The following is a 144,179-nucleotide window of genomic DNA, read 5'->3' as shown; positions in this document are numbered from 1 at the left end:
GGAGGCGCAGAGTCCTAACTTCTGGACTGCCAGGGAATTCCCCTTTCATGCCCTCTATAAGAAAAATTTACTTTCCCTGAAGTATAAAGAAATTTGCCTATTTTATCTTGTAAAATATTTTTTGTTTGTCTTTCGCATTTAGATCTCAAATCCCCTTGGAATTAATTTTTGCATATGTTGTAAAGTAGGGGTCAAGCTAGCACCATTTACTAAAAAGACTGTCTTTCTCTACTGCTCTGCATTGTCACCTATATCACATATCAGACATCCATATATACTGGAGTCTGCTCTCTATTCTAGTCCCTTGGTTTATATTCCTGTGCTAAGGTTACACTGTTTTAATAACTGTAACCTCATAATAAGGCTTCGTATTTTTACAGCATGTCTTCCTACCTTGGTTCCTTTTTCAAGAGTATCTTGGCTATGCTTGACTCTTCATATTTCACATACATTTTATAATCAGCTTATCAAGATAAGCTTTAAGATTATCATAATCATAAACGTGATCATAATGCTTTAAGATTTTGATTGGGATTGTATTGCATATTTAGATCAATTTGGAAGAAAGGTCATATTTACAATAGGTCTTCAGTCCATGAGTATACTGTATCTCTCCATTTAGTTTGGTCTTCCTTAACGTCTCAACAATTTTATGCTTACCTGCAGAGAGGTTTCGAGCATCTTTTATTAGATTTTATCCTAGATATTTCATATTGTTATGCCCTTATAAATGACATACTTTTAGAATTCTATGTTTTAACTGCTTGCCGCAGGTATGTATGAATACATTTGACTTTTGTACATTGTATATGCTTATAGTCCCTCAAGAAGAGACTCTTAGAATGCTTTCCCTCACTCTATCCTCTTCCTGCCTGTTAAGATGATTGGAAGTTTTACTTTGAGTTGTTAAAACATTTATTTCAGTATTCTATTCTAAGAAACCTGATTTATACTTAAAAATGAGATTTATTGAATTCATTGAAAATCAGTATTTTTCTTACATATTTTATCTTCCCCAATCTGATATTTTTTTTTCTAATTACATTATAATGAAGAAGGCATATTTCTTCAAGTCCTTTGTAAGAAGTCCATGGCTGCATGCTTTTTGAGTCCTTGCAGTTCTTGGTTGGAAACCAAAGAATCACAGTCCTTTCCCAGTGATATTCTTTAAATATTTCTCAACGTCTTCTAGCTTCCAGTGTTGTGATAAGAACTCTAGTGTCAAAATGATTATCTTGCCCTTGTAAATAAGCTGTTCTGTCTTTCTAAAAGCTTGTAATATATGCTTTCTATTCCTGGAAATTAACATTTTCCCAAGAAAATGTTTGTTTATATTATTTTTATTAATCTTGTGTATAACTCTGTGACTTTTAATACAAAATGGTCTTTTTTTAGCTCCAGAAAATTTTCTTATTTTTTAGTATTGTTTCCCCATTTTTTCCTTTGTCTCTTCCCGAGCTGCTTGTCTTTGTCAGTTATGTATCCTGAGTCTCTCCTCCATTTCTCTCTTATTTTTACTAATAATTTTCATTCATTTGTTCTTTTTGCTCTATATTCTGGAATATATATATATATATATATATATATATATATATATATATATATAAATTTTTTTTTTTTTTTTTTGTGGTACGCAGGCCTCTCACTGTTGTGGCCTCTCCCGTTGCGGAGCACAGCCTCCGGACGCGCAGGCTCAGCGGCCATGGCTCACGGGCCCAGCTGCTCCGCGGCATGTGGGATCTTCCCAGACCGGGGCACGAACCCGTGTCCCCTGCATCGGCAGGTGGACTCTCAACCACTGCGCCACCAGGGAAGCCCTGGAGTATATTTTTAAGTCTATTTTTGAGATCAGTAATTCAGTTTTCTGTCCCTCCATATATTTTCACTCCTTCTAGATTGTTTTAATTTCAGCAATTGTTTTTTAAATTATTTCTCCTAATTTTTGAGAGTTTTCTTATTATCAGCTTTCTCTTTGGTAATATCTTCTTGAATCTCATTGAAAATTTGTATCAGAGAATTCTCTTTCTTGCTCTCTTGCCTCTATTCTACTTAAACAGCCTCCACTTTATTTTGATTTCTCAATGTTTTAGCTCTCCTTTTAGGCTTTTCATTCTTCCAAATTTCCAGTCTTTCTTTTTTTTTTTTTGCGGTACGCGGGCCTCTCACTGTTGTGGCCTCTCCCGTTGCGGAGCACAGGCTCCGGACGCGCAGGCTCAGCGGCCATGGCTCACGGGCCCAGCCGCTCCGCAGCATGTGGGATCTTCTGGACCGGGGCACGAACCTGTGTCCCCCACATCGGCAGGTGGACTCTCAACCATTGCGCCACCAGGGAAGCCCTCCAGTCTTTCTTTCTCTTCTTCTTCCCCTTCCTCTTCTTCTTATCATTCTTTCTCCTTCTTCTTTCTCCTCTTCCTCCTTCTCTTTTTCTCCTTAGCCTTCTCCTTCCCATCCTCCTCCTCCTCTTCTTCCTCTTCTCCTTCTTCTTCTGTATGTGTGTATTTTTATTTCTTATGAAGACAGGCCTAGACGTACCAGCACCATCAGCCAGTGTAGGTTCATTCAGCACTATTGAGGTCAGGCTGTTGGTGACTTGAAGGTGTTGGACCCTTTCCAGGTAGATCAACAGCAAAGGGTAGACAGGCTAGGATTCCTGAATTTAGGAAAAGGAAAGGCAACTGGGTCCATGAAGTTGTCCAGGTTCATGAGAAGAAAAAGGGGGCACTGAAAAAGATCGATGCCCCTCAGCAGGACTGGCCCACCTAGGACAGCTGGTGCCAGGATGGTCAGCTCCTCCTGGCACTGTCAACAGCACACTAACTGGAAGGCTGGCTTTCCCTGGGCTTTACCCCTTTCCCTCTGAGATGCAAGCCATTACCCACTGCAAGCGAATTCCAGGTGGTTGCCTGAATCATCTCCATGGAAACTGATACCCTACTCAGGCCAGTGGGACCTCTTCCAGGCTTCCTTGCTTCCCTGGACTTTGGTCATAGGGGTTAAGCCATCTCAAAAGAGTACTGAGCTGGGAGTGAGTTCAAAACATGCAGTTAGAGTATTTTATTTTCCCTCTACATCTGCAGAAAATATATTTCATTATTTTAAAATTGAAGGTAAAAATAACTTCTATTTGTTAAAAAGGGAACTCATGGCATAGGGGAATCACCTCATGTGTTGACTCCAATACCCTGCACAAGATCCATGGCTTAGAGCCATCCAGCCCTAGTTTCCTCCTCAGTGAAGTAGGGGTGATGGAACCAATGGGTCCAGGCCTCTTCCAAACAACCTTGTGAAGATACTTTCTTCGAAGTAAATCACCATGAAAATGCAAGCTGATGTTACATCAATAAGAATTCAAGTTATAATAAAAAAAGAAATGGGCTGTCTCGTGTAGCAGTAAAACTCCCTATCACTGGAAGCATGCATGAGAAAGTTGGAGAGATGGATGCATCAGACATTAGAATCATTAATCTCTGTGACCCTTTTCAATTTTCTAAAAGTCTATGATTCATCCAGCACTTGGAAGTATCATAGGCCTGGGAACTGAAATTTCTCTGAAGTTAAACTCAACTCCATAAATGTGAAATCAAGTAGCACCAAATATATATTCCAATTTGGGGTAAAGTATGGCCTCAATATGTGGCTAATGCACACAGACTTCTCTCTCACTAATAACAGAAAAAAATTACAGTGGGAATTCTTTAGCAAAATGACTAGCTGCGGTCCATTGTCATCATCCTGGCAGGCTGAGGGAGAGATGGATCCCAGGCTTAATTAGCAAAACTTGACAAATTCTCTCTCGAGCCCTAGGCTCCAAGCCCACCTGCTCCTGCTGCCTCATAGGCATGGAATTCCAGTCTCCAGTCTGTGCCTAGATGTGGTATAAATGGATGAGTTCATAGGATACAAGTTATCAAGAAAAAACATCCACCCACACTCAAATGAAACCTGAGTGAGAATCACATGTCTGTCAGTTATCATATCCAGTATATTCCGAAAACTAATGAGCCTGTTGTTAAACTTCTACTGGAAACTGACAGTAGAGTCGCATCCTCATGAAACCAAGTATCACAATGCAAAATGAAAGGGAAGATAAAATCTGGCTGTTGAGACTTTTCTTGATTTACTTGATTCATTAATTCAACCAACACTTACCAAGAATCCTTTATGTGCTGAGGTACTTTGCTCAGCATCATGGAGGGAATCCAGAAAAGAACTGGTGACAGTTCTGTCCCCAAGATATTTATAGCGATAGGTGCCAACAAACTATGACAAAGTAGAAAATTACTGTGAGAAGTAGAGAGAGATCAAAGGTATGAGAAGGTTATTTGTCCCATCAAGGACATGGGAAGGTTATTTCTTACCAAGGGGTTCAGGGAACTCTTCCTGGCCAATCAGTATTTGAGCTCAATCCTGAGCAATGGGAAGAATACAGATGTGCCAGGATGAAGGTGAGCCAAGGCCCAGAGGCATGTAAATATGAGGGATGTTCATGGACAAGGAGATAATAATGGCACATATCAAGTGCTTACTGTATGCCAGGTGCTATGCAAACTCTTTAAAACTAATTATTTCATTAGACTGAGAAAACTGAGGCATAGAGGGGTTGAATAGCTTCTTTGAAGTTGCAGAGCTTAGAAGTGTTGGAATTGATACAACATCTGGTGGTGGTTACAGGAGGGTACGTAAAAGCCACTGATGACAAATCAAGAGGATATTGGATGCCAAACTTAGGAGACCAGTGTGTCCAGCTCTTGATATATTCTTCCCAGATGTTGTTATTGAAAAGATTCAATACATCTGTTACTAACTAAATTTTCCACTCATCATACTGGTTTGGGAAATCTTGAAAACCTAGACTTCTTTGACAGAGTGAAAATGGTCAACTGTTATTACCTGCTTCACCACAAGGTTCTTAGCTCTGAATTCAGCAGAACTCTGAGATGATCTAAGGAAAGGCTTCCTGTAAGTTGGAACCACTTTACTGTGGCAGAGGAGGAGTAAGGAGCTTTGGTGAGAGTCTCTTCATGAGATAGGCAACTGAGTGGTATAGTTTAGACAGAAAAAGAAAGTCCTACTATGTGGAGAATAGATAGACTAGACTAGAACAATAGTCCACAAACCTGGGGTCGGCAAACCAGATTCAGCTTGCCACCTGTTTTTGTAAATGATGTCTTATTGAGACAAAGCTGCTCATTCATTCATGTATTGCTACTTTCATGCAATAATAGCAGCGTCGAATAGCTGCTACAGAGACTGTGTGGTGTGCGGACACTAAAATATTTGGCCCTTTACAGGAGAAGTTTGCCAACCTCTAAAACAGAAAAATCGGAATCCTAGCACATTCACATTGGAAGGAAGAATGGAGGTCGTTTAATCCATACTCTTCTCCCCTCCCCACACCCCAGCCCCTGCAACATACTCCACACACACAGATAAAGAGGCTGAGCCCCACAGAGATTTACCTAAAATCACCGAACTGGAAGGGGCCATGACTGGGTCACTAACCATTAGACTCGTGTTTCTTCTACCACACCAGTTCTGAAAGACTAAAGTAACTTCTAAACAATTACTCAATAACTAGGTGCCCAGCACCATGCTCTCTCAGGGTTCTAAGATGAGACTAGTAGAAGATCTGGGGCCTCCCCATCCTGTGGTCCACACCAGACATGGTGCTAGACCTTGCACAGTGGAGTTGGACCTCAGTACCCTCTGAAGTCGGCATATGAGGGAAAAATCAAACAGTACCTAAATTCCGTTTAAACTCCCGCTGGAGGACCTCACAACAGAAGCAGACTTCACGTCTCTCATAGGGTTCAGCACCGCCAGTCGGTCCTTTGAGGCTGGAACTGATTTCTGCTTTTCGGTGATGCCTCAGCTGCAGTAGCTGGCCTGTGTTCAGCAGCCCTATCTTCAAGATGCCTCCCAGCTCTGAGCGGCCCACAGGGAATGAGACACAGTGAGGATACGGTGGCAGGCGCTCACCTCCCATCGCACCTCCGCTTGGCCTGGGGCCTCTGCTTATTGAGCGGAAGACCAGGAGTCACCCCCATGTTATTCAAATTATGTTCCTGCTCTTCTTCTCCCTCTAGCTTTTATAGATGAATGAGTGTAAGATGTGTCTCCACCGTATATTTGAAGCATTTGACGCAGTGTGTGGAGTGTGTGTGTGTGTGCATGGATGGGATTCAGACACAAATGTGCAGAGAGGTGAGATTTTCCCAAACAGGAAAGTCTCTGTGGAAGCAGCAAAACTTGATGTGGCTTTTGTATCAGAGATGTACAGAATCTTGGAATTAGAATGTTATTTGAGGGCCAAAGACTCCCAGACCATGCACAGTGCAGGAATTGCACCTGTGGCATCTTGACAGACAGCCTCTGCCCGAATCCTCCAGGTGATACACTCACTATTTCCTGGGGGAGCCCACTTTGTGCTCAGATACACTCACTATTTCCTGGGGGAGCCCACTTTGTGCTCAAATAACTTCAGTGGTTATGACACCGCAGAATGCATTTTGGGACTCAGTAGAGCATAGGTCTGTCTCGCTGTAGAAAGAAAGCAGCAAGAGGCAGAGTGACAGGTAAGGAAAGAATTTATTAGTATAGGACACTTGTGAGAAATACAAGCGGTAGGCAAGGGAGTGTCACCCCGAGAGCTTACTGGGCTACAGTTTTTTGTTTTTTTCTGTCTATACATATTATACTTTATTTAGAAGATACCACAAAGAAGCTAATAACAACCTGTTTCTTTCCAGAAAAGCTAACTGGACTAAATGGGCCAACAAAATCTATCATCACTGACTAAATTCATTCTGATGGGAGTCACAAGGCATCCTGAGCTGCAGGCCCCACTTTTCGGGGTCTTCCTCATTACTACACAATCACAGTGGTGGGAAGTCTGGGAATGATCATCTTGATCCAAGTGGATTCCCACCTACACACACCTATGTACTTTTTTATCAAACACCTGGCTTTCATTGATCTTGGTAATTCTACTGTCATTTGTCCTGAGATGCTGGTAAATTTTGTTGTGGATCAAAATACCATTTCCTATTATGCATGCACCACACAGCTGGCTTTCTTCCTTATGTTCATTGTCTTGTCAGCCATGGCCTATGACTGCTATTTGGCCATCTGTAACCCTCTGCTCTACAATGTTATCATGTCCCAGAGACTTTGTCATGTGCTGGTAGGCATTCCATACCTCTGCAGTACCTTTCAAGCACTAATGTTCACTATCAAGATTTTTCCATTGACTTTTTACAGCTCTAATGTCATCAGTCATTTCTACTGTGATGATGTTCCCTTGTTACTTATGCTGTGCTCAAATGCACAAGAAATAGAATTGTTGGTCATAGTATACAGTTTTATAATCAAAGGAAAAGTGAGGAGGGGGAAAAGGCCACCTTCCTCATTTTTGAATAGACATCAAACTTCCATCATCAGCTCCTCCTCCACGTTGGATGGGGGGAGTTTTCTTGTTCCTACTTGGTCATACTGGGACTGACTGTCATGGCACTATGGAAATGGGCCAAAAGGTGGTAACATACTAAAATATGGTAAATCATCTCAGGTTTCAGTATAATGTCACCTTTTCCCTATATTTTTGTTTTTAGTACGTGCAGAGAAGCATGTCCTAGGAATCGATAACTTACGGACCTCACTGGGCAGGATGTGGACCTCATTCCACCATTGTTTTATTGTTTGAGGAGCATGTCTCATGCTTTTGTTGCATGGTTTTCTTGCTACAAAAGCGTACTTTCTTGAGTGATGATTAACTTACAGGGGTCTCCCATACTTATTTTCTCTATTTACAGTCCCCTAGTGAGATTAACTATTTAATCACATATTTTGTCCCTTTACTCTGTCCCTATCAGTTAAATATCTATTCTGAGTATTAAAATGAACTTAATAGTTTCTAGTCCCATCTTCCAAAGTCACAGAGAATGAGTCCCTTCTCACTTTCCTAATGATTGTTCTTAGGGTGCTTGCCCAACTCAGTCAGATCCCTTTCCTGCCCTGTCTTCTGTCCTCCTGCTCATGGAGCAGCATGGATGGATGGAGTGCGTGTGTGTGCATGTGTGTGTGCGTGCACACACACATGTACATACGTATTGGGACGTGTAAGGGAGGGAGGAGAGGAGAAAATTACAGCAGTTCTGAATTTAAAACCATGTAAAAACCATGTGAAAGAGGGAGTTGAAAATTAGGCAGACCACACTGCCCAGGACATTATGTGCCAAACTAAAAAGGTTGGGCTTTTAGGTAGGAGAGTCATACAGCCTGATTGGCAATTTAGAAAGATTATTCTTCCTATATTGCAGAGGAGACATTTGCAGGACCAGGACAGGAAAGGCCCATTAAGAAAATACTGTAGGAGTCCAAATGAAGGATGATGAGGTCTGATCAAATCAGAGCCACAAAGATGGAAAAGCAACGACACGTTCAAGAAGTGTTCAGGAGAGAACTAAAGACTTGGTGGTGGATGTAGACTTTGAGGTGGGAGGGAGCAGAGATGATGCCAAGGGGTGGTGGGACAGGCAGCAGATGGAACATCTCCAAAATCCTGCCACTACCAGAAATGTTCATTCCAGGGCCTCAGAACCCTCCCAAAGGAGTCTCTGCAGAGAGAGAAACGATACATTAACTGCAGGAGTTGGCAAGGAGTGAGGAATAGGAAACACTAATTACAGGCCAAGATAATTAGCCAGCAGGTCTGGGATCAGCTGCATGTAACCTCAACTCATCTGCTCCTGCAAATGGCCAAGGGAGGATGCGAGGGGAAGAGTGTGGGCAGGACATTTTGCAAATGCTAAGGGAGCAGCTGAGCGCAGACCTTGGTGACATGAGTTTGATATGCTTGGCACTTTGGCTCTGGTTTCTGGGACCCTTGGGGTGCCAAATGCACTGTAGCCAGCTGGCCAGTTGTCCAAATGTCACTTATGCCTCTAGGCCTCTAACTACCAGGCTCCCCTTTAGCCTTATAGCTACACTCCATTAGGGGCTTGCTGGCCACACGCACAGGAAATGGATTAGAGGCCATTAGACCATCCAGGTTGAAAAAGGTCAGGTCTTGCCTCCTGGGAGCAAAGCCTAAACTCCAGCTTTGTAATGTGGTGCTTGAAGCCAGAGAAAGATCTCAGGACTAGGAAAGAGTCCCAGCCCAGCTATATGGGCTTGAGCAAGCAAATGGTTTCACTTCGCAGTCTTGGTTTGCTTATGGGGCATAAATAAGCAATGTTCCCTAACTGAGAACATCGGATGATATCAGAGGCAGGGGCGTATGCATCTCCAGAGCTGTTGCTACTGTTGCTGATGTTAACTGCTAACTTGAATGTATAGGCGGTGGACTGGGAGTGAAGAAACCAAGGTTTTAGTCCTATTTCTGCTAGTGTGCTGTAGGACATTGGGCAAGTCACTTCTCTCTAGGGCTCAGGTTCTTCATCTGAAAACTGAAGGGATTGGTCTAGCTCAGTGATTTTTAACCAGAAATGTACACTAGAATTGCCTGTAGAGCTTCTTAAAAGTTCAGGTACCCACATCCCACCCTGTTATGTTGAAGCAGATTCTCAGTGGACATTAGATGCTCACCGAGAACCACTGGAATGGATGGTCAGGTGCCACCTGCCTCCCACCTCTGCCTACCTGCTCCCCCCACACCTGGAACGACTTGATCCTTGCCCTTGGGATAAGCCTCCCCACAGCCTCCAGCACTGATCCTGTCCTCAAGCTCTGGATCTCGGCATCAAGCCCCTGGTGCTGAACTGTCTCTGACCTCCTGATTTAGTCTCAACCCTGAGCCCAAGCCAGCTGCCGAGATGTGGTCTCACCTCGTTCCCTGAGGGAGCTGCACTGCTGGGCTTGTCCAGCAATGACTGGCAGAGCATTGTTTTGCTTTTCTCAGCATCTGGGGTCCCATCCCCCAACTCCAGACTAACGGGAAGAGGCCTGCTATTGGCTGAAAGATTGCCTTGCTCTGGACCACCTTCTAGGAGCATCAGAATATCCCCTGCTGTTGGACCCCTCCTGTGGTCATGCCACACCAGTCTCCATCTGCCTCACAGAGAAGCCCACTGCCATCCAAGATCCGTGTTGGACCCTGTGATGTGGCCTCCTTCCCAGGACTGCGTGCGTGTGGCCTGTTGCCTGACCAGGCAGGTGGCACTTTCTGCCTTTAGTGTGCCTTAGGCCTATGGCTTCATTCCTTTCCTATTTCAACCTGATTTCTGCTCTGTCCAGCTGCAGCTGTGGTCATTTTAATGAGCTCTGTCCCACCATGTGATTTCAGTGATTTCTGATATCCCTCCCAGCTGAAAAGTCAGAACCAGGGAGGTTGCGTTGGACCTGGTCTCTCTGGGACTGGGTTTCTCATCTGTACAAGAGGAGTGTCAGCATCTGCCTTGTAGAAGCACTATCTCTTACTCAGATGCTGCTCGCCATCTATGAACTGAACTAAGTCCTACTATCCTCAGGCCTCAGACCTTAGACGTTGCTTCATAACGCAGGTCTCTCTTAACAACACTGCCCCACCACTGTTACGTGCTCTGATGCAACCTGTACTTTTCCTTTCAACTCCTTAAACTCATGTAATTGTTAATTACACACGTTGAAGTCTTTCTCCCCTACTAGGTCATAAGGTCTGTGAGGGCAGAAACTGCCTTACTCACCAACATTAAACCCCCAGTGCCTGGCACAGAGAAGACAGGGGACGTGTCTCATGACTGACAGATGAGACATTGGATGTGCCTTGTCACAGAGCAGGTGCTCAGTGAACATTATCCCTCCTCCCTGCTCCTAGAGAATACCACTGAGCCAATCCCAGGATGTGAGCACCCACCCAGCACAGGGGAGCACCAGGGCATGGCTGACCTGGTTCTTGGGGTCCGTGCTGGCCTGCCTTCTGGGCCCTGTGCAACCTGCCACCCTGGCAGGAGCCACAAACACCTAGAAGTATGGTGAGAATGATACCCATAATTCCCAACATCAAAAGAATCCCACCTGAGGATCTTTATAAAAATACCTGCACCTACACCCAACCCATAGATACTTTGTTTTAATTCATCTGGAATGCAGCCTGGGCTTTGGTATTGTTGAGTAATCCCCCAGGTTTTCCCTGTATGCAGCCATGGATGAGAATGATTGGTTGGGTTCCATCACCATTTTCCAGATACGAAGGTGAAGCACAGGAGGGCAAGGAATTGGCCCAAGAACACACAGTAGCTATGGCATAGCTGGATGGAGCTAGAACTCCGAAGACCTAACTTTCCACCACGGCTCCTCCCACTGTACCAAGTAACAAACTGAAATTCCCTTTATCAATTGCAGAGGGAGCTTTCCTGGCATCAAACAAGGCTGCGGGCAGAGAGCTTGTTTTTCTCTACCCTGGAAAATCTGTTATTAAAAGCTTGTTTATGCAAGAGGGGTATAATTAAAAGTGAATGAGTGTAATTCCTTTATCGCAATGAATATTAATTAAAGGTAAACACAGCATCAATATTCATTTAGAGGAAGACAGAGGCTGAAAAGAAGACTGCTTGTACTAGGGTTGTCCATCACATCAGAAAGTAACAGATGACAGGACCCCAATAGCAGAATGTTGCTCTATTTTTCTCACATCCTCTCAGATTTAGAAGTTAGCCAAAATACAAATCTTCTGTCAGGTTGGGCTCCATGACCAGGCACAGTTGCATGGGCACAGCCCTGTCTTATTCAGGACACAGCTCTCAGAAAGTTGTGGGGATTTTTTTGTTTGTTTGTTTTTTTCTGCGGTACGCAGGCCTCTCACTGTTGTGGCCTCTCCTGTTGCGGAGTACAGGCTCCGGCGCGCAGGCTCAGCGGCCATGGCTCACGGGCCCAGCCGCTCTGCTGCATGTGGGATCCTCCCGGACTGGGGCACGAACCCGTGTCCTCTGCATCGGTAGGTGGACGCTCAACCACCGCGCCACCAGGGAAGCCCGTGTGTGTTTTTTTTTTAATACATCTTTATTGGAGTATAATTGCTTTACAATGTTGTGTTAGTTTCTGCTGTATAACAAAATGAATCAGCTATATGTATACATATATCCCCATATCTCCTCCCTCTTGAGCCTCTCTCCCACCCTCCCTATCCCACCCCTCTAGGTGGTCACAAAGTACCGAGCTGATCTCCCTGTGCTATGCAACTGCTTCCCACTTGCTATCTGTTTTACATTTGGTAGTGTATATATGTCAATTCTACTGTCTCACTTCGTCCCAGATTACCGTTCCCCCTCCCCATGTCCTCAAGTCTATTCTCTACATCTGAGTCTTTATTCCTGTCCTGCCCCTAGGTTCATCAGAACCACTTTTGTTAGATTCCATATATATGTGTTAGTGCAAGGTATTTGTTTTTCTCTTTCTGACTTACTTCACTCTGTATGACAGACTCTAGGTCCATCCACCTCACTACAAAGAACTTGTTTATTTTTATGACTGAGTAATCTTCCATTGTATATATGTGCCACATCTTCTTTATCCATTCATCTGTCGATGGACACTTAGGTTGCTTCCGTGTCCTGGCTATTGTAAATAGAGCTGCAATGAACATTGTGGTACATGTCTCTTTTTTTTTTTTTTTCATGTCTCTTTTTGAATTATGGTTTTCTCTGGGTATATGCCCAGTAGTGGGATTGCTGGGTCATATGATAGTTCTATTTTTAGTTTTTTAAGGAGCCTCCATACTGTTCTCCATAGCGGCTGTATCAATTTACATTCCCACCAACAGTGCAAGAGTGTTCCCTTTTCTCCACACCCTCTCCAACATTTATTGTTTGTAGATTTCTTGATGATGGCCATTCTGACTGGTGTGAGGTGATACCTCATTGTGGTTTTGATTTGCATTTCTCTAATAATTAGTGATGTTGAGCATTCTTTCATGTGTTTGTTGGCAATCTGTGTATCTTCTTTGGAGGAATGTCTATTTAGGTCTTCTGCCCATTTTTGGATTGGGTTTTTTTTTTTTTTCTTTGCGGTATGCGGGCCTCTCACTGTTGTGGCCTCTCCCGTTGTGGAGCACAGGCTCCAGACACGCAGGCTCAGCGGCCATGGCTCACGGGTCCAGCCGCTCCACGACGTGTGGGATCTTCCCGGACTGGGGCACGAACCCGTGTCCCCTGCACCGGCAGGCAGACTCTCAACCACTGCGCCACCAGGGAAGCCCCGGGTTGTTTGTTTTTAAGCTGTAAAGACTCTTCGTTATGTGGGGTCAGCATACTGGAGGGGCAACTGGCCTCATCGGCCCTCTTGGAAAGAGAAGAGCCAGACTGATAACCAGCTGTGTTGTTCTGGCCCCTGAGCACTGGGACAGTGGCAAAAGTACATCATTTCCCAAGGAAGAATTCCCAAAGCCATGGCAAGTCCCCAGATCTTACAAATCAGACTCAGTGCTGGGTGGGGGAGGACAGGCCTTTTGACAATACAGATTGCCAGGTCTCACCCTAGTCCTACTAAATCAAAATCATTTTGGACTGAAGCTTAGGAATTAGCATTTTTAACAAATTTTCATGTTAATTCTGATTTCTAGAATTTCTAGCCAAGCTGAAGAGCTTTTTTTTTTTTTTTTTTTTCTTTTTGGCCAGGTCAGTTAGGGTCTTAAATCATTTCATTTATTGATTCATTCATCTGATAAATATTTATTAATCATAAGGTACTGTGCTAGCCATGGGTGAAGACAGAGACCAGTACGCTGTTTTCTAGTTCCTTCTGGTCTATCAAGAAAAACTACACATTAGAATTGTAATTATAATACACAGTGATGACTGCTGTCACAGAGGGAGAAATACAATGGCATAAGAGCACAGAGACAGTTGAACTCAGCTCTGAATGGGGAGTCCAGGAACACTTCACAGAGAACATTAATGGAGCACTCATGTGAGTAGCATGTTCTCACAGCAGGGATGGTGTGGAACCTTGGTGAGACTGCTGGAGAATGGACTTAACTGGAAGGCAGAGAAAATGATGTTCCGTGAGGTTGATGAGTACTAGGTTGTGAAGAGTGTGAATGCCACGCAAAGACATTTGGATTTCATCATGTCAAAGGGGGAAAGAGATTCAGGAGACTGACCTACACATTGGTGGGTTATGGTGAGAATTCATTGAGGCACTGCAGGCTTAAATGCCTCTTCATTGCATCAGACTTAGGCTCAAACAAGCATTTGGAGGATTTTAAAAAGAAATACCAAATAGGAGGTTGACATCTACTTAGGAGCCAAGATAGTGTTTACCAGGAGTTGAGAGAAGGAAGTCATGTCTTCCTAGAGAAACCGGGTGTGTCCTGAACAGGCAGGGAGGAGAGAGAAGGTATTTCAGGCTGGGCAAGGCTTGGCACTGGGTCCAGCAGCACTTCTCAGCAAGGGCACTAACCGTTATCATAGTCCGAGAAGGCCTTGATAGGTTTTTTTGCCTATAGCTGTGTGCAAGCTCCTAATGAGAAGGGGTCATGTTTGGCCACAGCAGTGCAAATGGAGCAACAATGTGGTGCCAGCTCTGAGGACCAGGTGGGGGTGAGCCCTGTACTCATACTGGTCCCATGTGGTACATTTTAAAAGGGAGGAAACACATTCTCTTCTTTCTGAGACTGGTCTTATAGAATCAAGAGTTCCTCAGCTCTGGAGGGCCCATAGAGCTCCTGCATACCAACTCTTACAGCTCAGAGAATGTCTGAGGGTGCAAGGACCCGCCCAGAGTCACTCTGCCATCTAATCCCACCTGAAGTGTGACCTTTTCCCTAACAGTACCCTCTTCTATTCCCTGGTTAGCCCACTCAGCAGCACATTGGAATAACCTGGAAAGTTTTAAAAATATTTATGCCTGGGTCCCACGCCCAGCAATACTGACTTAATTAATGTGGAATGGGGCCTGGGTGTTGAGAGTTATCAACCCTACCCAGGTAATTCTAATGTGCAGCAAAGCGTGAGACTCACAGCTCCATTCTTACCTTTAAACAGTCAACCAATAAGTATTAGAAGGAAATGAGTGATTCAGTAATTGAGGTGTTAGCTAAGAATGCTATTCTCATTTTGATGAAGGATTCTTATTTTTCTTTTATACATATCTTGCTGATTTTCCTTTCAAACTCTGAAAGCAATCCACTTATTGCTGCAGTCCAAACAACACAATACATATATTTTTCTATGATCTAAAACTAAACCATGTCTATATTTTCCCCTATTTATAATGATAAAAATGGTAACCTCCTCTTCGCCACATCATACGTAGGAATCATTTTGCATTTGGGATCTAGCATAATATTGATTTATTTTTTATAGTCAACAATTATTAAGATTTAATTAAAAATTGTCTCTCTGAAATAATTTTGTCTTGTATTCATTTTTCATTTTGCTGGACTATAGCTTTCAGAAATTCTTACAATAAGAGTTGTTGTACAGACTTTGTATTCTAAAATCCTTTTATTTTGACCTTACATTTTAATGTTTATTTGGGTTGTTAAAGAATTCTAGGCTCAAAATTATTTCCTCTCCTAATATTGAAGATATTATTCCATTATCTCTTGTAGCCACTATTGGTCATCAGAAACTTGTTGTTTATCTGATTCTTCCTTCTTTGTAGGTAATTTTTTCCTGAAACTTTTAGATTGTTTTCCTGTTCATTGCCCAAAATTTCACTAGGATGTGCCTAAGTTTGAATTTTTGTTTTGTTTCGTTTACTCAGAAGCAAGATATCCTTTTTTGAATCTAAAAACATCTTTCTCCAGGACTGGGGTATTTTTTTCAAATATATATATATATATATATATATATATATATATATATTTTTTTTTTTTTTTTTTGCGGTATGTGGGCCTCTCACTGTTGTGACCTCTCCCGTTGAGGAGCACAGGCTCCGGACGCGCAGGCTCAATGGCCATGGCTCACGGGCCCAGCTGCTCCACGGCATGTGGGGTCTTCCCGGACTGGGGCACGAACCTGTGTCGCCTGCATCGGCAGGCGGACTCTCAACCACTGCGCCACCAGGGAAGCCCTCTACTATATTTTTGATTTTCTCTCTTTGTTTTGTCTGTTCTCTCCATCTTCAACTCATATTCAATAAATAGACATTGGACTTTTAACTCTGTCTTCCACATGTCTTAACTTTCTCTGAATGTTTTGGCTCTGGGTCCTTCTGTTCTAAAAACTGGTGGAATTGCTCAGCTCCAGCTTACAACACACTCATTTTCTCTTCAGCTATGTCCAATGTGCTCTGCACTCATTGATTTACTTTTTCTTTCCAACAAGCATATTTTATCATTTCTGAAATCTCGAATTGGTACTTTTTCATAACATCTTGTTCTTGTTTCATAAATGTAAATATTAATTACATTTTTCCCCATTTTTATCTATTCCACTTTCTGTTTCCCAGGGAGCTAATTTTTCTGTTTGTTGAGTTTTATTCCCTTCTTATATGATGTTTGTTATCCTTAAATCTTCAGCAGTTCTTAGTAATGTGCTCAACTTTTATTAGAGGTTGCCTTTAATGCCACCTGAGGATGCATTTTCTTTACCAAAATCTGACTCTAGCCCTGTGGTGGAGGGGTGGGATGTGCTGTAGGCAATGAGTTGTGCCTGTGGCCAGACTTCTGGATGTGGGAGCTCCCAATTGCTTCTGGTTGTCGCAGGTACTGCCCTTCTTTGCAGCCCCAGCACTCAGAGGCTCCATCCTGATCTAAGGGCACTCACCCATGCAGCTTGCTGTTGGCTCACTGAAGGGAGGAAGTGGGGATGGATAGCACTAGCAGTGGGTCTTGAGACCATCAGGACCTGGGGAAGTATACAGCTGATGCTCATATAAAGAGGAAGTGTGTCTCCCTTTTAATTTTATTAGAACTGGGCTCAGAGACAGATGAGGAATATATAGACCCAGCCAGAACTTAACTCCAAGTCAAAAGGACCCCAAACACTTCACTGTATTTCTTCTCCTTATTCTAGGAATATATCTATATCTCTATATAGATATCTATCTAGGTATATAGATAGATAGATACAGATATCTATCTGAATATCTATATAAGGTATGTGCTATGTCTATATAGATAGTTAGACATATGTACTAAATATTTCTACATATATATTTAAATATGTACATAAAGTGTTTTACATAAGACTTGGCACTCAATAAATGAGAGCTACTATAAAGAAGCCTCATCAACATAATGTATTACTGCCACCAAAAGTCAATACTATTTGCTTATTTTCTCTATCTCTACTCTTCCTTTAAAATCCGATTTTGAGTTGGAATTGGTCTCAGAAGCCATTTACTTCAATCTCCTCATTTTTAAAGGTTAATTAAAACATTCTCATTGCAGAAAATATAGAAAATACAGAAAAAGTAAAATAATTTAAAGAAAAAACTTTTATCCATAAGCCCATCACAGTTAGCACTATCAGCTCCATAATTTATGAACTGTGGCCCACAGAGGAGAAGTGGTCAGCCAACAATCTGACCTGTCAACAGGTCATTGACCAAGTGTCCTCCATACCATCCTCTGTCCTTCTCTCTGAGACAGGAAGACTGTGCTTTGTTCTACTGGTTAGAGGAACACACGACTGACTACAAGCCTGGGTAGAGTTACTGTCCCATACAAGAACCCTCAGTTCTGCCTGCCCATGCCCTCTTTCCTGCCCATAATCTCGTTGGTCACAGCAATGTCTTCCTCTTGAATTCCATGACCTCGAGGAGCTGAAGAAATCATTTGGCTCTTCACTTGTCTTAAACTATTAGTGTGGCATGTGTTTTGTTAGTACAGGTGTAGAGGTCATGCTAAAACCAGTCTGGGGGAGAGGAATGGAGAGAGCTGCGGGACTGTGCAGTTTTTTCCCTGCACCGCCTGGAAAACTCCTCTAAGAAGCTTCAATATCACCTCCAACTTGAAGTCCTCCTTCCTCTGCCCAGGCAATTGGTCGGTCTCAGCTCTGTGCTCCTTAGCAGTTAGTTCATTTCTCCCTACAGCATTTATAGGGTATGTGTCTATAGGTCTGTATCACCTGATGGATTATGAATTTCCTAAAGACAAGGATCCAACACCTAGCACAATTCCAGGTTCATAGCAAGGGCTTAATAAAAGTCTGATGAATGAATGATTGAATGTTTGAGTGAATAAACTTCACTGAGGAGCTTTAGCAAATATTCCAGAAGCATTTTGAAATATTTGAAGAATATTTTGTTGAAATACAAAGAATGTCCCAAGAACAAGTAAGACAGCTTCACCTACCATATCTAACATGATATTACCAATAGTGTACCATAACTAAACCATTTAACTAGCCTTCCTTCTATTAACATAGGCATTTATTCCTTGACTTACCAGCGAGTCAAGGGTGGAAAATGTGAGTGGCACGTACTCTAACAACACAATTATTGCTTGAATTTGTTCTACAGAATCCTAGAAGAGTACTAATCTATGTTCCTGAACTTCTCCAGTGTCAGGGATACACCTGCCCTCAAATTCACCCTATTGCAAAATCAGAAAAATCATCATTTTTAAAGAAAGTATCCTAGGAGATAGAGATTTGAATTTTAAATTAAAGGTTTAGATTTGAGGCCCAGGTCTACTATTAACTGGCTGTTGTGTTCATCTCTTTACTATTCGAAGCCTCATTTCCTTATCTTGAAAATAAGGAAATGCTACCCTGCCAGAGCAGGGTAGCAGTGAACACAAAGTGTGAAATGAATACAAAAGTATTTTGTGAACAATGAAACAGTGTACATATTTAAGGGTGGAAAGGAAGGGAGGATGGAGGTTAGTAGGGACACGGATATCTGTTTTAAATGAAAGAGAATATCTGTCAGAACAAAAGAGAAAAGATTCTTCTCCAAAGAGGAGGAAATCACTGGAATCATGGAATGCTGTGTCACAGGGGATGAGAATGCCTTGCTTACAGTCACATGGGGTCAGTGGAGAGAACAGTTTCATAACTGCTGGTGCTCCATCCTTCCTGCCTCCTTCCTCCCACCTTTCTGGTCTTGTCTCAACACAGGCTCTGAGATGCACTGCCTAGATTTGGGTTCTGATTCTGCCACTGACTGAACCCCCAAAAGTACTTCACTTCTCTATCCGTCACTTTCTTCATCTGTGAAATCAGAGTGATCATAACATCTCCACATAGGATCCTCCCTTCCCTGTTATCCAGTTTTATTTCCACAGTCTATCATTACAACTTCCTTGTATTTACTCTCAACTCCCTTGATTCTCCTTCTCCTCTGGGTGCTGTACTCACTTTGCAATATCACACCCTAGTGAATCATAACTCTCCTCACACTCTCTGCCTGCCCTTCTGCAGCTGACTGGAACTTGAGAAAAATTCAGGACCCCACTGACTGACCTGCCTTAGATGCAGGACCAAGGACCACAGGTGTGCCCTTAAGAATACCCAGATGCTGTATTGTATCCCCTTAGACCACCCACTCTCCCACCCTGCTAGAAACAACTTCACAACAAACTCCTCCTCAATCTGCCTTTACCCACACTCTCAGCTAATGGCCTTGCTTTTCACATCACTGAGAAAATAGAGGCAATCAGAAGGGTATTTGCATGGACTCCTACAAATCTATCTGTAAATCTGCCAGCATTTTCAGTGTTCTGCCTTCCATTCTGTTACTGAAGATAAATTTCCCACCTCTTATCGAAAGCTATTATGGTTGAACTGTGCCCTCCAAAACTGTATATTGAAATCTTAACCCTCAGCACCTCAGTGAGCTTATTTAGAAATAAGGTCATTGCAGATGTAATTAGTTAAGATGAGGTCATACTGGAGTAGGGTGAGCCTCTAATTCAATACCACTGGCTGGTGTCCTTATGTGAAGGGGAAATTTGTTCACAGACACACACAGGAAGAATGCCAAGTGAAAAGGAAGGTAAGACCAGGGTGATGTGCCCACAAGCCAAGAAATGACAGATTTCCGGCAAACCACCGGAAGCCAGGGGAGAGGCTGCAAACAGATCCTCCTTCATAGACCTCAGAAGGAACCAACCCTGCTGACACCTTAACCTTGGGTTTCTAGCCTCCAGGACTGTGAGAAAATTAATTTCCACTGCCACTCAGTGGCTACAAGCCACTCAGCTTGTGGTACTTTGTTCTGGCAGCTCTAGAAAACTACAACAAAAGCCAACCCTTCAGTCACCTAAAGTGACTAGATTCTACCCCGTTTAGACTACCCTGAGATATTGGTCCAACAGCATTTTTCTCCTATAGCATTAGTTTTTTCCTCTCTACTGTATCATTCTCATCGGCTCCACACAGGCTGTTATTTGTCCCATCTCAAAAAAAAAAAAAATTGTTTTTAACTTCCCTTGACCGTGCTTTCCCTGCCTTCTACCACTCTTCTCTCTGCAACACTTTGCAGCAAAACCTCTTATGTTGATATACTCATTGTCTCCGATTCCTCTCTTATCTTTTCTTAAACACACTCAAACTAGGCTCTCATGCGCTTTACTCCACATAAAGTGTTCTTGTCAAGGTCACCAATGGCTTCCACAGTGCTACGCCCACTGACCAACTCAGTCCTCCTCCTACCTGAGCCACCAGTGACATTGGACACAGCAGATCATTGCTGCCCCCTCAAGGCACTTCTTCCCTAGACTTCTGGGACTACACACTCTTGACTTTGTCCTCCCTTTCTGACTGTTCCTGTTCATTCTCCCTGGGTGGTTCCTCATCTTCTCCCAGACTCAGGGTCCTGTCCTTGGTCCTCCTCTCTATCTACCTACAACATACAGCCCCTCAGTGAGCTCATCCAAGCTCAGGGTTTAATTACCATCTATGTACCAAAGACTCTTAAATGTATAGTTCCAGCTGAGCCACTCCCCTGAAATCCAGGCTCATGGAACCAACTGCCCACTCCAAAAAAATACCACAAACGTAACATGTCCCAAACCGAACTCCCGACCTTCCTCCGAAAGCCTGTTCGCCTGCATTCTTCTCCATCTTGGCTGAGGGCAACTCCATTCTTCCAGGTGCTCAGGCCAAAACCTGGTATTCGTTTTTTGTTTTTTGCTTTTTAAAATTTTTATTGGAGTATAATTGCTTTACAATGTTGTGTTGGTTTCTACTGTACAGCAAAGTGAATCAGCTATACGTATACATATATCCCCCTTTTTTTGGAGTTCCTTCCCATTTAGGTCACCAGAGCATTTGTATTCGTTTTTAACTCCTTACTTTCTCTCCCGCCACAGATCCAAGAAGTCCTACTGACTCAATATTTAAAACATATCTGGAATCTAAACCTTTCTCATCCCCTCTCCTAAGCTATCATCATCCTTCACCAAGATTATTGCAACCGCCACCTAACTGATCTCCCTGCTTCTTCCTTTGCATCCTACACTCTATTCTCAATACAGCAGTCAGGTCCTGTAAAACATAGCTCACCTTAAGTCAAGTCCTCCCATGGCTTCCCACTTGATAAGAGAGAAAGCTGGGCCCTTCCAATGGCCTCCTGGTCCCTTCATTGCCTCTGACCTCATCACTGGGCTGCTCCAGCCACAGCAGTCCTTGCTGGTCCCAGAGCATCCAGGTTGCTCTCACTGCAGGGTCTTCGCACTGGAACACTGGTGCCCCAGGTAACCACACGGATAACTTCATTACCATCTCCTTCTCCTCTCAAATGTCACTTCCTCAATGAGACCTACCTGGACCAACTATAAAATTGTGATTCCTGCTCTCAGATGCTCCCTTTCCCTCCCCCTGCCCCATCACTTCCTAGTATACAATATAATTTACTTATTCATTATGGTCCTATATTTTCTGTCTCCCTGTACCAGAATGTAAGCTCTGGAAGGTAGGGGTTTATTTTTCTGTTTTGTTTTATTTATAGATTTATTAAGTGCCCAATAAATATTTGTTGAATGAGTGAACAAATGAAGGGATGAATATAAAGGGTCTAGAATAGTGTCTGGTGCAAAATATGTACTTAAGAATTATTAGCCATCGTCAATATTACCTCGCATTATTGAACGGGAAATCAGATTTTGCAGCAGGAAGATCTAGGAACTTGTCTGGCAGAGTGTCCCTTAAAGGAAAGACACTGGGTGAGGGGGGAAAACTTGCCATTAATGAAGCTTATCCAAGGCTCGTTTATTTCCAGTTGACTTTGCATGGACTCTTTTTGTTTTCCTCTAACTGCTCTCTTGTGCCAAACTTGGATGAATCCCTTGGACCTACCCTGGCAGGGCTCTGCTAGAATCACTGCTCTGTGCTTCTCAGGAGAACCTCAGGCCCAATTTAGCTAGTGGGAAACAGAAATTAATAACCTCAGAGAAATCTCAGCCCATCTCTGCTGCTACCTCATTTCCAGGATTTTTCAGTCTTTAAGAGGCTATAGGAGAATTAGGTCCAAACCCAAGAGCTGGTAGTAGTTAATACTACTGAACAAAGGACACATAGATTCTGCCCAGGCTGTCAGACATTCCCATGGTCAGTAGAGAACACAAATGGTTTATAATTTTTTTTTCGATGGAAGGGTTTGCCGGGAAACTGATTGAATGTGACTTAGGTTTTATAGGACCACTCTGGCTGTAATTTTTTAAAATAGATTGTAGAGTAAGTAGGAGGCTATTGCACTAATCTTCCTGAGAGCTCAGATCACAGGAGAGAAGTAAGAAATGGTTGGATTCTGGATATGTTTTGAAAGTAGAGTCCATAGGATTTCCTGACTGGTTGGATCTATGGTTTGAGAGAAAGAGAGAGGTCACAAAGACAGCATGGTTTTGGGGCTGAGCCCCTGGAGAGATGGGAGCTGTCAGCACCTCGTGTGACCCACAGGACACTCTTGGTATTGAGGAGGTGTATATGGCTGGGGGGCGGGCAGAGGAAGGGTTGCCTTAAATTGTTTTATACACAAACATTGCAAATACGTCTTCTTTAAAGCAGAGAGACAAATGTTCTTCAATTTTTCCTAGAAACAAGAGAGAAGGTTTTGTCCTCAGAATTCCTAATAATTAATTCCTCCTTTCCCTAGTCTTTTTTTTTTTTTTACTCTGTCCAGGAAAATTCATTTTCTGAATAATTTGCACAGAATAGAATAGCTCAAGTCTAACATATTGTTTAATAAAAATGCAACTTTAACAATTTCCACACACTCACACCCCTTCCTGAGTGAATTCAGACCCTCAACATGCAGGTCTTGTCTGAAAGCATCAGTGTTGATTTAAAGCCCACCCAGTGAGAAGGGTGGGTATTCAAAGGACTGAGAGGGCTACTGGGGAGAGAGAGGGGCTATACTCTACATTCCTTAGCATTTGGGGTGAGGACGAGCCCCATTTTCTCATCCAGAGTCCCCTGGGCTGTCGGACTTCTGCCACTACACAGTGTCATCCTGTCCACTGACAGCATTTCTCCCAGACGGAGCCTAACCCGGAGGAAAGGGCCTTGTTGGAGAAGAAAGGGGAAAAGAATGGAAATGAGGATCAAGGGTCTCCCAGCTCCCCATTACTAATATTAAACTATTTTGTGTATGTAACATATGACTTGGAAATTTGGGATCACATGGAACAGTAAGATCAAACGGAAACTTTCAACTGGTTGTCTTAGGAATCAGTTTGCCTGGGAGGCTTAGGGCACTGTGGGGAAGAACACATACAGACGAGGGACATGAGACTCGGGGGTGTCCTGGGGTGCTGCCCTGGCCAGCAGCATCCCACCTACATTCTCCACAAGATGGCGCTTGTCTGCCCAAAGCTCGGTGGAGGACTTTGGATTTTGTTTGAATAATGGAAGCTGCAGTCCCATCCACTTATCTTCCAGGAGAAAGACTACGAAAAATGTCATGAAGAACCTAGGGGTAAGACAGGAATAAAGACACAGACCTACTAGAGAATGGACTTGAGGATATGGGGAGGGGAAAGGGTAATCTGTGACAAAGCGAGAGAGAGGCATGGACATATATACACTACCAAACGTAACATAGATAGCTAGTGGGAAGCAGCCGCATAGCACAGGGAGATCAGCTCGGTGCTTTGTGACAGCCTGGAGGGGTGGGATAGGGAGGGTGGGAGGGAGGGAGACGCAAGAGGGAAGAGATATGGGAACATATGTATATGTATAACTGATTCACTTTGTTATAAAGCAGAAACTAACACACCCATTGTAAAGCAATTATACTCCAATAAAGATGTAAAAAAAAAGGAATGCGGATGAGCAGGGCCAGCCTGGTTGCAATTTCCCACCGAGCAGGACTGAGGTCCATCAACTCTGCCTGAAGGTAACTTCCTCATATTTGTGATGTTTGGAACCCTGAGTCTGTGTCTCCTGCCACAATAGGCCGCAAAACCATTCAAACAAAAACAGAAGGAAGATTGTATGTCAGCAGAGCACTTTGTAGTTAACACAAGGTGTTCAGCTATGTTTTATGATTTGACTTTCAAACTAGCTTGGACTGGAAATCCATGTCTGTCTCATTCATCGTATCCACAGTGTTTGGAGCAGGGAGTGGCACATAGGCTCTAACGCATATTTGTCAAATAAACGAACCCTGTGAGGCCAGGAAAGGAATCATTATCCACATTATATGTCTGAGGCCCAGAGACTCACAGTTAATAAATGGCAGAGCCAGGACCACACAGAGACTCCCACCCCAAGGTCATTGCTAGTTATTCTGTCCTCTGATGCTTCTGGGTCACTAGCCTCAGGAAGCAAAGAACCCCAAAGCCATGAGTGTGTGGAGCCGCTGTACAGTGCACAGAAAAGCAGGCAGCAGGGGTTTTCTAGCAAAGAGAAAGATATTCAAAGAAAACTCAGGACCGAGATGTGGACATATAGCTGGCAAAAAGCTTCATGTCCTCCCTGTGCAGCAAGGTGTGTTCCAGCAGGCAGGCACTGGCTGGAAACATACGCAGCTCTTCAGCCTCCCCTGGAGCAGAGCTTGAGAATGCAGCCTTTTGCACGGCTGAAGTGCTCACAGGAAACCCAGACCCAAAAGCATTACAGTTATATCTAACTGATCCTTCATGGTCCGCTATTTAGTTATTAGCCATGGTAAGACTCGGGATTCATCACTCCTGCAACTTCTTCTCTAGGGGAAATAACCAAGAGATTAGTCTTACCACAGATTAGAAAGCTAATGTGCATAGCTGACCACTGAGAGTGAATACATGACATTAGGTTCTTAAGGCTGAGAAGAACTCTGAGTGGTCCATAGTCAGGGTCCCTAGACACAAGGTCCGAGAAGCTGCTGAAATAACATGTATATTACGAGTGTTCTGGAGGACAGGGTCTATGGCTTCCATCAGATCCTCACAAGGGTCTCTGCTCCAAACCTAGCCACTGAGGATCAGAAATTACCTCCTTAGCCCCCCAGCTGCCCAGCTTTGGTCAAAGCCCCAGGGATAGGGCATAGATACCTTGCAAGGCAGCCCATCCATTTCCTGTGATCAATACCTACCCCCAGAGAGTGAGGGGTGGGCAGCTTGTCCCACTAGGACCTGAATAAAACACCTCCCTCCATGTGTCCAGCACACGGGGTCAGAACCAGAGCTGCAGCATAACAGTGCTGGGACGGCCTCGGAAGTATGTCAGTAGGCATCACGGGGGCTGCTTTTCAAATATGCATATTTAAAGACAACTAATGACTAGTTCCCCCAAAGTGAGGGAGAATTCTTTTTAATAAGAATTGCTGCTCATATGTCTCAGAAGAGCCTCTTATATAGAAGCCAGGTCTGGAGCTGGTGGCGTCTATCAGCTCCAATTCTAATGAACCACCCCCAAGGTGAGGTTTCAGTGATGGAGGTAAAGCCCCAAGTTTGTGCAAAAATAGATCCTCTCCTGCCATCTGGTGTCTAACACTATTAATGCACCTTTCACAACATACATTGTATCGAGTTCCCATCTCTGATCTTTTCAAGGGTTTCAGAACTGAACTTAGTTTAAACTCCACCCTTTACTTACATGAAGTCTGGGCTCAGGAATTGTATAAGCATGTGTCACACAGCTTATCAGTGGCAGAGCCCAGATTGAGGCTTAAGCCTTCTTCGCTGTCCTTCAGGAGCTCTTTCCCATCCTGTGCACTGTTCCGTGTCTAACCTTCCCTATCACTTTGCCCTTTTCCTGGGACAGGAACTTTTCATCTGGAACCAAGGTCCGGGCTGACTGTTCTCCTCCATGCTCCCCCAGCTCCCCACACTTCCCTCTGTAACAGCATTCTGCACCCAGATTATCCCCACCAACTTTTCTGTGTCCTTCACTCAACAAGAGGACCTTAAGAGCAGAGACAGTTCACATTCCGAACACAGGGCCCAGCCTGGAGCCTAGTGATGAGAGTCGCCCCTCACCCAGGAAAGCAGCACCCTTGCTGCACCTGTCATCACGACCATTGTCTTCCTGCTGTGCTACAGAACCCCATGCTCCTGGGGTTCTGAAGAGAATGGACATGGGTCCCTTCGTGCAGAGCTCTGGTGGGTAGGAGGCCCGTCCAGGACAATACTGAGTGAGGAATCTTACAAACGGGCACCCTAAGGGCAAAAAGAGAACATGGTGAGGCTGTCAAGCTCAGGGTAGTTTCGGAGAATAATGTTCAAGGCAGTTTCTGAGACTTGAAGGTGAATTCAGGAGAACCTTGGTGGAGACCACTTGGGCAGCAGGAACAGCCAGGCCCAGAGGTGCAAGCAGGCAGGTGTGTTAAGGGTATACCTGGAGTGCAGAGAAATTTGAGAGCTGTGGGGAGAAAAAGCCTAACCCAAGAGCTTCACAAGGGCCAAGTGACAAAGGTCTTTAATGCCAGGATCTGGGAGCTTAGCCTCAGTTTCCAGGGACGAGATGCCTGTGTAAAAGATTTTAAGGAGTAGAACAATGAGATGGGGTCTGGGCAGCAGTGGGATGGATGAATCAGGAAACATTAGATTAAGGAGTGTGGCCCAGGGGAAGTCTGTAGAGCTGCTGTTCTCACACTTCAGTGTGCTTTAGAATTTTAGGAGAGACAGCTTGAATGCAGATTCCTAGGTGCCCTCCAGAGATTCTGATTCAGTAGATCTGGGCTAGGGCCCTGGAATTTGCACTTTCAGCAAGAAGCAAACTCTTTGGGTGCTTCTGATACAAATGGCTTAAGGGCACACTTGAGAAACCACTGGAGGAGAATGAGAGGAGGAGAGAGCAGAGGTTGGAGGTCAACATGTAGGGGATGGGAAGTGAAGGAGATGAGATGCCTCCCAGTGGTCCTTGAGGGAAAACAGTTGGGGGACGGGAAAGGGAAGGGAGAAGCAGCGCCTGAAAAACCAAAGGAAGAGTGCTTTCAGAAGGAGAGACCAGTTCCCCAAAACAAACTCAATGAGACAGTTAAATTAGGTATGAACAGAAAACAGAGTTGGTCAGATTTGGGCAACTTAATCTATACTCTGCTTTATATATATATTTTTAAGTCGTTCATTTGCAAACCTTGATATTTTAACTATAATCGGAAACCAATCTTCGTATTCTATCTCAAATCTGATTACACTGATTTCACCAAGTGAAACTCACAAACCTCCCTTTACCACCTGGGAGATCTTTGCAAGACTGAAGAATCCTAAAACTTCACCACCTCGGAGGTCTTGGGGGTGAGGTGTGGAGCTGTCCATGAATCATCCTCATGATCAGTTAGGTTTGGAAGTCTTTGGATGTGTCTGATTCCCATCCTAAGCTACTAAGGAGAGACAGAACGTTTTTCCTTGCACTTCATGATCATTCAGAACTATCAGATTATGCCTTTGGTGAATATGACAAACTACATGCCTGAAAGTATGGCTAATTATGGTCTAATAGCATTTGTTGGTGTCGCATAATGTTGGAAGACTTGCTTAGATTTATAAACTCCTTTTCTTAAAAAAGTTTAGTTTTCAGTATAAATCTAATCACTGTATATCTATTCTTTCTAATCTTTTCAAATGACTGTAGTTATGAGTAGTATGTCTATGTGCAATGATTCTGTGGATGTTATGAAGAGAGACAAATAAGACAGTAAGAGGTGGTTTGGAACTAACTCATCACACCCAAAGAACACATCACAAACAAATCATGTACCATCTTTATCCTTCAGGTTTAATTTTATTAGTGTGTCTCTTTGAGTTATAATTTACATATTATAAAGTTCATCCATTGTAAGTGTACAATTTGATGATTTTTAGCTAATTTATAGGGCTGTGTAACCATCACCACAGTTTCAGAACACTGCTGTCACTTCACAAAGTTCCCCCATGCCTGTTAGCAGCCCTACAGCCCAAATAAACCTCCAAGCTGCTTTCTGTCTCTAATGTTTTGCCTTTTCTAGAAATTTCATGTAAATGGAAACACAAAGTATTTAGTCTTTCACGTTCGTCTTCTTTCACTTAACATAATGTTCATGAGGATCGTCCTTGTGGTTAACAAGTACACATAGTTCGCTCCTTACTTTTAGCTCTTACATTTCAATCTAAGGTCCATTTTTAATTCATTTTTGTGTATCACGTGAAGTAAGGGTCTAAGTATATACACGTATATATGGATGTCTGGACGGATGGACGTCTGGGTGGATTTTTGCATATGGATATCCAGTTGTGCCACCACCTAAAAAGGCTCTCTTTCCTCACTGAATTGCCTTGGCACCTTGGTTGGAAATCACTTGACCATAAGTGCGTAGCTTTATTTCTGGACTCTTTCTGCTGGTCCATTAATCTACATGTCTGTCCTTGTCGGAAGGGTAAGCATTGATTTGTGAAAACTTTGTTTCAGTTTTATATATTTATATATATACATACATACATACATACACACACACACACTAGATTACTGTGTAAAATGTATTTCTTACTAAGGATTGTGGTAAAGATATTTTCTTGAAAAATATTTATCTAGGCATTGCCGGATAATATTCACAATAAGATATAAAAAAGGGACCCTAGAATAGTCTATCGGGATGCATAAGGATGGTGCAGCATGAGTGCAGCCTCACACTTCACAGAAGGGGAAACTGAGGCCCAGGGGCGGTGGGAAGGAAGTAATTTACCCAAAGTTACACCAGAATGCAACCCAGGTGTCCTTCCTGGAAGCCCCCATCTTCCCGATGCACCAGCTCTTCCTCCCTGTTCTTTGGCAACTCCTTAAGCCATTTCCACTCCGCCCTCCACTGAAGTCGTGCTGGCAGCAGCTGGCGGAGCCCTCGTGGGCATGCAGCTTGGCAGGAGTCTCCCTCCTTCCTCAGCCTCCCCTATAAGACTCACTGAAAACAGTCTCCCCAGGCACTGCGTTGCCAGCAGGGCTGCCCCAGATGACTGTTCCCTGTGCTCCTGCCCCTCCCTTTCCGGGGACAGTGGAATTGGCTTTGCTTCAGGGACTCTTCTCAGAATGGAAGAAAGAAAGCCGTGCCATCGATGTCAAATGGCTCTTACGCAACGGCGGCATCTTGATGAGAATCGTGTAAATAACCCCAGAACATATGGATTGTATTTCGATTTACCCGGGAATGTAATAAGTCATGGCCATGGAGTAAGGCTGCTACCCGGCCCTGGCACTCGGAACACTGGAAAGACTCGTCTCCCCACCCCAGGGACCTCTAGGCCGGGAACTCTCCCATCCACCTCAAGTTCCAAGGACATCTGCCCTCAGCAAGGCACCGGCTGTGCTGAGTCACGCTGACAGCATCCCAGGCAGACCCTGACGCCCTCCTTCACAGCAACCACACAAACTGGGCAGAAGATCTGCTCATTAGTTCATTCGTTCATCCATCCATTCAACTAGTATTTATTGAGCACTGTTGTGGGGGGCGGGTGGGGGGAGTAGGAATATCACAGCAAACAAGAAATCACAGTCCTGCTCTCAAGTCCAGTGAAAGGACTTTCTAGCACTCCAAGTTATCAAAGCTTTTGAATAGGGGTGAGTTCCCAGCAGAGGTTGATAGAGACTCAAGCATCAAATGAAGAATTGGGTGGCTGATTTCCAAGATTCCTCCCAAGCGCAAGGTTTCACGAGGTTTTAAGTTCTTGGAACACTGCCAATGCTCCCCTGCTGCTGGCGCAGGTATCTTTGGATGGTACCTGCAGAAGCTTAGACTCAGAGGTTTTTGTTGGAAGGCCTGGGCGGTCCCTGGAGAAGAAATAGTGGGTCCAGGAAAAGCAGATGCCCATCTTTCCTGCTGAGAAAACCCTTTCCATTTTTATTTTTATATCCTGTCTTTTCTGTCTCTTCAGAAGAGATCTGAGAACTTTCTTCTGAGTGAGGAGGATGAATCTGAAGAGTAAAACAAAAACACACAAGCATAAAAGTTCTGGACAAAATGTTTCCATTGGGGGAAACTCCATAAAGGATGCACAGGATGGTCTGTATTATTTCCTATAACTGAATGTAAATATACAATTACTTCAAAGTAAAAAGTGTAATTAACTCCCCCAAAACTTTTTGATTACTATACTACACATATGTAAGATGTTACCTTTAGGGGAAAAGCAGTGAGGGACTTAAGGATATCTATACTTTCTTCCAACTTTTCTGTAAATCTGAAATTAATTCAAAATAAACAGTTTGAAAACAAGCTTTAAAATGCAAGAAAATGCTTTTGATTTTCTTGCATTTTAAAGGGTTGGGGACAGAGCACGGGGTTAGGAATTAGTAGACACTGACTTTCTGTGTGATCCTGGGCAAGTCCTTTCTCCTCCCTGGCCCTCAGTTTCCCCATCTGTACAGTGCAGGTGTTCCACAAGACGATAATATCCTATCCTATCTATGGTCGTACATTTATGGTCCTGTATTGGTATCACTCTCACCCTATTCTCTTTACCCTTTCCCAGCCCAACCTCTCAGAGTCTCCATCCGTAATGCAGGGATAAATAACATTTACTTTTTTTAAAAAAATTTAAATTAAAAGTGAAAGGAAACAGTGGATGCCAGGTACCTGCTTAGTAGGAAGTACTCAGTAAGTGTAGGATTTCTACCCCTTGCCCCTTCCTCTCCCACAGAACAGAGCTCAGTCTCTGAGCTCCTCCCCCTTCCCCCATCCACCTCCACAAACCCCTCCCTCGCCATCTCCCACTCCCCACTCCGTCTGCATTCCTCTGTCCAGCCATCTCCCTGTACCCACCCCCATCCTCCTCCCCACTCCTTCCTTCTCCCCCTCCCCCTCCCCTCCTCATCCCCCTCCCCCTCCCCACCATCTGTGCCTGGAACTAACACGTAGCCTTTAACCACAACTTGGGGGGCTCTCACTGTGCTTGTCAAGAAGCAGAGCTGAATACTCAGGTCCTCAGCTTCCTTTTGCGTTGTTTCCCTAGAACAGTGGTTTTCACACTTTGGGTACATCAGAATTACCTGGGGAGCTTCTTAAAACGCAGATTGCTGGGGCCTGCCCCTGGAGTTCCCGTTCATTAGGCCTGGTGCCAGACTTCAGAGAATGTGGGTCTCCAGCAAGTTCTCAGGTGATACTGCTGCTAGCAGGGGTTCCCTGCAAACCCAGAGGAGAGCTAGAGGCCCCATGTTCCAGAGGAAGGGCAGACTTGCCAGGGAGCTTGGCCCTAGGGCCTGAAGCCAAGGAGGAGAAGGAGATGCAGGCCTGACAGATGGGACGGGGTCTGATAGGAGATCAGGGCAGGGGCTGCCCCCCACCCCCAGGAGAGGGGTTTCTCCAGCTTTTCTTCTTTTTTCTGCCTTCGCACCTGAAATGAAGCACTGCCCCCACCCCTGCACCCCTCCCTCCCACCCCTGGGAAGTCTCCAGAGCCAGGTGAGGACAGGCCCAAGCTGAAGTGCTGACTGCCAGGGCAAAGGGAGGGAAAGGGAGCAGTGCGGGAACATCTCCAAAGCCCAGGACTCACAAGCTGGAAGGGGAGTGGAATGGAGTCCATTTCGGGCAGGTTTGTTGGGGGCGTGTTCCTGGTGGTTGGGGGACTGCGTAAGTAGAAGCTTGCCTGTGGCTGTATTTGTTAAGACGCCTGTGTGCTCTAGTGGAAAGTTAGGTGGGAGATGAAGAAGGAGAAGAATAGCCAACTTTTGTTAAGTATTTAAGTAAGTGCCAGGGCCTGAGTAAGCACATTTTAGTCTCCACGAAGTAGGTATTATCCCCGTTCTCACATAGTGACTGTTCCTCAGTTATGCAGGTACCCACCCCAGCCGACGCCTGTCATGTCACAGTCAAACTGTGCTCTCTGCACTGTCATGACCTCTTCGGCTCTGCACCCCCTACAGGCGGTGAGACTTTGACCAAGTCAATCTTTCTGAGCCCCAGTGTCTCTGCCAGTAAAAAAAAAAAAAAAAAGTCAATATTGAGTGCTCCCAAAAGAATTTTGAGGCACAGATAAAACATCGAGGTGAAATGATGTGAAATGCAGGTAGCTGGGCTGTGTGTATCTCAGCCTCCCACCGAAAGGTTAATAGGAATGACCCTGGCCTCTGACATTCACGGGATAGCCACTTAGAGGTCTTACATTTGGTTCTGGGCACCACTGGGTTAACATTTCATCCTGTTTAAATAAAACCATTACTCACCAGTGTAACTAATGTTTTATTATTACTAATTCCAAAACCATTACACTGTGGAGCCAGAGTTTAAAAAGAATTTAATTGAAGACCAAAACATGCCCAGTAGCATTGCCTATTTTATAAATAATTTCTGTTCCAAATTCTAACTTGGTGCAGCTTTTTTGGTATATTTCATTTTTCAGTGTGTGATGTAACACGTTTTCATTGTATCCTTGTGCAGAATCCTGAAACATTCATAAAAATAAGAACAAAAATAATAATCCTTCTCATTTTTACAGCACCAAATGGTAGGCTGAATGACCACTCATGTCCTCTTTTTACGGATGAGGAAACGGGACCAGGCAAGTAACATAGGACGCTCAAGTTCTTAATGCTAAATCCATCCATCCAGGTAGCATGGGTGCAGACCCAGTGCTCTTTGTTTTGTCCATGCTACTTCCACAGAACATTTGAGAAAAGAGCATGACACCCTACCCAGCACTATCAATGCAGCCCTCTTTTCATATGAGTGTGTATAGCCATCCACTGGGAAATGCTCCCTTAGAACCAACACCCACCCCAACCCCCAGCTGCTAATTTTATAGAGCCATTTCTCAGGCTCTGGGAATGACTTTGGGTGGCCTTGACCAACCAGCTGTGTTGTGGAGCTTTGCTGATTATATTCTCTATAAGCAGGTCTCTGAGGAGTTGTATGGTTTCACAGGGCTCCAGGAGTTTCCTGTTAAGACCATTGTCCCAGAAAGAGTCTGGAATGACTTTCAAGTGACTTAATTTTTTTTCTCAGAAATATAAGTATGAGGCATTTCCTGGAGTGTGTACTTATATGTCCTCTATTTTCTTGATAGACAGCAGAATGTTGTGGTTAACATTAGAGACTCTAGAGAAATGTGAATGTCATTTGTCACTTGTTGGGTGTATGACATTGGAAAACTTAAATTTTCCTGATCCTCAGTCTCCAGGTCTGTATAATGCAAATAATAATAATGCTTTACTCAGAAGGTTGCTGGCATAAACTAAGTGCTTGATATATGTGAACTGTCATCTTAATTATGCCTTTCGTCACACTCAAAATAATATAGACCCTTCTGCTTCCATGAGAATATTTTTTTAAAACAAAGGCAAGGTGAAGACTTTTCCAGATATGTAGTTTTAAAGAATTCATACCAGCAGACCCACACTAAAAGAAATATTAAAGGAACTCCTTCAGGCAGAAGGAAAATAATACGAAATGGAAATATGAATATACACAAAGAAATGAGAGCACCAGAAATGGCAACTACCTGGGTAAATACAGAAGATTTTAAAAATTATTTAAATCTATTTTACAGATAATTATCTGTTTAAATAAAATAATACCAATGTACCAAGGGGCTCAAGACACATGTATAAGGAAAATTAATGACAGCAATCATATAGTGACATGAAGGGGAAAGTGGAAGTACATTATTTAAGGTTCTTATAATACACATTAAGTTGTATAATGTCATTCGAAAGTAGACTGTAATAAGTTAAAACCCCAAGCAACAGTAAAATAACAAAACAAAGAATTATAGCTAATAAGCCAACAAAGTAGATAAAATGAAATAAAAACAAATATACTAATTCTAGTCTAAATTAATCTGAAAGGGAAAAAAACCCAAAGAAAACAAAGAACAGATGGGACAAATAGGATACAAAGAGCTGTGTGATAAACTCAAACTCAGCCAAATAATAATCACATTAAATGTAAATGGTCTAAATTGGACAAAATTGAAAGGCAGAGGTTTTCAGATTAATAAAGAAGCAAGACCCAACTATATGCTTCATACAAGAAATGCATTTTAAATATAAAGATAGAAATAGATTAAAAGGAAAAAGGTAGGAAAAGATATACCATGCTAACATTAATTAAAGGAAAGTTGGAGTGGCTATATTAATGTCAGACAAGTAGATTTCAGAACAAAGAATATTACCAGGGATAAAGAAGATCATAATGGTAAACAAAAGAAGTAATTCACAAAGAGGATATAACAATCTTAAGTTTACACATCTAATTACAGAACTCCAAAATATATGAAACAAAACCTGACTGAACTGCAATGAGAAGTAGAAAAATTGACAATATGGTTAGAGATTTTAACATTCCTCCCTAAATAGTTGATAGAACAGGCAGAAAGAAAATCAGTAACTATACTGACCACTTAAATAACATGATCAGCCAACCTGTCATTTAAAGACAACTCCTTCCAACCACAGCAGAATATACATGCCTTTTAAGTGCATGTGAAATATTTACCAAGATAGATCATATTTCAGGGCTAAAACCAATCTCAGTAAATTTTTTTTAACATCTTTATTGGGGTATAATTGCTTTACAATGGTGTGTTAGTTTCTGCTTTATAACAAAGCTCAGTAAATTTAAAATGATTCAAGTCATACAAAGTAGGTTCTCTGACCAAAATGGAATTAAATTTGAAATCAATAACAGAATAATTTCTGGAAAATTACCAAATATTTGGAAACCAAATAGCACATTTTTAAATAACCAGAAGTCAAAAAATAAAAAGTTAAATGAGTAAAAACAAAAACACAGCTTATATGGGCTTCCCTGGTGGCGCAGTGGTTGAGAGTCCGCCTGCCAATGCAGGGGACACAGGTTCGTGCCCCGGTCTGGGAAGATCCCACATGCCGCGGAGCGGCTGGGCCCGTGAGCCATGGCTGCTGAGCCTGCGCATCCAGAGCCTGTGCTCCGCAACGGGAGAGGCCACAACAGTGAGAGGCCTGCGTACCGCAAAAAAAAAAAAAACAAAAAACAAAAAACACAGCATATAGGTATGTGTGGGATGCTGCTGAAGCAGAACTTATGGGGAAATTTATAGCACTAAAGATCAAACCAAAATTAAACTCAAAGTAAACAGAAGAAAGGAAATACTAAAGATTTGGGAATAAATCCACAAAATACCCAACACAGATATGTTGGAAAAAAATCAGTGAAATCAAGAGCAGCCTCTTTGAGGAGGTAATAAAGTCGACAAACTTCTATATAAACTGGTCAGCACAAAAAGAGAGAAGACACAAATACCAAATTCTGGAATAAAGGAAGTGACATTACTAAAGATTTTACAAATACTAAAAGTACAATAAAGGAATACTACGATGAACAACGTTATATCCATAAAGTTGACAACATAGATAAAATGGACAAATTCCTTGAAAAACACAAAAGTTTACTCAAGATGAAACAGAAAACTTGTATAGCCTTTTATCTATTAAAGAAATTGAATTTGTAGTTAAAAATCTTCCCACAGAGGAGAGGGAGGGGTAAACTCAGGCCTACATAGTTTCACTGTATTAAGAAACAAGAAAGAAATAATACCAATTCTACATAAACTCTTCTAGAAAATTGAAGAGAAGGAAATACTTCTCAGCTCATTCTATGAGGCCAGTGTTTTCCTGATACCAAAATCAGATAAAAATGTTATAAGAAAACTTCATACCAGTGTCCCTCAAAACCATATATAAAATAATTATTAACAAAATTTTATCAAATTAAATTCAACAATATACAAAAAGGATAATATATCATGACCAAGTGGAGTTAATGCAAGATTAACTTTCTGGAAAAGTCAAGAAAATAAACCAATGTAGACTTCCGGGAAGATGGCGGAAGAGTAAGACGCGGAGATCACGTTCCTCCCCACAGATACACCAGAAATACATCTACGCATGGAACAACTCCTACAGAGCATCTACTGAACGCTGGCAGAAGACTTCAGACCTCCCAAAAGGCAAGAAACCCCCCACGTACCTGGGTAGGGCAAAAGAAAAAACTAAACAGAGACAAAAGGATAGGGACGGGTCCTGCACCAGCGGGAGAGAGCTGTGAAGGAGGAAAAGTGTCCACACACTAGGAAGCCCCTTCGCGGGTGGAGGCTTCGGGAGGCGGAGTGGGGGAGCTTGGGAGCCGCGGAGGAGAGCACAGCAACAGGGGTGCGGAGGACAAAGCGGACAGATTCCAGCGCAGAGGATCGGGCCGACCGGAACTCGCCAGCCGAGAGGCTTGTCTGCTCGCCCGCCGGGGCGGGCGGGACTGGGAGCTGAGGCTCCGGCTTTTGTCGGAGCGCCGGGAGAGGACTGAGGTTGGCGGCGTGAACACAGCCTGCAGGGCGTTAGTGCACCGCGGCTGGCCGGGAGAGAGTCCGGGGAGAAGTCTGGAACTGCCGAAGAGGCAAGAGACTTTTACGTCCCTCTTTGTTTCCTGGTGCACGAGGAGAGGGGATTAAGAACGCTGCTTGAGAGAGCTCCAGGGACGGGCGCGAGCCGCGGCTAAAAGTGCGGAGCCCAGAGACAGGCATGAGACGCTAGGGCCGCTGCTGCCGCCACCGGGAGGCCTGTGTGCGAACACAGGTCACTAGCCACACGCCCTTCCGGGGAGCCTGTGCAGCCCGCCACTGCCAGGGTCCCGGGATCCAGGGACAACTCCCCCGGGAGAACGCACAGGCGCGCCTCAGGCTGCAACTTATCGCCGGCCTCTGCCGCCGCAGGCCCGCCCCACACTCCGTGCCCCTCCCTACCCCCGGGCCTGAGTGACCCAGAGCCTCCGAATCAGCGGCTCCTTTAACCCCGGCCTGTCTGAGCAAAGAACAGACGCCCTCCGGCGACCTACACGCACAGGCGGGGCTAAATCCAAAGCTGAGCCCCTGGGAGCTGTGAGAACAAAGAAGAGAAAGGGAAATCTCTCCCAGCAGCATCAGAAGCAGCGGATTAAAGCTCCACAATCAACTTGATGTACCCTGCATCTGTGGAATACCTGAATAGACAACCAATCATCCCAAATTAAGGAGCCCTGTGGATGAAAGGCTCTTGGTGCTGCAGCCAGGAGTCAGTGCTGTGCCTCTGAGGTGGGAGAGCCAACTTCAGGACACTGATCCACAAGAGACCTCCCAGCTGCACATAATATCAAACAGCAAAAATTTCCGAGAGATCTCCATCTCAACGCCAGCACCCAGCTTCACTCAACGACCAGCAAGCTACAGTGCTGGACATCCTATGCCAAACAACTAGCAAGACAGGAACACAACCCCACCCATTAGCAGAGAGGCTGCCCAAAATCATAATAAGTCTACAGACACCCCAAAACACACCACCAGACGTGGACCTGCCCACCAGAAAGACAAGATCTAGCCTCATCCACCAGAACACAGGCACTAGTACCCTCCACCAGGAAGCCTACACAACCCACTGAACCAACCTTAGCCACTGGGGACAGACACAAAAAACAACAGGAACTACGAACCTTCAGCCTGCAAAAAAGGAGACCCCAAACACAGTAAGATAAGCAAAATGAGAAGACAGAAAAACACACCGCAGATGAAGGAGCAAGATAAAAACCCATCAGACCTAACAAATGAAGAGGAAATAGGCAGTCTACCTGAAAAAGAATTCAAAATAATGATAGTAAGGTTGATCCGAAATCTTGGAGATAGAATGGACAATAGAATGGACAAAATGCAAGAATCAGTTAACAAGGACCTAGAAGAACTAAAGATGAAACAAGCAACGATGAACAACACAATAAATGAAATTAAAAGTACTCTAGATGGGATCAATAGCAGAATAACTGAGGCAGAAGAACGGATAAGTGACCTGGAAGATAAAATAGTGGAAATAACTACTGCAGAGCAGAATAAAGAAAAAAGAATGAAAAGAACTGAGGACAGTCTCAGAGACCTCTGGGACAACATTAAACGTACCAACATTCGAATTATAGGGGTTCCAGAAGAAGAAGAGAAAAAGAAAGGGACTGAGAAAATATTTGAAGAGATTATAGTTGAAAACTTCCCTAATATGGGAAAGGAAATAGTTAATCAAGTCCAGGAAGCACAGAGAGTCCCATACAGGATAAATCCAAGGAGAAATACGCCAAGACACATATTAATCAAACTGTCAAAAATTAAATACAAAGAAAACATATTAAAAGCAGCAAGGGAAAAACAACAAATAACACACAAGGGAATCCCCATAAGGTTAACAGCTGATCTTTCAGCAGAAACTCTGCAAGCCAGAAGGAAGTGGCAGGACATATTGAAAGTGTTGAAGGAGAAAAACCTGCAACCAAGATTACTCTACCCAGCAAGGATCTCATTCAGATTTGATGGAGAAATTAAAACCTTTAGAGACAAGCAAAAGCTGAGAGAGTTCAGCACCACCAAACCAGCTCTACAACAACTGCTAAAGGAACTTCTCTAGGCAAGAAACACAAAAGAAGGAAAAGACCTACAATAACAAACCCAAAACAATTAAGAAAATGGGAATGGGAACACACATATCGATAATTACCTTAAATGTAAATGGACTAAATGCTCCCACCAAAAGACACAGATTGGCTGAATGGATACAAAAACAAGACCCATATATTTGCTGTCTACAAGAGACCCGTATGCTAACACATATATATGGAATTTAAGAAAAAAAAAATGTCATGAAAAACCTAGGGGTGAAACAGGAATAAAGACACAGACTTACTAGAGAATGGACTTGAGGCTATGGGGAGGGGGAAGGGTAAACGGTGACAAAGCAATAAAGAGGCATGGACATGTACACACTACCAAACGTAAGGTAGATAGCTAGTGGGAAGCAGCCGCATAGCACAGGGAGATCAGCTCGGTGCTGTGTGACCGCCTGGAGGGGTGGGATAGGGAGGGTGGGAGGGAGGGTGACGCAAGCGGGAAGAGATATGGGAACATATGTATATATATAACTGATTCATTTTGTTGTGAAGCTGAAACTAACATACCATTGTAAAGCAATTATGCTCCAATAAAGATGTTTAAAAAAAAAATAATAAACCAATGTAATTTACCATATTTTTAATATGGTAAAATTTTAACATTGACATTTTAAATATTAACAAATGAAAAATCATATGATCATGTCAATAAAGGCAGAAAAGGGAATTCCCTGGATGTCCAGTGGTTAGGACTCCATGCTTCCATTTCCCGGGCCTGGGGCTCTATCCCTGGTCAGCAACTAAGATCCCACAAGCCATGCCTCGTGGCCAAAAAAATTAACAAATAAAGGCAGAAAAAACAATTGATAAAATCCAACAGCTATTCCTGGTACAAATTCTCAGCAAACTAGGAATAGAGTGGAACTTCCTCTGATAAAGAACAACTACAAAAAACCTACAGTTAACAACTAAATGTTGAAAGACTGAATGCTTTCTCCATAAGATCAAGAATAAAACATTTATGTTCACACTCTCCACTTCTATGCCATATTGTACTTTTGGTTCTAGTCAGTGCAACAAAATAAGGAAAAGAAAAGAAAGGAAGAAGTAAAACTGTCTTTATTCTTTTGATGATATGATCATCTATGCAGAAAATCTGATGAGATCTTAAAAAAAGCTATTAAAACTAAAATATGAATTCAGCAAGGTTGCAGGAGACAAAACCAATTTACAAAATCAATTATATTTCTATATATTAGCACTAAGCAATCAGAAATCATAATAAAAATGTCAGATACAATGAAATCAAAATTTATGAAAGACTTAGAGATAAATATGACAATAGGTAGACAAGAACTATTTGCTGAAAACAACAAATCATTATTGAGAGAAATTTTTAAAGACACATAAATGAAGAGATATACTGTGTTCATTTAATATGAACACTCAATATTCTTAAGATGTCAATTCTCCTCCAAACTGATGTATAGATTCAACATAATCCCAATCAGAATCATAGCAGGCTTTCTGGTAGAAATTGACAAACTCTTACTAAAACAACTTTGAAAAAGAACAATGTTGGAGAACTAACACTACATATTTCAAAATTTTTCTAAAGCTACTGTAATTAAGAATGCAGTATTGGCATAAAGATCGACAAATAGATGAATGGAACAGATTGAGAAAACAGATATAAATCCACACTTATAAGGACAACTGAGAAAGATGTAAAGGCAAATCAGTGGGGAAAGGATAGTCCTTTTAACAAGTGATGCTGGAACAATTGGATATCTATATGTAAAAAAATGAACTTCAATTCATATCTTGTGCCATATGTGAAAATCAGCTCCATATGGATCATAGACCTAAATGTAAATCATAGGATCATAGGCCTAATGTAAATCTAAACCTAAAAATTCTAGAAGAAAATACAGGAAAAAGTATTGTGACCTTGGTGTTATGGACTGAATGTTTGTATCCCCCAAAATTCATATGTTGAAGCCCTACCCCCCAATGTGATAGTATTTGGAGATGGAGCCTTTGGGAAGTAATTAAGCTTAGACGAGATCATGAGGGTGGGACCAATGATTAGATTTGTGTCTTTATAAGAAGAGACACCCTCTCTTTCTCCCATGTGAGGACACAACATAAAGGCAGTCTACAAACCAGGAAAAGGGCTCTCACCAGAAACCAAATCTGCTGGCTCCTTGCTCTTGGACTTCCCAGCCTGCAAAACTGTGAAAAATAAATGTCTGTTTTTTAAACCCCCCAGAATATGGTATTTTATTATGGTGGACAATTGGGTTAAGAAAAGATTTCTTTGATACAATACCAAAAGCATGATATATAGAAGAAAACATTGATAAATTGTACTTCATCAAAATTAAAAACTTTTCCTCTGCAAAAAACATTAAGATAATGAAAAGACAAACCATGGACTAGGGGAAAACATTTGCAAATCATGCATCTGATAATGGACTTGTATATATAATGGACTCATATATAGATAACTCAATAATTAGAAGAAATTACTTCCCATTAATGGCTTCCCATTAAGCCATCCTGTGGTATAAAAATTGTAGGGAGTGGGAGACTTTTTAAATGTATTATTATGGAAATTTTCGAACATACACAAAATTAAAGAGAATTGCATAAAGAACAGAAATAGAGACTTTTAAGGTAAGATCCTGCCTCTACTCTTGCCTCCCTCTTGATCCCCCTAATTCTCAGTTTCCTTATCTCTAAAGTGGGGCTAACAGTACCTCACTTGTGAAGACTGACTGAGGTCATGCATGTAACGTCTGGCACATAGCTAGGGCTCAGCAAATGGTCAGTATTATTACTCATTAGGCATAATCCCTCCATCACTGATTCTCACTTCACTTTTTGCCATTACTGTAGCTCTTGTTCTTCCTTCAGCCTATTGAAATCCTGCTCATCTTTTTAGTCCCATCCTGAAGGCCACTTTCTACATATACATTTCATGATCCTCCTACCCTTACTGTCTAATTATATTAATAATAATTACTATCAGTTGAGTCTCCACAAAGGGCCAGGAGCTTTGCAGGTGATTTATAACATTACCAAGGATTAATTACCAGTCCTATAAATACCCAGATACATGTATATTTTATACTTTACTCCAGAGAAGATCAACTTTCATTAGATTCTCAAAGGTGTTACTCATTCAAAAGGCTTTAAGAACAACTGTGTCCTTGAAACAATATGTAAAAAAAAGTGCTATCATTTCTCCCATCTTATGGGGAAAACAAAACAAAATAACTCAGGCCCAAAGAGTCGCCATAGCTTACTCAAAAACCCTCACTGTCCTGATGAGTGTAAGCGTTGAGTGTCATGATCTCCTACTCAACTATCAGGGTCTGCTGGCATGTCTCCAGAAGAGTCACCCTTATTCACAGTCAGATATGGGTAAAGACAGAACTCTGTTCCCCTTCCCTCTTCAGCCCCTTCGTCAGGGGGCTGACAATATTTTGAGGCCCACATTTTAAAACAATTGTCCCAAAGATAGCCAGCTTTCCTGACATGCTTTTTTTGTGAAGTATTTCAGGTTTTAAAATCCTGCTTTTAAAAAGCAATTGTGGTTCAGGTTTGTTGTCTTGTGACAACTGAACATTTAACTTAGCACTGTGGTTTGGCCAGAGAGAATGTTGATGGCCCCAAGGCCCACGTGCTTCAAATGTCCCTGGCCTTCAGTCAATCTGTGCTCTGTACTGGGTGTGGCTGGGAGGTCTTTTCAGCTTTCTTCCAAACTTCTTTGGTTCCATTAAACTTTTCTGAGCCCGGGAGTGGCCTGAGAATCAGGGGGCCTGGGTTCATTGGGTATTGTAGCTCCTGGTTATCCTCCAATCTCTTGCCAACTCATTTCCAGCTCCCATACTGCTTTCAAATATGAATTTGTTTAAAAACGCTATCTGATCATGTCATTCTCTGTTTAAAAATCTTTTCTGTCTCCCTGTGGCCTAAAAATTCAGCGTTCCTCAACCCTTTCAAGACTCTGGGTGGGATCTGGTCTGGGAGTTGTTGCAAAATTTTGAATTTTTCAAGCTCCCATGTGACTCTGTCATCCATCCAGAGTTGAGAATCCCTGTCCTGTCTAGTAGATTTTCCACATCTAGTCCGGCATGCAAGTCTCCTTACATCCTGACCCCTGCTCACCTTCCACCTCTCTTCCCCATCTCAGTAAATGGCACCAACACCGTCTTAAGTCAGAATTCTGGGAGTTATCTTTGCTGTCTTTCTCTCCCTCAATTCCTCACTCTCAATTTATGGCCAGGTTCAGGCTTTTCTTCTTACAAAATATATTTTGTCTTTATCCTCTTGGCTCTATGTTCACTTGCTACCACTCTGATCCATCCAAGCATTCTCTCTCCTAATCTGGGCTTTATTCATAAAATAAATAAATAAATAGAAATTGTATTTTAGTGCTTCATTGCTATAAAAGTAAATGGATTCTTTATTATATATTCATTATTATCTTAGTTTTCATTCTGATTTTAAAAGAATTAAAATTAAAACATTTTCATGGCCCCAGGCTGTGTGCCTACTGTGCCTAATGGTCCTAACTACTGCAACAGCCTCCAAACTGGTCTCCCTGCCTCCTATCCTCCAAATCCATTTTCCTCACAATACCCAGAGTCCTCCTTTTTTTTTTTTTTTATTTCTCTCCTCATTCTTATTTTTATTTATTTATTTATTTATTTTGTGTGTGTGTTAGTTTCTGCTTTATAACAAAGTGAATCAGCTATACATATACATATATCCCCATATCTCTTCCCTCTTGCATCTCCCTCCCTCCCACCCTCCCTATCCCACCCCTCTAGGTGGTCACAAAGCACCGAGCTGATCTCCCTGTGCTGTGCGGCTGCTTCCCACTAGCTATCGGTTTTACATTTGGTAGTGTATATATGTCCATGCCACTCTCTCACTTTGTCCCAGCTTACCCTTCCCCCTCCCTGTGTCCTCAAGTCTATTCTCTAGTAGGTCTGCGTCTTTATTCCTGTCCTGCCCCTAGGTTCTTCATGACCTTTTTTTTTTTTAGATTCCATATATATGTGTTAGCATATGGTATTTGTTTTCCTCTTTCTGACTTACTTCACTCTGCATGACAGACTTTAGGTCCATCCACCTCACTACAAATAACTCAATTTCATTTCTTTTTATGGCTGAGTAATATTCCATTGTATATATGTGCCACATCTTTATCCATTCATCTGTCGATGGACACTTAGGTTGCTTCCATGTCTTGGCTATTGTAAGTAGAGCTGCAATGAATATTGTGGTACATGACTCTTTTTGAATTATGGCTTCTCAGGGTATATGCTCAGTAGTGGGATTGCTGGGTCGTATGGTAGTTCCATTTTTAGTTTTTAAAGGAACCTCCATACTGTTCTCCATAGTGGCTGTATCAATTTACATTCCGACCAACAGTGCAAGAAGGTTCCCTTTTCTCCACACCCTCTCCAGCATTTACTGTTTGTAGATTGTTTGATGATGGCCATTCTGACAGGGGTGAGATGATATCTCATTGTAGTTTTGATTTGCATTTCCCAGAGTCCTCTTTTATCCTTAAAATCCCCTGCCTAAACAGCTCTGACCAGACACTAAAGGTTTTGCTTATTACAAATATGAATAAAGCCTCTCACCACATCCTCCATACAAGTAACTAGTTGTGTTTGGTATATTTCCTTCCATGCTTTTTTCAGTGATATATGGAAAATACATGCAAAATATCTATGGTATGTGCAAAATATGTATTGCTGGTTGAGCCTATTGCTTTTTCATTAAATAAATGGTATCCTAACGCACGTTTCATTCTTCAGCCTGCCCTTTTCACTTAATAGTAAATCTTGGAGATAAATCCAGGTTGATGCATAAAGATCTTTCTCATCCCTTCTAACCGGTGCTCTGTGTTTCATAGTATGTCCATATTATATTTAGCCATTACTTTACTGATGCCCATTTTTCACCTTGACAACTTTTGCTACAATAAACATGTTTGCAAATGAATGTCTCCCTAGGACAGATATCTTGAGGTAAGATTGTTGGTTTGTAGGATATGCAAATTTTTATTTTATTAATACCCCCAGATTGTACTTCAAGTAGCCAGGCCACTTTATATTCCCACATGCATGGTACAAGTGTGGTTATTTCTCTACAATTTCAGCAACACTAACCAGCTCCAACATCATCCAGTAACTCTTTCTGAAAGGGCCTGCAAATGGTAGGCTTTTTAGAGTCTGAAAATGTCTTTATTTCAGCTTCATTTACATAATCCTTCAGCTAGTATAGAATGATAGGTTTAAAAGTATTTTCCTTTTGTACATGTGGGTATTCTCTATTTCCCTTTTGTTTCCAGGTGGCTGGTGAGAATGTCTGAATGATAATCTAATTTCATTCTTTCTCTTTGGTAATTTTTAAGATTTTAATTTTATCCTTAGTACACTGAAATTTTGCTGCAAGGAATCTAGATCTAACTTTATGTAAGTATCTCACTTGGACCTTGGTAGATCTTTTCAGTCTGAGAATTCTTGTCTTTTCTCAATTCTTAGAAAACTGAGGCCAATATTTCTTCAAAGATTACTTCCTGTTCCCCCTCTTTATTCCTTTTTTTTTTTTTTTTTGGTGGTACGCGGGCCTCTCACTGTTGTGGCCTCTCCTGTTGGGGAGTACAGGCTCCAGACGCACAGGCCCAGCGGCCATGGCTCACAGGCCCAGCCGCTCCGCGGCATGTGGGATCTTCCCGGACCGGGGCACGAACCCATGTCCCCTGCATCGGCAGGCGGACTCTCAACCACTGCTCCACCAGGGAAGCCCTCTTTATTCCATTTTTAATGAAAATTCTATTAGACATATGTAGGACCTTCTGAATCCATACCCCCTTTATTTTTTTCATACTTCTGATCTCTTTATCTGGGAGAATTCCTCAGCTTGATTTTCCAAATCGTTAATTAATTCTTCATTTGTGACCATTCAGCTGTTTATACTTACAATTGCATTTTATTTTTAATTTCAATAAATATATTTAATAAATTATATTTAATAAATGTAAAATTGTTATTTTAATTTCGTTAATTATCCAATTGCTTCTTTTTGCGTTTCAACCTGTTCTTGTTTCAAATCTTTCTCCTCTTCTTGTATCATAGATGATATCCCCTCCTTTAGCTTTATGGAAACAACTTATTTTAAAATCCTATTCTTATGGTTCTATTAACTCTATTTCCTTCCATGAAATCCTTTTCTTATTGAGTTTACTACCCCTTTTCCATACGCAGGCTTTGAAAAATATTTGTTGATTCTTGTTTGGCAATTTTTCTGTGGTGGTGATTCTCACTCCTCCCCCAGTGACTTCACATACAGCCCTGTCAGCCCCCAGCTTTCCAGCGGGACTGTGAAGACTTCCCACATGGTCAGGATGGGTTCCCACTGTGGGAAACTCACTGCCATAGCTTCTCATCTACCACCCTCCTTTTGCAGACTTTCCCACAGGAAATACCTTTTCTTGATTCTGAGTGCAGCTGTTCATTTATTAATCTCATTTCTATATCTTTATTATTTCTATGAACTGGGTTATAAAAATGGGGAATTTCCACATGTGTGGAAGTCCAGGTAGCAAAGTCCATCACTGTGAAATCACCAGCTCTTCACTAGAGAACTTGTACTCATCCTATTCAACTTAGATACCACTTCACCATGACTTTGCTAACCACTCTGTGTAAATTAAGCCCTTCTATTAGCCTCTCTCATAGAACTCTGCTCTCTTTCAACATGGCATTCATCACAATTTATAATTATAGACTTAGTTGTGTGTTTACCTGTCTTGATGCCTTTTTTTTTTTTTCGGTACACGGGCCTCTCACTGCTGTGGTCTCTCCCGTTGCGGAGCACAGGCTCCGGACACGCAGGCTCAGCGGCCATGACTCACGGGCCCAGCCGCTCCGCAGCATGTGGGATCTTCCCGGGCCGGGGCACGAACCCATGTCCCCTGCATCGGCAGGCGGACTCTCAACCACTGCGCCACCAGGGAAGCCCCATGTCTTGATGCCTTTTTAAAAATTTATTTAGACATCTATGTATTCAATAAACATTTACTGAGCCAAAGGTACAAAGGATATTGTTCAGGCCCTCAAATTATTGTGATGAAGGGATGACCCAAGTAGACAAAAATTTGCTGTATAATTTGACACATGCAATTTAAACTATAATTTAAAGTTTAAGTGTAAGGAACAAAGGTAGTGTTTACTTCCGTGTTGAGTGATTGGGGAAGATTTTCCAGAGAAGCTGACGTTTAAGCAAGATTTCATATGATAGATAAGAGGAAATTCTACAGACAAATGAGGAAGAAAATAGCATTAAAGAACAAGAGAACCAAGTATATCAGTACATACAGACATGAGAGATCATGATAAAATCTGGAATATGCAACTAGTTTGGTACCAGTTCTAATTTTAAGTTTTATTTATTTATTTTATTGGTACCAGTTCTAGACATAAAAGTCTGTATATGTAAGTGTGCTGGTTGTAGGAGAGAATATAGAGGTGAAAGAGCAATCCCATATAAGAGTATTGTGTCAGTCAGAATAGGCTAAATTATCTGCAGTAACAAATAATACTAAAAGCTCAGTGGCTTTGCACAGTAGTTTCTTTCTCACTTATGCAAAGTCTGCTGTGGGTCCAAGCCATTCTCCAGGGCAGCTGTCCTCCACATGTTGGCTCAGCACTGCAGGCTACTTCAGTTTCACTGCACCTCATGTCAACATTAAACTTCAGAGTTCAAATGCTCTTCTAAGGTATTTTTATTTTATTCTGTAAGCAAAGAAGTGATCTGAAAGGTTTGACAAAGGGAGACAATTAATGAGACTTGTATATTTATAAGATTGGTACTAAGGGCAAAGAAACAAATGAGAAGTTGTTGAAATAATCCAGTGAGAACTAATGAATCCCGTCACTAATGCAGCGGTAGTGGGGAATTGAAGTTATGCATAATGATGGATTTGAAAGATACTTATATGTAAACAATAGGAGTTATTGATTGATGGCATATGAGGAGAAAAGGAAAATATAAATCAGGGATGACACTCAAATATCTGGCTTGAATTTCTGAGTTGATGGTAGTTCATAGACATCGTTGGTATGAGAGAATGAGCAAGTCAGGAATAGAAAAATAATGACCTCGGCCCAGTGGAACTTTCAGATGGAGGCGAGAATAGACATTTGATTTGAGGGTGGGAAGACATTTAGACTAAAGAAATAGATTTGCTAGTGATCAGTATGTAACGGTATTTAAAACTGCAGTGGTGGGATGTATGAGAAATATTCAGGAAGAATGGTTAAAATTGAGCTTCTGGGGCTTCCCTGGTGGCGCAATGGTTGAGAGTCCACCTGCCGATGCAGGCGACACGGGTGAAAAAAAAAAAAATTGAGCTTCTGAGCTTCATGGCTTCAGAAGAGCCATCAAGTCCCTGAAATTATATGCCAAAATTCAAGAATGTGTGCCTATTTAAATGTTTCTTGGAAGATGGCTCATTCCACAAATGTTTATTAAGGTCCTACTTTGTGCAAGTCAAAGGCATTATTGTTGGTACTGGGAATAGAGCAGTAAACAAAAAATATAAAAATACTTGTCCACCTGGAGATTGTGTTATTCTAATGGGGTGGGGAGCAAGCAACAAACCAATAAAAACTTAAAATAAATACCATCTTAGCTGATGACTACTGCCATTAAGACAAATAAAACAGGATATGGGGAGAGCAAAGCTGGGTGGAAATAGAAATAATAGAATAGATTGGCCAGGAAAGACCTCACTGAAAAGGTGACATTTTTAGAAAGAATTGAAGAAGTGAGGGAGTAAATTACGTGGCTTTATTGGGGGTATTCCAGACAGAGAATCTAGCTTTCATTAGATTCTCAGTGATTCACCAGAAAGATGAGGAATCATTCCTCTGAAGTAAGAAGAGAGTCAAGAAACTGGTAGAGAAAGAAGGATCCACACAGGAGTGCTGGTGATTGGTTGTGGGATTCAGAAAAGATATAAAGCCAAGAGGATCTGATAGACTGGAAATGGAGTGGTGTCAGAGGACTGGATGTCTTGATGAGGTTGAAGTCTAGGGTTATTGAAGGAGTCAAAGACTTAGAAAGGTAAGAGATGGTGGTCAGAGAATGGGGTGTTACAAGTTTAAGATTTCAGAGGTGGATGTGGCTTTAAGTAGAGTAGATGGTTACAATGAAATGGAAGAAGTCATCGTTGAAGTGAGGAGATCAAGCAATGAGGGTCCAGTGTCAGGATGTCAGGAGGAATTGGGAAGGAGAGGTAAGCATGGTGCCACATGCCTAAGTTCCTAATGAAAGGAACAGAGGAGGGGACCAAGAGATTGGAAGGTGACAGTAATAGAGATGAGTAGTGTGTGCCAGAATGATAGAAGAGCAAGGGAGTTTGGAAGGAGGGTGGAAAAGTCATGGTCACTGAAACAGCATTAGGGAGTTAGAGAAGTGCTAACACTGACTCCCCTGATCTGAATCCTGCCTTTCACATGGTCTAACCTCAGCTGTCCATTTGCTTCTTAAGGCCTAATTAATCCTGTCCTATGGCTGAATCTGCTTGGGCCGTGTAATCTTAGCATCTGAGGAACTTCTGTGGGAGGGGAGACCTAATATGAGTGAATAGCAACAATAATTGGTATCAAATGGATTTAGGTGAGCAAACGTAAGGGAGATGTGGATGCTCTGTTAGCTTCCTAGGGCTGCCATAACAAAATACCACAGACTGGATTACTCAAGTAGTAGAAATTTATTTTCTCACAGTTCTGGAGGCTAGAAGTCTAGGTGGTTTCTTTTGAGACCCCTCTCCTGGGCTTGCAGATGGCCACCTTCCTACTGTATCCCCACATGGTCTCCCTGCTTTCTGTGTTGTCTGTATCCTAACCTCCTCTTTTTATAATTAGATTAGGCCCATTCTAACAGCCCCATTTTAACTTAATCACCTTTTTAAAGCTCCTATCTTCAAATACAGTCATATTTTGAGATAGTGGGAGTTCAGGCTTCAACATATGAATTTGGGGTGGGGGTATAATTCAGCTCATAACAAACGGTCTATGTCTCAAGTGTCTCAAGTACTTAAGAACCCCTGGATTCTTCCTTACACATAGCCTAGCTCCTAAGAATGGCAGAACAGAAAAAAAGAAAATGTCCCCAGGCCCACCTACTGCCTCACTTCTTGCTAAGTGAGGAAAATAAACTCTGTTTCAGCTTTAGTCAAGGTTTCTCTTATTACCTACCAAACGGAACCTTAACTGACCCAGTATTTGTTAATTCTGTGCCTGCGGTGCTTGAAATCAGCTTGACAGCGTGGTGGTATGCGCTCACGCTTTGGGAGAACTTCTGTAAGAGAGCCTGTATTAGTTTGCTAGGGCTGCCATAACAAAGTACCACAGACGAGGTAGCTTAAACAGCAGAAGTGCATTTTCTGACAGTTTAGGAGACTAGAAGTTCAAGCCCAAGGTATTGGCAGGTATTTTAAGGAAGTTCAAGATCGAGGTTGTTATTCTGAGGCCTCATCTCCTTGGGTCACAGGTGGCCACCTTCTTGCTGTCTCCTCACATAGTCTTTCCTCTGATTTTCCCTATCTTAATCTCCTCCTCTTATAAAGATATCAGTCATATTGGATTAGGGCCCACGCTAATAACCTCCTCTTAACTTAGACCTCTTTAAAGTTCCTGTCTCGGGTTTGATACGTGAATTTTGAAGCGGTGCAATTTAGCCCATAAGAGAGCTTAATAATTTATTTTTTGAATGTAAATTATGTATCCCTTCCCTGAAATCTTGCAGTCACATGACAGCATGGCTCATGGGTGCTCAAAGTCCACAGGCAGGATCAAGGGGCTGCAGATGAAAGAGCCCTGGATTTAGGGTCAGGAGTCCTGGGCTCTAGATGTCCATCATCCTCTTGCTGACACACTTAGTTTCTCTGAACTTCAGTGTCCTCACCTTTAAATACATGTAAATATTACATGTAATGATGTATATGAAGGTATCTGGCAGACACTAAGACTATATCATCAAATCTAAGATGCCATTAATTATAAGACACACCATTATAAGTACCCAAAATGACAAAATCGTCCATGGGAGCTTTTAAAATTACAGATTCAGGAGCCCCACCCGAGATTCATTGAATTTGAATCTTCTGAGATGAAGCTCAGACACTGGTTTTTTTGTTTTTTTGTTTTAATTTCCCATATTATTCTGATGATCCGATAGGTTCTGAAGCCAGGGTTTCCAGCATACTGTCAGCCAATGTGTTGAATAACCTAAAATTTAATTCTAAGGTGTAATCTTTGGGGCTATTTATCAGTTCTCCTGTACTCTATAGGAAGCCTGGATTTCACACTTTGCCAACAAAAACTCATTGCCCAAATATTTTACATTTTCCAGCGCATTCATGGAATTCCAGAAAGTCTGGGCTCAGGAGTTGCATGTAATAAATACTTTGGTAGAACATGTAAACCAAGCCCAGTTCTAGTTGTAGGAGTGCTGTAGTATTTACTTTCTTAGTAGTAGCTTTCTGATCCCTTTCCCTGACTATAAACGAGATGTTGAGCCCACATCCGTCGTTCTACACTTCTATGATTCTAATTGACATACTGTTAGTTCCTTATATGTTAACCTTTTCATCAACATTTTAAAAAACGAGTTGAACCTTCTTAAAAATTATCTTTCTGAATACCTATGATTGAATCCTGAGTAATGTAATGCTATTGTGACCACAGATAAAACAAGTGTCAAGATTAGAAGGTCACTCAGGACTCCTTGACTCTCTTTACAGATCATTAGCAATTCACCTCCCCACCTCCACTGCAATTTCCTAGTCCTCACTCCATGATCTCGATGGACTCCTCTCCCCTGATTTTATAGCGGAGCAAACTGGTGTCACTCCTTCCCCTCCTCCAGCAGAGAAAGTAGGTGACTTGCCCAAGGTCCCATGAGTTAGCCTACTCATGTTGAGTCTATTCCTAAACCACTGTCTTTTCCATTCCTCCCACTCCCCGTGATCTATTCATGACACCCCAGGAAGTTTTTGTCAAAAGGTCAGGAAGGTATCACCAGTGCAGCCCAACACGATGGGAAACAGCTCTGAATCCCACCCAGATCAGTCCTGAGCCACATAGTTCCCGTTATCATGCAGATTTCATCTGAGCCTTGGCTAACTCCCAGGGAAGCACATATCAGCTCTGCTGTATATTGGCAGAACTTTGGCTCAGAACGTATTTCAAATGCCTCCCATTGAGCACTGGCAGCCTTAAAGAAACATGGCCAGGAAATTATTCCAGGAGGCTCAGTTACTCTATGACACTTTGCAAGGAGAAGCTGATGGCTTTCCCTCCCAAGCTCTCCCCTCTGTGCCCAGAACAAATGACTGCATTTCCCTGGATGTGCCCTAAATTAGAAGAGGGTCAGCTCAGCTGCAGTGTTGATGGAGGGAATGTCTTTAGTGGGCAGGGCCCTCTGCATGGTGCAGGATGCTTCGTGCCAAGTTCTTTATCCCTTGGTTTTAAAACCCTTGTATATTCCAAGAGAAATGTAGTCCATGTGTTCCTGATTCATTTGCACTTAAATCATTAAAATGTTGTGTGAGAGTTATTTGATGTTTGAGGAGCCTGTGAGTCTTCTTAATGGGACTTTTAAAGGGATTTTTTCTATCCTGCCTAACACAGAAATTTTTAGGCTGTTTAGCCAGAATGGTGCCTAGGTTCACACATATTCTCTCATCTCATATACTTGCACTCACATTATCAAACACAGCCTCTTAATAATGCCCAGATTAGCAAAGCTGACCTTTAAAAGTGATAAAATAGAGAAACTGGAGAGAAAATGGAGCCAGGAGAATTTCAGCAAGATGCAAGGCATTGTTCCCCCGAATGTGCTAAAGCAGTGTTATCAGAGGGTGGAGAATGCATGTGTTTGCCACCTTGGTTGGAATGGGTGGGAGCCCTCTCTTGGGTACACTGAACAGCTAAAAAAATGGCAAGGATAATTTCCTTTAAGTCTCAAAGCAACCCCCATTTTCCAGATGAGAAAACAGGATCAGAGATGTTAACAATTGGGGCCAAAGTGCACAGCCAGCTTGGATAGAAAGGGAAGATTATAGCCAACTCTGATGCTGAGTCTAATTGCTCTTTTCAAAATGCCCCAAATTGAGTTTCTTTGTGAATGTGGTGTGTATTTGAAATGCCATATGTACTATAATATTCTAGTGAGAAGCAGTACAATATTGTGGGTAAGAACTCAAATTCTTCCCCTATCACTTTCTAGCTGTGTGATCTTGGGTAACTTACTTAAACTCTCTGGGCAGTTTCCTCATCGGGAAAATGGGGATAATATTACTACCCAGATACACAAAATGTAAAGATGATCGAAAGCAATCAATACATTACTAGAGCAGTACCTGACACACAGTGCTCAGTAAATGTTAACTGTTTGCGTTTGCCGTGGTAGCAGTAAGGAGTAATAAAGGGCTGGATGATCCAGGCAGATTGTGTACCTCTCTATGCTTCAGTTTTCTTATTTGTAAAATGAGTATAATAGTATGATCCTCACAGGTTTGTGGGAGTAATTGAGATGATGTTTGCACCTAGCCATGTGCCTAACACAGAAAAGGTTCTCAGTAAAATCTACTTGTTACACCCAGATGTCTGTCTCCCTATTCAGGACTGGTGGTCATTGTTGTGAAGAAAGGAATTTTCTTCTTATTCAGCTTGGCTTATATCTGATGCTGCTTTTCTCCACAAACTCCAGGTCTAGCTACCTTTACAGGCCCAGATTTCTCTACAACCATGGGATGCGGGGCTTTCTGTCTGTAGTGGGTCCTCCCCGGGCTGTATCAGGCCTCTGAATGCTCTGAGTTGGTAAACAGCACAAGCCTTGCTTTTAAGTGACGAAGAACAACTAACCAACTGCAGGACTGACTGCTCCCCTCACATACCGGGCCAGCCGCTCTGTTCACAGGAAAGCCTGTAGTTGTTTGCAGACAGACAAGCTTTGGGATTTGGTTCTATTTTCTTGCCTAGTGTAGATGTTAGAATTGCCCTCTTAGTTGATCATCCTGTTTAATTGGTGTCCTTTGCCAGTGTCCTGAACACGAGCAGAAAACTATAGCCATCTGGCAAGGGAGACAGAGAGATCAGACTTTGTCCCCCTCCACCCTTTACACACACACACACACACACACACACACACACACACACACACATCCACACACATATCCACACACATACACACACACATATACACACATATATCCACACACATACACACACACACACATGGTGATACAAATACCTATTTGAGCTGCTCAGTTATTCTCTCTCAGGAGCTGGAAGCAGCCGTATGGGATGAAGGAGGGACCTGGAGAAGCAGATCTTTTAAGGAAGAAGACAGATTCTGTTCTGTCAGGTTCCTCTGAGTGTGTGTACGAGCAAGTCAGAGAGGAGAGAGAGAGGAAAAGGCAGAGGGAGAGAGGGGGAGAGGGGATCTGTTGCAGGCAGGGGAAGGCGTGACCTGAATGGAGAATGCCAGCCAATTCCAGAGACACACAGGGACCTCAGAACAAAGATAAGGCATCGCTGACACCACACCGGGGACGAGCTCGCAGACAAGTCAGGCCGGGGGGACCAGGCAGCCAGGAGCACCCAAGGCAGGAAAATGAGGTGAGTGCCAGGGCAGGAGTGGGCACAGGGGGTCCTTCCAGGGACCAGGTGCCAAGTAGCCCTGGAAGGTCTGACCTTGTCTCTGGGCTGACTCACCTGCGAGTCCTGTGGCTGGTTCAGGGGCTTTTCATCACTCCCTGGGGCTCTGAGAAGGGAGACAGGCTGGGGCCTTCCCTGGGACTCCGGAGACATGCAACTTGAAACGGGAGGCTGTGTGCAAATGCCCCTGACGCCGCTGGAACTCAGATTTCTCCCTCTGCCAGCGTAGGGTGCTGTCTGCTGGCCAATGTGACTTTTCTTCTGTTGCCCACAAGGCTGAGTTTTTGTTTTCCTCCTTTGTAAAGAGCATTGCTTTATCTCTTCCAACACTTTGTGAGTTAGATATGTGTTTGTGTGTTTATTTGTTCTGACCGGAAAAGAAACCAGATTCCCGTAGCTCAGCTATGTGGCTTCTTAAACCTTCAGAAGTTTGCTAGTTTAAAACCTCAATTTAGAAAACTAAAAACCTGTCCCCGTTTTACATTCCACTATAAATTTCTGCATTTCTTACTGAAATCAGAGGCCGCCAGTGGCGTGAATCAGGCTATGAATTGCACCAAATGGCTCTTAAAGGAATATTACAAATTGAAATTAAAAAAAAAAAAAAAAAGAGTCTTTGGAGTTCTGAAACTAGGACTTTAAATTCTAATTGTTTCCAAGCTCTTCAATATTCCCCATTCCTCAGCCTAGACTTAGAGTTACTTGATGCTTGTTACCAGACATTTCTTGTAAGTTTTTCTCTCCAAGTGTCAAAATCCGACCACCATAATTACTTTTACTACTTATAAGTGTTAATACTGTTAAAAATACAAAAAAGAAAAAAAAAAACACTCTGCAGATGTGTTGCCTCTAAACATCTTTTCCCGTTAATTTTCTTCTCAATTGGAAAAGGGTTTCTATTTGTTTCTCTTCTGCAAAGTCACCTAGCAACATTTCAGGGTCTGGGGCCAATGAGGGGCTTCAGGCTATGTTAACTCTTTGAACTCAGATTACCTGTGGTTTAGAGAGATAATCAGGTCTTTAAGGTTAATCCAATCATTCTCTTCTTTCTAAATCCATTGTAATGTTAAATCTGCTATCTAACTTCATTTTCCTTTCTCCTAAAAGAGAGGAGATTTATGCCCATCTACATGGAATGACAATTTGATTGATCTGTCCACTATTCAAATCTCACCCTACCACCCAGTGCCCCAGCCATAACAAACTACAAGGCCGACGATCAGTTCTGTATCTTGGTGTTTGCTGATCCCTTAAGCCAGAATAGCTCTCCCTCTTATTTCTCCTATTTCTAGAGGACCCGATTGTTCAAGCTGGCTCATACATCACCTCCTCTTCCCTGCCCAGTATCCCCAGAGTCAGCATCTTCTCCTTTGTGATATCTCTGTCCTTGGGAGCTACCTTTCTTAATACCTCTTTGTTGAAATGTCCACCTCCTCTTCCAAGACTGAGTGTTCCTTAAGGAATAGGATCTATGGCATGTTCATCTTTGTATGCCTAGTACCTAGCATAATGTCTGTTTCCTATTAGGCATGCAATAAATATTAGCTGAATTGAATTCAGTTGTTCAATAGCAAAACTACTACTGGAAAAGTGCTCCACTAGAAGTCTATAAAAGGTCTTCCCTCACATAGACACAACAGTTCAGAGTTTGCAAAGCCCTTTCATAGGCACTGTCTCATCTGGTCTTCAGATTTTGGATGAGGTAGGATTTATGGAGAAGTGAGGATAAAAGAGTTTAGCAACTTGCCCAGAGCCACACTGATGATGTTGAAAAAGCCCAGACCCAAATTTGGATCTTTAGGCTCCAAGTTCAGGATGTTTTTCTACTGTATTTTGCCAGACTCTCAACCAAGTATATTATTCTGCACCAGCGGCTCTCAATCCTAGCTGCACATTAGAAGCATCTGCGGTGCTTTAAAAAATGGCAGGGCTTCCCTGGTGGTGCAGTGGTTGAGAGTCCGCCTGCCGATGCAGGGGACACGGGTTCGTGCCCAGGTCCGGGAGGATTCCACATGCCGCAGAGCGGCTGGGCCCGTGAGCCATGGCCGCTGAGCCTGCGCGTCCGGAGCCTGTGCTCCGCAACGGGAGAGGCCACAACAGTGAGAGGCCCGTGTACAGCAAAAAAAAATGTCAGTGACCAGGCCTCACTCCAGACCAATTAAACTAAAATCTGCAGGGGAGGAGCTTTGGTATTAGTTTTTTTTTTTTTTTTTAATTTTCACATAAAGCTACGGGTTTTTAAATTATTTTTCACAGGATTAATTGCTTTGGCCAGATGCCTGGGCATGATATGGGCATGGACCCAGCATCCTCTGTGAGCTTTTGTTATTCCTTTCTTCTGTTGAAGCTAATTCACCATATGGTATTGGGCATGACATGTCACCTCTTGGGGTATCCTTTTCGTCATCTGTCAAGTACGGGTGTTGTCAAAGGGATCCATATAGTCCATTTCAACTCTTCTACCCCAAAACAGTCTGGGTGTAGTGTAGGTTGAAGTGAGGAGTGAATGGAAAGGATAGAAAGTGCTACTCATTCCACAACCATGGATATATGCCGGCATTTTTTAAGGCATTCCTGAGAGCTTGCTCCTACAGTAGAGCTTAGGAAATCCTGGCATTATATATTACTTTTGACATTTCAAGCAAATGTAATTAAACTTTTTGATTAGTTGGAGAATAGATAGCAGGTGTCAGAATTTGTACAGCCGGTGCCTGGTGGATAAGAAGCCAAAAACATTCAGAGTGTGATGGGAAATGAAAGCTGCCACTTACATTCTTTAATTTGCAGCCCTGAAAGCAAGCAAGCTAGCATATGCTCAGGCTTATTATGTGAAAAGAGAGATTTGTTTCATATGTTTAAAACTGTTTTGAGATGCAAACAAAATAGAACAGAAAGCTTCACAGGCCTTCCTCCCACGATGACCAGTTGCCTACTACACATGGTCCTGGGCCTCTGAGGATAGATGGAGCCGTTAGCCTGGGCCAGCCCTTGACAGAAGCAGCATTAGGAAGCTCAGAGTCTCCTCCATGTGGTCTGGAAAAAGCAGATATGGAGAAAGTTGACCTTTCAGCCTTACATAATCTGGGTGTCGCTATTGCAGGGAGGTCCAGTTGGGGGATCCAAAGCTCATTCCTAACCCCTGCTTTTCGGGAAGCAGCATGATGGAGTAATCATAACTAATGTTTGCCTAGGGCTGGACAGTTAACAAAGTACTTATTTTCCAATCGTCCTTTATTCTGATAGCAGCCCCGGGGGATGTCATTATTGTCACCAATTAAAGAATGAAGAAACTGAGAGGGAGACCTTACGTGACTTCCCCAAGATGGGTCAGATAAATAAAGTCAAAGTCTGGACTTGAATCCAGCTATTCCAACCTAAAACCAGTGCTCTCCCCTCCCCAAGCGGAACTGAACCAGAACTCCTAGCCCGGGTACCATCAGTATATTTCCTCACTTGAAAGTGGGGCTGCCTGAGCCCTGCAAGCCAGGGTTTCTAGACTCAAGCTTTCCTACTAGTTCACGAGAGAGCTTGGACCTGTGCCTCCCCTTCTCTCTCCTCCACAGATTGGTTTATAAAAATACTGACCCTGGCAATTGGATTAAAACATTTTGTTTCCTTAGTTGCATCTCACATGTTGCTATTGCAGGGGCCTTGGAAAAAATTTAAATAACTATTTTTTTTTAATTGAAAAAATAGCACAAGGCCCTTCTAGACACATCTGAACATTTTATATACACAAAAGTAAAATTAAAAACACTCATATTACCACTTCAGAGATAACTACTGTTAATATCCTACTGACACCCTTGTAGGCCATTTTGCACTTACATATTTACCTTTTACGTAAATATTATATGACAGCTAGATAATCTCATTGTAGTTATCTCATTGTGTTTGCACACTCAAAAATTCATACGTGTGCATATATAAACATATGTGCATCTACCAAGCAGCGTGGGGCAGCTTGGGGAGAAACAACTTCCTGATTAGCCAAATTGTATCTTAATCTTAAGACGCTGGTATAATTTCCCAGAAGTTACTTTTTAGGCTATATAAGACTCTGGCCCCACTTTCATGCTTTCGTTCATTCATTCGTTCATTCATTCATCATCTCTTATATACCAGGCTTTATATTAGGTCTTTCACATACATCATCTCCAATGTTCATGTGAGCTCTGTAAATTAGAGATTATAATCTTCATTTTACATTTGAGGAAACCTGAACTCAGAGACTAATTACCCAAGGTTTCACAGCCAGTAAGTAAGAGAACTGGGATTTGAACCCAAATACACCTAACTTCAGGGACTGTGCCTAAAGCAGTGCTCCAATTGGAAGCATGTACAGGGAGCTGGAATCTGGAGTGAAGGATACTCTGTGGTATCTTGGGAAGCTTTGAGCTGGATGGTGGAAGATAAATAAGACAACCAGGTGAGGAATGAGCAGGGCATGTGCAGTGGGACCAAGGCCTGGATGGGCATGGCATGCTCCCAGAATGATCTGCCTCGGCATGGCTGCTATGAGATGAAGTTGGACAGGTAAATCAGCACTAGATCAAAAAGGGCTTATCAGCCATCCCGGTAGCAGATGCTTTGCCCTGCAGGCACAGTGGAGCAGTGTGGACACATCTGTGTTTTAGAAAATCAAATTTGGCGGAAGATTGCTGAATGGTATGAAGTGGTAGCCAGGGAGATCAGTTAGGATGAAATAGCAACAGTCCAGATAAGAACATTTAAATTAATTGGCTGGAGAGAAGCAGAGGGGTTCCCAAGACATAGGAAGCAGAACATATAGTATTTAAGGGAGAAGTCGATGAGCCAGGATTGGGATGTTTGAGTTCAAGGTCCTTGAGTCTCACAGGGGGAGCAATCTAGTAGATGCCTTGGTTGTCCTGTGTACTGACCATTAGGTTTTTTGTTTGGTTGGTTTTGTTTTTGTTTTCTTGCGGTACGCGGGCCTCTCACTGCTGTGGCCTCTCCCGTTGCGGAGCACAGGCTCCGGATGTGCAGGCTCAGCGGCCATGGCTCACGGGCCTAGCCGCTCCGCGGCATGTGGGATCTTCCCGGACCAGGGCACGAACCCATGTCCCCTGCATCGGCAGGCGGACTCTCAACCACTGCGCCACCAGGGAAGCCCGACCATTAGGTTTTTGACAAGCCTTGGACATTCTGCCTCATTATTGCATCAGCCACTTTGGGTGTATTCTGCAAGTTTTGTTGAATTTCCCGTGCCCCTTATGCAACTCTTTTCACAGTCCATCATCTCTCATTCCTGCAGCTGGAAATAAACTGTATGTTTTTGATCCTTTTATAAAAACACTTGCCAAAAGGAAAAACCTTGTTTTGCTCATTCCTTCTTAATTCAAAATTTTGCATTTCTTGATTGATTTTGTTAAATTTGTTTTAGGTACTACAGATCCCATCATTGAGTATAAGTCTTATCTCAGTATTACCATGTTACTGTTACTTACTTTTTAGAAAATTGAATCAAGAGTTTATGATTCTTAAATGAAGCTAAGCTAAAGAAATGATACCAGCTTTTACCTAACTATGAAATTTATATTTTCAACCAAAAAATGATATGCCTCAGAGTCCCAAATATGGTATTTTCTGGGAAAGTTTAATACTATTATCAAATCTTTAAAAAGAGCACAACTGGAAGCAACCTTTAAAATCAAGTTACCGCCCTCCAGTATTATAGGCTGGGTAAGCAAGACCCATAAGGACGAAGTAATTACAGCAGGTCAGTGGCAGAGACATGCTGGGAACTTGTTCTCCTGGCTGTTGATTTAGCTAAATGGCAAGGACCAGTGTCTGTGAATGTAAGTAAATCCATTCATGTCTTTCAGGTGGCTCCTTCTCTCTCATGCTCTGTGCTTCTCCTTGTTGAAGGCTTTGGCCCACATAGTGGAGCTTAACAATATGTTTGGCCAGATTCAGTCGCCTGGCTATCCAGACTCTTATCCAAGTGATTCAGAGGTGACGTGGAATATCACTGTCCCAGAGGGATTTCGGATCAAGCTTTACTTCATGCACTTCAACTTGGAATCCTCTTACCTTTGTGAATACGACTATGTGAAGGTGAGACCCCTAATGTTCCCTAACTGGGCCAGGTTCTCTACGGGAGAATCTGCTGGGAGTTAGAGGAGCTTAGATGAATTAGATGCTGTGTTTACCACCCAGGCTGGCAGTCTAGTGAGGGAGACATTACAGTGTTATAACATTATGAAGGAGGGTTGGGGGTGGCATGCTATGTGCAGGCTGAGTAGGAAGACCTAGAAAAGACCTTGAGGGAAACTGAAACTGGCAAAGTGTGACTCAGCCAAACACAGCCTTACCTTTTCCTTTCTGATCTCAAAGTCTTTAACGTTTCCACTAACCTCTGCTCCAATGTCACCTTTAATTCAACAAGCAGAAAAGGGCAGATACCCCAGAGTCAGCATTAATCAGAGTAAGCTAGCATTATATCCAAAGCTGAGGCATTAGAAAGCGTTGCCCTGTTCCCTAGGTAATGATCAAGTGTTTGGGAAGTGTAGCGTATGCTGCAGCGGAGAGTAGGAGGTGAAGTTGGAAGGTTGGATTGGGATGAGATTCTGAAGGGCCTTGAATATGATGCTAAAGAGTTTGGATTTTATCAACAAAGAGTATGGGCAACAGTGGGGGGTCACTACACAGATGGATGTAAAAGACAAATGGAAGAGGAGCAGAAAATGATTACAACATCAAAACAACATTTCCCGGAATTTAAGGAGAGCCCACAAACAATGCCATGGGTGGGGAGCTGTTCTCTTTTAAAAGTGGAGCTAAGAAAGGTTAAAGTACTTCTGAGAGATGACACTTATTAAGGTTGTATCTGGTTCAAAAAGATGTGAAGACCTAAGAACCTACTTTATAAACTCTCTCTGGTTTCCTGGAAGAAGTTCTCATCAAACCACCCTAGAGTAGGCTTTCTATATTTTTGGTATTAGTATAGTCTCATTTTTCCACAGCCTGTAATTCAACAAGAGTTAACCTTGTATTTACCAGAATGTTTGATCAACAGCAAAGAAGTGAGTTGACAAGGTGATTTACACTTAAAATCTCATTCAACCTTTAAAACAATCCTATGAGACAGGTACTACTGTCCCATTTACAGACAAAGAAACAACCCCAAGAAGGTGAAGCAACTCACCCAACGTTGTACAGCTAGTAAGTGATGGATCAGGGTTCCAAACCCATGTCTTGTGACTTTCAATACCATGTTCTTTTGGCTCCACCAAACTGCTCACAAGCTGTACTACACTGAGCCCTAGGATACTGCAGGGGCTGAAAAGAACAGTGGGGTGGGGTGGGGCGGAGGCCTGGTAAGTGGGGCTGTGAACCCCTACCCTGATTAACTCATTTTAAATGGTGGGTGTTGCTAATTATATATGTTGGATATGCATCAAGTATCCCATTTAAAGCACATTTTCTGTGACTGAAAACGTTCTAAAATTGGTGCTCCGTGACAGTGTTTCAATTTTAACACTATTGACATTTTGAGCCAGACAATTACTTGCTGAAGAAAGCTGTTTTGCGAATGGTAGCGTCTTTAGCAGCATTCCTGGCTTCTACTCACTAGTTGCCAATAGCACTCCCACTCCCGTTGTGACAACCAGAAATGTCTCCAGCAGTTATCAATATCCCCAGGGGAGCAAAATCTCTCCATTTGAGCACCATTGCTCTCTTTGTGTGATGCTGCCCATCTTTGAATGCCCTGTGCTAGAAACTGTGAGAATTTAAGGACACAAAAATCTAGTCCCTTAAAAAGAGAGATGAGCCTAGAAAAATAGCAATTGCACAAGATGAAAAAGAGTAATGACAATAAAAGATTGACAAAAAGAATGAGAAAAGGTAAAACTGGCTGCTCTAAGAGATGATGTGGCTTGGTAATCTAGATTAACAGACAGTTTCTATAAATTCATTGAAAATGGAGTCAACTTCTCAGACTCGCAAGGATCAAGCAGAGAGTATTCACCAAGATCCTAAGTGTTTATCATCCTAAATTGAAATTTCTAACAAACAGGTCAGTTATGTCTTCTAGGACATAATCTAGCCTCTGGCAGAACCAAACTCCAGGATCCCAGATGCATTATGGGTAGGGGACATTAGGTTAGCAGAATCCCCCAGCCCATTCCCCTAGCTGATGCTCACCGTACAACCATGGTATTCTCAAATATTTAGGTTGGAGAGTGAACTTAGCAGAAGGAAAATGACCAAACAGTGACTTAATAGAAGAGTAAATTCCATAGATTTAGACAAGGCTAGATGTGAACTTCCTAACTGCTTTTTTCTCTACTTTCAAATACGTCAATCATCTAGAACTTTTGCCAGCGGAAACACTTGCCTTTATTAGTAGCTGAGGCCTCAAGACCACAGAAATTAGAATTTTTTTCTTTAGCTGTGACAATGACTTATTTTCATTATTCCTCCCTGCCTCCACCCTAAGAATTCACTCTCAATTCATATTCAATCATTTCTCACAAGTTTTCCTCTTATTTATATGGATGCCAGGTTTGACCTTGTTAGGACTCCTTTATCGAGATGATAAACACACAATAGAGGATTTAACTCATTCCTTTGCCCCCAAATAAATTGAGTCTCCTGACAAGGCAGATTGAAGAGTTGACATCAGGTACACTTTGTAGCGGAAAAAAATGATACTTTTCAAGGGCAACAATAGACTGTGAAGACCTCTTCCGACACTGAATTAAGGACACTGAAATTTCTACCCAAAGTTTGGCCTTTCTGGTTGGAGAATATTTTGGAAATTGATTGATGGTTTCTATCTAGGGTGGTGAGATACCTTCCTGAAAGCCCAAGGAGATGGGACTAGGCCCTCTGGAAGGGCAGCATCATCCTGGTTTCTTGACTGGGATTCAGGAAATGCCTGTTCTAGTGCCAGATCTGCCACTAACTCCCAAATGATCTTTTAGCACTCTCTCTGCTCCAAAATTAGACTTATGACCTCTGAGCATAGCAAAGAAACAGTCTGTGTGAGGCAACACAGAGACTGAGCTGCCTACCTGAAGTGCCCGATAGTCCTTGCTTCTCTGATTCCAATACATTTTTCCAGTTCCTTTAGAAGAAGAGATTAGCATATTGGACAGAGAGGTATTACTTTGCTTGGGCTTGCACAGCCCACTTCCTTCCAGAATGCCATCCCAGCACTAGCATTGGCCTCCCTGCAGAGGTTCTAGCAGCCATGGGGCCTGAGCAGGCCTTCCTTCACAGGACGCTGCACCCTGGTCAGCTGATGACTAGTGCTCATGTGGAGACAGGCTCTGTGTCCTTGCCCACATGTGCCCGGCAGAGTTCCCCTCCTGGACTCAAGAACTCATAGGATGTCAGGCCACAGGAGCCCTCTGGAGACCCACCTAGTCCCATGTCATTGTTGTTATTGTTGTTTTTCAAATATTTTCTCCCTAGTGGACATTTTCTTCTTAAAAATCTTCTAGTAGTCCTGATATAGGAAACAGAAGTGAGGCTGCTAGGGTTGAAGGTGGCTCAGAAGCTCACTCTGCTCACTCAACCTTCTTGGTCCCTCTGAAGGTCACACCTTGCAGGAATTACAGCTTGAATACTCCTTAAGTTCCCAATTCAGGGACAAGACTAGTACTCTCACCTGTGAACCCTAAAACCCAGAAGCCTTCAACATATAGTCGAAACCCGTTGACTTTTCCTAATTGTGTTCTCTCCCTAACCTTCCACCCCCAGAATATGTGGCTTTCCTGGCTATGAATGAGAAGGAGGCTCTTCCCTTTTCATCTGAATGAAGCATGAGCATGCCAGCCATGCCACCCTTGGATAAGTCAATACCCCTCTACAAAATTCTGTCTTTTCATCTGTTCCATGAGGAGAAGAATGAGATGATCCCTAAGGTCCCTTAAATTCCAGAATTTTAATCTTCATTCTCCTTGCCAGAGCTTTCCAGATGACCCCCCCAAACCCTCATTATCCTAGTTAGGATAATGCCAGAGAACGGTAATAATATGTCACAGCGGCCACTTCTTGAAGTTCCGTGGCCATAAGCACTCCATTAAGAGACTATAGTCTGCTGGAGTTGCCTTAGTGACATGTCATTTGAAGAAAACTTGTAAATATATCATGCCAGTGCTGTCCTTTTCCAAGGAACTTGGAATATCACTCATTTCCGTCTGATGGGATAATATCCCCTGTTTTGAGGCTCTTTCATTCTGTGACTGAATTCCCCTGGCAGGCCTGGGAGTGGGTTTAAAGGACCGTCCAGTTCACAGGAATCCTTTCAGCCCAGCCCCAGTCCACAGACTGCCCTTCCCACCCTGGCCCATCAGGGTGATGATGACGGAATTGCTGACACTGCACATCAGCAGCTTGAGGAAGGGCAGGACCCCAAGGCTGTGGTCTGGATGCTCTCATTTTATGAAAATTCCTCTCCAGCCTGACTTCCCGCAGTCTTTGGTCTTCAAGGCACATGCACATCTGCACGACAGGATTTGCTTCCTTGGAATGTGGCTGCAATGTGTGGATTCCTACAGTGCACAGATGAGACATATGAATCACAGCTGGTTAATGCTGTAGGCGAGGGGCAGAGCACAGACACTGGCCAGGAAACTGGAGGCCTAGATTCTTGTGGCCATTCTCTACTAACTAAGTAACCCTGGGCAAGTGATTGCTTTTAGAGTGGACTCTTTCCTCCTGTCTCAGATACAGGGAGTTGAACCAGATGTTCTCTAAGGTCCACCTAGCCCTGATAGTCTATGTATCTAAGACCTCAGGAATCATGATTCAACTTCATGATCATCATGCTGAAGCCCTGGAAAGGGCAATTCATTGGCCAAGGTCACACGGGGACCAGAATTTATATCTCAAAACTCTCAGTCTTTTCTTTTCTTCTTTTAAAAATATTAAGTGACAGTGGAGTCCCCCATCTTACGGATGCTTAGGTTTTTAAGTGTAATGTAAGGCAAATACTGTCTATAGTCAAACTTACTCTCTTAAATATAGTAGAGCACTGGCTTTTAGAATGTCCAGAAGAGACTTTTTTTCCCAGAAATGCAACAAATTCTATAGTTCCTTTAGTTGAGCATCAGATGAAGTAGTTTGACTTGTGCTGAGAAAGGAGCCCTGGAGCTATAGTTACTGAAAAAGGTACTCAGAAACCAGAACCACCAAGGGAGCAGCAGATTCACACATCTTATTGTCAAGTCCACTTCATGGTATCTGTTCATTGGAAAAGGAGATAATAAAAGCCTGCATTTGGCTTTTTTCTCTTTCTCTCTTTCCCCTTCTTTTATTGAGTGCATATAGCTCAACTGGCATCTGTTAAATGCTCATATGACATAACATCACTTTTCTCCTCTTATATTCTTGATACATTAAACATTTCTTCCATTCTCTCCACTTTAGCCCTTTAGTTCCAGTTCTTATTCCTCTCGCCTAGTTTATTGCAATACCATCCTAAATGTCTACCAGCTGTGGGTCTCTCCCCAACCGGTCCACCCTCTACATGTGTCCAGAGAGATCTTCTTAAACATTGCTTTGATTGTGCAACTCTCAAAACCTTTCAATTGTTCTCCGCTGTCTATGGAATGAAGTCTAAGAATTTTATTGAAAATCTACCATAAGTTGGACACTGCACCAAAGACAGGCCCCATGAAGATGAGTAAGACAGTACCTGCCCTCCAAGAACTCATGATTTCATAGTGTGTCATAAGACAAGTACATAATTAATAAGCTAAAACTGGGCAGAGTAACACAAGAGTATGGGGCAGTATATAAGTTGTAGAGTGATCATTTCTGGGTGTTCAAGAAAAGCTTTGGAAATAATTAATGTCTGAGATAAGTCTTGAAGGGTAAAGAGGAATTTAACAGTGTAATTCCCTAAACTTCTTGATCTCCCTAAGCATCGGTTTTGTGATTGGTACAAAAAAAAAAAAAAAGACTTAATGATACAGTACCTTCCTTGCAGTTTATGCAAGAGTTTAAATGAAATGATGGCTATGAGTGAAATCAGTACTGCAAAAGGCAAACATGTTCAATGGTTTGGAGTTCAGCCTCTAGAGCCACTCAGACCTAGAGTTAGGTCCTGCCTCCACTATTTATTGTAAAATATGGATAACAGTAATGCCTATCTCTTGGGCTTATTGTGAATGTCAAGTGAGGTAAATGCTGTATTGACATATGCCCAACACCTATGTAATTAGTTCAGTAAGCATTATTAGAGTGGTAATGATGGCAAGGGTATGAGCACTAAAGTGCTTGCTGGTATCACCAGATGCTCAATGAGTGTCCGTTTTCTCATCTGCTCTGACTTTACCACTAACTGGCTGCCTATGACCTTGCACATATCACTCAGTTTTTCAGGCAATTTATGGAAAAGTACTTTGAAAGGACTAATCAAATGCAAGAGGCTGTTTATTTCTCCTGTGTATTCATTTGTTGTGACACAAGTTTGTGGCACTTTCTGATGTATTGCCTCCTTTGATTCTCATGGACTAGGGAGAGCCGGGATTACTACATCTAATTTACAGGAAAGGATACTGAGCATCAAGAGCTTAAATGCATTTGTGGTCCAGGACTTTAGAGCAAAGCCAGGTTTCAATCCTTGTTCTTCTTACCCCTAAGTCATGATTGTGTTTCTCCATTTGGCCCTTCTCAGAACAAGTTTTATCCTGGTAGGGATTTCAGGATTTTGATATGCTTCCTGGCTATAAGAGAAATTTAGTAAAATCTTGTAAAACTGAAGGACCTTGAGGGTTCCTGTGTTGTCTAGATTTTGTTAAAGAACCTTCTCTTTTATTCTGACATTGAGAGAAAAAAAAAATTTATAAAAATGGAGTCTGAACAGGCTTCCCTGGTGGCAGAGTGGTTGAGAGTCCGCCTGCCGATGCAGGGGACACGGGTTCGTGCCCCGGTCCGAGAAGATCCCACATGCCGCAGAGCGGCTGGGCCCGTGAGCCATGGCCGCTGAGCCTGCGCATCCGGAGCCTGTGCTCCGCAACGGGAGAGGCCACAACAGTGAGAGGCCCGCGTACCGAAAAAATAAATAAATAAATAAAAATTGGAGTCTGAGCTATGAAGGTTGGGAAAGTGCTCAATTTATCTGTTTGTGGTACACATGTCTAATGGTGAACTCAAGGACATTGCACTAGACTGTCAGCCCCAGGAGTTCAGGGCCTATGTCTGTGTTTATTTCTAGTAGTGAGCACAGCCCTGGGGGCAGAACAGGAAAAAGCAAAAATCTCCTGGTGGTAAGCATAAAGGAAAGGGCTCTGGTCTAGAGATCAGCCACTGACTCCTGTTGAGACATTGGGCAAGTCACTTGTCTGCTCTGGGCCTCAGTTTCTCCATCTGCCCAATGAGGAAATTGGACTGGCTGGCCTCTCTAAGCCCTTCCAGCCCTGATGCTCCCTTCCCAGGCCTCGTTGGGTCAGTCTTCATCCTGCTGTGTAATTGACAGATAAGTCCCTCCCATGGCCCTGCTCAAAGACTGACTCCTCTGAACCCGGACTCCTAATTTCTGTGCAGTGCTCTGTGTTTACTCTGAACGTGCCCTCGACCTTCAACTAGTGCCGAAGCTCTGTTCATTCTCTGGGAGTAGACAGGAGGCCTTGCCCCTGAGGGAAAAGAGGAATGGGTAAATATTTCTCATGAATTTCAATTGTATTCCCTAGTGGAATTCTTCACTCCAGAGATACCAGGTTTCCAAATCCATTCTAGCTGATTCAGAAGAATCAGGAAGTGAAAATGAGCTTCAGAAAAAGCGTGACAAAAGCTTATTTTATGAAGGAAGTACAAACAGCACAGGCTCTGGGGTGATGGAAAACAGAAGGAAGGTTCCCAGCGCTGGGGCAGAGAATGTGGGCAAGTGTGGGTGAGTGTGAGGTGGGAGTGCTCTGGGGAATAGGTGCCCCGGTGTGCAAATCTGTGTGCTTATGTGTACACAGGCCACTCTCAGACACACCTTAGTAAAAAGCAGGGCTTGAGTTTGCTTTGATGTGCTCATAGAAGAAAAAGTAGGGAAGGGGAGGTATTCATTTATTCAACAAATATTCATTGAATGCCTACCATTTACTAGAGCTTGGGGTATAGTGGTAATCAAGACAGAAGTGCCGGTCAGCTGGGTGCTTACATGACACTGGGGGGAACAGACAATAAACACTAAACACAATCCACAGGTTAATTATATAATGAGTAGTAAGGTGATAGGCAAAGAAGTGAAACAGAGCAGGGTAAAGAGGGTCCACGTGAGGTGGGGTGCATGTTACCACTGAAATATGTTGATCAAGGTGGTCCTTGTTGAAAGGGTGACATTTGAGCAAAGACTTGAAGAAGTTGAGAAAGTCAGCCATGTAGCTTTCTGGGGAAAAGCATCCCAACCAGAAAGAACAGCCAAGACCTTAGTGGGAATGTGCCTGGTGTGTTTGAAGAAGAGCAAGGTTGGCAGTGTGGCTGGAGCAGGAGGGACAGGGATGGGAGATGAAGACAGAGGTACAGGTGGGAGCCCCATCACCAGGGGGCCTGGGAAATAGGGTCCCTGCCTAATGCGCACAGGCAATGGCAGACTTTACAAGCTGCTTTCCCACCCAAGTGTCATTTGACCTCCTGACTCTTAGAGGATAGAATTAAGGTCCACCGAGTATGTTTGTGAAAACTGAGGCTGAACCAGTGGTGCACTTATCAATGATCAACAACCTGGTCTGGACTGGGGGGTGGGTTGGGAGGGCAGAGAAGAGATACCTCGGTAGCTCTCTATTCACCACTCAGATATTCTAGACATTAGTAAACTCAAGTGCTGAGATAATAGTAAAATGATAGAATAGTTAGGAGATGATGAGTTTTTATATAATTTATTTCTTTTTAATATAATTTATTTAATTGTAAATTTATGAAACAGTTTTTCACGATGGCTATGTTTAACGACAGCATTGCAAAAATCCCTGAAAAGTTGACAACTGGCCCCTGTAAGTTGGTAAGAGCCAGCTCCAGGGCACCAGTGCCTGGGGAGGTTAAAGTGACACATGTGAGTGGCAGGGCGGTAACCAGAAGCCAGGTCTTTTGGTCCCTATTCTAGCTCTCTTGAAAATTTTCCAAGATTTGAGGATGTGCATTCGGGCTGGGGAGGGCAGGGTCCTGGGCAGTGGCAGAGGGATATACCGGCTTGCACATTCCTGGAAAGTGCCTGGAGACGCTGGCCCGTGGCGGGTCCCTTCTCTCCACTCAGCACTTACTTAATCACTGCTTTCACCCCAGTGCTGACTGTGACCGACCTGGAGCCAGGCTGCCTCTGCAGGAGAAGAACACAACAAGGCTTTGTTTTTGCCTGTCCCCAGGCTATTTTCCTGTCCTGAACCTTCTGGGGCTCAGCTTCCCGGTCCCAGAGGGTATTTGCATGTGAATGGGCCTGGCTCTGAAGTCACAGAAGGGGTGGATGGGGAGTTTAAGCCATTCACGGGCCAATGAGAGTAAAGCCCTTCCTGGCCCCCCTTCCCAGCCATGATTCCCAGACGCTCCCACCCACGCCCCCCCAGCCCTGCCGCACTGAGATGCCAGGCGCCTCCAGTTTCCCACCTGCGGGATGCTTGCTTCCCAAGCTCGCGGCCACCCCTCCCCAACCAGCTCTTTCTTCTCCCCGTGCTCTGCTGCCTAGAGCCCGTCTCCTTTTCTGCCCGGAGCCCTCCTAGCGACTGGGCAATCCTCCTGGTAGCAGAGGGATTCGGGGACTCTAACACCTGCCAGCTGGGTCTCAGGTCCTCACACTGTTAATGGCGTCTAGCATTTGCATGTACACGATACATACCTTCCTAGGGGCTTACCCAGCTCTGTTAGGAGGTTTTTACTCCGAATAACAAATGTATAAGAACACTTTGCTGGGACTGTCAGTATATCTGGGCCCTGATGGTAGCTCTGCCATTATCTGGCCATGTGACTTTCAACCAGTTACTTCACTTCTCTGAGCCTCAGTTTCCCCATCTAAGAGAGGAAAATGATAGGTAGCCTTTAATGTCCTTTCTATCTCAGACCTTCTATGGTCTTGTAATTCCAGTTACTGAACAAGGCTGGAAGTCAGAACATCTGGATTTTTATCTCAGGTCAGCTACTCCTAGGCTATGTGACCTTGGAAATTCATGTCACCTCTCTGGTCGGGGAATCACAATGTCTACCTGAAGTGCAATCATTACAAGACAGCCGTCAGAAACAAATAAAGAAGGTGAAAACACCTTGTCAACTGGAAATTCCACATGGGGGGGGGGAGTGGGAATTATTACTATTACTACTACTACAATTATTATTATTATTGTTATTATTATTATTATCATCATTATTATTTTATGGCCAAACGACTTGATCCAGGACTGAAGCAACAACCTGCAGCCCGTCACAAATGTGGCCAACTTGAGTCTTAACCCCACCAGCTGTGCTATTTTTACTTACATGGCTTTCAAGAGCTTCTGAAATGCAATACACACATACACACACACACACACACACACACACACACGTCTCCTTTTTTTTCTAGACCCAGGTTCTTGTCTGGCATCTGGTACCTTTACTTTGCTCCTTCTCATGATATTTAACTGCAGTTTGGGCACCTGGATAAAGTAGCAGTTTGAGCTGTTAACCCCTGGCCCAGTCCCTGGAGGGTGACAGACTTGCGGTGAAGGCGACCACAGGAGCACAGAGCACTCACTTGTGAGTCAGGGGTCCTGGGCCCAGGGCTGTCACTGAATCATTGGCCTAAATTCACACACCTAGAGAAATCCTTTGACACACAGGAAAGTAAAGGGATTCCTGGACTTGCTATTATTCTCTTGTGGATGGAAGCTTTCAGAGATCCCTTAAATTACTCTGGTCCTCTCTTATAAAATTAGGATAATATCTTTTCCATGTCACCCACCTCCCAGGACTGATAGGAGACTTGTAAAGTTCAGAGAGCCAAAGGGACCTAAGATGCCACCTGCCAAATGAGGAGGCCAGGTTGCAAGGTCTCCCTGGGTTCCCTGCCTGCCCCATCAGCCTGGGATCTGGGGGGACTCATAAAAAGAGATGTCTGTGCTGATGACCCCAGTGAGATTAGGAATGAAAGAGTGGAACCAGGAAACAAGAGAATATCTAGGGACGGGTTCAGTCTCTTAATTCTTCTTTGAATATGTGAAATTACCCATGCCCCACTTAGCTGGGAGTCCAGAAAGCTGTCACCTCAGTTGGCTGAATCTCAGTGGTCCTGTTTTTCTCACTGATTTACTGAGTGCTGACTATATTTCAGGTAACTTTCTGAATATTTTACATATATTAACTCATGTCATATTCACAAAGTCCTATGATTTATAAATACTATTATTTTCACCATTTTACAAATGAGAAAAACCTATATACAGAGTGTATTCAATTCCTAGGGCTGCCATAACAGATTGCCATTAACCTGGTGGTTTATAACAGCAGCTTCTTCTGTCACAGTTCTGGAGGCCAGAAGTCTGAAATCAAGGTGTTGGTGGGACCATGCTTCCTCTGAAGGCTCTAGGGAAGGATCCTTCCTTGCCTCTTATAGCTGCCTGGTGGTTGTTTGCCAGTCCTTGGCATTCCTACGGCCGCATATCTCCAATCTCTGCCTCTGTCTTCACACTTCCCTCTGTGTATGTCTCTGTGTCCAAGTTTCCCATTTCTTATAAGGACACCAGTCATTGGGTTAGGGTCCACCCTAATCCAGTATGATGTCATCTTAACATAATTTCATAGGCAAAGAACTATTTCCATATAAAATCAAGTCCAAGAGTTAGGACTTGAACATATCTTTTAGGGAATACAATTTAACCTAAAACAGAGAATTTAAATAATTTTCCTAACATATACTAATTGGTGAAGACTCATGTGCAACTTATATAAAGATGAGGTCCCACATGATCCAGTCTCAGTAAGGGGTTACATCCAAAAAAACAGAAAACTTACACAATTGAAAGCAATTCACAATTTGACTCACTCTCTTGAGAACCAAAAAAGGGCAGAGATGTTCTTATCACAAACATTCTTAAATGTTCAATCCTCCATGCCCCCTCTCTCCCTCTCCTCTTCTTTCCCCTAAAGTCTTCAGGAATTTCACACCAAGGATCTCTTCTATCTCCCCTCATACCTCCACTTACACCCCATCCTCTGGGTCCCTCTTGGACTTGACAATCACAAAAACTGTTCCCTGACATGAGACCCTCCCTGCCATATGTGAATTTTAGTTGTTCCGAGTTTCTTGATTGTTTTCTCAGAATTTTATTTTTCACCGTATTGTTTGTGTGGAATTAAAGCAAAAAATTTCACCTCTTTTTTTAGCTTTGTTGGGACCCAAGGGCTAGAAAAAAATGAGAGAAGGAAGTGAAATAGTGATGAGGGGGTCTCCATACATGACCATGAGGAAGGGAAGACTCAGGTGGTTATAAGAGATGGAGAGACTGGAAACCAACCCTGAACTTCCAGGCTGGTTCAGCTGCCCCACCTGTGTGCTCCCTTTGTTGGTTGACCTGAACCAACTGATTTTATGCCATTGGGTAGAAGCTAGAGGGAAGTAGCTGTGGGCCCAAATTTCTTTTTAAAATACTTTTAAAATAGAAAAACAGGAAAAAGAAAAATTACCTATCATTTCACTAGCCATTGTTGTTTGCTCTAATTCCTTCCACTTTTTATTTTCAATGTATACTTTCAACATAGTTATAATTACATTGACTATACAATTTGTCCTGCTTTTTCACTTAGTATAACCTACTAAGAATGTTTCCAGATCACTGAAAATTCTCCATTAATGCAATAATTAATAGCTGCTTAACTAAGCTAATGCTAATGCAACAGTTCCCCTAGAATTGGGTATTTACATTGTTTCCAGTTTTCTATTATTATATATAACTGCTAGAAACATCATTGTTCATAAGTTTTTTCCACAATTGGAATATCCTCCCCTCAATTATATTCCCAGTTATGGGGCCAGGGAAGAACTTTCTAAGCCAAAGATAATCCAAAATGGCCTCATCTATCTTGGAAGGTAGTGAGTTTTTCATCTCTGCAACTGATCGTGAAAAGGTGGTGTGAATTTTTCAAGGGTGTGGTAGAAAAATAAGAGGTTAAATAAGGTAAATTTCAAGGCCCTAAGACGGCATGAGACTGTAATTCTCAAAATTTCAGTTCACAAAGGTCAGTGTCTCTCTTTATCCCAGATTACTTCCTTACTCTCTATAACATGTCTAGTGCTGTGTAACAAACCACTCCAAAATTTAGTAGCCAAAACAATATCCATTTTATTTGCTCTTGATTCTGTGGTCAGAAGTTTAGGCTAGACTTGGCAGGATGGTCCTTTTGCTGGATTTGCTTGAGGTCATTTCTGTGGCTCCAGGCTGTATCAGTCAGAGTTCAGTCAGAAAAGCAGAGCCTCTGTGAGTATTATGAGATAAAAGCTATTTATGGGCATTAGAACTCATGTAATTATAGGAGAGGCTAGGAAAGTAAAGATCCCAGCTTCTCCTAGACAGAGAGTTGGAGGACCACAGACAGTTCACTTATCCATTTTCGTGAAGCCCTGGCATGGGTGGAAATATTGGTATCTTCAGAGAAAGCTGAGAATTCAAGCCTATTGAAGAAGCCAAAGTTGGGTCATAAAGAGGGAGCTCATGGAGAGAAGTCTATGAGAAGCTGTTGGCTCTGAGCAGCTACTACGCCTGTGGGGACACCTGCAAGCCTCTGGTGGGCCTGGGCCACTCTTAGTCATCAGAGCCAGAAGCAGGAAAGAAGAGCTGTATGCAGAGAGGAGGAGAGTGAAGACAATTAGAACCCATTGGCACATCTACATCTGTCCATCTCTGTATCTGATCATAAAACAACCTCCAGAGAGTAAGGACTATTGCCTTCCAAACCCACACAAGTTCCTGTTTTGGCCAACAGTAACCTGGAACTAGAGAGAGAAGGAGATTCTGGGGAACATGGTTCCGAGGTTAACTAAATTGACAGCAGGACAATTCAGCACACTCCCTGAATGCCTAAATTAAATCTGAAAAGCTCTTCAAGGGCCCAGAGAAGATGTCAGTGGGGCTCCAGGATGAAGCTTGGGAACATGGACTAGCAGAGCTCTCAGGCATTTGGGCTTATAGGACGGCCTCTTTTTTTTTTAAATTGAGGTATAGTTGATGTACAATATCATATAAGTTACAGGTGTACAACACAGTGATTCACAATCTTTAAAGGTTAAAATCCATTTATAGTTATTGTAAAATATTGGCTATATTCCCTGTGCCGTACATATATCCTTTTAGCTTATTTATTTATACATAATAGTTTGTACCTCTTAATCCCCTACTCCTTTGTTGCCCCCTCCCCCACTGGTAACCACTAGTTTGTTCTCTGTATCTGTGAGTCTGTTTCTTTTCTGTTATATTCACTAGTTCATATTATTTTTTAGATTCCATATATAAGTGATATCATATAGTAGAGAACAGCATTTTTTGTTTGCCTCCTGTCTTAAAGGAGCATGAGCATTATTGACTAGGGAATCAGGATGCTGCATTGTGAACCTGAAGCCACCACTCACTAGATCATGACCTTGCTTGATTCATTTAAATCATCTGGGCTTCAAGTTTCTCATTGGGTGGCTGTCAGTGTATTTGTTAAGCTCTGGTGAGGTAACCTTATGGACATGTGGAAAGCAGCCATAGCTGTCCTCCCACAGAAATTTGACCAAGTTTTCTGCTGCTCTGCCTTAGCTTTGCCTAGGAGGTTTGTGCTGTTTCTACTAAGGTAGAAAATTCATAGAAAACAGGCTCTGGCTTCTTTTCCTTAGATCTCTCTCCCCTGTTCCCTGTCCTCAATAGAACCCCTTTCCTACATCAACAGAACCCCTTTCCTAGGTGGTGGTGGGAAGGGAGGGGCAGTTGAGACTCCTAATGCCCCTGGGACTTCGCTTTTCCCTCTGCCTGGATGTCCTCCCCTCTGCCCCCCAAACCCTCCACCTACTATTTCTACCTGCCTAAATTCTACTCACCTTTCAGTCCCCAGATCAAAGAACAGTCTCTTCTTCTTAAGTGTTCTCTGATTCCCCTCAGCTGGATGCAATATTTTCCCATCTTATAAGCCCAGGGGCTTCCTAGCTTTCATTGCAATAACTACAATCTGGTGATTCCCTAACACATACACATTTGAGTACTTATTCTCCTACTAAATTTTACATTCCCAGAGGCAGGGGACTTCCTTATTAAGCACGTGCAACAAATAAGTAATTTTTGACATCCTTCACATTATAATGCAGACAGAACTTGCTATATAAATATTTGCTGAGTTGAGTTGAAAGAAAGCAGATTGAGGACATGCATCCATGTGTTGGTGCCCTAAATCACAATAGTCTGAAAGGACATGGCTGCCCATAAGAAGTAGAAAAATGAAGAGTCTGTGATCCCCAGCCAGATGGTTCTCTAATATTACGAATTTTGTGTTTTCATTTGATAAGGTATTTCCCTCCATCATGTTAATACGATGACCCTAGAAATGGGGTAGTCTGAACAGAAGCCAGAGCTCAATCCTCCATCTGTACTCAGAAGTCAATGGTTTTTGTAGATTTTTACAATCATAGCAAGGGCTGAAGATATTAAGTAGGGCCAGTGACCCCCTCTATTTAGGTTATGGCCGGAGCTGTCACTGAGCCACATCCTCTCTGGGAGACAGTCCATGCACCCAAGATAAAGTTTCAAGAGGCCCTTGAGCCAGAAAAGTTGTTTGGCACAGTGCCTATGTCTTTTGCCTTGCACTCTCTGGGTTGGTGGGTTCCTTTCACCAGGGTCAAAACAGTTCCAAAAGCAAAACAAGTATCAGGGAATCATGATTATCTCTCTACTCTTGAGCAAGTCACTGCCCCTCTCTGGACCTCAGTTTCCTCTAGAAGGATGGGGATCGAAACAGCTCTTAAGGGTCCCTCCTTCCACGCTCTGATATTCCAGGACTCTATTCGGAGCGGCAGGCTGAATTCCCAGGGCCCTGGGGCCTTTTCTTCCCTGCTTCTAAAGGTATATCTGGCTCAGATTTCCCCATGGGTCTCAGCTGGGGCGTGCTTACCTGTCCTCTGGAATAGTGAGGCCCTGCAGGTGATGATTGTTTACCTGCCATCATAAACGGTCCTTAAGCCTGGAAGTTACAAGGAGGGAGGTTGTTTATCACAGACTTTCATTAGGTCTCTCCCTAATCCAAATTATCTCTGGCTGATTTCACTTGAAAGTGTCCATGCTACAGGTACTATGGAACCCCAGAGACCTTGGGAATACCGAATTAGGAAGGAGGCTGCTGTGCCTGGAAGTGTTAATGCTCAAGGCATGACTCTTCATTAGTAATTGATTCTGTATCACATGGTTATAGACCACAAACAAGTTCAAGTTCATTAAGTTCTTCAGCAGGAAGTAATCTGTGTGCTGAAATTCCCGCTCACCATCCTCTAGTTGGTTTATTTAATGTATGGATATGATGACTTGTTAGAATACTAGTATGTCAGGACTGGAAGAGAGTGTAGAGCTCAGCAAGTTGAAACCCCTAGTTTCCCAGGTGGATAACTACAGGAGTCAGCCACATGACAGTTTATGGTGGAGTCAGGAATACTCAGGACCTCTAAATGCCAGGTCCATACACTCCAAAGCAGAGGTCACCAAGACAGTGCATTCCAGCTTGTGCAGTTACTCATAGAAGAAGCCTTCTCCCAGGCCCTCACTCTAAATCTATTTTGTCTTATTTTTATTAAGTTCTAATGATAGCAGCTTAACTGGTTTCTATTTTACAACATATTTCAGCTAATAAACTGATTTTAAAACAGTGAATAAAACATTACATAAAGAAGACGTACGAATTGCAAAGGCATAATAGTCTGGGGACCTTCAAAGCAGGGCAAGCAACTTTACATAACTCAATATCCCTAAGATAGTTGATGTTCATAACAGTGTCCCTGGATCACCAAGAAGGATTAGCATGTTTTACCTGAGAAAGCAGGGATTTGAATAAAGCACTTTAAAAAGCATTATACCCCGCTACCCCGGAAAAAATTTTTCTAGTCATAGCTAGGTAAAAACTTCAGCTACCTGGAAAACTCAGATCAGCAAAACAGCAAAACAGCTGTGATGTTCAAGGAAGTGACATTTCAACTGTGTGCAGATAGGCACATTCTATAGCAATAAGGCTGGTGTGAGTTGGGCTAGTATCTGCAGAGAAGAGGAAAAAATAGCAAAGCTATGATCTCATTTTCTGTTTACACTTCAGTTCCCAAAGTTAGTGATTAATTGTCCTTGTGTTTTGTTGCCAGGGCAAATTGTTTTTCTTTAAAACTCCCACTTATTTTAAATAAATAAATCATTAGTTTCAAAACAGAAGTGTCAAATGTTAAGATACTTCTGACATACTAAACTAATGAACAAAACAATGAATTCATTAGAAGCTACTAGAGATAGGCAGCCTTTGAGAACTTTCTTTAATGACTTTGAAAGGCAGCAGAAATCATTCTTGGTCAGAGATTTTTCTCTCGCATCTTGGTTAAAATACCAGTCTAGAGGTTGCAAACAGAAACACTACTTTAAAAGGATCGCGGTAGGTGTAAATGATAGAGTGGTAGGTAGGCCAAGTATTGGTAGTCAAATAAATATACCAACCAGCTACAACACTGTGCTTCCCAAACCAAACACATAAATTCTGCCTTAGGCAATCAGTTTAGAATCTCTCCTTGGGTCTCTGAATTTACCCAGGGCCTCAGACTCTTGCAAAGTAGGAATTCTTTAGCAAATAGGCAATATTTGCATCTGAGTCTTAACACAAAGGCACCTATTTCTGGGTGACTCCAGTAGTTTCTGTATTATTAAGACTACCTATTAAATACAGTTCTGATTACGTCTTCCCTTTACTCACAGAATTGAGTCACTTGTTATTATGTAATTCAAGGTCAACTGTAATCTAGTTTCAACTTATTCCTCCAAATATATCTCCTCCTACAATCCCCACAGACTCCCTGGCATCTCATTGTTCTCAGAATATGTCTTGCACTTTTAGTTCTTAATGACAAATATTTATTGGGTAACTGCTATGTTCTAGGTCCTGCACCATGCACTGAAGATACATCTATGAAGAAAAGAATCTGAAAAAGAATAGATGCATACATATGTATAACTGAATCACTTTGTTGTACACCTGAAAATAACACACTATTAAGCAACTATACTTCAATAAAAATAATGAAAAGCATATGCAATTTTTTTAAAACTTCCACTTCTGATACAGATATTGTATCATTTTATAAATAAAACTCAGATATATCAATAAGTAATTAAGTAATTAATTAAGTAATCAAGTAATTAATTAATTAAAGTCTCACTCTCTTGCAGCATACATTCTAACGGGGATCCTTCACCTCCTTCTGAGTGCATCCTCAATGAGACACTTGTCACACTGTATGATAGCTCTGTCTCTGTTTTTCTCCCCCTGAACACTGCCTCCCCGTGACAGCTCTGTGTCTTACTCATCTCCCATCATCCCCACCCCACGCTTTGCTCTGTGGCAGGCACACACTGAATGTTCAATGAATGACTTATATTGTGTATAAACTTTCTTTTCCTGGAAATGTAAGTTCCTGTTGCGTATAGAATCTGTGAGATTATCTAGCTCTTATTTATTCTATTATCCAATGTTAAAATTTATTTATTTTAACATTGAGCTATTTTTAACAAATAAGCCATTTTGTTGTCAACAGGAATGACAAATGCCAAGCTACTTTTGATGGACCTAAACAAAACGAGTGAAACAGTGGCTGGACGGCCACATTGACTTAACCTGTAATGTGTCTTTCCTCAAATCCCAGAATCCCTAAACCCCTTTCTCTGGCTTTCCCAGGCTGCCTGGTCTACTTGTGGGCAGCCCCTCCGTCCTTTCTCCTGGAGACCAGCAGAGAAGAGCTAATTTGGGAAGGTGCTCATCTTGTTCCCTTTCTCTTTGACCCTAAAGGTAGAAACTGAGGAGCAGGTGCTGGCAACCTTCTGTGGCAGGGAGACCACAGACACAGAACAGACCCCTGGCCAGGAAGTGGTCCTCTCCCCTGGCTCCTTCATGTCTATCACTTTCCGTTCAGATTTCTCCAACGAGGAGCGATTCACAGGCTTTGAGGCCCACTACATGGCTGTGGGTAAGTTAGAGAAGTGGGTGGCTCATCCCCGGGTCTCCCTTTCTCTATCAAGATTAAAAGTGCCTTGTGCTCTCTTCTTTAAAATGAACACCTTATACTCACCACATAGATTCTACCAGTAATGTCTTACTGCATTTGCTCTATCACTTATCTATCCATCTATCTATCCTCTATCCATTAATTCATCTTTTTTGATGCATTTCAAAATAAATTACAGACATCAGTACTCTTCTTCCTAAATACTTTAGCATGTATATTGTTTATCTAATCTATTCACATTTTTTTCCTTTTAATGTAAAATTTACATTCAATGAAATGCACAAATCTTAAGTACATTTAAATTTTCAAAAATTTATATTTGTGTCTAACACAAACCCCTAAAAAGATGTTGAGCTTTATCACTAACCCAAAAAGTTCCCTTGTGCTCCTTCCCAACTGCAACCCACTCCCACCTCCTTTAGAGGCCACAACTGTCCTGATTTTTTTCCCTCCATAGATTAGCTTTGCCACTTCCAAAACTACATATAAAGGAACACATACAGAATATATTTTGTGAGGTGAGGATTTTTTTACTCAGCATAAAGTTTTTGATATTCATTCATGTTGTTGCAATGCATCAGTAATTGTTTCTTTTCCTAGCAGAGTAATTTTCCATTGTATGAATATACTGCAGTCTATTTATCCATTCTCCTATTGTTGGACACCTGGGTTCTATCCATATTTTGGCTCTCAATAAAATTTCTATGAACCTTTTTGTACAAGCCATTTTGCAAACATGTTTTCACTTCTGCAGGGTATAGATCTAGGAGCAGAATTGCTGAGTCATAGGGTAGGTGTATGTTTAGTTCTATAAGAAATTGTCAAACTTTTTCCAAAGTGTTTGCACCATTTTGTATCTCTCCACCAACGTATGAGAGTTCTGGCTGCTCCTTATCCTCACCAACATTTGATGTTATCAATTAAAAAATGTTTAACCATTCCGTGGGGTATGTAGTGGTACTTCATTATGGTTTTAATTTGCATTTCCCTGGTGCCTAGTGATGCTGAGCATCTTTTCATGTGCTTCATGGCCATTCCTGTATCTTTTGGGAAGGAATATATGTTCCAATTTTTAAACTGGGTTGAGAACATACATCTTTTTATCCTTGTATTTCCAACGCCTAGGATAGGGCTTGACCCCCATAGTGACTTATAAAGAGAGAAGCAGCATGGAGGAGAGGTTAAGAGCCCGGATTCTAGAGCCAGCCCACCTTGATTTGAATGCTGACTCCACCACTTAACTCTTGGTGTGACTCGGAGTAAGTTCTTTAATGGCTCTAAGTCTCAGCTTCATCATCTATAGAAAGGGGATCATAATGGTCCTGCTTACTATTATCACAACTGTTAGAGAACAGTGGCACCACCAGGAGTCAGGTTGCCTGGGTTTCAACCAGGCTCTCTGTGATCTTGGGTAAGTGTCTTCATTTGTAAATGGAGATAGTGGCTACTTATGGGCCTTCGGTGAGGCTTAAATGAGGGATGCAGGAACCTCGCAACACAGTGAGTGGCCCATACTGAGTGCTCTGTAGATGTTGGCTGTTGTCTTCACCATCACACATGAACTGGTTGACTGAGAGGCTCTACCTGCCCCGCAGATGTGGACGAGTGCATGGAGCGGGAAGACGAGGAGCTGTCCTGTGACCACTACTGCCATAACTACATCGGCGGCTACTACTGCTCCTGCCGCTTCGGCTACATCCTCCACACAGACAACAGGACCTGCCGAGGTGGGGCCCAGCGATGATTCTGTGCATCACCATTATGCGCCATATTTTCCGATAAGATTAGGGGAGGCTCAGAGGAAGGACAGATGTGCAGTAGGTATGATTTAAAATTAAATCAGAGAGCTGTGCCTCAGATACCACAGGGATAAAGATGCTGAAATGCCCACCAGCCTGGAAGTCGGGTTCAGGTTCTCAGAGGACCGCATTTCAGAAGCCCTAGCCTCTAGGCCATCTTTCTTCCTGGGCAGCAGGAATTTCTGCTCCTTAGTCCCTATTTCCTCTTCTACTGTAAGTAACTGGCCAAGTCAAGGGAAAACCCAGGTTTCCCAGTCCTGAACCATAAACTAGGCTTCACCCACTAGGTCCTTTTTTCCTGCTCTTTCATGGCCCCTCAAGTTCCTCTGTTGATAGAGAGAACCTCAGTGCAAGGGAGAGAAGAGGGAAGAGAGAGGCAAAGACAGAGGTGGCAAGAAAACGTCCCATTCCTTCTAGCTCCCTTTGCTTTCACCTCTCATCAGTGTGCCTTCTCTGCCACAGTCTCCAGGCTGAGGCAGGGGTGGAGAAATAGGAGGACTCGGCCACTTTCCATGAAGACCTCCTGGCTAGCAGGTAATAGCCACATAGGAAAATGGTAAAATGTAGTAAGTGCTGTAAAAGAAGTGTGGACATGGTACCATCAGACCTGAGTCTGCACAGAGCAGTGAGCAAGCACTTCTCAGAGATGGTGCCCTTGATGAAGGAGAAATAACAAGGAAAGGAGGGCACTCCAGGCAGAGAGAACAGCTTCTGCAAACATACAGAAGCATGACAGAATTTGGAATGCTTGGGGAATTGCCAGTAGATTAGTATGACTTCAGGGTAAGGATCTGCGTTTTAGAAAGATCACTTGGAAGCTGAGTGAGGGATCATTGGAGGAGGGAAAGGCTGGAAACAAGAATTTTTTTTCCTTTCTCCTTCAAAAACGTCTACTTACTTCCAAATAAAACCCTATAGGACCCATCAGTACAAAGCAGGCACATAACAGGAGTTTTCTTGAACAGGGTTGTATTTTCCATGGTTTTCATTCAGTAAGTATTTATTGAGTATCTACTATGTGCTGAGTACAGAGGGGCTAAGAATGAGCAATGTTTCCCAATCCTGTTTTTCATTTTCACTTCTGCCCCCAGGAGCCTTTTGAAACATTCTCTTCCTAATTGCCTCACCCATGAAATTTTAATACCACAGACATACTGTATATATGCTTATGCACTGTATGTCTATCTGTGTATTATGCATAAAAAGAGTAACAACTCCCCCTCCCAAAGAACCAATTTTGGCCCCCTTAGGGGCGATATTCTCCCCATGAAAGTGGTTGGTGTAGAAAATGAAAGCTTCGGGATTCAGAAGCCACTCTAAACCTTGTTCTGCAGCTCACAGCTATGGGACTTCAGGTTAGTCACGCCCCCTTTCTGGCCACAGTTTTCTCGTTTACAAATAAGCAGGATAAACAAAGGCTTAGGAAGAATTGTCATGCCAGAGCCAGGATGGGTCAGCCCAAGGACAATGGTTCAGTGGCAAACAACAGGGCCTTGGCAGGGCTCAGCCATGGCCAGGATCCAGGACCCTGGGTGCTGGGTTGCAGCTGTGGTGAGGAACAGAGCAGAATCCCTGAGCTCAGGGAACTTACAGTCTAGTGGAGACAGGAAGATCCACTGACAAATATATTTCATACTGGCAAGCAGTGGTCAGCAGCATGAAGAGAAACAAAGGCAAGGCCAGGGCCAGAGAGCGAGGGTACGTGTGAAGGTCCTGTGTTATATGAGGGATCCAGGAAGGCTTTGAGCAGAGACCCCAGGGAGTCCTGGGCTGAGGGGAGAGCAGGACAAAAGAAGACCAGACTTTCTACCAGACCACTCCATCTCAGACCCCTCCAGCCCCCGACAAAGACCAGAGAATTTGCCAAGAAAGTTTATCACACTCACTGCCTTTGAGTATTGACTCTGCAAATTACTGGGTGTGTGACCTTGGTTAAATCACTTCCCCTCACTAAACTGCAGCTTCTCCATCTGTAAAATGGGGATAATGATTCCTTCCCCACTTGCGTCTCAGGACCACTGGGAAAATTGTACAGTAGCCAATAAGAAAGGGGTTGCTGTGGCCATGGGTGTGGTGTGCCACTTTGCTCCGGTGTGTTTCCCACAGTGGAGTGCAGTGACAACCTCTTCACGCAGAGGACTGGCGTGATCACCAGCCCCGACTTCCCCAGCCCTTACCCTAAGAGCTCCGAATGCGTCTACACCATTGAGCTGGAGGAGGGTTTCATGATCACCCTGCAGTTTGAGGACATTTTCGACATTGAGGACCATCCTGAGGTGTCCTGCCCCTATGACTACATCAAGGTAAGAAGACAGTGGGCATAAGCCCTGGGAATGCTGGAAAATCTTGGATGAATTGGGAAAATTGACATTCTTGGCCCTCCCTTCTTCCAGGAGAGGGGGCCAAGCAGGTTTCTTCCTAAAAATAATTATTTAAAATAACATCTACCAGCTTAATTGGATACGGTCTAGGGATCTGCCCTGTTCCCAAACTAGCCCTTTGCCCACCTGCAAAATCCCTTCTGCCAGGTAACATAACATCATCATGAAGTAACACCAGGGTGAAGGTCATGGGGACCGTCTTAGAACTCTGTCTACCACACAGCACATCCTGGGAGCTATGCTATGAGCCTTATCCAGGCACGTAACCTCTTGGGGCTTCACTTTGCCCCCTTGCCACAGTAAGGCTGACAAGATGAAGATGTACCCAGGATTATAGAATTCATCAAATGAGGGTTAAAGAGTGCTGGTCCTCAGAGGTAGAAGGAGAAAGAGTTAAAGGCATAGGCAGGACCGGGCCTGGGAGCTGGGAAATCCAGACCAGCCCAGAGTGCGTCTTCCCGTCTCTCCATCCCCGATGCCTCCATACGAGTGTAAACCCTGCTCTCTTCCGGTCAACTGCAAAGCTACCTGGCGGGTTTGCTGGCTTCCACTCTTGCTCTACACGGTCTGCTCTCACATAGAATCCAGGGTAAATGCTATGAAAGCCAGGTTACATCAAGATTGTATTTGGAGTAAACATAAATTCCTCAACACAATATGGCCCTTGTCTGCCTTTCCAACCTCAAGCCAGGGCATTCCCTCTGTTCCAGCCCCACTGGCTTCCTTCCCGTTCTTTTATTTATTTATTTATTTTTAATTTTTTTTTAACATCTTTATTGGGGTATAATTGCTTTACAATGGTGTGTTAGTTTCTGCTGTCTAACAAAGTGAATCAGCTATATGTATATATATATCCCCATACCTTCTCCCTCTTGCGTCTCCCTCCCACCCTCCCTATCCCACCCCTCTAGGTGGTCACAAAGCACCGAGCTGATCTCCCTGTGCTATGTGGCTGCTTCCCACTAGCTATCTGTTTTACATTTGGTAGTGTATATATGTCCATGCCACTCTCTCACTTCGTCCCAGCTTACCCTTCCCCCTCCCCGTGGCCTCAAGTCCATTCTCTACTCTGCGTCTTTATTCCTGTCCTGCCCCTGGGTTCTTCAGAACCATTTTTTTTTTTAAGATTTCGTATATATGTGTTAGCATATGGTATTTATTTTTCTCTTTCTGACTTACTCCCCTCTGTATGCAGACTCTAGGTCCATCCGCCTCACTACAAATAACTCAATTTCGTTTCTTTTATGGCTGAGTAATATTCCATTGTATATATGTGCCACATCTTCTTTATCCATTTATCTGTCGATGGACACTTAGGTTGCTTCCATGTCCTGGCTATTGTAAATACAGCTGCAATGAACATTGTGATACATGACTCTTTTTGAATTATGGTTTTCTCTGGGTGTATGCCCAGTAGTGGGATTGCTGGGTCGTATGGTAGTTCTATTTTTAGTTTTTTAAGGAACCTCCATACTGTACTCGATAGTGGCTGTATCAATTTACATTCCCACAAACAGTGCAGGAGGGTTCCCTTTTCTCCACAACCTCTCCAGCATTTATGTTCTGTACAGATTGCCAACAAACACATGAAAGGATGCTCAACATCACTAATCATTAGAGAAATGCAAATCCTTCCTGTTCTTGATACTTGCCAGGCTCTTTCCCACCTTTGGCCTCAACCTTCATATAAGTTGTTTTCGCTGCCTGGAAAGTATTCTTCCCTCCTCTTCCAATGAGAAGCTCCTTCTCATCCTACATATTTCAAATCCAATGTCACCTCCTCAAAGAGGCCTTCCCTGACTTCCTATTTAAAGTTATTATCTATTATATTAATGATGAATTATACAAACTACATAGATTTTACTACATAAACGTATAGCATATATTTATATTATATCTATACATCATCCTGATTATTTTTATAATGCTTACCAAAGCCCGTAATTATTTTGTTTATTATCCATTAGTCTGCCCCGACTAGGCTGCAGGGTCTTTGAGAACAGAGGCCTTTTCTGTCCTGTGCACCTGGACAGGGCTCTTCTCCTTTCTGAGCCATAATAGATTCATCTATGAGCAGAGGATTATCAGCCTGCCTTGTCCACTTCCAGGGTCATTGTAAATTGTAAATGGGAGAGTGGAGATGGAACCCTTTGGTGAATGGTAATGCCCACTAAAAATGTGAGTGAACACCATGGGCTCACATTGAAGCTTCCAGAAAACCCCGGGTGCAGTGTAGAGACAATCCCTGCAGCAGCCTCTGCCACTCAGGTGTGACCCTGCTTTTTCTCTGTCTTGCCCCTCACAGATTAAAACCGGTCCAAAAGTTCTGGGGCCCTTCTGTGGAGAGAAAGCCCCAGAACCCATCAATACCCAGAGCCACAGCGTTCAGATCCTGTTCCGCAGTGACAACTCAGGCGAGAACCGGGGCTGGAGGCTGTTGTACAGGGCAACAGGTAACACGGCCTCTCCCCTCCTGGGTCACACTTGGCTCCCATGCTCAGCCCTCATGGGGCAGTGGCCACGTGGTGAGGGGGAGCAGGCCTGGGGCTCCTCCTGGGATGTGGCAGAACTCCCAACTCTGCCAGTGAGCAGCTTGGGACCGAGGCAAATTCTCTTTACTGACTCAGTTTCCCATCTGTAAAATGGGCGCAAGGGCAGCAATGATGGTGGGTTTGGACTAGATGTAGATTTCAAAACTGGCTGCACTTCAGAATCACATGAGGAGATTTAAAAAAAAAAAACAAACCTGTTTCCTGAACTTCACCCCTTCACGCTGTGATTCACTGGGCGTGGGGAGGACCCCTCCAGTGCCAGCCCTCCTCACGTCTGGGGCAGGAATTTGGGTGAGAGTCTGTAGCTCAAAATGTTTCACCATGGCCGTCTGCCTCCATGTGTCCCCCAGACTGACAAAGCCCACAAGCCTCATTCCCCAGTACCTCAAGGCACTCAGTCCTGGTCCATACCCTGCTGGAGGTATTTGATCCAATGGGCCTGCAGTAACTCGAGGAAGAAGTGGGTAGACATCAGTGACAAGACCACAGCTGTGTGTGACTAATCCAGTTGAGAGACTATCCTGGACTTGCCTGCATCATCACATTTAGTGCCTGCTTGTGGGGAGAGGCAGGAAGAGGATATTAACAAAGGAGAGTTTGTCCAGGAAGGAGGAATCCTAGCCAATTTAGCCTTTTGAAGAGAGGGCTCAGGGGCATATAATCACAGTCTCTCTAACACTTTGAAGAATGGTCTTGGGAAGAAAAGGTGGGGTCATCGTGCGTGACCCAAAAGAGCAAACTATGCCCACTGAGTAAAAATTACAAGGGTATAAATTTCAGTTGAATATGAAAATTCTGTTCCTTTAATCAAAGGAGCCTAGTATGAAAGGTACAGGTTGGGAGGTATCGAGCTCCCTGTCCCTGTAGGAATGCAAATAGATGTCTGAGGTCTACTACAGAAGATGTAAAGGGAACATGAGACAGGAGTTGCACTCAGTGACATTTAATATCTTTTCCAACCCTGAGTTTTGATGAAATCATCTGGCCAACCACTTCATTTTACAAATGAGGAAATAGAGGTCCATGTTGGAAAGTGACCTGCTCAAGTTTCCAAAATAAGCCTTCTTCAGGGCCTGGTAGGTCCAGGCCCCCACAGCCTGGGGGTATGGTTTTTGTGTGGCTTTTCCACCTTCATCAGGCCTTGCATTCTAAGGAATGGCCTCTCGTGACCAGACTTTTCTTTGTTTTCTCACCTTCTCCTTTCATTGTTCCCCACCAGGGAATGAGTGCCCCAAGCTGCAGCCTCCTGTTCATGGGAATATCGAGCCCTTGCAAGCCAAGTACTTTTTCAAAGACCAGGTGCTCATCAGCTGTGACACAGGCCACAAAGTGCTGAAGGTACAGGGTCCTGCCGGGGGAGGGAGGTCATCCAGGCCAGAGAAATTCTCCAGAGCCTCCCAGGGCAGGTGGGCTTCTAGAGCTTGTCCTGGTCCCACCACAGTATTTCCTACCTTCTCCATAAACCTCCAAAATGCATCAGAGATTCCAGTCTTGTGAAAATTCAAAGTGTGTGTCCCAGACTCTCATTTCTGAAGGTGACACAAAAGTCAGAGCAAATCAAATCCATGCAGCCCGATAACCAGTACAAACAACATTAACAAAGTTTGTCAGGCTTTTGGGGGGGACCTGGGATAGAAGTAGAGATTTTGAAGGTGGCAGGTAGGCATTGCTTGCTCTCTGAAACAGTCGTTCTCCTAGGAACCCCATGGTTAACTTAAAAACAACAACAAAAACAAAATCACCTCCCAACCCCACCTGAGATCAATTCAAGCAGAATCTCTGGGGCAGGGGGGTCCCGGTGCCTGTTCTCTGTTAAGTTGCCCAGGTGAGTCTGATGTGAGCCAAGCTAGTGGGCCGCTGCTCTCAGGGAACGATCGTCCAAGTGAGGACCCCATGACATCAGCACATCACTTGTTAGAAATGCAAAGCTGTGGTCCCCAGGCCAGACCCACTGATTCAGAAGGGCCCAGCTACCTGTGCAAAAGCCCTCAGGGGCTCAGGTTGCTGCCGCTCACTCAGGTTTGAGAGCCGCTGCTCTGAAGGAGTCACGGGTCCAGGTTTCCCTTCAGAGACAGCCTCCCGGACCCCTTCTTGCACACAGTCCTGGCCTGTCTCCAGAGTAGGAGCGGGGGGATACGAATTCAGCATCTGTCTTCCCCTTAGCTTCAAGCCCTTGGAGGCCCACGGTTGGGAAAGTTCAGGGGAGGGCAGCCACCTTTGCTGTTCGAGCTGCTTTCACTGGGAAAAACCACAGACCCCACCGTTCCTCCTTCTTCCCATACCTCCTTCATGTTTCTTCCCAGGATAATGTGGAGATGGACACGTTCCAGATCGAGTGTCTGAAGGATGGGACGTGGAGTAACAAGATTCCCACCTGTAAAAGTAAGAAAACACAATCGGTTGATTCTAAGGCTCATGAGCTCCCCAGCACTGGTGGGGTCCGAGCAGAGCCCACACAAGGGGGGAAACCTGGCAGGTACAGTCTGAGCGGGTTAGGGCAGGAATTCCACAGGCACATCGGGGTTGGACAAAAGTTTATTAATGTTTCTTTCAGCAATAAGATGTTAGAATTCTGAAAGGACCTTGTGGGTCCCAGTTTGTTTTCTAAATGCTAATTTTACCTCTGCCTGCAGGCAGGTTGCCAGATTTGCTAAAGGAATAGCTTGTTTCCAGGTTCGAAACTAGCTCTGGCGATTGCTAATTCAGGAAACTATTTTGGCACTGGTGCCCAGAGCCCAGTGACCTTGCCAGCCTTTACGTGGCCATCAGCTATATCCACTGTCTCCTGGGACAGCTCATGAGCTGGGGCTGTGCAGGAAGGGCTGTGCGGTCAACACAGTGAAGCAGGGGGTCCAGTTCTGCACTGGTTCTTGGGACCCAGAGTTCTTGCCTTGGCTCTGCTCCTAAGCCACGCTGTGACCAGGGACAAGATCCTTCACCTCAGCTGTAAAGATTTTGGATTAGCTCTAGAATATATCCCACTGGTTCGGAAATAATGTAATCCCTATAAATCGCCTAGTGAGCTTGTAAAAGTACAAGTCACCAGCCACCACGCCCTCTGCCCCTAACCGGGTGATTTCAGTGCAAGACGTGTAAGGACCACAATTTTAGAAAACTTATCTGTGGCAACAGTGATGAGAGGAGGCCTGGCGACAGAAAGGGAAGAGAAAAGAGGGAGGGAGGGAAGGAGAATATATTTTCGAATGGAGAGGTGAGGAGTTGAGAATTAGGGTGGGTCCTGCCCAGCCCCATTTCATGACCTCATATAAACTTTAGAGTGTTGTCCTCTTCCCTTCTAATAAATGGCTTGGGTCCAGTAGGCAGGCGGATCCACTCCCACTGCCCCAGGGGGACACTGTCAGGGTGGGGCTCCCCTGAGGCAAATCCCAGGCATAATTTTGGAGCAGAAAGTGCTTGTTTTCAATTTTCTTTTCTATATGATGATGAGGCTGGAGTCAGCCCAGTGTGGGAAATGGGTGCACTTTATGGCTGCAACAAAAAGTCTCCACAGACACTTACTGGATGCCTGTGCAGAGGTCCACAGGGAATTCAGATGGAAAAGACAAGGCCCACGCATTGAAGAACTAAATGCCAACAGACACATCTGCCACCTCCTGCAACACGTGGCTCGTGTGTGGTGCTGTGACTAAGTTCTGTGTGAAGCACTTTGCAGAACAGGGCAAGGAGGCGGTCTGAAGGACGAGGCAGAGGATGAGGGGTAGAGAGGACAGGGTGTTGCTTTGGAGACAGGAATTTCTAGATTCAAATCCAGACCCCACCAGTTAAATATGCATGAACACTTGACGGAGACTCATTTGGCCTGAGTTTCCTTCATTCTTGATTGTTCTGTGGACTGAGTTAATGTACGTATCACACCCATGGAGCACCAGGAATAAGTAAGAGCTCTGTAGAAGCTTGTTTCTTTCTCCTACCCAACCCCCTCGTAGGAAGAGGTTTGGTTTCTCTCATTCATACTCTTGGAAAGTAGGAAACGGTAGTAATTTTTTGTCCCTGATGAAACACACACTTTTTTTTTTCTTTTTTTTGCGGTACACGGGCCTCTCACTGTTGTGGCCTCTCCTGTTGCGGAGCACAAGCTCCGGACGCGCAGGCTCAGCGGCCGTGACTCACGGGCCCAGCTGCTCCGCGGCACGTGGGATCCTCCCAGACCAGGGCACGAACCCATGTCCCCTGCATCGGCAGGCAGACTCTCAACCACTGCGCCACCAGGGAAGCCCGAAACACACACTTTTTATTGTCACAGAAGTATTGATAGAGTAAGGCACTAATGTATCTGCTGGTGCTCTTTTATGTGACGTATGCTAGTATACAAAGGTATGCTGTCATTTTGTACTAAAGAAAAGAGGAATTTTTCCTCCCTAATATGGCCTGGTTCTCCCAGCATAGCCTGAATCAGGACTATTAGACTCCCCACTCAGACATACCCGGCATCTCTGCTTGTTCACTGAGTAGGTATTTATTGAGTACTTTTGTCCCAGGCATGTGCTGGGTCCTAGGGGAGATGCAAAAAAGACAAAAAAGACTGAGAAGTTGTGAGTCCCCAGGGACTGTGGGGAAAGCAGTTGGGAACAGACAGAAGTGTGTGTGTGCAGTGAAGAGACTTGCACCAAAACAGGAAGTGGGAATTCTGGGCTGTGGTTCTGGCCCTGCGTCCACCTTGCTGGGTGACCCCAAACCAGTCCTGCTCTACTATGATTCCATCTGCCAAATGAGGGTTTGGACCAGATGAATGCAAAGCTTGCTGCACGGGCAGAATGTTATCATTGCCATGAGCCAGGATTTATGACTGTGCAAATTCTCAGAATGGTACGCATTCCACAATCCCAAGCTGTCCTTCACACTGGCTGTACCTACACTATACATTCTTAATCGATTCTGGTGGAGTGATTTCTGTATTTCCTGCAGCAACTGTTTCTGCTTTGCTTGCTAATTTTTCTTTCTTTTCTTTCTCTCTCTCCCTCCTTCTCTCTGCTTCCTTTCCCTTTCCCTCCTGACCCCTCTTTGATCTTCATCATGGTGGCAGAAACGGAAATGGATGTGGAGAGCGAACCTGAGTCAGAGCAAGTGGCAGAGTGAATGGCGGGACCCCACACAGTGCAGACATCCAGGAATGGACCACTCACAAGACCCCTGGGTCCCAGAGCTCCTCCATCCCTCCCCATCCTGCCAACACTCCATTTCCCATTTCAGTGCGGATTAGAATGGATGCTGAACAAGGCAACACAGGCCTAAGCAGTTGAAACCGCGGCGTATATGACAACTCTCCTTTTGAGGGTTCACCCATCATACAAACATTATGCTGAAAAGATAATGGGGCATTTTTTTTAGCACTTCTATGTGGACTATACTCTTATCAAAGGAAAAATGGCTTTCATTCTAGAGACATTCACATGGTCTTAGGTAGACCAGGTCAAAGTGGGCCCTGATTTCCACTCCACACTTCAAGTTTCAATGGGCCAAAATGCCTGTGACTTTATGACTTTAATATTTGTCCCCATTGCTATTTTCTTAGCAACCATGAGTAGGTGAAACTAACAGTAACTCATAGCATGGATTTTTAGGAAACCTAGACCTATTCTCATGCCCAAGAGTTTCTCTTCCACCTGTACCTAACACAGGACTGAAATTCCATCATCAGAAGATCTTTCCTCTGGGGTTTACAAATTTTGCATTTCCGAAAATTCCCTAATTAAAGTTTTTCAAAAGATAGGCATCACGCTTGAAAGCAGCAGTCCTCAGCTCTGGTGCCATGGGACATCAGTGGGTCATAAATAATGATAAAGAAAGGGCTGTGGAGGGTGGGAATCTCTGCTTCAGCCTGAACAAAATCTGGGTAGACATATCAGAGCACCCCTGCATTACATTGTGACTGCTCAGTCTATTTGCTGATTGAATGGCCTCTTGATGAAGGTAGAATCCTGCAAAGTCGGACAATGAATGGTCCGGAGACTGCAGCACCATCCTAGGTCAAGGGCACCCTTGAGAGAGGAGATGGGGCAGTCACTAAAGATAAGCATCAGTTGGATCAATATTTTTAAGACCACAAAGTATAACAGGTCTTGTACTCAGTGTGAGAGAGGGGATCGTAATTTAGACGGAAGATATGATATAAAACCAAATAATTGCAATACCAGGCAACTTAAGATACATGCCTCAGAGAGCAGTGAATAAAGGGCCATGCAAGGAGAAATGAGGAAGCAGCCCTATCCAATTAGAAGAATGAGAAAAGCCTTTCAAGCAGCAGCGATGTTCGATCAAGGCCTGGAGGGTGGCCAGAGCATGAACCACATGGTTTCCTGTGTAGGGAAAGCAGCAGCACAGTGAGGGGTGTGTGACACTGGAATGCAAGGGCACGGCAGGAGGGACGAAGATGAAAGTGGGGTGGGGCAGGTCAGGGGCATCCCTGGGACCTGAGGGCCAGGTGAGCTGATTGTGTGTGGTTCCCTAGGAAGCCCCAAGGCTGTGTCAGTGTATCCTCAGGGCGGCAGGGCAAGAAAGACATGTCTGAAGGAAAGTAAATGGCAGGAAGAGTGACAGTGGAGACAGGGTGTGGGTGGCACAACCCAACCCAGAGATTGATGAGAATGGGAGGCCAAAGGAAAGGGGAAAGAAAGAGCGTTTTGATCCCAGAGTGTGGAAGTGGCCAGACACAGTTTAGAGAAGATGATGAGACCCTTTCCCAAGCAAAGAAGATGGACTAACTGAGGAAGCAGGGTCTGGATCTAGCATCTTGGATTGTGGCAGGCAGAACTCAAAGGGCCTTCGGAACGGGAAGCTGTCTCTAGGTCCCAGAGACGCATGGCTCTTTGCCTGCCACTGTAGACTCGGGGAGAAGGTTCACCTCTTCCCCACTCACTATACCCAAGCTGAAATGACCCTCTGTTTTCCACTATCTGTCACCCCCTCTGTCTGGTTGTAAAACCAGCTTCATCAGTGGGCAAAATTACTTCTCTGGAGTAAAGTGAAAGCAGGATCTCCGTCCAGACAATCTCTCTGCACCAGTGCTGGCTGCGTACAGGCTCTCAACGGCCTGACCACCTAGCCATGTCTATGACTGACTCTGGAATCCTCCACCCAGAACTAGGTATTAGGTCTTGAGGATAATTTGGGCAAAATATATTGCTAGACCGAAGTTAAGGGACTCAAGAGTAATACAAAGATCCAGGCACTAATCAATGGTATTTCTTAAAAAAGGAAGAAAAATCTGCTTAGAGACTCTGCAGGAAAATTCTTTTAAAATTGTTTATAGCTTTAGATAGTAAATATTATTGCCTCTTGTTATCATAGTGCTGACCCTTACATGCTTTCTCCTCAGAGTAGAAGGGTGTCTCTACCTTTGGGAGATCAAAACAAATGGGAGCGATTTGTCCAGGGGGATTGGAGGCCAGGAAACAACACTAACCAGTTCTCTTGGCGTTTGCCTTCCTTGTAGATAGGAGGTACCTACCTGCTTTTACTCCCATGCTTCATCCTTCTCCTCCACCCTGAAGGGTCTTAGAATCATCTGTATTTTCAGTTAGATAGCTCTCTGTTCAATCAAAAATGTAAATTTGGAGTCCTAAAGTTAAAAATCACAATTTCTGAATAGCGTCTCAGGGCTAAATTGCCCCTGTCTCTGTTTCCTGAGGTGACCAGGTAAAATTCAGGAGGAGGGAAACTCTGGCTTTAGAATATGATCCTCGGAAATTATCAGAAGATGGATAGCTAGTGTCCACCATTACCTAGCTAATATTGATCACAGGCCGTTTTCACTAGAAAACAGATCCTAAGAGCTGTGAGTCTGGTTTACTTAAAAAAACACTGAGTTTAAGGTCAGGTCTGGTTCTCTGACTGTAATTCACTATGTGACCTTAGACCAGTCAAGTCTCCCCCCTGGGCTCATCTGTAAGTAAAGATGATGTTTTGGTTGCCTGACTTCAGGTTCCTTTCCACCTGCGAGGTTCTGAGTCCTCTGGGATTCTTCAGTTCTGGCAGAGGCTGTTTGAACTAAGATTAGGATTTCCTTAGACATGAGCACCATCTTCTAACAAAGGCCCCTGAAGAGACATTGACAAATTGGGTCCTCAGCCCCTGACCTGGCTCCTGGCACACTCGACTTGGCTGGACTGGCAAGCTCTCCTAAGATCACCTCTGAGGAGCAGGCATCTTTGGTCTTGCCCTACAGCCAGCCCCAACGTCCAGCCACCAACAAGCAGAGAAAATGAGTAGGTGAAGACTAAAAGTTGGTCCCTCCTGACCCCCCTCCTGCCTTCTGTGCCTGCAGAGAGCCAGCAGGGTGCGGCTGTGTACTCATGCAGGAGCTGGGTTTCTTTTTGTTTGTACTTTTTTATGCCAAGCTCCAAAGTGAGCACAATAATTGCTCTTACTCAGCATGTGGTTGGGTCTGGAAGAACTGAAGGTTCTTTGGTTCATGTGAGCCAGAATTTTCTCACTGAGACATGGGCTTCATGCTTGGACAGAAGAGGATTGCACAATAGAACTGGAAGTCAAGGAAGGGGCCCTGGTGGGGAGAAGACTGGGATCTCCTTGAGTCTCAGCAGACCTGCCCCTGCCCTGGAATTGACACCAGGCCAGGTGAGTTGACCACACAGCAGTCATAGATGGGAGACACCCCAAATGCAGGGCCACCATGTGCATAGACTATAACGTTGCTCTCTGGAGTTGTGTGCAGTGTACAAGCCGCACATCGTATGAGACACGCACCAGATGGCCCCAGGAAGAAGAGGAAGGGGTAATTGAGGGGTCTCGCTCTCTTCTCTCTCAGTTGTGGACTGTGGAGCCCCGGCAGAGCTGGAAAACGGACTGGTCACATTTTCCACCAGAAACAACCTTACCACATACAAATCTGAGATCAGATACTCCTGCCAGCAGCCCTACTACAAGATGCTGCACAGTATCACAGGTGAGCCTTCCACGCTAAACCAGCGCACTCCGTCCTCACACGCTCTGGGTCTCAGGGTTAGGCTGGGGGCTGAAACAGCCAGTCTGTTGGCCACGGTTTGGGAGAATTGGGAAGAGAAACCCTTGGAGACATGCCTCACCTCTCCCTGCCTCAGGCCTGCACCCCGAGTTAAGCTGCATGACATCCCCGTACCCACACAGACATACAGCCTCTGGCAGAGAAGGAACCCTCAAGGAGATGTGAAGGCCAGTCAGTTCTGCTTCCACCACAGACTAGCACTAAGAAAATTCTCCTAATTTCTCAAAACCTCCAAGTCCTCCTTCCAGAAAGGGAATAGTGATAGCGCTCAGAGAGCCAGCGTAAGTCTCATGAGATGGTGGGCACAGTGTGGTTTATGAAAGGGTTTGTTAAGTGGAGAAGCGGGGGCAGAGGAAGTGTGTCACAGAGAGCTGTGTGACTAATGATGAGAGGTGCCTCCCAGGGGCTGGGCGGGGCCCCGACAGGCAGGAGTCAGATTGCTCAGAGCCTTGGACACCATACTGAAGAGCATCCTGTTTATTTTTGAGGCCAGTGGGGAGCTATTGTGATTTTGAGCAGAGATGAAACGATTCCCAGTTTAGAAAGATGTTTCAAGTTGCAGACAGGACTGGTTCAGAGAGAACGGCAGCAGAAAGACTTTGGAAGGCTTGCGATGATCCACAACAGAGGAGTTAAAAACGCAGATCTATTTTCCATGTGCTATAAATCACCTATGTTCTCCTTCTTCTTCAACCTTTTCTCCCTCTCCCAGATGTATATACGTGTTCTGCCCAAGGAGTCTGGATGAATGAAGTCCTGGGGAGAAGCCAGCCCACCTGCCTGCCAGGTACCTCCCCCTCAAGTTCTCTGCCTCAGGGTCTCCCATGCCAGGCCCTCGGGCCGCAGGTGCTCTGGCTGCTGATGGAGTAAGGGGTGGGGAGGTCACGATGCTTCGACTGATTTTTAAGAGATAACGTCAGAAGGGCGAAGGTCAGAAAAGCCTAGCCTCACATCTTCTCAAACCAGCCAGCCTCTATGTTCAACCTGTTCTGTCACACCAGGAGCCTTCTTGCCTCTTCTCTCTGCAGTTCTGCACCCTTCCCACCAGGTTTTTCATCCCACAGAGTTGGTGTTTGCCCTGGCTGTGCACCAGGAAAAGTGAGAAAGTAGACACCTCGTCCTCAAGCACTCACTGTGTTTCAGAGGAGGTGGAAATCAGACAAATACCAAATGACCATAGGACAGAGCAAAAAGCTCTTCCAAAGAGCAGTGCATTCAAGTCTTAGCGACTGCTACCTCCCCCAAGCCTGTCTACTGACCCTACTTTAAAATGAACAAAGAACGTTGTGGTAATAGGAAACGTCCCTGGCCATCACAGCTGCTACGAGTTCCCAAAGAAGGAGGAAATTCCTGCATGTAGTTGTCTGGGAGTAAAGGGATGGGGACTGGTTAGGAAGACTTCACTTAAGAGGGCTTTAAGTCTAAGAAAGAACACAAAGAATTCGTGAGGAGCTGAAACAGGGGAAAGGCCAACCCATCCACACTCTGCTGACCCCCATCATCTCAGTTAGGCTTAGCCAGGAGCACACCCAAGGGCCACGGCTGGAGAAGCCTCAGAGAAGATGGAGAATGGTGGAGCTGTGGCAAACTGGAGGCCAAACCCCCATTGTGCTAAAATACTAGGTGGACCAAAGACGGCACTGCAGGTGGCTTCCATCCCAGGCAGCCATGTTGCGGTGTCTAGAAGCCGGGGAGGCACTGAGCTGGGAGTCATGGGCCCGGGTCTTGGTCCCACTGTTGTCTTTTCCTAATTGCAAGCTTTGGTAGGTAACCTCACTTCTCTGGGGCTAGGATTTCGTACCTCAGAAGTGAAGGAGAAGTACCAGGTGATCCCTGACATTCTGTGACTCTTAATGGTCATCGTCCTCTAGATTCATACAAAGCATCTTGCAATGAGTCATGAAATTCTTTTAACACCTGGTATCGAGCAGAACATCGTGTATCATTGAACCAGGCCAGAAAATTCTAAATTCTCCCCCACTAAAACACCAAGATTGAACCCAAAGGCAAGCCAGAATGGAGAAAGCCATTTCATCTGGCATCATAATATCCCACCTTTCCAAGGAAACTGTTAAGAAAATATTATTTGCCCCTTATTTGACACATGAGAAAACTAAGGATCAGGGAGGTGTAATGATTCATCCAGGGTTACCTACAGAAAGTTAGAGGCAGAACTGGAAGATGGACCCAAGACTTTTGATGTCAGCACCAGCAATGCTGAGCCATTCTTGACTCTGCCATCCTCGTGAACCCCGAATTCTCGAATATCACATTTCTGTTTTTAGGGCCCTCCCTCAGTACCTCCAGTCTTCTAGAGCCCAAATCTGACTTCAGCACAGCTGCAGCTCTAGTATTTCAAGGTGAATCCTTTGCCTCAGGAAAGACTGGATGGAGAACGGTAGCAGCCTAAAAGAATGGCCCCATTTCAATGAGCACTCTCAAAGGCTTGCTGCGTCATTCAACCTCTTGAAAGGACAAGAGCATATCAAGAAGAAAAACAGACTTTAATGGGAAAAAATGAAGCCAGTGTCCAAAGAAACAGGCTCCATTTCTGGCTCTGCCACCAATAACTTTGAGTGTGTCACTTGCCTTCTTTGAACCTCAAGTTTTCCATCTGTAAGTGAGCTGTTCTCCAAGCTTCCCCCGCTCAGACACTCTGTGACGCGGAGTATGCCACTGGCACCTTCGTGGGAAAAAGGCACCATTCAGTGCCGGCTTTGCTGTGACCGTGGCCTGAGCCACAGAAGCGTCCCTCACCAGATGAGGGCCTATGAGCGCTCAGTGCGCTGTTCTGCAGGGCCAGTCGCAGACCTGCCTGGAGAAGCCACTTGGTAGGCTGCCGCTTATAATCGGGAGTCTGGCCTTCAGCTCCGAAAGGCCTGCCACAGACAATTAGCGAAAACCACCTCACGTCTGGCCCGGGGTGCACAGCAGGGTGCCTCGGGATCACGTAAGAAGCATTTGGCGTCCAGAAGAAGAGCATCTGAAAAGCATTAGGTTGCTGGAAGCCTGACCTCTCAGAGTTGCCAAGAAAACTCAGATGCTCCTTGGTCTTTAAAGGACTGCTGAAAGTATTGCAGGCCAAGGGGTGTAGCCCGGCAATTCGCAACCCAGAGGAGGTCCACGCTCACACCAGGCTTAGCCCCCAGACCCAAGCACCCTGCTTGGAGGGGCCCCTGGGAGCTTGTTCTTAGGCAGCAGGGGGCTGGTTCTGAAGACCCTCTGCTCGTGGGCCAAAGGCGTTTGGCTACAGGAGGCTGGTGGTACATGTGCATGCTCGGGGTACAACTCGGTAGAACGAAGTTTGATCAGACCTTTCTTCTTTCCCTGAAGGTACTATGGGGTTCCCAGGTGCAATGATGGGTAGAGCAGAGCCTATGCATCATTGCTTGTAGATTATGCCACCTTTCCCTAACCTTGGATGCCCTGGGCATCCCTTCACATCATGTGTCCTTTAGTCCAGAGAAGAAAAGGTTCTTTATAAGTAATGAGGCTCTGTGGGACACAAGGACAAGACATTCATCTTAGAATCTAGTTAAGCCCCTGCTACTCAACTTAATAGCAGTGTGACCTTGGGCTAGTCATTTAACCTCTGGAGAGTTCTACTCACCTATAAAATGGGGGTGACCAGGGCAGATGAAATAAAAATCAAAGGAATTTGGAATTTAAAGGATCCTTGGAGATCATCTTGACCAACTGCCTCATTTAGCAGATCAAAAATTGAAATCCAGAGAAGGAAATATCCTAACCCAGAGTCACACAGGACAGAGGAGAGAAAAGCCAGTTCAAGGCCCCAGGTGTCTCAGTTCCCAGTCCAGTGTTTGCTGTGACTTGCTAGACAGTATTTTAATTTCCTTCCATCTCTCAAAGCCATTGATCTGTGGTTTTCAGAAGTTTTCTAAGTACCTACGGCATGGACCACGTCTGGGTTCTGAGATGCCTTTCTAGGGAAGAAAGGGGCAAAGTGACCACTGCTAGAGATAGTCCTGGCTAAAGATGATCCAGGCCACAAGTGGTCTTGGCTGGAATGGTTCAGGATGGTGAAGGCCCACATATAAAAAGGTCTGGTCCATAGACAGCCCTGGCTACAGAAGGGTCCAACTACAGACGGGCCAGACTAGAAAGACTTAGGCCAAAGATGAGCGCACTCACAGCTTTCCCAGGCTAGCATGACTCTGTGATGCAGAGTAGGGGCCGTGGTGGCATAATCTACAGTGGGTGAGACGTGCGTTTCTTTCAGAGGTCCTCCACCTGGCTGACCTGACGTGTCTCTGTCCCTTGTCCCCGCTCCCTCCTTCTCCTTGCAGCGTGTGGCCAGCCCTCGCGCTCCCTGCCAAACCTGGTCAAGCGGATCATCGGGGGCCGGAATGCTGAGCCCGGCCTCTTCCCGTGGCAGGCCCTGATTGTGGTGGAGGACACCTCAAGGGTGCCCAATGACAAGTGGTTTGGGAGCGGGGCCCTGCTCTCTGAGTCCTGGATCCTCACGGCAGCCCACGTGCTGCGCTCCCAGCGCAGAGACAACACGGTGACACCGGTCTCCAAGGAGCACGTCACCGTCTACCTGGGCCTGCATGACGTGCGGGACAAATCGGGGGCTGTCAACAGCTCGGCCGCCCGAGTGGTGCTCCACCCAGACTTCGACATCCAGAACTACAACCACGACATTGCTCTGGTGCAGCTGCGGGAGCCCGTGCCCCTGGGGCCTCATATCATGCCCGTCTGCCTGCCGCGACCCGAGCCCGAAGGCCCGGCGCCCCACATGCTGGGGCTGGTAGCTGGTTGGGGCATCTCCAATCCTAACGTGACGGTGGACGAGATCATCAGCAGTGGCACGCGGACCTTGTCAGACGTCCTGCAGTACGTCAAGTTACCCGTGGTGCCGCACGCCGAGTGCAAGACTAGCTACGAGTCCCGGTCAGGCAACTACAGCGTCACAGAGAACATGTTCTGTGCCGGCTACTACGAGGGTGGCAAGGACACGTGCCTGGGGGACAGCGGCGGCGCCTTTGTCATCCTCGACGACTCGAGCCAGCGCTGGGTGGCCCAAGGCCTGGTGTCCTGGGGGGGCCCCGAAGAATGTGGCAGCAAGCAGGTGTATGGGGTCTACACCAAGGTCTCCAACTACGTGGACTGGGTGTGGGAGCAGATAGGCTCCCCACGGGGCCTGGGGGAGCTCCAGGTGGAGCGGTGAGATGCGTTACGTCCTCGGGGCGCCTGCCCTGGCCAGCCCGAGCGAGGCTGCACCACACACTCCCAAAGACGGCACACTCCATGTTACTCACGTGACCAGTGGGATGGACCACGCTGCTCCCACCCTCCCAAGACAGCCCCTGGGACCCTGAGAGGCAGCAGTGTGGTACAGGGAAAAGGCCCTACACAGGAGGCCTGGGTCGCTGGCCCTGGGCGAGTCCCCTCCCCTCTCCAGGCCTCCTTCTCCCCGCAGTACAGTGAGGGAGCTAGACTGGGGCCAGTACCCCCCACTCCTCTCCCGAGTACTCACCCCAGGGGCCTCGTTCTCTGCTAGTCATTTGTCAAACCCAGTGGCCCTGCTCTCACTCTTGGCGTAACTGAGCTTGGACCTGACTGTTAGAAAATGTTTCCTTGCCGTGAGCTAAGTCCTTGTGTTCTCCCAGCTTTGCCCTCTGGGTACATTCTGGCCGAAAACTCCTCAGGTTTGGGTAGACAGGGATGACAGCCTGAGGCCCCTCTCTCCGACTGTAATGCCTTGTAGTACTTTTGTCCCTGGGTTTTCTCTCCCAAAACCTCTTGCAGTCCAAGCCTTATCCCTTCTGTTCCCTGTTAAAGGAATTTCAAAGGACAAAGAGAAAGTTGGGAAGCTTCGTGGCGACTGGGGGGAGGAGGAGAGCAGTGGGAGGCTCCCCAAGCCCGTTAAATTCCCACCAACCACTCAGAGCACATCATTTGGACCCACATGTCACTCCCGAATACCAGCTGACCACACGGGTGTCCACACCTGGCACTCCAGACGAGCACGAAGCAACCTTCCAGCCTTGAAATGTGTCACCTGAAAAGCCTCAGCCTCAGGTGTGGAGACTCAACTGGACTGTTTGGAGAGAGAGAAGGCTCACACCATGCTCGCTGTGCCTCTGGACAGGGAAACAGGAGAAGGAGGGCTCAGGGCATAGGAGTGACCCAGTCCCACCAGACTGCCCTGCGTGTCTGTGGTCTGAGCTCTACAGAGAACACACCCAGCGTGGATGTTGAGAGGGGTCCAGTCCTCCAGCTTCCAGGGAAGCAGGGACTTGCCCGTGAAAGACAGTGAGAAGAGAGGGAGAGCCCAGAGTCCTGGGTTCCAGCCCCAGCTCTGCCCCCAACTGGGCCTCAGTTTCCCCATCTGTAAAAGGAAGGCATCAGATCCCCCTCAGGGTCCTTCCAGCTCCAGCGTTCGGCGCTTCCAATGCCAGCAGCCTCTCCCTGGCCCTCACAGGGCTGATCATCTTCCTTCTCCCCAGGCTCGCTCTCCTGGGGACTCTCCATCAGAGAAAGAAGAAGCCCTGAGAGGGATTCCAAGAGAGCAGTTGGGAAGCATCCGCTTTTCCAGTCGGGTCCTGGAAGCACACTCCCATGTGTATGAACAGTGCATGTAGAGGATACTCTATTTTGTTTATTTTATATCACAAGCTTCACTCCTCTGTAAGTTTCCTCTGCACTCCGTTTCTCCCATCAGGGGACTAAAGTGGAAATAAACCCTCTGTGGATAACCAACAGCCTTTGTTTTGGGGTTTGGTTATTGTTGATGTTCGTTTGTTTTGACTTTTTTTTTTTTTTTTTTTTTTTTTTGCGGTACGTGGGCCTCTCACTGTTGTGGCCTCTCCCGTTGCGGAGCACAGGCTCCGGACGCACAGGCTCAGCGGCCATGGCTCACGGGCCCAGCTGCTCCGCGGCACGTGGGATCTTCCCGAACCAGGGCATGAACCCATGTCCCCTGCATCGGCAGGCGGACTCTCAGCCACTGCTCCACCAGGGAAGCCCTGTTTTGACTTTTTGAAGAAAACCTGGCCCCTCACGAAGCCAAAATCTCTCCCATTGCAGAAACAGTACAATTTTTGTCACCTGGACATCATCCAAGAAAGGGTGTTGAGGAATGGAGTCGGTTACGGACATGTGTCCTCTCGAAGGCTGCCCATTCCATCACGGAAGTGCCTGCCATTTAATTCCTTGAGTTCAAAGAGCTCAAATGAGCACGCAAGGCAAGACTGTGTGCACCTAGGTCTCACAAAGGCGAAGGGAATTAACGTCATTAGAGGAGTGGAGATTGCAGTATTATGGGAACTTAAGGAGGGGGAGGTTCATACAGCTGAAGAGGATCTGGATACATTTGCAGAGAGGTTACAAAGAACGCACTGGGAGATGGGAGACAAGGGGAGAGGGGACAAAGATGAAGCAGAAAAGTGTGCCCTGAGTAGAGTGGGGGCAGAGGGGATGAGGGGAAGGTGGACAGAGTCTTGAAGGTCATTCTATGTTATTCTATGTGCTCTGTCCTGTAACCAGTGATGCTCTAGTTTGGGGTATATCAGAATCACCTGGAGTGCTTGTTAGGAATGCAGATTCCTGGGTCTCACCCATGGGAAGTTCTGAATCAGCAGGTTAGAGCGTGAGCAACATGCTGTGAAAAGTGGAGGGGTCGGGGAAGGACCAAGCTAGAGAGAGCGGTTGGGAAATTACAACAACCATTCTGGAGAGAGGTGGTGAAAACCCCCCAGACCTAGGGTGTGACACTGCAGATGTGGGCGTGAGGGAGTTTGAAAACATCTAAGTAGTGTATTGGGCAGGGCTTGGTGTAGAGGCATCGTGTGAATAGTGCAGACACAGAGATGTGGAGTAACACAAGCTAATCTGTTAGTGAGAGCTCCCCATACAAGGTACTCCTGGTTTGCCTTTATTTGGGAATTGTATCATAATGAAACTGTCATGCTTTTTACACTATTGAGAGCTAAAAGAATCTTACATTATGCCTTATACTTTATATGTAGCTGATTTCAAAGATTATCATGTCTTGTATTCTATTACATTTCAGAGTTTTACTTTCCTCTAGATATTTGGACTTTATGTTGTGACATATTGAGACACAGGTGTCACGAGGTTGCATGGAGAGCACATTGTGACATTACTCTCTGCTTCTTCTGGTGACTTTTTTTACCAGCTTAGTGGCTGATTAAATACGGATGTTGAAGAAGAGGGAGGCAACGAGGATGCAGTCCGTGCAGACATTGACAGACATCTGGAATAACAAAGGGGAGACAGATGGGTGGTGAAGGGTGGAGACCAGGACTTGGGTTTTCTGTGCTTGAGGAGTTTATGTGCAATCCAGCTGGAGACTTCAGGATCGGTTCAGAGGAAAGGGCAGATTAGAGATACTGATCTGAAATTCATCAGGGTCTAAATAGTATGATGGCATGGGAGGAGATGGCATTATCTACTGGAAGAGAAAAGAAAAGGGGGCTGAGGACTCAAAAAGGGAAAGACGAGCATTGATGGCATGGAGAGAAGAAGAGAAACCCCAAGAAAGAGACAAGGAAGAGGAATCAGAAACACAGGAAGAGAGGAGCTTCAGAAGCCAAGGAGGGAAAGTGTCAAGAAGGATAAAGTGATCAACAGTGCAAATGACCCAGGACAGTCTAGAGGACGCTTCCAGGCTGGACTTTCCCGGGTGCTGGGACCCGGTCTCTACTGTCAACTCTGAGAGAGGATCCAGGGAGCAGGCCCGCGCTCATGTTGAAGTCCTTAACCCTTCCTCCCTCTTACTTTATCCTCCTCGTCCTTTATCCTCCTCCTCTTCCTCCTCCACCACCTCTTTCTCCTCCTTCTTCTTTCCCTCTTCTCTCTCTCTCTTTCCCCCTCCCTCCCACACCCTCCCTCCTTCTCTTTCTCTCTTCAGGCTTCTCCTAGGTTTTTAATCTCTTTCCTGAGATAGCACACTGCCCTTACATCCTCCCTTCTCTTGGTTTATATGCTCAGTTCTCCAGGTTTTGCTTCCTTGAAACCTAAAAACCTCCAGCAGCCACAAGGCGAGGAGATTTCCTAGAGCTGAAGAATACGTGAGATAAAATTTCAGAAATAGTGTTCTCCTATACATGTAAATATCATCTTTGAAGTTCCAGCTATGGGCCCAGAGTCGTTCTGTGTCCATCTATGATTACAGATCTATTAAATATTCAAATGGCCACTTTATGTCCAAGTTTGTGTGGAGCGTGGCATCCACCTCCAAAGGACAGGGAAGGATGCAGATACTGGGTGTCGTCTCCTCTTTCCAGAAGCTTGACTATGGAAGAGAGGGGAGGGAGAGACTGTGGAATGAGTGAGAATCAGGGAAAATGGAAATTTGATTTTTAGAATGAGAGGTCTTGATCATGTTTTGGAGGCATAGACAAAGGAGAGATGCAAGACAGAGGAGAGGGGTGCGAATCCTCAAAGCCAGGTCCCCAAAAGTTTGGAAGCCCAGAATTCATTCTGAAGAGAAGAAAGTTTACAGAGGGAGCAGATGGAGAGGAGGGTGTTTTTTGGTTTGGTTTGGTTTGGTTTTTCCATTAGTAGCAAGTTTTTCTACAAACTTTCCATGAAGTGATCTCTGGCAAATCTGGGCTTTTAGCCAGCAGCTTAGCAACCCAGCAGAGAAGGACCTTCTAGCAAAATTCCCAAGGCAGGCTTTCATTGGCCTGGCCAGGGTTACATTCCCATCTCTGAGCAATCGCTGTGACCAGAGTATAAGAGGCTTTCATTAGTCAGGTCTGGGTCACATTCCTACCCCTAGAACCAGAGGTAAGATCACTGCAACTCAGGCTATATGGACAAGAAATGGGGGAAGAGTGGGCCCTAGAGGAAAATTGGGGTGCTGTTACTGAAAGGAGCAATGGATGCTGGGATATCAAAAATAACAGATGTTCCTAACAGAGGGTGATGTGCTAGTAGCTCTGGCAAAGGGCAAGATGGAGCCCAGAGTGTGATCTGTCCTCCCTCCCTTGGCTGCAGTGTGTGGGATCCCCAAGTTCTCCCGGAATCTGATGGCCAGGATCTTCAGTGGACGCCCAGCCCAGAAGGGCACCACCCCATGGATTGCCATGCTGTCACACCTGAATGGGCAGCCCTTCTGCGGGGGCTCCCTTTTAGGTAAGTTGAAGGTGGAAGGGCTGGGGGACCCAGGATTAGAGGTTAGGGTAGAAGGAAAGGGACCTGACCCTCTTCCTGGAGACTGACAAGATTTCTTCACTGAGAATCTTCCACAGTAGTAGCGGGACCCAGAAGTACAAAGTGGCAGAAAGAAACCTTAGCTGGAGCCAGGAGACACGTGTTCTGTTCTAGCTGGCTCCTTCAGCCAACAACACTTCCCGAGCCCTGGTCATTCTCTGGCACTGAGAAGGGTGAGGGAGTCAGACCCTTAAACATGGATTACAACACAAGGCACTTACATGCGGCTCAAAGTGAGGGTGTGCCAGCGCCGTGGGACCAGGGGGAACCAGGAAACCCACACTAGAGGAGTCAGAGAAGGGAGATTTACAAAGCCTTGAATGCCATGCTTGGGAATTTAGATATTTTCTTGAATGCTGCTCCAGGTTTATAAGCATGTTCTGGAAAGTTCTCTCCTGAGACAGCATGGATTGAAAGAAGGGTGAATCTGGAAGCCAAGAGTCCAGTGAGGCAGCTATAGTGCAATAGTGGGGAGGAAAGTCATTAGCCTCAGAAAAAGGACAGGGGCTGAGGAATAGAAACCAGGCTGATTCAAAGCCATTGAGAAATAAGATTGTGAGAATTTTGTAGTGGACTGAATGTGATTGGCAGTGGGAGCAAAGGTAGGGAAGAAATGACTGATGGCTCTTCCTGCCAGTTTAGTCCAAATGACCTAAGGTCCATCCCAGCTCTGACATCATAATAAAAATTAATAGCAATCTAGAGTCTCTCTAACCCTATCACAGAGGAAGAAGGCATGGATGGGTCCACTTCTGCCTGGGCAGCTCTGGGGCTGCCGGTCTCGCCTCGCGCTGACCTACCCTCCTCCTCCAGGGTACACTCAGGTGAGGACAGCTCCCCGACTGGGATCCCCGAGGGGAGGTGCAGGCTCTGGTGAGACTGCAGTCTGGACATCCCCAAGGTGTGTGAAATGGTAACCCAGCAGAGGGTTTGATCCTTATATTCCTACAAACACAAAGATGAGTGGTCTCCCCTATGGAGCCTCCCAAAGGGGCACAGCGAGTGAGCACAGGTTAAAGGGGAGCCCAGTGGGAAGCAGGCAGGGGAGAGGGCCAAGAATGAGAAGGGGCAGAGAGACAGAGAGAGGGCTTAGAAGGACAAGGACAAAGATAGAGAAAGAGACGGAGGGCATGTGAGAGAACTAGAGAGGGAAGTGAAGAGAAATTAAGGGGAAAATGAAAGGAAACAAATACAACCGGAGGAAGAGAAACTGGTGGGGCATGAGACGAGACAGAGAGAGAGAGGGAGAGAGAGAATTGTGAAAGGCATAGAAAAGCAGGGAGGACCCAGAAAAGAACGCATCAGAAGAGAAGCAAAGAGAGGGGAGGAGCCGGCAGGGAGAGCAGAAGGGAGCAAAGACATTTCTGGCTTTTTTAGAATGTAAGTAAATAGATGGATCACTGCCCACGGTTTTAAGAGTTAGATTAGTTTTCTGAAGCCTTGAGTGTTTAAGTTCAATGATGTTCAGCACTCACTTGTGTCTACTGCGTGTTTATTCCCACTTCTCTACCCTCAGCCAAGCTACAAGATCTGACTTACTCAGCCCTCCCCACAGCTCTCCTCATCTAGAATCTCTCTCCTCCTCTGTTGTCTAGTTTTGTAGAGAGAGGGAAAGACAGGAGAGGGCAGAGGAAGCAGGGAAGGAGCTGAGGGACAGACAGAAAGCTCCCGCTCAGTGCCCACCCTAAAGCCTGGGTTCTGGCTCAGGGACTCAGTGTTTGCAGAGCTACGAGGCAAAGCCATGTCTTTGGACCCACCGCTGCATACCCCAGGTTCATCTAAATAGCCCAGAGCCCCGCTCCAAGGCAGGCTCCCTAATCTGGGTACCTCATCCCACTTTACCTACCTGGAAAATTAGTCAACAGCCCCTGGCTGTGGACAGGGATCAAAAATGCCACCAGGGAAAAGAGGGTGGCCTGTGCGGAGCTCTATCCAGAAGCCAGTAGCCAGGGAACATAGCTGCTCCTGAGAGGGCCAAGTGGAGCCCGGGACCTGCTGCAGAAAGGGACTCTGCCCTGGACTCTATACTTGGCCCCGATACCCCATCCCAAAGCCCTGGTGCCTTTCTTTCTGCTTGGCTCAACCCAGCATGTCTCTGGCCTCAGCTATTTATGGGTTTGTCATCTGTTCAACCTTAAGGATGAACCGAAGCCTGACCCCATACTGAGCAAAGGGCAGGGACCTGTCCATCAAGGGAAAAAGACAGCCAAGATGCAAGAGATGTGCTCAGCTGACCATCAGGACACCCAGGGTCTGGCCCTGGCCCTGCCACCAACCTGCAGAGTTGCCCTAGACATCCTCGCTCTCCTCCAGGCCTCAGAATCCATGTCTATAAAATGAGAGGTTTGGATCGGAGCAGCGGTTCTCAGCCCTGATGGCAGTAGAATCATCTGGGGGCACTTCTAAAGTGTATTTGTACCTGTGCCTCACTCCCATGACATAGATGCTCTGGCTTCAGGCCCAGGTACTATTTTGGGGGATGTGTTTGCTTGTTTGTTTTTAATTCCCCAGGTGATTCTAAACGTGCACCCAAAGTTGAGAAGAACCACGTACAACAGTGCTTTCCAAACTTTAATATGCATAGAAATTACCTGGAGATCTTATTAAAACCCTCAGAATTTACTACTGAATGCAGATTCTGATTCAGTAGACGTACGGTGGGGCCTCAGAGTCTGCATTTCCAAGAAGCTCCCAGGGGAGGCTGAGGCTACTGGTCCAGGGACCACGGCTTGAGCAGCAAGACCGGAGGGGCAGCCAGTGAACACAAAGTTTCTTGTGCACACCTTGGGCTGTCCGGAGCTCGCCAACCCCATGGGTTTAAGGGAGACCTGAAATCATCTTTAAAACATTCAGTTTGGGCCTAGGTTGGAGAAGGCAGATGAAATCTCAGATTCAACTCCCCGTTTTCAGATCAGGATCATATGCGTTTCCGCTTGAGGCTGTGAAACGCAAGGGAGAGGGGTGCCATGGAGAGGAGGGGTCTGAAAGCCCTCAGCTTGAGGCTGTGGGAAGCAGGATGGGGCCGTGAGGACAGTGTGTGTGCACAATTCTGTTCCCAGGCTCCAAGTGGATTGTGACCGCGGCTCACTGCCTTCACCAATCGCTGGATTCAGAGGACGCAACCCTACATGGCTTGGACCTGCTCAGCCCCTCTGCCTTCAAAATCATCATGGGTGAGTGCGGAGCAAGGTGATTCCTGCAGCCAGCTGCGGTTCTGGGGATGGGGTGTGTCCACTCACTCACTCAATCATCAGGGAAGGTGCCTGGGATGAAGGACGAGTCAGGACTGGAGGGCAGGGACCTGCATCTAAGCCCAAGGCTGTGATTCTCAGGTGGTGGGACCATGAGCAGGTCACTGAAGGTGAAGCCTCAGTTTTTACAATAAAGAGCCTCATCTGGATAATTTCCAAAAGTGCTTCAGGCTTCTGTGAACCCGTGGTTTCAAGTGGATCATACACAAACAATCAAGCTTCCCCTCTCCTTTGTAAAATCAAGACCACCGGCTGATTCAGTTTAGTTCAGCACATATTTATGTCCTGACACTATGCCAGCATATAACTACACAAGTTCCTGCCCACAGGGACTTAGAGTCTAATAAAGGAATAGAATGTGAGCACACAGACCTCGAATATAAAGTAGGAAGCAGTAAGTTCTATAGGAGAGGAACAGATAAAGGGCATGGGAGTTCGTAGGGAAGAGATTCCTAATTGAAGAATCTAACTCAAGACTCTGAGAGATTTCATGGAGGGAGGCAACACATGACCCAGGCAAGGAAGGCTTGGACATATGGCAATGGGCACTGGAATGAGTATTATAAGGCAATGGGATCAGGTCATGAAGAAAGACAGAGGTCAGAGCCATGAGAATATGTGGAGAAGGGCAGGTAGGATGGGATGCCTTGAAAAAGGTAGATGAAGGGCAGTATAAGGGTTAAGGCTGGAAACATGGGCTGAATGGGGCTGACAGGGAACAAGGTGCGACCTCATCCTCTAAGCTTGCATTGCCCTCATACCTCACACGCCTTCTTCTTTCCCAGGCAAGCATTGGAGGTACCGGTCAGATGAGAATGAACAGAGTCTCAACGTCAAACAAATCTTCCTCCATCCCCTGTATAACCCCAACACGTTTGAGAATGACGTGGCTCTGGTGGAGCTGTCGAAGAACCCGGTGCTGAATGACTTCGTGATGCCCATCTGTCTGCCCCAGGGGCCACCGCAGGAAGGTACCACCCCCACCTGTGATTCCACATCTGCAGAGCACCTGGTACCTCCATAGAGCCTTCTTCTCCAGCATTGGTCGGGCTCTGGTGCCAACTGAGCCAGCTGACCATGTCTGTGTGATTCCTCAGCTGCCGCCCCTAAAACAGTTGAGTCAAAGCTGGTTCCAAGGTAAACAGGCAGGCTTGATCAGTACTGCAAGCACTAAATGAGTCAGGGTCCAGATAGGAAAACAGAAAGCAGACCAGTTATTATATCAGAGAGAATCTAATACAGGGTATTGGAGGACTGGAGAAGTAAAGGGGGATGCTGAGATAATAGAGATAGCACTTGCAGGAAGAAACCACCACTCCTGGGGCTGCAGGAACAAAGAGAAGAAGTTGGAGACATAGAACCTAGAAGCTTGACAGGGGTCTGTGAAGCAGGAACTCAGACACTGCAAAAGAGGCCCTGTGCTGATGGTGCTAGGGAGAACAGCTGGGACCAACCGCCAGTGCTGGGGTGAGGAACCATTGCTAGGGTGATGCCAACAGGAATGGCAAGCCTTCCTGGAGGTTCCCCCTATTTTCAGGAACACCCCTGACAAAGCAGATCTGCCATTTCAGAGTCCCATTCGCAGCATCACAAAGTAGAGTGTAGAAGGGTACGTTTGGAGCTGAGAGACAATAGCTTCATCACCAGCACAGGCTCAAATCCCCATGCTGCCATTTCCTAGTTGGGTGACCTTGAGGAAGTTGCCAAACCTCGAGCCCCTTCCCTCTACACTGGGGATAATATCCCATGGGTGGTTGTGATGTTTAAGTGAAATAATAATCAAACATATCCAACACAGAGTGAGAGTCCAACCCAGGGCAGTTGGCTTTTGTTCCATCCTGTTCTAAATTCAGTGGAGCCATGTCACAGATAACCTCGTTTAGTTCAAAGAAGGTATTTTTTTAAATGGCTGAATGGGATCTGAGAAGTATTCAGGAGAAGTAAGCCAACAGGAAAGGCACAGGTATGGCTCTGATTCATCAGATGCCATGCGCCTACCACGTGCCACCTGATTTACATTAATTAATTTATGTACTACTTATAAAAGCCTTATGAGGTGGTATTGTAGTCCCGTTTTCCAGATGAGAAAACAGGCTCAGCAAGGTACAGTGACTTAGCCAAGATTCAGCTTGTAAGAAGTAGATCTGGGGATAGAATTCAGATCTTCCAACTTAAAGCCCAATGTTGTTTTCAGTATCCAGGCTCTTTTACAAATGAAGAGATAAGTGTTCTATCAGTGCTCAACCCATTTCCACACTGCCTCGAGGTCTGCCAACTTCATAGGCTTCTAGAATATCAGAGCTGGGAGGGGTTTTAGAGAATACCAAGTCCAGCCTCTTCATTTTATGGATGGAGAAACTGAGACTCAGAAGGGGAGGGAACGTAGCATATTGTGGGCTAAGCTGGACTTTGTATTTATTCAGTTATTGATTGAGCATCTACTATGTGTCAGCACTGCTGTAGGCGTGGAGATACAGCGCTGAATAAGATATATGAGATTACTGCTCTCATGGAGTCTAGGTTCCAAGCTAGCTGGGAGTGGGAGAGAACAGGCAACTAAACAAATAAACCAGCTAACGTCTCATAGAAACAAATGCCTAAACCTCTGTCGTGGGTAACCTTCAACCCAGCAGTCTTCTCCCCCACCGTGCTGCCATTCTCTGAGGGGGCAAACTCAGCCCTTCCTCCACAGGCAGAGGATGATGGGGCTGCAAGATGTCACCCTCTGAAAACCCCACAGACAGCCTCTCTGCTCTCACTGTGTCTTCTCTCCTCCAGGGACCATGGTCATCGTCAGTGGCTGGGGGAAGCAGTTCTTGCAAAGGTTCCCGGAGACCCTGATGGAGGTGAAGTTCAATTTATACCCTTCAGAGGGTGACACCTCTGCCCTACATTGGACCTTTCTGCACCATAGTGCCCCTTAGGGGGTTAGAGGCTTCAGCAGGGGGTGGGTGAGAGAGGTACCAGGGGCCCAAACTCACCTTCAAAGTTAAATGAGACTGAATCCCAACTAGTTTGATCTGTTTGCTCTGCGTGTCATAGGGCTCTAGTCTCTAAACATTGCTTAATGTTTCTGTAGCTTATTAAAGTCTCAATTTATGGAAATTCTTCCAGAGAACAGCCGTCTTGGACTCCCCCAAAGGTGATCCATCTATATACATCATGAAGGTTCACATAACAGAGTAACCAAGAATGGGCCAAGGAGTGGGCCTTGAGAGCTGCAGTCCTTGCAGCAATGAACTTGACTGTTGCATGTAGAAGTTTACGTTCTTGTCATATCAGAAAAGAACACTGGACCAGGAGTAAGGAGCCATGGCTCCAAGTCCTGGCTCCTAGTAACCTGCTGCAAGATCTTAAACGAGTCATCCTGCCTCTCTAGACTGCAGTGTAGTATCTCAGGCTGCAAAGTCAGGGGCAACACTAGATGTCCTCCAGGAGCTGCCTGGCTCGGACATTACCAGCTTCTAGGACCGCCACAGCTAGTCTCTAAACCCTTCAACATGCATTATTTTAGCGTACTTTAAAATTCTGGATTGGCAACAACAATTTAGCCCTTCAGTCGTTAACTCTAGAGTGTTTATTCGGTGCCTCCTGTGTACCAGACATTGTATTAACTGCTAGGTATGCTGGGAGGTAAGGGCACAGATCTGGCCCCTGGCCTCCTTGGGCTTACAGTCAAGTGGGATAGACAGAAAGTAGTTATCAATGTGATCAATGGAATGAGGAAGAGGTACAAGATGCTCCGGAATGTACAGCAGGGGCTCTGACCTTGTCTCAGGGGTACAGAAGGGCTTCCCAGAGGAAGAGACACTTAAATGATGCATGAGCGATGGACAGAGGTCAGTCAGGCAATCAACAGTTTGCTGAGGACACGTGCTCACGACCACCCTGCCTGACTTCCTCTCGCCACTTCTCTGGGAAGGCCACGGCCCCAAAGAGACCTGAATGCCTCTGGGCCCCTCCCAGCAAGGGCCAACAGGAGTTGTGCTTTTGGGGGGAGTGTGACCCATTCAGTTCTTGGTTTGGCTGAAGGAAACTCATAGGTTTCCTCTTTTTATTCTAGACATCCATCCAACGTTTACCCCCGAGCTGAATCAAGGGCAGTAACAATCACAATACCTTACTTTATGTATCAGTGTATCACCTCAATTCACAATAACATTTCCTGAGTACTGACCATGTTCCAAGCTATGTGAGATAGAAATGGACGACATACAGACCGAGTGTCTGGAAGCTCACACTGTGGTGGGGGAGAACGTAAGTGAATGCTTGCTGCTAGGCGAGCCTCACTAACCCTACACCACCTACTATTTATGCGGTGTTTGTAGTTTACAGAATATCTGCTCATTCATCTCCTCTTCGCACAACAACTCTATGCGATTAGTATGTCAAATATTGTGACTCCCATTATTCAGATAAGGAAACAGAGTCTCAGAGATCTGAGAACACAGTGGTGAAGGCTACGTGCCCCAGGTCCCGCAACCAGTAGTGGTAAGAGTGAGGAAGAGAAGACTGCCCATCGGTTTTGCATACACTGCCATATTTGAGATCATGCATGTGCTAGGCAAGTATTACTATCTCCATTTTACAGATGAGAAAACTGAGGCCCAGAAAGGGCAAATGACCTGTGCAAGGTCACACAGCAAGTTCATGACTAAGACTGTACCAGAACATGGATCTCCTGATTCTGCATTCAGTGTTCCTTCACCTGTACCATAGGTAGTTTCTGAGGCCAGGTCTGAGGCAGACCCAGGCTCATCCAGGAAGGGGATGGGGATGAGTCAGCTCTAGGGGTGTCAGAGCAGCAGGGCTCCTCAGCCAGGGGTGGGGACCAACAGTGGCCTTGTGTTCCAGATCGAAATCCCAGTTGTTGACCACCGCATCTGCCAGGAGGCCTATACCCCACTGAAGAAGAAAGTGACCAGAGACATGATCTGTGCTGGGGAGAAGGAAGGTAAGTCAGGAGGCCAGCGTACAACAGGGCACCACCAGCCAGGGAGGGGAGCTGAGCCTGGCAGTGGAAGGACTGGAGACCTTGGAACTGGCAGGTTGAGCAGCGGCGGACAGGCAGGAGCGAGGCGGGGGAGAGGGAGGACGGTCATGAGAGGAAGGATTCCACTGAAGAAGCTGCATCGAAGAGAAGGGGGGCTAAGTAAGGAACTTCCATAATTCCCTTCTCCCAGCCCAGCTTTTCCCTTGTGAAATGAGAGAGTCCTAACTTGCACTTTCTAAAATCACTGAGGTCTGAGGAGGTCTGACCTACAACAGCTCAGAATCCAGGTCTGGGTCCAATGGTCTACTGCGCCCCCTGGTGCCCGATTCTCTGAACTACAAGGCAGTTGTGGAGAGAAGGCGGCTTCTCTGGATTTGGGGCTAGGGAAGGAGACGCTTTAACCTGCCTCACTTCTTCCTCTAGGTGGGAAGGATGCCTGTGCGGGTGACTCTGGAGGGCCCATGGTGACCTTGGATATAGAGAGAGGCCAATGGTACCTAGTGGGCACGGTGTCCTGGGGTGTGGACTGTGGAAAGAAGGACCGTTATGGAGTGTATTCCTACACCTTCCACAACAAGGACTGGATACAGAGGGTCACTGGGATGAGGAATTGAATTCGGTTCCTCACCTTCTTCCTCACCTGTCCATGGTCAGTCAGCAGCAGAGGCTGGTTATCTGATGCAAGGTGCCCCTTGCCCTACACGCACCTCATTCGGCCCATCTATTACTGGCCAATAAAGGGGGCATCTCAGCCCCCTTCTCACTCTCTTTAAAGAAGCAGAGTAGCAGGGTGGTCAGAATCCAGGTTGTATCACCTACTAGCTTTGTAACACTGGGCAGGTGACTTCACGTCTTTAAGCCTCAGTTTCTTTGTCCATATTATGGAAATGGCATACCTTACCTACCTCATAAAAGTCTGATGAGGATCAAATTTAGTTAATATACATATAACACGTAGCACAGTGTAGCACAGTGCAGGCATAAACTAAGTGCTCAATAAATATGACTTAGCAGAAGGCTGGTGTGTCTACCAGGCGCATTACATTCTCTTACGAATCCTGGCTGGGCCTTAGGGCTGACCAGTGTGCACCGCTCCCCTCAACCTTGACCGTCTCCTTCACCTGCCCCCGAATGCTCCATGCTTCTTTGCTACCACGCATTTCCCATTCCCAATCCCCACCCCTCCCCACAAAAAGGTAAAAGAGACAATGTTCTTAGTCTATGGCATGCCCCATAGTGATGCACTTATGACCATGAGCTGGATACCAAACTGTGAGAGTGCCTGAGAGAAGCAGGCACTCTCACAGGGTGGGGAGACTGGGAATGGTGAATTAGGAAGTCAGACACCAGGTTCTAGAACCAACTCTGCCCACAGCTCCCTGTGACTCTATGCAACTCCCTTCCCCTCATCCCAAAGGACCCTCCCAGCTCTGACAATCTAGGATCCAATGAAGCCATTTCTCCCTGAAGACATGAGTTAAAGCCAAACTAACCGAAAGGCAAAAATTGCCTTAGGTTCAATAGAACTTTGTTGCAGACCAAACACTGCTGCTACTGCAACACCCACCCCTGTGCACCACACCCTAGTTCCCAAGGACATAGCCCTGGCGAAGTGCTAGCCAAGGGGCCTTTCCTTATTCCTAAGCAGAGCCTCTGTTCTAGGCACCAGCCTCCTTTTCTTCCTGGGAACCTGAGTTGCACAAGGTAGGCCCTGAGAGGCTAGACTCAGGCCCCTGCACTCTCCCTCCCTGTGTCCACAGCTGACCCCAAGCCACCATTCCCCTGGTTCCTCACCCCTGTTCTTCACCCTGAACACCCCAGCCCTGCAGGGTCATAAGTGCTTCCCAAGCAGGATGCCTCTCCTCTCCAAGAGCCACCTCCTCTCTCCGGAAGCTTCCAGGGACCTCCTTCCCTCCAGAGCTCTGAGATTTAAGCCCTTCAAGGGATCAGAAGCCCCAAGTCCCTGGCTTCTGTTCTATCAAATTTGGTCTTCATGGGAGATTTCGTTTCTCGACCTGCACTGCAGCTGCTGGAGTAGTTCAGGGTCTCTTGCTGAAAGAAGATGATACTGAGGAATGAGAACTTATGGACACTAAGCCCTAAGCTCACAGCCTGCTTTTGATTCTCTGAGTAAGTCATTCTACCTCTCTGTGCCCTGCTGTTTATTCTGTAAATGGAAGATGGCAATCATACTCAATCTCACCAGACATTTGTCAAGCAAACTGGAGCTCTACTTCAGACACCAGAGAAGAATTGCAATGCAGAGTTTTGGAACTACCCTAAGGCATTCCAAACACCATGGCTTCCAATTTCACAGCACTGCCTGGGTGCCCCCACGTGCCAGGTTATGCTGACTGCTATGCGGACCACCAAGATGAGGGGAACATGACTCATACCTTCCAGGAGCTCCTACAGGAAGAGCTGACACATACACAAGTGTCTATCATGAACAGAATGAACCCCACCAAGTGCTATGTGTCAGAATAGCACAGAGGTGAAAGAAAGGCCATTCTAGTATGGAGACGTTGGAGGAGGGGGCGTCAGGAAGACATCCCAGAGGAGATGGTGTTGGAGCTGAGCCTTGAAGAGGGTGGGCATTTCCACAGGTAAGACAGAGGGAGGCCTTCCAGGTAGAAGGACAACAAGAGTCCATGTCCACTCAGGCTTTCCTCAGATTACACTGTCTTCCCTCACAAAAAGGACATGTCCTCTGCCTGCCGATGCAGGGGACACGGGTTCGTGCCCCGATCCGGGAAGATCCCACATGCCGCGGAGCAGCTGAGCCCGTGAGCCATGGCCACTGAGGCTGCACATCCGGAGCCTGTGCTCCGCAATGGGAGAGGCCACAACAGTGAGAGGCCCGCATACTGAAAAAAAAAAAAAAAAAAAGGACATGTCCAGCAGACCAGTGCTCTGACTCCAGGACCAGAGCCAACATCTAAAAGGAACTTTCTCCTTAAAATCAGACAACTCTGAGACTTGAAGCAGCCTTGGAATTTGTGTACAAATTCTGGCTGGACCCAGTTTATCCTGTTTATTCCCCCAATTGCAATTTCATCCTGATTCTAAGGGATGTCTAGATGTGCTGCTGGACTTGGGCTTACCCTTGATCTACAAACATTTACCAGATGTACCAGCCCCCGCACTGATGCTAAGGTCCAAGAAAACCAACTGTCTCACAGAGTCATAGAAGCAGAGGGTTGGAGTGTCTGTTAGGACCATATTGTCTAACTCTATGACCTCGTTCTTGAACATATCTAAAGATGGGAAACTCACTACCTCCAAACATAGCCAATTTGAACCTCAAAACGTGCTCTTAGAAAGGTCTCTTCTATACAACCAAACTCCACCTCCCGGAATATACTTAGCATATCTAAAGCTATGATTCCGTGCCATGAATGTTGTTATCAGCAATAATGATCGTGCCCGATTTCATTAGCAACAGAAGCTGTTGCTCTACATGTGTAGCTGTAACTACACGTTACTTCCAATAAACATCTGTTTTGAGTCAAAGCATCCTGTTTGGCTTGTATGTTTTTCATGTACTGATAGTTCTGGTGAGTTGTGTTTTCGTTTATCAACATTTCTCTGTATCCAATTAGGATCCCTGAACCATGAAGAGAGAGAGGGAGATTGATGGGAAGATCAAATTATCGATACAAAAGCACTTCTTAGGCTTTTCAGGTCAGTTCTGATTAAATACCTTGTTCTATTGTTCCTGTAAGTTATCAGAATATCCCAGGATGCCAGTCTTTCAATATCCAAATTGTACTTCTGGATTGTCGCCCGCACCTAGAATAGAAAAACCATTTTTTTCGGATCATGTGTTCAATTGTTTGGTTCAGAAAATATGGCGCGAGGTCTATGCACGGCCTGCTCTGAATTGGAGTATGTACTTTCCTTCTGCCACGAGTTAACCTTATTCCCAGGTGGCAGGAATCAAAGAACCAGCAACACTAAGAAGTCCTTCAAGTAAAGGTAGGCAACAATCATGGAAGGAAAATCCATACCCCTCATGCAGCAGAGACGGTGGCCAATCTGGGTCTAGTATGGGGCATGAAATCAAGAGACTTAGGTTCTCATGCAAGCATATGTTGACTTCTTTATCCACTTAAGTTCTCCATCTATAAACTGGCAGAAAAATCTTTGCCCTACCCCTGTCTGAGGGTTGTTGAATCAGATGGATTAGCATATAGGAAAGAACTTTGGAAACTAAATTAGCTCAAAATAAAAAGGTCTATGGGAGATAATCACTAAAATACTTTTGAGTATTTACCGTATGATTGAGACCACACTAAGCTCTTACACAATTCTCTAATTTAGTCCTCAAAATAACCTATGACAAAAGTACTATTATTATCCCCATTTTACAACTGAGCAAACTGAAGCACGGTGAGGTTAAAAATGTGGCTCTACCTAGACACAACACCACCCCAGTAGCAATGAGCACACGTATTATCCAGATTTTTGTTTCTAATACTATTCTGCAATAAAAGAAATAAGGGCTCCTTGAAGACATGGCTGATTCTAGGACCAGGGCAGGAAATATACAAGATGATACAAAAGTATCTGGTACCAGAAATTAAGGAAGTCACACAATGATGGGGGTGTGTGACACAGGAACCAACAGGAAGAGCTCCAATGGTAAAAGCTGGTATAATTTGAGCAGCAAAATATTATTGGATTATAACTCAAAGTACAAAATAAATACCCGTAAATATATACTTATATGAATAAATAATTGAATAAAGAAATAGAGGAGAATAAAAAATAATTTATGTAAATACTTTGCCGTAAAGGAGGTAGAACATTACTCCCCATCCCTTAAGTGTGGGCTGCCTATAGTGACCTCTTTCTAAAGAGTACAGTATGGAAACGGGGTGAGGGGAGAGCCACTTTATAGAGGAGAAACCTGACAAGACATTGCCTCAGCCACATGAGCACAGTTAATAGCAACAGAGGTGAGTCACACTGATAGTTTGTGACCTTGATATGCTGTGATGAAAACGTTGCTGTACCTCTGTGTTCCACCTCCCCAGATCTCATAAGCCCACTCTAATCCTGAGAAACCTATCAGAAAACTCCCCACTGTGGAATATTTTACACAATACTTGACCAACACGCCTCAGAACTTTGGAGATCGTCAAAAACAAAGAAAGTCTGAGAAACTGTCTCAGCCAAGAGGAACCTGAAATAGGTTGAACTGTATCCCTCAAAAGATACGCTGAGGTCCTAACCCTCAGTACCTCCCAACAGGACCTTATTTGGAAATAGGGGCCTTGCAGATGTAATTAGTTAAAACAAGGTCGTACTGGAGTAGGTGATGACTGGTGTCCTTAAGAGAAGATGAGACACAGAGAAACAGACACATGAGGGCAGAACACAATGTGACGATGGGGGCTGAGATTGAAATCCCACAGCGGCAAGCCAAGGAATGCCAAGGAATGGCATTCTAGCAGAAGCTAGGAACAGACAAGGAAGGAGTATCCCCTACAGGTTGCAGAGAGGGCATAGCCCTGCCAACTGTGAGCCAACACATTTCTGTTGTTTTAAGCCACCCAGTTGGAGGTGCTTTGTTATGGCAGCCCTTCATGGAAACTAATACAGAGCCTAAGAAGACATCATTAGATGACATCCTGGGACAGAGAAAGGACATTAGGTAAAAACGAAGGAAATCTGAATAGTTAAGAATAATATATCAATACTGGTTTATTAATTGTGACAAATGCACCATACTAACGTGGGATGTTAATAACAGGGGAAACTGGTGAAGCGTATATGGGAACTTTCTCTATCATCTTCACAACTCTTCTAAAAATCTAAAAGTATTCTAAAATTAAAAGTTTGTATTTAAAACAATGTGACCTAAGATCTTGCAGCTAGGAGATTAGGGGCACTGGGATTTGAAACCAGTTCTGATGGACTCTGGAGCCCAGGCTCTCGCTCCACTGGTTCTATACGAGTGGTTCTTGAACTAGGCAGCACACAGGAAACTCCCAGTTTAAAATTTTTTAACCACCTTAAAGATATACTGATGTCTGGTTCAATCCCTCCAGAGACTCAGATATAATGAGTCTGGAGTAAGGCTGAGCCCTGGGGGCTTGGGGGGTGGGAGTTAAAATTCCCCCAGGTGATTCTAATGTGCACCCAGTTTGAGATGCACGTTTCCAGGCTGTCCTGCTCATGTGAGACCACTGAAGAATGCTGGGAGCCTTTATTTCCCAAGCTTGGGTTTTTTGACCCAGGTCATGCTTCTGGTGAGAGGCGGAGGAGAGGCAGACACCCTGCTGCTCTAGCCCTAGATCCAGGAGTTCTCTGCGGCTCAGCAGCAACACCGTCGCTAAGCCATTTCTGCATTAGTGTCTTCCTGGCAAGAACAGTGCTCTTTTACTTTGCAGTGGTAAGCTGAAGAAGGGGAAAGCATCCCAGGCATGGGCAATAGCATGTGAGGAAGCAGGGGTATGATAGGGTGTTTAGGGGAAACTGAGAGACTTGGTGTCCCTGGAGAGCCAGAGAAATTGGGAGAAAAAAGAACAGCATCAGGAAGTACTGACCTGGGATGCTCAGCGTGGTTTTGGGAATGGGGAGACATTTGAGGGTTTTAGACCAGGGAGAGACGTGATGAGCTTTACTTTTCAAATCAGGCTTTAGTGCAGAGAGTAAACTGCGGGAGAAGAGCCTAAAGGTAGGGAAACTCCACATGGCTTCCCAACAACAAGTGAGGCACCCTCTGGTCCTGAACAAAGGCAGGCCCGAGGAGAGGGAGGGTAAGAATCGGCTTCCAGGGGCTCTGAGAACCTAGGGCTGGGCCTAGAAGAGCCACTTTGAAGAGATTCAAACCTCTGTTCACATTTGAGGGTGAATTAGTAGAGAGTAGAGGGGGAAAAGGGCAGGGACCAAAACCTGAAGGCAGTAACTGTTTTCAGGTCCCTGGACTTTCTGGCACCGGTGCTGTCTCCAGAAAGGAAGCCAGGGCATTCTCTGAACTTGAGGGAAAGAGACAAACAGGGCCTTTGTGACCACCTCCTGCGTCTGGTATGTGTTGGCCTTTTTTCAAGAAGATAAGGAAAATGTCTTTTGTATGCAAAAAACACAGGCTCAATTCCCAGCAGTGAGCTTCTGATCACAGGAAAAAGAGCCAGGACCCTGCTAATATTTAGGCAAAGGCTGCTAGGGAGGCCTGTCTGAGAAGTGGGGCGTTAGGACAAGACAGTGTTAAGACAGGGGAAGATGTGTCGAGCCTGGATGTTGCCCAGAGCGCAGGATGATGAACAGATTAGTGTGGGTGGGAACATATCTTACCCTCCAATATCCTCCAGTCCCAGGGGAAGTCTCTGCAAAGTAACATGCCAACAGGTCAGCACCAAACACAGCAAGCCCCGGGGACCCAATACAGCATAGATGCAGTCCAGACCCAAGGTCTTAGATGATGCTCACCTATTTTAGAAGTGAGGACTCTCACCTCTCATTCAGCTGTTTATCCTGTGACATTATTCCATCTTGCCCATCTCCTGGGACTATCCAGCTTATTGAATCCACTCCCATGTGGCCCAGACTTGCCAACAGGATCCCAGACAACAGAATCCTTCCTTTAAACAATTCCAACAACAGCTCGCTTTGCTCTGAGTTTGCCTGTCCAAGGCCCAAATCCATATTGGCGGTCTAGGCCTCCCATTAAGTCTTTTTATTTCAGTGTATTTCATCATTACGAAATACTTTAAACATACAGAACAAAACAAAACAAACAAGATACGAATCATGTCCTGCTCAGACCTGATGAAACAACAGGGGACGCGGGGGACATGGACAGGATTCCAATTCAAGGAGTAAGTTGGTGCCGCGAGAGAGAAGGTGCTTTGGATGCGTGGAAAGAGTTCTGAAACCTGACCCTGAAGACGTGGGCTCCAGCCCCAGCTCTGCTGCCTGATGGTTCTGAATGCTCAGTGGATCATGCTCTCTGTGCTCAGTTTCCACAGTCCCCCTCAAGTTTCTCCTTCTTTCCAACCTCTATACATGGATAGCCCCAGGGCTCAGTCCTGGCCCTCCTGTCTGTACTCTCTACCCTCACTCCCTGAGTAATCTCATCTAATCTCATGACATTTAACATCATCCAAATGCTAATGACTTCACTTGCATCTCCAGCTTGGTCCTCTCCTCTGAACCACAGGTATGCATATTCAACTGCCTTGGCATTTCTCGTGTTCAGTGTCTAACAGGATGCCCAAAAAGCATCTCAGACTTCACGTGTCCACAACCAAGCTCCTGTTACGGCCCCCACGTCTGTTCCTTACACAGCCAACCCCATCTCAGAAAGCGGTAACTCCACTCTTCCAGTTGACCTGACCCAAAATCCTGGGGCGTGTTTGATTCCACTTTCTCGCACACCACACATCTGAGTCATCAACAAACCCCCTCAGCTTTACTTTAAAATACAGCCAGACTCAATCCCAGTTGCTACCACCCTGGTACGGGTCCCCACCCAGGAACAGGCACTATCCCCTCTTTGCTGGATTGTCGCAGGAGCCTCCTAGCTAATCTTTCCTCTTTCATTCTTGTCCCTCTGTGGACATTCTCAACACAGTGACACTAAATTGGATTACATCACCCCACTGCTCAAACCCTCCAATGGCTTCTTGTCTCATTTAAATCAACAACCAATGTCCTGATGACCTATGGCTTATATGCTCTGACCCCCATCCCCACTTAGTAATGACTTAGTAAGCCTGAACTGCATTCCAGCCGCATTGGCCTCCTCATGGTTCAACATTCCAGGCTGCTCCTACCTCAGGGCTTTTGCACATGCCCTTTGCCTTGCTCAGTTCCTTCATCTTTTTTCAAATGTCACCTTCTTAGTGAGACCTTCCCTAGCTACCTAATCTAAAATTGTAACTAACTCCATCCCCTGCGCTTCCTGTCCCCCTTGCCTACTTTATTCTTCTCCTTAGTACTTAACACTATCTAGTATACCACACAGCTCACTTATATTGTTTGCTGTCTAGTTTTTCTACTATCCATAAGGTCAGTGATTTAGTCACTTTGCTCTCCACTGTATCTCTAGTGCCTAGAAAAATGCCTGGCACGTAATATGTACTCAATAAACATTTGTTGAGTGAATAAATCTTGAAAATAGGGAATATCTTATTATGTCCTCAAAACAATACTGTAAGCCTATTAAGATGGGAGTGAAAAATTATTGGACTTAGAAGTGAAGGGATAAGACACAGACTGATATTCCAACACTACCACCCAAGTCCTTGTATAAGGTGACACCTCTCAGAAGAGATACGAGGAAATTGTTAAGGAAGTCAGCGCCTCCATTATGAAAATTGGCTACAACCCCGACACAGTAGCATTTGTGCAAGTTTCTGGCTGGAATGGTGACAACGTGCTGGAGCCAAGTGCTAACATGCCGTGGCTCAAGGGATGGAAAGTCACCTGAAAAGATGGCAACGACAGAGGAACCACACTGCTTGAAGCTCTGGATTGCATCCTGCCACCAACTCGCCCAACTGACAAGCCCTAGTGTTTGCCCCTCCAGGACATCTACAAAATTGATGGTATTGGCACTGTCCCTGTGGGTTGAGTGGAGACTGGTGTTCTCAAACCTGGCATGGTGGTCACCTTTGCCCCAGTCAGTGTGATAACTGAAGTGAAGTCTGTTGAAATGCACCATGAGGCTTTGAGTGAAGCCCTTCCTGGGGACAATGTGGGCTTCAATGTCAAGAATGTGTCTGTCAAAGATGTTCACTTTGGCAGTGTGGCTGGTGACAGCAAAAATGACCCACCGATGGAAGCAGCTGGCTTCACAGCTCAGGTGATTATCTTGAACCATCCAGGCCAAAGCAGTGCTGGCTATGCACCTGTGCTGGATTGTCACACAGCTCACATTGCCTGCACGTTTGCTGAGCTGAAGGAGAAGATTGATCGTCGTTCTGGGAAAAAGCTGGAAGTTGGCCCCAAACTCTTGAAATCTGGTGATGCTGTCATTGTTGATATGGTTCCTGGGAAACCCATGTGTGTTGAGAGCTTCTCTGACTATCCTCCTCTGGGCCATTTTGCTGTTCGTGACATGAGACAGACGGTTTCTATGGGTGTCATCAAAGCAGTGGACAAAAGGCAGCTGGAGCTGGCAAGGTCACCAAGTCTGCCCAGAAAGCTCAGAAGGCTAAATGAATATTATCCCCAGTACCTGCCACCCCAGTCTTAATCAGTGGTGGAAGAATGGTCTCAGGACAGTTTGTCTCAATTGGCCATTTAAGTTTAATAACAAAAGACTGGTTAATGATAACAGTGCATGGCAAAACCTTCAGAAGGAAGGAGAATGTTTTGTGGACCATTTGTTTTGTGTGTGGCAGTTTTAAGGTATTAGTTTTGAAAATCAGTACTTTTTAATGGAAACAACTTGACCAAAAATCTGTCACAGAATTTGAGACCCATTAAAAAAGTTTAATGAGAAAAAAAAAAAAGTCTAAGCAGCAGTTTTTGAGCAACGTCAGAGCTAGCAGGGAGCCTTCAGTTCACCTTACCTCTTTGCTTTACAAATGAAGAAACTGAGACCCAGGGGATGGGAAAGACTAGATCATCCAAGGTCATCAACCTACATGCCTGGATATTGGCTAAGCCAGGGCTGAAACCCAGGTTTCCAGCCCTCAGGCCAATGAGATTTCTATACCACAACTGCCAACCCACCAGCCCTCACAAGGCCCTGTCACAAAAGAGCCATACAGCAGGCAGATTTCACTTCCCTGATGCATGTGGCAGTACCCACGCAATGCCGAAAGTGATCCCAAAGGAAATTTCTTAGCTGGGAGTCCTGCAGAGAACCAGAATGGGACTTGGAAAAGAACTAAATTCCTTCTGGGGTATTTCAGCCAATGGGAAGGGAGCCCAGAAATCACTGATGTTTTCTGTTTGGGGAGATTTTTTAAATAGCTATCTTTGAAGAATGAAGAGTGGCTACCATGCTGCTGGGAAAATGAAGTCATTGCTTTGCAAGATATATGAGGAGAAGAAAAGAAACGATGCTACATATATTAAAATAAACTAGTTCTAACTCTTGGGCTGGGAGGTTAACCCTTGCCTTCCATGTTTTTCCTAAAGTATTTACCAACAGAACTGAAATCACAAAGAGAAAGCCCTTCAGGTCTCAAAGGGGAGGCTGCCAATTGAAAGGAAAAGGAGAAGAAAGAAGAGGATGAGCATTCAATCTCATCAGAAAGAAGAGAATGAATATGGGCTTTGTATCTGGAATGTCACAGATAGTGTATTATTTAATCCTTACAATAGCCCTCCGTGGCAGATTGATTATTCCCATTTCAACAAGGAGGAAAACTGGGGCTCAAGGAGCTTAACTAATTTTCCTAAGGCCATACAGCTAGTAAGTAGCAGAACTAGGACTCAAGTCTTTCTTAACCCCAGATTTCATTATCTTGCCTTACTCTATGCTGTACAGTGCGGCTCAACTTTCGTACTTTCTCTAGTACTTCAGTTTTTTCTCCATAAAATAAGGACACTCAATCAAGACATCTCTAATCTGTCTCACAGCAAATCATCCTTAGTTGGTGATCTTCTGGGTTTGCAGGACTCCTGAGCCCCAAGAAGCGTTCTCCCATTGGGCTGTTCCTCCATCCTGCTGAGTTTGAAGGAAGTGATCAAGGCAGCACTTCTTGCTGACCCTACGCTAAGGATTGCAGCCTCTGGAACACCAATTCAAGTGCCTGTAGGTCTCCTCCTGGCTCGAACATCAAGACCAATGCACAGAAGCACCAGTGGGAGAGGCTTGGGATCCTGGAATGTCCCTGAGGAGTTTATTTATAAAACCTAGGGTACATCTAACAAGGTCATCATGTGGCATGTGGCCATGTGTGCTAAGAAAGAACTGCCCTAGAGAAGTCTTTGCCAAGACAAGGGCTAAGCTGTGAGTAAGCCTAGCAAGTATGAGGGACAATAAGGGAGACGGAGGAGGTGTTTGTAGATGGTAGACATCTTCCTACAGAGCAGGAAGAGGCTTAATGATTTAGGAAAGTGTTCCGGAGTAAACCCAGTCAAGGGTTGGACACTTGCTCTACCACTACCTGGCAGTGGGGACTGGAGTAAGTCGCTTCCGAGCCGTGATCACACTCTAGCAGGGAGTATAGCTCTAGACAAGCAATTACAGCCAAGCTTGATAAGCATCTGGCAAGGGTGGCAGAGCTCAAAATTGGAGATTCTCAGAGCAGGATAAAGCCATGCAGCAGGTGGTCAGGCAGGAGCACGGAGGTTTGAGGGAGGGTCAAGTCCCTAGGGAGTGAGTGGGGAAGCTGTGCCCAAGTCCTAGAGAATCCACAGCAGGTCATCAAGGAAGATCTCTGGGCTCATTATTATAAGCCTGGGTGCAGAAGGAAGCCTATTCCTCAGTTAGGAGGCCTTACACCAGGCAGCTCAGGTGGATCACCTGGGGGTCTTATTCTAATTTCAGATGCTCAGGCCCCACACCCAGCAATTCTGATTCTGCTGGTCTCAGGTGGTGGCTGGGCACTGATATTTCTTTAAAGGCTCCCCAGGATTTCTGAAGTACAGCCAAGGCTGAGAATATCTGCAGTAAGCAGAGGTCTCTGAGAGACACGGCCTACCCCTTAGTGCTTACTGGATCCCAGCACCCAAATCAGGCCTTGCCAGAGAGAAGGCACTCAGGATACACCTCCTGGATAAAGGAATGAATACTTGTGTATGTGAAGCAAAGGAAGTCACCAGGCAGTTACTAGAACCAGAGCAAGGGCAAGAGTAAGACTATCCTATGCTGAGTCCCCTGGATGGCTGACCAAGGGCTGCCTGAGTCCCTCCTGACTATGTACACGGTTGGCCCAGACCTTGAAGCTGGAGCTAGATCAAGCTTTATATGGGGACCCCAGAAAGGGGAGAGAGGGGATGGGAGGGGTGTCCAACAGCCCATTACAGATCAGGGACACTGGTGAATCCCAAGCACACAGTAATGACTACTAAGCCTGATTGAAGAAATCCCATCTTTATTAAAGTACCCTGTCTTTATATAAGTGGCCCTCCTCCCTCCACCACTACAGATGGTGGGTGGTGACTTCCCATTAGAAAGGGGAGCAGTGGGGGAAGGAGAAGGAGTCAAGTTATTAACAAAGGTGGGGTGGACGAGGACCCTCAAAGGTACAGGGTAGCGTCCCACTTCCTGCTTTCTGCCTCCCTTCCCCAAATCACAGTCTGTACCCCTCCCATCAGAAAGTCTCCTCTCCTCCCTTTCTACACCATATGGCATCCCATTTGAAGGCGATTAGGATTCTCCCACCTATCTATGCACTTCTCTAGGGCAAAACACTTCCCATCTTTCATGCTCCCTCTCTTACTAATGGGCCCCCATCCCTGTGGTTCTAGGTGGACCGCTGATCTTTGGTGAGCGGGCCCATGCCTGGCCCATATGAGAAAGCCTCTCAACGAGGGTTTCAGCAAATAGCTCAAGAAGCCAGGCCCCTCTTCCGGTACTCTGACCATCAGAACCACTGAGAATCAGTCCGACTTGGTTCCTGAACTCTGAAGACTCTTCATTGTAATGGAGAGTCATTATATTTGTTTCCTAGGGATTTTGTGCTTTGCTTCTAACATCCTACCTTCTGAACCTCTCCTAAATTCTCTAATGGTTCACGTGCAGTGGGTGGGGAGCCTAGCTCTATGGGACTCCACCCCAAGCACCATCTGGGCACCAGACAGGCCCCAGAATCCACCCTGAGTGGAGGGAAGCCGGAAACTGGGAGTGTGGAAAACAGAAACGAGGGACCCTGCGTACCCAGGAACAAAGGGGCAGCCTAGCGCCTCCACCTCTCTCCCTTCGAGAGGAACCTCTGCTGTGTGCATGGAGATAGAGCTATGGATGAGACCCATACACCAGGCAGAGGCTAATGTAAAGCTGCAGCTCTGGATGTGGGCAATAACGGAGGGTAGGGCTGGGGTTAATGAGAAAGCAAGGAGGAGCTCATTGCTGTGGAAAGGCCCCTTGAGATCACACCTAGCCCTGTAATTTTCAAACTTTTTAAACGCAGTTGGACCTTTTTCATACAAAACTCTTAAATAAACTCCATCTAACATGGAGCTGCTCTAGAGGAGGAGGTAGGAGTTGGGGATAGGCGGTTTGACCATGATGGGAAACGCACTCACTCACCCCTTCCAAATCCAAAAGCCCCGAGGCACCTATGCAGAACGTGGGGGTCCTGGGCCTCACTTTGAAAAGCCAATGATCTAGCCCAAACCCTTACTTTTATAGATAGAAAAGCAGGGTGATTTGTCCTGGGTCCCCACTGAGTCAGTGGTGGCACCGGCTCTAGAACTTATCCCCACTCCCAACCCAGGTCTCTCTTCACCCCCTCCCACCAGTTGGCTGGCCTCTCAGGCCTTGGGCCCCTAGCATCTGCCTGGGCCCAACAAGGGAATCTTAGACGGAGCTGTGGAAGGAGAACTGCAGGTAGATGATCAGCAACAGGACCGTGGCCCAAAACAAGCACCAGGGGATGGAGCAGAAATTGCAGCCAGAACCCGCCTCGGCCTGCGGCTTGGTGGGGCTGGGAGCCCGGGAGAAGGTGTAGGTTGTCGCCTCCTCCTCCAGCAGCTTCTCGCTGGGCTTCCAGTGCACGATGCCCTCCTGGCAGGCCTCGCAGAACTCTCCGCGGTGCCGCCGGTTGTCTTGGCGGCTGGCCATGTGGATGCGGTACTGGCCGTTTCTCTCCTCATAGCACTGCTCGCGCAGGCTGGTGATGAGGTTGTCCACCAGGCTCTCGATGTTCTCCTCCAGCATGCTCGACTCGTCCAGCCGCGCCGTGCCGCACTTGTAGCACAGCTGCTTGAAGACGCGCATGCGCACCGAGCCTGCCTGCTGGGCGCGGTCCAGGTACATGTGGAAGAGGATGACCACGTGGGGCGACTGCCAGGTGTGCCAGCACCAGGAGCAGTGGAACCTGTGGAGACGAGGAGAGGCAGGAGGAGAGGACGGAGTGGAGGAGGTGGAAACAGATCCAGGAACGAGGTAAGGGGCAGTAGGCAGAGCCTGGAGGTAGAGGTGTTGTGTTTACGGCCCCCTGGGTTCACTAGCTTTCCCCAGGTGGCTTCCCAGCCCGCCCCCTTGTGTGCTCTGCTAGGAGCAGAGTAGGCGCCTCAGGAGGCAGCTGGCATCCAGCAGCACTCTGCCATCACTGGGCCCCCCTCTGCGCTCTGCAGAAGCCTCAGTGCCCTCCATTTCAGTGCCCTTCAGGCCTTGCCTCTGGGCCTTTGGCTCTGGGCACCTTTCCTCATCTGTAAAACGTGCACGTTGCACTAAGAGTCCTTCCTGCTCAAATATCCTTTGAGTCTGATAGCAGGGATGGCCCGCACCACAGGGAAAACACAAGCTCCATCCACACACTCTTACCTGTCAACACTGACTATGAACTGGCTAGACCCAAATCCAGAGAAAATGACACCGTTGTCAATTCTCAGCCTCTGGGCCGGTGCCAGGGTTAATGTATCTGAAGGCCTGGAAGTGGAGGCAGTTCACGCCCAGAGTGAGCTAACTGGGGCCAGCTGGGGTTCTCAGGTCACCAGCCAGGTCGGGAGGATGCACAAGCCCTCCCCACTCAGCCCCACAAGCCTTTCAGGTGTTTGAGAAGCTCCTGGGCCCTGACAGCGAGTGTCCGGTCCCTTGCATCCCTCCCATCAGCTGGTTAAGGAACTCCACATTTCCATTCTCATCTCTTCTCGTTTACTCACACCCTTTGGGGACTGTTTCCCCTCTCCCAAACTAGACTACAAAACTTGGAATGGAAAATGTCAAAACTGGAGGGAGCTTAGAAATCACCTAATTAACCCTTTGTTTTACTCTGAGGCAAAGAGAGTAAGAAAGCTGTATACACAGTGAGTTAGAGGCAGAGCCAGTATCCGACACCTAACAGGTACCCAGTAGATGTTTCTTGAATTGAATAAATTGAACTAGGGAAGGAAGGAAGGCCTTGCTTCTGACCCCCAGGCTGCACCATTCAACCTCCGAATCTTATGTCCCAGAGGTAAGTCTTTACATAATCCACCCACGGACAAGAGTGCTCGAAAGTCATCTCAGACATTATTGTGCATATGAATCACCTAGGGACCTTGCTGAAATGCAGATTCCGATTCAGCAGGTCTAGAATGGGGCCGAAGATGCTGCATCTTTAACAAGTTCCAGGTGATGCTACTGCTGCTGGTCCATGAACCAAGAGGCAAGGATCTATGCTAACCCCTCCTTCCACAAGTGGGGAAAGTGAGGTCCAAGAAGGAAACTGAATTTCTCAAAGGTCATACAGAGTAGAGCTAGTTTCCAGCACACCTCAGGTGTTCAATATTTTATATTAAGTCAAGCTGACTTAAATAGATTGAAACTGAACTGTTCCAGGACCAGAACATAGGCCTCTTGACCCACAAGCCCCCCCCCCTTCTCTTGGCTTTCAATTGTGTTAAGAGGTTATTAAAATATAAAAGTATGTAAAATACCAGTGTTTAGAACTAATAAATATATTCCACCTCTTTTTCCAGAAGGGGAGACTATGACTCAGAGAGGGAAAGTTACCAGGTGCTCAGCGGAAGAGGTGGAATCAAACTTAGGTGTCCCAACTCCCAGTAGCTGCTCTTTCTCTGCCTCCCAGTCTGCACTGGGCCAACAGTGAGACTGACCCCTAGCACCTGGGTTCCCCATGTTTCTGTCTTTTCTTGGAAGGTGTCCCAGGGGCTGCCTGCAGGGGTCCTACTTCCTGGGCTACTCACCTGCCTGAGGCATGCAACTCCAGGTACTGCTTCCAGCCTGGGGCTAGCACATTGTGCTTGAGGTTGGGATCGATGATGAGGTCCCAGCTGTCAGCCGGCTTTGCCGCCTCCATCTTCTCGTAGAAGATTTTCTTCCATTCACCTGTGGTCACACTTTTACACATGGTCTCGTCAGTGGCAAGGGAGGGCAATCTCCACTTGAGTGAGAACACGGGAAGTGAGGGCAGGTGCAAGGCAGGGCAGCGCAGTCTCCACGGTCTAAAAATCCTCATCCGTAGGACCGGGAGGAAGCAGGACCCAGCTCCCTCCTTTGTCCGCAGTGGAACCTGTTTCCACGGCAACCAGGCAGGGAATCAGGAGACAGAGGTTGGGAAGGAGGGAGCCTCTGAAGGGGTGTTTCAGGGCCCCCAAACTGAGGCTGAAGAGGCAGGGTTTGTGGATCTAAGTGACCCTAGACAGGGTGGGGGGCCTGAAAGGAGGCTGAGCTTCAGACCGTCTCACTCTGGCCTGCCAAGGGCATGCACGAGGACCTGGGAACTGGCTCAGCTTTACCTTGCTGCCCCTGGAGGTACCATCAGCATCATCTGGCTGCTATGGTAACCATGATGCCTTAGGGAACCAAAGAGAAATAAGGGATGGGAAGATGTAGACCTGTTAATAGATGCAGCAATGATAATAAACCCTCTTTCTGCACCCTCACCCATCTTGTGACCAGCACTTTGCCATTTACGAAAACTACTGGAGGTCTCTTGACCCACAATTGTTATTGCCACTGTACAGATCAGGAGACTGGGACTCACCTAGCTTATAAATGGCAGAGCTTGTAGCCAAATCCAAGCTATTGAGCCCCTACCGATTCATTACTGCATTTGTGTCAAACATACCCATGTGCCAGGCTCTATATATGCCAGATGGTTGTAACTGGGTATGTACCCAGTAACCAGAATGCAATAGGATCCATGCTGTGACAGCCATGGATAAGAGCAGCCACCTGTGCACAAAGGTGGGAGCCATTGCATCAGCCTGGAAGGAATAGAAAAGATCATTTTCAACTTGATTATAGAAGAGGAACATGATATCCATAGGAAAAACAACCTTTAGTACTGGTGCCCCTTTAGCTATTTTTAAATTATTTTTCCTTTATAAAAGTCATACAGGTTTATTATAGAAAACTTGGAAAATATAGGTAAAATAAGGCAAAAGTAAGACTCTTCTTAATACCCATGCTCAAGATAGTCGCTGTTAATATTATGATGTACACACCCTGCCTGCTATTTTCCGTACATGTATGTGTGTATATATATATGTGCGTATGCATGTATGTGTATATATACACACACATTCTACATAGTACACTGTGATCTATTTTTTTTTAAATAACAATATGTCACAAATACTTTTCTAGATCATTTTCTAGGTCTAGGTCATTAATATTATTCCAGCTTGGAGGCTGCCTATATGCTGTCATATGGTTGGGCATAATTTATTTAGGCAACCTTCTATTTGGGAGCATTCATTTTTTTCAATCTCTCACAGTTACACTCTTGCTTCCTATTTGAGTAAAACTTACTGCTGAAGCTCATGGACCTGCATTTCAGGCATCAGAGATGACGCTTTCCGCAGCTGGAAAACACACTCCTGACTCTACTCCCTGCAGAAGCTTGGTGCGGCTAGCGGAATCTGAGCAGCCTCTTCAAACAGTATTAACGCGTAGACAGCCTACAGATTCTGAAGTTTAGGGATGAAAAGGAAGGGCCTAAATCTCCCATCTGATTCTGGAGACTGTCTTCCAAGTTCTCCTGCTGCCTCTGCATGAATGCTTCATGCCTTAGCGTCCTTTATTTTAGCCTCAGTTTATTCAGATTGGCAATGGGATAAAAAAAGAGGCAGTGTCTCTAGTTAAGAGCAGGACCTCTGGAATTACTTGCATGGGTTTTTTTTTTTTTTTTTTTTGGAATGCTCTTATATCCTCATAGGTAGCTATTCTAATATATTTAATACGTATCACTTCAAAATGTATGTTGATGTTTTATGTGAATATATTTTTAATTTGCATAGTAACAGCGATCACTGTATAGCACTTACTATGTATCAGGCATTTTTCTAAGTGCTTTATACATATTAATTGAGTTCATCTTAATAATAATCTCTATGCATAGGTAATATCAGCAGCAGCTCCATTTTGCAAATACGTAAGATAAAGCAGAGAGATTAGATAACTTGCCCAAGATTCAACAGCTAATAATGAATGGAACTGGGATTTGAGCCTAAATGATTGTTTCCAAAGCCCCAGCTTAATCACTACACTGCTCAGCACAGAACATCAAAACAAAACATTTGCTAAATAAATGTGTCTTTCTACCTTCTCATCACTGGATATGGTCATTCCAGACTCAGAGAATTGAAATTCATGTCCTTTCGGCAAATAGTTCAGTAGGCCAGCCTGAGGCCATAGCCCCTGGATAGAGAAGTGAGTGTATTTAACCCCCCAGGTTCCTTGTTATCACACGCCTCTTTTTCTACTGAGCTTCATGGAGCAAGTGTCCACAGACCCCTGATACCCAGTGTAAAGATTTTAGAGCTGAAAGAGATATTCAGCTTGAAATCTTCCCAAAGGAAATACAGTGCAGAAAGCCATCTCTAGGAGCACCATTCCTGTGAAGCCGTAATCATTTGACGACAGGCACCCAGGTTCAGTGGAGAGAACACTGAACTGGAAGGCAGGATATGTCAATATACATCCCAGCCCTGCTACTGGCTGGCTTTGTGACCATGGACAAGTCACTTCTCTTGGCCTCAGTTTGTTCATTTGTTCGATGAAGAATTAGACCAGATGGAAAGGCTGAGGTCCCCTCTGGCTGTAGCCACATATGAATTCAAAGAGCTTTATACTTAGAAACCTGAATCCTTGGAGGGCAGGAGGGCAGATGGAGGCCACTGGATGGAAGAGGGATGCTTCTAATGAGGCATTGCAGGTAGTGCCTGGAGTCAGAGTCTGTCTCCTTGGGGGCTGCTACATAGTTGAAGATCTCTGTGGAGGTGTCACTCCACTGGCTTTGTACTGGACACAGTAAGGACAGAAAATGAATCGGAGCCACTGAACGTTCACACTAGAAGGGATTTTAAAGTTCATTAAACTTTTTATCCTTCAAGTCAGTATTCTTGCTTCTGAATTAAGGCAATCAATACTCAGAGAAGTAAACTGACTTAACCAGTCTCAGAGGTGTGATGGGAGCTGTCTCACATTGCAGCCACAGGCCAAGGAGAGAATGGAAACTGAGGACGATTCCAGAAAGTATGAAAAGCTGATAGAAGCTTTTAGAACTTGCCCTGGAGCCAAAGTGTATTACCCAACACCAGGAACAGATTCTCTAGGAATATTTTGCGGTCGTTGCTACAGTAAACATTATGATGAAAAACAAGAACACAGAAGGTAAGAATCACCAGAGGTACGTGTGTGTGTGTGTGTGCGCCTGCGTGTGCGCACATGTGTGTGCATAACCAGCTGATGCAATTCCCATTGGCACAAATTAAGTTTAATTTAGAACCTGAGCTTACTATGCAGAGAGCAATGTAATACATCCTTCTGTATAGCAGAATGTTTTCTCTAATAAAATCTTATTTCTATCAAGACAAATAACCCTGTGGTATTGCAACTTGCTCTCAGTCAAATGAACTCTGATGTCATGATATCCACAATTTAGAGATTGCCAATCGGTTATTGACAGTGTTCTTAGACTCTTTAATCAATAGAAATTGATAAGAGGACAAATGAGAAATTCAGGCAAGGCTTTACTGGGACTTGTGCTGCAGCAGGAGGGAGTGAAAACAATCAACGGGTTCCCTTGCTCACTCCCTGAGGGGGGCAGCGAGCTGGTCCCTTATATGGGGCAAGGGTAGGGATGGGTCCAGGGGTCGGGCCAGAGGGGGGACTTAGGTGTTTTGCCCACCCCTTTGGTGGTGTTGAGTGCAGGGGGCATGCACAGTACGCAGCTTTCACTCTGGACTCCTCAGAAGTGGCAGTTGGGTTTTTAGTCTTTTTGTATCTTGTTGTTCATAATTTGCCCCAACTGTGCATGTGCGCAGTTATTTTTAATCCCTTATAGTTTCTTCATATTTTGTTGCTTGAGGAGACATTTGTCCAGGTGCAAGCACTACAGCAAAGGGTCCCAGGTCCCAGCCTGTCTCAAATCTAGACATCTTTAAAGCCAATGACCTCACCTTGGCTAGTTTCTTAGAGTTTGTGACCACAATTTAAATCCATAAAATGGTTTAAAACTAAATCCCCAACTAGAAAATAGAGTGGTAGGGGAAAAAAGAGAGAAAAGAAAGAAAACCATGTCTCTGATTTGTTATTTGGCTCAATAAGAAATATTTTATAAAGTTTATTATTCTATTATTGCTTATCAAAACGTTATAAAAAATAAACCTTGTCACTGTTGAAACAATGCACTAGTGACAAGTGATTCTCAATCAGGGACAATTCCATATCCCTAAAGGGCATTTGGGAAGGAAGGGTATGTTTGGGGGTTGGATCAATGACTAGAAGTATCTGCTGGCACACAGTGCCTGGAGACCTAGGATCTAAACGTACCTGATAGTTCCACAACAAAGAATTTTCCTTCCCAGAAAGACCTGACTTTGCTGAACCCAAACAGTAAGCCCCTCCGTGATCTGTTGATTTACTGGTATAAAGAGCCCAGGTAGCAGTCTCAACTTCCAATTTAATGAAACCATTGTTTTCTTCCTTGGTGGAAACATTCCTCGCTTGGGAACCAAGACCTCTAAACCAGCAGAGTCCAAAGTTGTCGGGGATAGGAAGCAAAGAATAAAAAAAAAAAAAGTAAAATCACTACCATCAGAGGTGATTTTGAGGGAGCTTCTCCACCTCTGAATTCGTGGAGCTGAGGAAAACAGCATCAAACCTTGGTTGCTAATTCAGAGTATACGCCACATCCTGGAGAGCAATACCCCGGCCCTGCAAGGTGCTGTCACCTAGATGGCTCCATAACTGAGCCTTCCAAAGGCCTCCCCACTGTTCACTGGGGCCAGCTGCTTCAGAGTGATGGGAGATACAGTAAAACAAATGAATTCCATGAGTATGAACCCATTGCCAGATTTCATTTGCTTTAAAATCAGTTCCTGGTCAGAAGCAATGCTACACAGAATATCACAGTGGCAAATAAGTTATTCTCTAAGTTCACTGCTGAGTGTCCAAATGACAATAGCAGAGATCAACAGTGACCCCTTGAATGGGACATGATTCCATGGGGAACCAGTCAACAACCTGGTAGCAGTTTGATTTTATTGGACCATTTCCATCAAGGAAATGGAAATGGACAGAACTTTGTTCTCACTGGAATAGAAAATTATTATGGATTTAGGTTTCCCTTCCTTCTTCACAATGCTCCATCATTTGTGGACTTTCAAAACGCCTTATTCACTATTATGGTATTCCTCAGCTGCTTAGGCTGCCTCACTGCATGGTGGATGGTTTCCAAGAAGGAGCATTCCAAGAGGAAGGAAATGGAAGCCGTCAGTCCACTTAGGGCTGGGTCAGAAATCCTGGAACATCACTCCCATCATGTTCTATTGGTCAAAGCAATCACAGGGCCAGAGTTAAGGAGCTGGAAAATAAACTCCACCTTTTTTTTTAAATTGAAGTATAGTTGATTTACAATGTTATGTTATTTCAGGTGTACAGCAAAGTGATTCAGTTATATATAGATAATATATATGTGTATATATATATATATATACACACACATATATATACATATATATATGCACATTCTTTTTCAGATTATTTTCCATTATAGGTTATTACAAGATATTAAATATAGTTCCCTGTGCTATACAGTAGGTTTTTGTTGTTTATCTGTTTTATATATAGTAGTGTGTATCTGTCAATCCCAAACTCCTAAATTATCCCTCCCCCATCCCTGCTCTTCCCTTTGGTAACCATAAATTTGTTTTCTATTCTGTGAGTCTGTTTCTGTTTTGTAAATAATTTCATTTGTATCATTTTTTTAGATTCCACATATAAGTGATATCATATGATATTTGTCTTTCTCTGATTTACTTCACTTAGTATGATAATCTCTAGGTCCATCCATGTTGCTTCAAATAATGCCAATAATGCTGGCATTATTTCATTCTCTCTTATGGCTGAGTAATACTCCATTGTATATATAATATATATATATATATATACCACATCTTCTTTATCCATTCATCTGTCGATGGACACTCAGGTTGCTTCCATTTCTTGGCTATTGTAAATAGTGCATTTGGGTGCACTATTGGGGTGCACATTGGGGTGCGTGTATCTTTTCAAATTAGAGTTTTCATTTTTTCCAGATATATGCCCAGAAGTGGGATTGCTGGATCACATGGCAACGCTATTCTTAGTTTTTTAAGGAACCTCCATAGTGTTCTCCATAGTGGCTGCACCAATTTACATTCCCACCAACAGTGTAGGAGGGTTCCTTTTTCTCCATAACCTCTCCAGCATTTATTATTTGTAGACTTTTTGATGATGGCCATTCTGACGGGTGTGAGGTAATAACTCATTGTAGTTTTGATTTTCATTCCTCTAATAGTTAGCGATGTTGAGCATTTTTTCATGTGCCTGTTGGCCATCTGTATATCTTCTTTGGAGAAATGTCTATTTAGGTGTTCTGCCCATATTTTGATTGGGTTGCTTGTTTTTTTGATACTGAGCTGTATGAGCTATATGTATATTTTGAAAATTAAGCCCTTGTTGGTCATACTGTTTGCAAGTATTTTCTCCCATTCTGTGGTTGTCTTTTCGTTTTGTTTATGGTTTCCTTTTCTGTGCAAAAGCTTATAATAAACTCCACCTCTTGTTGGGGAAGTGGCATATACCTACAGGGAAGAGAGGAATTGGTAGTGGCCACCTTTGCAGACTGTCCACCAAAGTGCCCAATCATTTGTTCTTATCCTCCAAAGCTTAGTGTCTTGAAAAAGCTATGTCAAATTCTATGATGTAAGTAGAGGTTGACATTATTTTGCAAAAAAGGAAACTAAAGATCAGAGAAGCAAAGCAAATAGTAAACTAAATCCAGTAAGCCCAACCTCAAAACATAACCAGAAAGGGACAGTAGGGCTGCTCACCTTGAAACCCAGTAAAGGAAACCGTCGCAAATACTCAGCCCACTACTACCACCCACCCCTGCCTGCCCTATCCTCTCCTTCCCCTCCTGCCCTCACTACCACCACTGAGCTTCTCTTCTAAGCTATTTCTCAATTTTGTGAGTCCTATCTGCCACTATCCTCCAGGGCACTATCAGAGGACAGGGTACAACTTTCTTTTACTTTTCCATGAAGTTACCCATCAGTCAACTGAAAATCCATCTAGGTTGCATGTCTAGAACTTTCCCTTCTCTCCCTGATCTCCCTTCCGATGAGATCAGGCACTATCAGGGTGGTATGGCCATAGAATCTGATCTCCCATCTGTCTTCTCCTCTTCTGCTTTCTCTTCAGGGCCCTGATTCAGTCTTTAGCATGAAGCATCTACAGGCAAATAAATGTTCCTCCTACTAATAGTGACTACTTACCATTGCATAACTTTGATTCACTAGCAAGGTTTCTGTCCCTTCATTCTCTTATATCAAAGATCCTCTACTCAGCAAGGTAAAGGAAGAAGGAATGGAGGGAATGGAGGAGAAAGAAAATTCCATCATACCACATACTATCCTCCCTCCAAACATGACCTTTCCAAGAAAAGCCATGGAAAGAGAAAATATGGTTCTGTCTTTTGGAAGCGATGGGAAACTGCTCCGGACAGCGAATGTGTATTTCACAGCAGCCACAGAATAATCCTGGATCACAGTTACATTCAATTACTTTGGCTCAGCCTCTACCACATGACCTGAAAAGACAGAAGTGTATATAGAACAGAGTCAAGGAGTGGAAGAGGTCTGGGAATTTATCTAGTCCAACCCTGATCAGATGTACCAGTTACTCCGATTTATCACATGTGAGGCTTTACACAGACATAAGATGATCAGTTTTTAATTTAGTGTGAAGGCAACTCTTCACCCAGAGTGAGGAGACCATTCACCGTCTGTCTTCAGACAGACCCAGTGATCCAGGATTAGGGTTACTACTGAAGTCCGAGTAATCACAGAAGCCCATTGACTGTCACGCAGTCACCCTGCCTGCCATGAACACCCCCAGTGCCATGGAGCACACTGTCTCCAGAGGCAGCAGATCTAGCTAAGCTCTGGCTGTTGGAAAGCTCTTCTTGGCTGTATGCCAACCTCTCACTCCCCGAAACCTCAATTCATTGTCCACTGAGGAGCGCTTAACAAAGTCCTAGCCCACAGTAAGCAGTCGATAAATTAACTACTTTTAGAGGGGGGGAAAATGTGTTATAGTTTTTCTGCTGGAAGCCTCTATTTAAATAATTTGTAAAAATCTATGTTGTCAGAGCACCACTGCTTTTTTTAATTCTTTAAACTTGAAAGAATTTATTAAGAATACCTTATATTGGAGCTGAAACACAACTTTAGGGGAAAGAGTATTAGTTATTCTACTCTCTGACATAATTTTCTGTAATGGCAAAAGCAGAACAGTTCCTAGTTTTCCATCGATGTATCTCGGAAACTTTCAAGACATATAAAAGTGAACAGCAACAACAAAAGATGGAACTCCACGTTCCCATCACCCAGCTTCAACAACCAGCAGGCTTCTGCCATTCTAAAACATTTTCTTTAACATAGTATTTGAGATTTCCTTCAAAATATTATGGGTGGCGGTATAGATGAAACATGATTAACCACGAGTTGATCATTTTTGACTCTGTGGGTACATGTGCATTTATTATACCATTCTCTCTACTTTCTTATGTCGAACGTTTCCATAATAGAAAGTAAATGAGCATTTTTTCTTTTGCTCATCGTCCTCTTCAAATATTTTGCTTTGAAACCATGAACCCATGCTTCTTGTAACTTGTAACTGCAGGCGTCTAGTTTAAGCCTTTGTGGTCTGAATTTTTCCATACATCTTCCTATCACTATAATGACAATCTAATATGTACAAAAATAGTCTAAACATGTTCCTCTTGTAGCCTCAGATGCGCTCACCAACGAATGTCTATGCTTGAAATACATGGTGTATACATAACATGCAGGTAATTAGCAGTTCTGTCATCCAGAGGCCTAGCTTCTCAGGCCAAAAGACTTTTCTGTTAAAGGAGTTAAACAGTCTTGGTGAACCATAAAATTTAAAGTTCCCTTCATTCAACATCCATCCATTGAGTAACTCTTATATGCTAGATGCTCTAGCATGTAGGTAATGTAACATGGCTGTGGGCCACAAAGACAAATTATTCTTTACTCTCTCAGACCAGTGTTCAGATGAATTTTATAGTCTTGATCAAAATAAAAGACCACAGGGATCCCCAACATCTAGAATACTGCTCAACATGTAGTAGATGTTCAATGTCTGTTGAGTGAATGATGTATGAGTGCATTGCTGGATATCAGGTTATAATCCCAGCCACTTAACAATGACTTAATTATTGAGAGAAGACTATTGACCTCAGTGGAAAAAATAGGAAGGATTTACTCTCCCATATTCATCTTTCTAGGTCCTCAGTTTTTGATTGGCTTTGGTTTGGAGGTTAATTTGGAAGTTTATATGTAACCTTTGGTTGCAGTATTTGATTTAGGTGAATGGAATTGGAGAGTTATGTGCAGCCTGAAAACAGGACAAAGGAACAGTGAAAAACCCAGGTGCATCCTTCACAGCCAGTCACATTGGTGAAGTCCAATGTCTTACCAAAAACTGCTCTCACTTTCTCTTAGAAGCCAGCACTGATCTTTCAAGGGTCTAAGTTAATTCCTTTGTAGATCTGATTCAGGAGCAGAAGAGTAAAGGGGTCCACACCTCAGCCACTTGGGAACTGAGAATCTTCAGACTCCAGATTGTCTCTTCAGTGTCCCAGAGGAGTTATTTTCTTCCCTGGGACCAAAATCTAGGCCCAGACTGTCTCCTTGAAAAGAGTGTGACTCCCGCATGAATGAGAGAGAGAAAAGTTCCAGGGAGAGAGAGTCCTTTGCCTGAGATGGGAACAAGCTATGCTTTTCTTGGTGTTGGGTGGCAGGATGTTTAGTACCAGACACAGATAGGAAGAGAAGTAGGAAAGGGAAGGCTGAGGCAATGGACCGGGACTGGGAGACTGGCCCACAAGGCAGGTGTGAGGCCAGCCTTCCTGCCAGCTTTCTGGGGCACCAGCTCCAGAAGCTGCAGTTCTCCTCTGTGAGCTTCCAGGAGCCAAGACCTGCCCTAGGAGCCCTGACAGCCCCACCAGAAGGAAGGTGGCTTTCACACCAGACAGAAGACCAAAGAGCCTGAAGCCCCTTTTCTGAGTACCCGTGGGAAACAGGTCCAGAAGACTCAAACAGACGAACGACTCAGCCCAGAGCTAGCCAAGCCTGCACCAGAGTAAGCTCATGGGTCATAGTGACCTGGGCATCGCCCAGGCCACTTGGGCCTGAATAGTGTTAAGACTCTGGCATCCATAGCCTTTTCGATTTAAGTAATACCTTTACTATATATTTTATTTGGACTCTTTGCCATTGTTTGAATTGCACTTTAAACATCTGTGACCCGTGCTTCTGGAAGCAACTGGCATCTGGTCTGACTATGAGGTACCACCTACGCCTGCATTTCTATAAGGCCTGTCTTAGGTGTAAATATGATACTCAGTACATGTCTACATATATAAACTCTCAGAAACTACGAGAGAGAGAATTAGCAAGAACTGTGGAATGAATGAGAGCAGGGAAAAATAAGGGGTCTGCATTCCATCACTGACTTGCTGTGTGACCCAGAGAAGCTGGTCTCCTGGTCCTACATTTCTGTGACCTTAAAACTGGTAGAACTATACCACATGTCTATAAGTTTCTTCTTTGTGCTAACAGTTTATGGGCCCACAATTATATGAAGCACCTATAGCTTTGGCAAAGGCAGGATTTCCCTCTTCATACCACCCCGGCCCCCGCCAGATACTCAGAAACGTATGTAAGGAGCTACTCCTATTTTCCCAATGAATGGATAGGGCTGTGCCCAAATTTTTCTTTATGAAATATTTTCTGAAGAAATAAGGACTGATGGTTATTTAGAAAACCCCTCAAATTTTTAAATAACCAAAGTTATGAAATAAGCACCCCGTCATCCATACAGCTCAAGGTTATATCTTTACCTGAATTGGTATATCTTCCAGGTTTTTTCTGATTCCAAGCAAATTCAGCAGAGTCTACAAAAGAAGGATGTATAAGTATGGAAATCATCCCCCGCCTCACACTTGAGGGCCACATCCCGGGGTTAATTACTCAGCGTGGCACTCAGGTTCACCCATGACCTACTCTCTATCTAACTCACCAGACACAGCTCCCACCGCATGATCCCTGCTCAGCCCACCTGGCCGATGCCTCTCTTCCCAAAACAGGACCTGGAATCCCCCCTCCTCTTTTGTTCTTGCTGTTTCTTCTGTCTGAAATGCCTTGTTCTCATACAGCACCATCTTACCCAGCCTGGTATGCTTGCTCCCCTATACTGCGGCAGGGGCGGGAGTTCCTATGTTCTCCATCGCAGCCCACATTTTCCCTACTGCAACATTTATAAGGATTGCTAGCATTTACCGAGCACTTACTGTATGCCAAGCAGGCACCCTGCTAAAGGTTTACATTTTACGCTCACATCAGCCCTATAAAGTAAGCTCTTGTTTTTCTGCCTTTCGTGGATGACTCAAATAAGCCCTGAAATGGTTCAACATCTTGCCCTGAGTCACTTGGCCAGCAGGTGGTGAAGAGGAGATTTTAAGAGTCTGATGGCAGCGCCATCACAGCCTCTTCACCGCTGTGCTGGGTAATGGCAGGATGATCTGTCTTCCCCAAGAAAAGAGGAGCTCTCCGAGAACAAGTTCCTCCTCTGACTTTCACTGACATGTGAAGTACAGCATCTAAGAAAGTTGGTGTTGAATGAATGAGTTAAAATCCTGCCTGCACTGGGAAGATTCCCCACTGTTCCCTGTGAGGATATGCTCGCTGTCTTCTAAGCCACGCAGACCCTTTCTGGTGCCTCTGTTACACTTGCCGTGTTATTTTCAGTGTGAGCGAGCTGTGACTGTGACAGCAATTCTAATAGTTCACAAGCCCCTTAAGGGCATGGCTGTGTCTGCCAGAACCACATGGGCTCAGTGCTCTTGTCTGGGAATCCAGGCTGACTCGCAAGAGGCGAGAAGGGATCTGCTGGGCCCCAAGAAATAGGTCTACACTTCGTGCCCTCAAGGACCTCCACTCCGATAGGAAAACTAGGACACACATTCTTGGTCCCCTTCTAACCTCACAAGAGAAGCAAAGAAACACATTGCAAACTTACTCTCCACTTGCTGAGTAACCCATCACTTAGAGACTGTCAAGGACTTGATTATCTCATTCCTGCCTGAGGTAAGAAGCAGTGATGTGTCCCTTGGGTAACATTATTTGTAGACATTTTATAGATTACTGAGCTAAGTAACTCACCAAGTGGAGGGGACATTTGCTAACACATCAGAGTCTATCACTGTTGTTCTGGGCTCTGACTACTGACTGTCTGCATCACGTGGGCTGGGCAATGATGCCACAGGTTCTGACATCCCAGTCTCACAGGAGATGAAGACCAGATTCTGGAGTCAGCCTGTCTGCATTCAAATCTCAGCATCACCTCTTCCTAGCCGTGTGACAATTGGCTAAATGACTTGATCTGCCTAGTCTCAATTTTCTGTCTATAAAATGAACAGAATAATAGTGCCCACTTTATAAACTTGTGAGGAATAAATGAGGTAATGTGTTCACAGTGCTTGGAATAGTATTTGGTACATAATAAATGTTGAATAAATGTTAGCCATTATTATATCACCTCTGAGCTGGAATGGGCTTTAAAGTTCATCTAGGTCAACTGCCAATTCCAAAGAATCTTCTCTCTAATCTTGTTTCTATCTTCTTCTTGAATACCTCATCCTATAGTCAGCTCACTACTTCATAACCTGCCTAATTTTGAAAAAGCACTGTCTTCCATTAAATTCTTTCTTTCAATGAGCTGAACCATCTGTTTTCCTGTTTCACCCACATAGTGATCTTAGGTTTGCCTTCTGAACGCACATTGATACCCACTCCCCCGCCACTTCATGGCACCCTTCAGATATTTAAAGGCAGCAACAGTTATCATTCTTGGAGCTTTCCCAACCCTCACTTCAAGACTCAAGCCTCAGAAAATGGCTCTGTAAATAAACTTCTATTAAATTCAAGATGCTAAAAGTCTTTGGGGAACACCTCCACACCTGTAGCTTCCTGATATCTTCGAGGTGTTGATATATGAAAACATCTCCAGGTCAAGGTCCCTTGGGCTTCTCTTCCATTCCATTCTATCCACTCTATGCTTTATCCAAAGTAAATGTCTTTAAAGGACACTTACTTTGAGAAATTAGGTCTTCTTTATTCACAATCATCTGGGGCTTGAAGACCTGCAAAGACTTAAAGTGCTTCCAGATAACTCCCTGCCTACATTCTTGCTACCTACCCCTCATCTCTACCTATCAAAATCTGGCCTATTTCTCAGGCCCAGTTCAATGCTGCCTCCCCCGGGA

The 144,179-nt window shown here is 44.8% G+C and overlaps 3 protein-coding genes and 1 pseudogene across 5 annotated transcripts; 3 read left to right on the top strand and 1 right to left on the bottom strand.

Annotated features, from left to right (window-relative positions):
* Positions 1-6,767: 6,767 nt before the first annotated feature.
* Positions 6,768-7,501, top strand: LOC309823133 (olfactory receptor 8K5-like; the record flags this gene model as incomplete). The annotated part of the gene is given in 2 exon segments (XM_082655298.1): positions 6,768-6,864; positions 6,867-7,501. Coding segments are annotated over 2 exon segments (732 nt in total).
* A 46,656-nt stretch (positions 7,502-54,157) lies between these two features.
* On the top strand, positions 54,158-109,706 carry MASP1 (MBL associated serine protease 1). 2 transcript variants are annotated; one of them, XM_082654568.1, is made up of 14 exons: positions 54,158-54,337; positions 60,223-60,454; positions 79,358-79,535; positions 81,170-81,301; positions 83,480-83,676; positions 86,060-86,207; positions 87,526-87,644; positions 88,610-88,688; positions 95,092-95,229; positions 96,020-96,094; positions 99,615-100,494; positions 105,298-105,435; positions 108,573-108,686; positions 109,550-109,706. In XM_082654568.1, the coding sequence occupies exons 1-14, from the start codon at positions 54,333-54,335 to the stop codon at positions 109,575-109,577; spliced, it is 2,463 nt and encodes an 820-aa protein (XP_082510694.1). In that variant the 5' UTR covers positions 54,158-54,332; the 3' UTR covers positions 109,578-109,706. The 2 variants fall into 2 exon arrangements, with proteins under 2 accessions (XP_082510694.1, XP_082510693.1); XM_082654567.1 differs by lacking the exons at positions 95,092-95,229; positions 96,020-96,094; positions 99,615-100,494; ... (1 more) ...; positions 108,573-108,686; positions 109,550-109,706 and adding an exon at positions 91,351-92,103.
* Positions 109,707-121,974: 12,268 nt separating this feature from the next.
* On the top strand, positions 121,975-124,223 carry LOC309823131 (elongation factor 1-alpha 1-like; annotated as a pseudogene). The gene is made up of 2 exons: positions 121,975-122,073; positions 123,035-124,223. The product of its transcript is annotated as an elongation factor 1-alpha 1-like (transcript).
* A 3,965-nt stretch (positions 124,224-128,188) lies between these two features.
* LOC309823050 (receptor-transporting protein 1) lies at positions 128,189-130,793 on the bottom strand (the record flags this gene model as incomplete). The annotated part of the gene is made up of 2 exons (XM_082655200.1): positions 128,189-128,708; positions 130,522-130,793. 2 exons carry the CDS (start codon positions 130,791-130,793, stop codon positions 128,189-128,191), a joined length of 792 nt encoding a protein of 263 aa, XP_082511326.1.
* Between the last annotated feature and the right edge of the window lie 13,386 nt (positions 130,794-144,179).

This window comes from Grampus griseus (assembly GCF_964374135.1).
Source record: "Grampus griseus genome assembly, chromosome: 5".
NCBI classification, from domain to species: Eukaryota; Metazoa; Chordata; class Mammalia; order Artiodactyla; family Delphinidae; genus Grampus; species Grampus griseus.
This window is presented reverse-complemented; position numbering and strand designations above follow the sequence as displayed.

Excerpts from the sequence above, each read along its gene's own strand:
- MASP1 (XM_082654568.1), top strand. Across the intron at positions 100,495-105,297 it reads GGGGAGCTCCAGGTGGAGCG|TGTGTGGGATCCCCAAGTTC; the intron begins GTGAGATGCGTT and ends CCTTGGCTGCAG. Across the intron at positions 108,687-109,549 it reads TGCCTTCAAAATCATCATGG|GCAAGCATTGGAGGTACCGG; the intron begins GTGAGTGCGGAG and ends CTTCTTTCCCAG.